The sequence below is a fragment of the Stenella coeruleoalba genome (assembly GCF_951394435.1).
Source record: "Stenella coeruleoalba genome assembly, chromosome: 8".
Taxonomy (NCBI): domain Eukaryota; kingdom Metazoa; phylum Chordata; class Mammalia; order Artiodactyla; family Delphinidae; genus Stenella; species Stenella coeruleoalba.
Genome location: NC_137154.1, coordinates 87,706,008 through 87,827,903, shown reverse-complemented (window position 1 = coordinate 87,827,903; position 121,896 = coordinate 87,706,008). Strand labels below are relative to the sequence as shown.

The window sequence follows — 121,896 nt, the reverse complement described above, 5'->3', positions numbered from 1 at the left end:
GATATCTGACTGTAATCCTGGCAACTTCTCATTTTTTCTCTGAATACCTGCTATGTTCTTTGTTTGGAGAACACAGTTGTTCTGAAGTATCGTCTCCCTTGCAAAATAGTGAAAGTAAAAAGTCTTTTCTTAATGGTTCTGTGTCTTGAGTTCTCCTTTCACAATTGGTAATTGTTGAAGCTGGGTGAACAACTTCTCTCTAATTTTGTATATGCTCTTAAATTTCCATAATAAAAAATTAAAATAATATAGAAGGACTACACACAGTATTAAAGATATTGTTACTGCTTTCATGCAGAGACACAGGGCTTAGTCTAATTTTAGCTAGTTTCCAAACCTGAAGGCTACTTGGAAGCTGTATACAATTTTACAGCACATACTGCTGGTAGAAATGACAAATCATCACAATGATGGTACTGGGGTTGGCAGCCTGGACCCAAGGAACGTTATCTTTGTAGTTGTGAAGCTGGTGTTTTCTGGCCTCACTAGTGAGGCTGGGTTCCTTAATGTCAAACAGAGATGAAAGGGGCCAGAGTTTCCCTATCATTTGTTGTGTTCAGTGTGCATGTCAAAAATATATCCCAAAGCTATGGCAACTGAAAAATATTTGTTTTAGTCAGTGTTTGGGAAACAACTGCTGGTATTTGGCTTTAGGGATGGCTTCTTCAGCATTGGTATTGGCACATTCAATTCACAATAAAGTCCAACAGCACTGTGTTGTTTTTTAAAATCCCATATGGACTTACTCTGTAAAACCTCTTGGCACACTTGCACATTTTTGTTTCTGGAGGTTCCCTTGGATTTGTTTGGCTCCGGTATCATGATTATTTATTATATTTTCCCTTGAAATATAGAAAGAAAGAACTCGCTTGTTACATTTTGTCCTTTGTATATTTAACAAGTATTTATTGATCTCCTACTGTGTATGAAGCTTTATTCTTGGCACTCTGGAAAGGTATGAAAATCAATCAGATAAATATTTTGATCTCAAGGTGCTTTCAGCCCAATCAGGAAGACAAGTTACGGGCCAGGCATTGAACTAGATGCTGAGGATGCAGAGGTGAACATACAAAGTTCCTGACTCTGTGCTGCTCCACGTAATTAAGACAGATAAGTACAGAAATCAGAGAAGGCCTTACGGAAAAAAGTAAGCTTGAAGATGGAGTCATAAAGGACAAATTAGAGTTAGCTAGACAAAACAGAGTGGGACGGAAGGTGTCTTTTTCAGTTGTCTCAAGATGTCTTTTCTGGTTGGTTGGTTCATTTCACAACCAAACAAAGTCCCCACATCCATAATTCCTTTTAGTTAAAATTCCAATCCAGCCCATTACCTCGTAGGTAATGTCTCCTATGTTCTCCTTATCGTACACGCAAAAGAGACAGCTCCAAATTCCCCTAACTGCTGACAGCCCTCCAGCCCACCCAGTGGGCCCAAGTCCCTTCTTTGAGCCTGAGGAAGGGATGATTTGGGGTGAGTTATCTGCCAAGTATGACAACTTGAAGTGCTTCCTATTCCAGATTAATTTATTCAAGACTCTTATATTCATTGTCTGTGGGGTAGGGCTCAGGGTAAAATGTTGAGGACACGTGCGGCATAGGATTGGGAGTGGGGCTTAGGGGCAGAGTTCCTCAGCCTTAATACTACCTAACTGATCTCAGTCTTTAATAAAACTGGCTGTTAGAGATTCTAGATCTTGGTAGAGGAAAAAAAAAACCTATCACCAAGCTTCTTTGCCCCCTTTCCTTTCCCAGCTTTTCTAGGGTCAAAGGAAAATGACTGAAATTCATGCCCTGAGATGAAGAGTGATGCTACAGTTATTAAATTCAACTCTCCAACCAGCAGGAGGCCCCCTCTGCTAAGAAGAACTAACAGTTTTATAGGGTGTGGCTGGGAAGCTCAAAACCACAGGGCTCCAAATCCTACCCCCTCTCGGGGGTCATGTGGCCTCTGTGTGAGCTTCCTCAGAGAATGAAGACCTTATAATTCTCATTGTTAGCAGGTATCTTCCTGTGTTTCACTGAAATCCCCCTCCCTGTGTTGGGAGTTTTGCTCTCTCTTGCTCCATAGTATGTCATGATTTGGGTGGTGTGTGTGTGTGTGTGTGTGTGTGTGTGTGTGTGTGTGTGTAGGATATAAATCCCTGACAGCTGGAAAATGCACTTTAATTTACAGTAGTAATGGTTTTGTTGCCTTGGTACAGTTATATTAAAAGTGTTCAGGACTAATAACAGCTAATATGAATTCGTACTTTTCATGTGCTGTTTGTTTCCCAAGGCTGCTGTAACAAAGTACCACAGACTGGGAGGCTTAAACAACAGAAGAGTATTGTCTCACAGTTTTGGAGGCTGGAAGTCTGAGATCAAGGTGTTGGTAGGGTTGGTTTCTTCCAAGGGTTCTGAGGCAGAATCTGTTCCATGCTTCTCCCCTAGCTTCTGGTGGTTGCTGGCCACCTCTGGTGGTCCTTGGCTTGTAGAATCATCACCCCAAGTCTGCCCTCATCTTCACATGATGCTCTCCCTCTGTGAGTGTCTGTGTCCAAGTTTTCCCTTTTTAAGAGGACACTGACCATATTGGATTAGAGTCCACCTGAATAACTTCATTCTTGTGAACTAATTATGTCTGCAATGACCCTATCTCCAGAGAGGGTCACAGTTTGATGTACTGGAGATTAGGACTTCAACGTATGAATTTTGGTGGATGCAATTCAACACATTAACATGTGTCAATGCTTGAATATATTCGTGATTTTATTCTCACAACACTTTTAGGTAGGTAATGTTACCCTCATTTTAAAGATGAGGAAAAGGAGGCTTAAGTAATTTAGTAGTTTGTTCAAGATTGCACAGCCAGTAAGTGGCAGAAGCAGGATTTAGAACCTAGACACTCTGCTTCTAGAACCCAGGATTTTAACTACTTCATTGTACTGTCTTATTTCTCCTTATATCATTTTTACTTCCCTTTCCCTTATAGTTGCAGAAAGTCACTTGTCAGAAACCAATAAACATCAGTACAGTAGTAAGTAAAATTTCTATGGTACCCTAACACTGCCACCTGGTGGTGGAAACAATTAAAGCGGCTTCTAACTTCCTAGCAAAAGTTGCCTTACCTGAAATGTTCACTGGCATTTTCCTCTAATTACAACAGTTCAGCCAAACAAGTATGGACTCTGCTTGATATTGCCTTGCACCAAACACAAGCCATAAGAGAAAAAATAAGAATGGAATAGCACAAATTTTGAGCCCTTGATGGGCTCTAAATTTTGCTAAAGTATATAACTCATTATATTGATAGAAAACTCTTTAGTGTCTATTCTGTGATAATACATATTTAATAACTTTGTATTTTTGAAACCTATACTTGGTCTTTTCTTTTGGCTGTGCCGCCCGTGGGATCTTAGTTCCCCGACCAGGGATTGAACTCTTACCCCCTGCAGTGGAAGCATGGAGTCTTAACCACTGGACCACCAGGAGAGCCCTACCTGTTCTTATTCTATTTTGAAAAACTGGTTTCTCCTGATGCCCTTGCTCCGGTGACTCAGTATAGACATTATTTCATTCTGTTGTTCAAACTCAGGATTCAAAAATAAAGAGATTAGTTAGCAATTACTAACCACTTACTATTCTTTAAAGGAAAAAAAAGGAGGGGGTGTACAGAATTGGCTTTGTTGCTTTTCCACCTCTGGGCATGCTATTTCCTAGGCCTTCATCTGGTAACTCTTTCTACAGTTTGCAATCTACTATTAGGTTATTAATTTATTATTTTATGTCAGTAAGGTTTCCTGTTTATCCAATGGTTTATAATCTATCACTATAATTATTTATTTTGATGCTGAAATTACCCCACATTTGACCAATGCTGCCCACTGTGAGCTGGCTCCTGTGATCTGCTGACACATATCCATTGTTCTTGGATACTTCCTTGCTTTCCTGCACAAAAAAATTTTCCAAGCTAATCTAGTATTGTCCCTACTCTGGCCATGGAATCAGCAATTTTTTCAAGGAGCTCTTTTGTAATTCAGCTATACTTCAATTAAAAAAGGAGCCCTTTAATAAAAACAAAGAAAACAAAAACCAAAACCATGAAGGAACTGGAGTATTGAATAAAAAAAAAAGGAGCCCTGGTTTATTTTACTGGAGAATGTTATTTAGAAGCCAAGATCTGAGTGCCAGCTAGAGGATATATGTATATATATACATGGTATATTGAAAATCATGAGATCACACCGATATTTCTAATTTCAATCTAATATCACGGAGCCCACTCCAGTTTTCTCTTTTTTCATATCTGCAACTCCCTTCTCCGATGGCGAGAAGCCTGGCACTCCTTACCCTTAGCATGCTTACTTGTTTCATCAACGCCACTGTGCAGCCCATCTCCCATCGTAGCTGCTGCCCCTCGGCCTGTGTGGATGGCCTCCTCACTCACTTGGGCCACACCCGAACCAGACTTCTGCTCTGCATGGACATCTTCCTCATCCTGCTCCGCCGTGACACTCTGATCTAAGTCACCAAGTCCCCCCATGTCCCCGGACATGAACGCTACCTTCCTCTGACTTGCCTAATGGTTTCAGGACCGAAGGGTTAAAGAACAGGAAAGAAGGGAAGGGAAGGGAAAGGGGAGGGAGACTAGAAAGAGCTGCACACAATTAAAAAAAAAACAAAAACCGATTACAGCAAATTCTCTTTCACTCACTTGTGTTCTGATGTGGCTTCATTCCCTACTAGAATGTAAGCTCCATGGATGGAGCCTGTGTCTGTCTTATTTACCATTATATGCCTAGACCTTAGCGTATTCCCTGACACAAAGTACATATGTGAAAACTTTTTGAATGAATGAATGAATGTATAACAGGAGAAAAAAAAAGAGCTTTATAAATACCATGTTGGGAAATGTACATAACCTACAATCCCACTTGTCTAAGCCTTAGCCTGACATCCAGCTGTGTCACATCTGGCACAGTGTGTGGCAGGCACATAGTAGGTATTCAAGAAATTATTTTTAAATGGATAGATCCAAGGAATTATCTGATACATTCATTTCATCTATTGTGTGTCACAGTGAAAAAAAAAAGCTGGAAACTATGGTCTTAAATGATGAATGAGGTTAACTAAATTTTCAAACGATACCAGGACGGGTAAGCTCAATGTTCAGTTTGGACATAATGCTTCACATTTAACAACTGCTTGTTAAACTGGTGAAGTGTAATTAGTCAGAGATAGAAATGGAGTTGGCTAAATTCAAGCTAAGAAATCTGAGGAGGAAAAAAGAAATTGAATAATGTAAATACAGGGTATGACTGGCTGTGTGCAAACACAGAATAAGAGATCTGTGGGTCCCAGCGGAGACAAGACACTAATGACAAAAGGAAGATGCAGAGGGTTAGCTCTGATTATAGCCTTAAGAATGGGTCCTCATTTTAAGTTTTAGTGACATAATTAAGTTGTTAACTAGCTTCTGTTTACTTGTTACTAATGCTTCCTTCTTCCCAGGCAGTAGGAGTGCTTTTCAAACTAAAATAACTCAATATCCTCCCCCCATCCAGGTAGAGTGTGAAAATCGGGTCCTACAAACTTTTAAGCTGAAATACGCGGGTAATTTTACATCACTCTGAAAGAGGAACTGTTCATCCGTCCAACGAGTATTGATGGTTTACTCTACGCAGGGCATTGTCTTGGGTGCAGGAGGTATATGGCTGGCAGGGCAGATTGGATCCCTGCTTTCATGGTGCTTGCAGCCTAGGAGGGGCCAGAGCATAGGGGAACCGGGGCGGATAAAGGCACAGATCACAGAGCCAGGAAGTCTGATGCAAAGTGGGAACGTCAGTGTTTTGGACAATGAATCAGTCCTTCAGACTATATGGTCACTCTTGTTGCTTGCAATATTGTTAACGCCACAGAACATACTTCCCTGAAGCAGGCATAAATGATGTTTTTGTTTTCCCCCCTGCTCCCTGCCTTGGTAAGGCAGGTAATTGGCATTGCTTAGAATCCACTACATTTGATACTGCTCCGACCCAGACGAGCTTACTCTGTCTAGATTGGGGCTCCATGTATCAGGCAAAGTTACAAACTATTCAAAAACAAGACATACGAGGAATGGTTAAAATACTCAGATTATTAAGCTGATAGAGGGATGTTGGTGGTGATTTAAATAATGACCTTCAGAACGTCGTCTGGTAAATGACTGATGTTAGGTGACTTTTCTCTGCATTTGAGTCCAAAAGTTTTTGAAATAGTCAGATCCCGAAAACAAAAAGGTAAAATAATTAGCATTATTACTAATGCTATGTTGATGCTGCAGTAAAACAAACACACAAACAGAACAACGTGCAGTGACAGGGCTGGGAACACAAATAAGCCGAGAAGCCTAGATTCAAACTTCATTTTCAGTTTCTAAAGTGTTTCCAAGTCAGATATTTCCAAGTTTGGATGTCAGGAAAAAGAAAAAACGGTCCCCAGAGGCCACATGCAGAAGAAGGGCTGTAGACACAGACTGACTAACATTCTGTTTCCTGCTTTTTATTTGATTTGATTCTTTGAAAAAAATAGATATAAGAATAGCTGTTGCGCAGCCCAGCTCGAGGCTGGCATAGGCGGGCTTTGAAAAGATTCTGTACTTTCTGTCTCTTTGTGATGATGTTTGCTGCTGTACAGAGCAAGAAAAACAGAACCTAGAGGCTGGTTTCCCAAGCTCCACAGTAACTACCCCACCCCCACCCCACCCGCCAGTGAAAGCACTGTCCCTTGAAAGTCAGTTGTAACAATCAGTTGTTTATTTTCTATTATGTGCCAGACGCTGGACAAGGTGCTTTCTCAGAAGTTCCAGCCAGGTGAGGGACTGGGATAAGGGATATAGCCCAAACTGCAGATCCAACAGGGGATCTCATGCTCACCCCCAGGACCTGAGCTGAGCACTTTCACAGACCTTCTGAGTGTTTTCCTTACAGAAAATAGACTTTTGCTTCTCTCTTCTTTCCCATTCTTGTCAGTTCAGGGTTCGTTCATGCATCCTAATAACCATATATTTCATTTTCCACCCACTCGGCCTCCTTGCTCCTTCCCACTCGGTCTGGGGAGAACTCATAAACGTCGTTGGTCACGAAGCCACTCTCCATGCTCACCAGCGTCACGAACCCGCTTTCGGATGGGTTCATGGCCACGTTGTCATAGTCACAGGACACAGTGTCGGGAGTGGCCTCTCGCGAGCGCGCTCGGAATGAGATGTTCTTCAGGTCCGGCCGGGTCTCGGCTAGATCAGCTTCGCTCTGCTTTCGTATGACATTGTAAACCTCTAGGTCCGGGCTGTTCCCCGGCTGAGGAGCGGGCCAGGTGGGGCGCTGCTCCTTCATGCTGGGGCCTGGCTGCCCCCGTTTCCTAGGAGTAAAGAGAACCAGGGCTCAGTGGACAAGGGGACTGAGAACATCCCGGTGCCCCTGTGCAGGCAGGAGGGGGTCATTCTGGGCAGTCACTACACTGCACTTCTCACCTGCCTCAACCTACAGGTCAAGGTTTCGGGTGGGGTGGGAATAAAAGAGGCAAGTGTTGTTATGTATCTATCACTCACTGCTGCCAGAGCACAGAACGGAGGTGATGACTCTGGGATCCCCAGAGCCTCCAGAGGGTCCATGGATAGAATTGCATGGGGGAAAATACCACATTTAAAAAAATCCATCTCTAAGTGAAATTGAGCTTGTCCTTCAGTTTTGAATGTGGGCAGTTAACCTGAGTCGTAATAGCTTTTTTTGTTTCTGTTTTTTTCTTTTTGGCTGCACCACTCGGCTTGTGGGATCTTAGCTCCCCTCGGCAGTGAAAGCACGGAGTCCTAACCACTGGGCCACCAGGGAATTCCCACTAGTAATGTCTTGACTTGTTCACCAACGGAAATCATAGATATTTTCATATCACATCACAGTTATGACTTAAGATGTCTTAAAATATTTTATGCTCATCTCTACTTCAGTATTATGATACTTATACTCACCACTAAATAAAGAAGCATTAATAAAGGAGCACGTGTATTACCGTTTCACATTAGTTGTTGGAGATATTTTGCTAAACTATATAACAGCATTATTCCTTCCCTTGTAATCCAGTGTGATTTATTTTATGCATTTAAAAATATTGTTCTGGGAAGTGATCCGTAGGCTTCACCAGACTGCTACAGGGGTCTGTGGCACAAAAATGGTTAAAACCCCGAGACAGACTCCAGCTTCAAAGCCACAATCCCACATTGTGGTGAGGTGCTAAATAGATAGGTAAGGGAGGGAAATCAAGACCCAACCACAGAGTAAGCAGTTAGAAAATATATTTGCAAGTTTTTGAACTGAACTCTATTTTTAGGTTAAAAGGAATTAACTAATGAAAATGATCATAGGAAGAGATAACAGTTTTGAGTGCTTACTATATACTCATTCTGCATATATTAACTGCTTTAATTCTTCTAATAATCCTATAAGGAAGTTATTATTAAATGAAGCAGGATCTTCATTGGAATCTTACTAGTTTATCTCAAATTGGTCATCAAAGGGAGTCAAGTCTTAAACTGCACCTTTGCTTTCCTTCTTCTATGTAGACCATGATGATGGGGAATAAAAAGGTAGCTGAGAAGACCTCTGGTTACCTCAACAATGGTGGCACATGATCCACTAACAGAGGTGCTTTAGGCTACTTAGTGCAGCTATTTTGTAGCAATCTACACTTGTGAATTCAATTAAAAGTCAATTAAAAGGATTTGGCTATTTCATTTTGAATTAAGTGGTTTAGTTTCAGTGGTTTGCCAGGCTTTGGAACAGTCGTTTTCAAAGGGCTCACTATTCATTCCTTCACTCACCCAACAAGCATTCCTGGAGTGAGCGCATACATGCATGAGAGCACTTTGCTGAGTGATGTGTGGATGCACAGATGAATAACACAGTCTCACCCCTCAAGTCGTTTAAAATCTTCCACACACACAAAAATTAAAGAATGTAAGATCACTCTCTTAATCATAGCTAAGCACAATGCTTAGTACTTCTGAGTGCCCTGAGCCCATCAGAAAATTTACTCTCAAATCTGTAGAAGTGATTGTCTTGGAGCTGCCGTGGCTGTTAATGAAGTCCAAATCTTGAAGAGTTCAGAAAACACAAAGGTTTACATGATGAAGGTTTTACTTGCCTCCTTCTACAGATCCAAACCCAACATACACCTGTGGTGACCACAAAGAAGAGAAGGGGGACGCTGGGGATTAGGATGTAGGCAAGATTCAAGGCAGCTTCTGAAAAGAAAAGCACACTTTATCAGCACTGGTGGTGTTTCTGTGTGCTTCAAAACAGACTTAAAAAAGCATAATCAACACAGAGCATTCCAAGGAGCGCATTCTGGAAGGAAACAGATATGGTTACCCAGACAGCAAAGTCTTCCAGTTTCAATAAATGAGGCTTTTCTACCTGTCCTATTATCTGAAGTAACAGAGAGAAAAGAAGTTTACATTTTTGGGTTTCTTGCAAATATAAGATGGGCAGTTTTGTTAATTAAGAATTTTTTTCAGACGAAAGAGGTTATCTCTTTTCTCATTCTTCCTCTTTGTTAACAAAGATGAGGCTGCTTGGGGGTGCTGGTGTCTTTGACTCTAAGGACAGAAACAGTAGTTTCCAAGGTGGGATCGGGGAGAGGGAGGAAAAAAGAAACAAGCCAGAAGTCTCGGTGTTATTGCCAGGAATGAAAAGGTCACGTGTAACACATGAATCAGACTGTAGAGCCTTACTGACGTTTCTGACCGCTAACTGGATCCAGCTGGGCCCATGAGCAGCGACTGCCGAGGGCACTTAGAGATCTACCATCCTTACCTTTCCTAAGACTTAAGTCTTAGAACCAGAGAATTTTCCCTCAAGGGGCTTTGGGAGGAATCAATGATTGGGGACTGATCCCTTTCCTACTCCTACTGGTTAAGATTCTCAACCATCCAGAGGCCGTGGCTTTGTTTTTCTGTGAGGCTACAAACCTGACAACCACCAAAAAAACCCTCCAAACAAAACCTACTTTAAATACCACCGTAGTAACAATGAGCAATAAAAATGCCACCCACTGCTGCACAGCACTTTGGATTTTTTAAAAAGCATTTTCACACATTACATCTGTTGTATAATAAAGAATTTGACTGGGCTTTGTCCCTGGTACCTGGGCGGGAGGCTCTAAATCTTTGGAATTTCTCGGAAATAGGAGTAACTTCCTTATTCATGAGCCCTTCAGACCAGATCAGAGTTTATACTGACAGAGATGTCTCAGGATGGGGGCTGTTGGGGCCTAGGGGGTGAGTTCAATTACACGGCCAACAATCAAATTAACTGTGCTACGTAATGAGACCTTAAGAAAATCTCTGCACGCCAAAGCGCGGTGGAGCCTTCCGGCTGGTGAACACGTTGATTTGCCAGGAAGGTGATTACCCATCCTGGTTCCACAGGGAGAGGACACAGAGAGTCCCCATTCGAGACCCTCCCAGACCTTACTGTATGTGTTTCACCTGGCTGCTTCTGATTTGTAACCTTTATAATAAAACATAGTCATAGGTATGGTGTTTTCCTGAGTTCTGTAAGTTGTTCTAGTGAATTATTGAACGCGATGGGGCACTCCCTGGAATTGTAGCCAGTTGATTAGAAGTGTGGGTGGACTGGGGACCCCTGAACTTGTGGCTGATATCTGAAGTGAGGGCAGTCTTGATGGGGACTGAGCCCTTAACCTGTAGGGTCTGTGCTAACATGGGGTGGCTAGTGTCACAACTGAATTGCAGTACTGCACTATCCTGTTTCATTTTATGGACACAGAAATGCTCTCAGGTAGGTGAGAAAAATGTTATTACTTCTATTATGCAAATAACTAAACTGAAAAATTAAGTGTTTTTTAAAAATTTGCCCAGTGACAAAACTCAGATCTTTCTTTTTTGTCTTAATTGAAATATAGTTGACATATAATATTATGTTAGTTTCAGATGTATTCTATACTGATTTGACATTTGCGTACATTATGAAATGATCACCATGATAAGTCTAGTAACCAGCCCTGATCTCCCTCTTGAAACTCGAGGTGAGAGTTGAGGTTAGCACTCCAATTAGCACTCCAATTTATCACTCCATTTTCTTTTATCTTTTATGTCCATTTCCTCTGTTTGTCTCGTAAAGAAATATTAATCATGGCCTGGGTCTTTCTGCTCTTATTTCTCTACATCCATTCTCTAGTTCCCCTCCCCCCAAACAACTTCTGGGAGGTTCTCAAGCCTCATCTGTCTTCATGCAGATCTTTTTTTACCTCCTGTCTTGTCTAATCGCCCCAATTGTCTTAGGATAGCTCCATTTGTGTATTTCACTGACAAAATCTAACATATAATGCAGTTTTTACAAAGTCATAAGTGCTCTGTCCGGTTCTATTTTTAAGTTGCTGTGGGAAAGAACCAAGTAGGGTATATAATCATGGGGAATTCGTGATCAGGAGAGTCCTATTATCTATTTTTCTCTGGGAGAGTTCTGTACATACCTTTGCTTTCTTTCAGCGTTTCTGTGGCATCTTCTTTCTCTGTGTCTTCTGGAAGTATGGGCATTGCTGTCTCTGTTCCTTCACCTGGAGAGAGACACATGGACTTGAGAACCTGGAGAAAGGCATCAAAATCCAGATATTCTCTGAGGTCCTACCAGCTTCAGGGTGGGATGCCAAAAAGCACCAGCATTGTGACCAGTGCCATTTATAAACCCAGGGAAGTAAAAGAATTGAATTTGCTGACCTAGAGGTTTACTTGTCTTTATCTTTCTGGTGAGACTTGCTGCGAAGAATCATGTACGGACACAACCAGCAGGCAGCTGACATCAAGGCCCATAACGTACTGAAGTGCCAAGGGGAAGGGCCGACAACTCACTTCTAGGACCATAAATTATCAGTTTGACTTGCTTCTTGGATCATTAGACTGGATTATTCCTTTCATATTGTCAGTAATGACAAGTAACATCCCAAACTGAATTTGCAACTATTACTTTTCAGATATTTGAGAGAAAGACAACGCTAGTGAGATTAATGAACTACTGGCCATGTCCAGTGTGGCATATACCTGTCCAAAGGGTCAGGGTTAACACCAGTGGTCTTTCTGCTGAATAATCTGGTTTAAAGAACACGTGGTTCTAAACCTGTGAAAAGCTTCGAAAGCTGTGAAACAGCCCAAATTAACTCAAATCTCAATTGACAGTCTTACCTCCAGGCCTTGTAGAAGGAGCTGTTGGTTTCTCTATAGCAGAAAGAAACAAGAATGAGAGCAATAAGTAAATTTCCATGCCATCTGAATGAAGATGGCCAGAGCATGGCATCCATTTATTTGTTCATTCAGTTGTCCAATAAATTTCATTTAGTATTATCAGACACTAGAAACCAGGTTAGTAAGTCCAAAGAATCTCTTCTGCACAAAGACTAGCCTTTCCCCAGTTTTACTTGGGCACTTTTTCTTTTTTAAAAAGTAAACTTTTTAGTTTTAAAACTAAGAGTTTTAAATATGAGAATTTCCAAATATACGCAAAAGTGGAAAGATCAGTGTAATGAACCCCTATGTACCATCACGCAGCTTTAACTCTTAGGAACACATGGCTAATCTGGTTTCAACAATAATCCCCACTCCTCCCCGGCTACACCCAGGCCTGCGCTGTTGTAAAGCAATCCAAGACATTTGATCAATTCCTACTGGGGATATTTTAGAGCAACAAATACTGATCTCCAAGCAGTGGAAGTGGCCCGGGACTAAGGAGACCATGGCCAGCCCCAAGGCAGAGCCTGGTGACCTAGAACACGAGTCATTTAAAATATTTCTAAGAGCCTCAGGATAGTCGGGCTGCACAGACGACCTACATCAATGTTTTTACTTTTGGCTGAAAGGGTGTCAGCCTTTTGTACTGGCGGTGACTCTACACTGATCAGATGCTCTGGGTTCAGAGCGTCAGGGTCCATAAGGTCAAGAATTCACAGTCCTAAGGCCAGGATGTCAAAGCTATTCTGAAGTTTTATGCAGAAAGGAAACTTTTAAGCGTGGGTGTGTGTAGAGATGATGCAAATCCATTCATTTATTAAAAATGTCTGCTCTATGATAGAAACAGCATCATGCTCTAAATGTTTTATTAAAAACAAACACGATTTATCCTGATAAGAGCCTGATGAGGTGAGTGCGGTTTTGAATTTGCACACAAGGAGACTCAGGTACAGGGAGATTAAACACCTTGCTCAAATCTCACAGCTAATAAGTAACTGAACTGGGATTTTAATTTAAAAAATTCAAATGAAAAATTAAAATCACAAGGAGACAAATTCTGTGCTAGGTGTTAGAGATACAACAGCAAGTGAAAAGTAGTCCCAGCCCTCTAAGGAACTTATATTATACAGGATGGGGAAGTACAGGAGAATATTAACACATGAATTTTGTGATATATTGCAATACATCATATATTCAAAGACATTACACGAGGTAGTCATTTTCTTGTCCCTCCATAGTTCAATCCACTGGGCAAAACTGCAGTGAACATGGCAAATTAACGCAGCACTTCCATCCATTGCTGCAATGGTCTGTGACACATGGCCTCAGATGATTTGTCTCTGATTTCCACTGAACGCATCTATGCCTTTAGCACACCCCAGGTGGAATCAAGTGATCAGATCTGGCTAGCATACCACCTACTCTATGTGGTCATGTTGTCAAATCTAGTTTTAGATGCTATCTTTCAACCTCTCCCTTGCCCTCTGGTATAATGGGATGTTGTGCCATCCTGTTGCAACCATACTGGGTGACCTTCCCCTAGCCCATCAAGCGCAGGGATTAACTGGTCAAACATGTGTATTTCCAGACCTCATGCCAACCATATAGTGAAGGGGACAAACTTGTAAACAGGCAGTTAAAGTACTGTGTGTGTGAGGTGTTATGAGCCTCAAGGGAGGAACACTTAACCTAGTTTTGAGGGGCCCTGGATGCTTCCCAGAGGAAGTGATTTTTTAAAACTTCTTATTTGGAAATAATTTCAGATTTATGGAAATTTGCAAGACTAGTACAAAGAATTCCCATGTATCCTTCACCAAAATGTTACCATTTTATCACGTTTCATTTATATGATTATTCTCTCTCTCTCTTTATATATATCCTATATATTTATATCTACAAGTCTATATCTAAATCTGTACACACACACATACATACACATATATATATTCACATACAGACGCATCCATAACTTTTTTCCTGAGAATAAGTTGCAGTCGTAGTTACCCTTTACTCCCTTAATACTTCAGTGTGTATTTAAGATGGGAGGGGGGCAATACTCCAACATAACCATAGTACAATTATCAAAACCAAGAAATCAACATTGATATATATATCAACCAATCGACAGATCTTATTCAAATTCTGCAGATTGTCCTAATAACGCCCCTTATAGAAAATCACCATTGTCATCATCATCATTATCATCAAGGATCACCTACTGCACTTGGTTGTGATGAGAGAAGGTGATGTTTAACCTGAACCTGAAGGCTGAGAATGAGCTGACCAGGAAAGAGGGAAGGGTGTTCCAAGCACTGGAAACAGCAGTTAAGAGCTCTTGGGGAACTTCACAGGGGGCAGAGGGGAATGGGATCGGGGAGGAATAAGAGTGGTAAGAACTGGGGCTGGAGACAGGCAAGGGTCTGATCAAGGCAATTTTTTATGGCGTGCTGAGGTGTGTGAACTTATTCTGAGGAGGGGGGCCACGTAAAGGCAATGTGTTAGTCTTTCTCTGTGTGCCCATTTCTCTCTGCTGGATCTATTCTTGGTCCTTCTCTGTGTCCTGGAGGCTGAACTCTATGGACTGTGTCTTGCGGCTCCCTTGTCCTTTTGCTCTTTTTTGGCTGCGTTGGGTCTTCGCTGCTGCACGCGGGCTTTCTCTAGTTGCAGAGAGGGGGAGAACGGGGGCTAATCTTCATTGCAATGCGTGGGCTTCTCACTGCTGTGGCTTCTCTTGTTGTGGAGTATGGGCTCTAGGTATGCAGGCTTCAGTAGTTGCAGCACGCAGGCTCAGTAGTTGCGGCATGCGGGCTTAGTTGCTCCACAGCATGTGGGATCTTCCTGGACCAGGAAAGACCTTCCCGGACCTTCTCAAACCCATGTCCCCTGCATTGGCAGGTGGATTCTTAACCACTGCTCCACCAGGGAAGTCCTGTCCTTTGGTTCTTGATTGGACTTAACCAGTAGGAGGCAGAAGCAAGAGATTAGAGAGTAGGAGAAGAGAGGGGTCCTGGCAGTTATTCCCCAGGCCCCCTTCGCACGTCACTGTGGTTTGACAGTAGCTGCGTTCTCTGGTTACAGCTCCTATTGGGCGGCTCCTCTTCCATGACTCCAAGCTTTCTCTGGAGTCCCTCCCCTTTGCTCCTTGAAACCTGGGGGTAGTAACAACTTCCCATTGTAGCTAATTCCTGGGCACTTCACCATCTCATGCTCTGTGCCCACATCTTGGCAAACATCATTTTATTATACTCTTCTCATTAAACCCTTTGAGTGTGCCACCTTTTTCCTGCCAGGACTCAGTCTAAATCAGGCAGTAGCAAAATTAATAAAGATTATGATTAAAAACAAAACCTAACTAGGTTCAAAGTACAAAAATAAAAGGCTATGAAAACAAATGTCAAAATCTCACATTTCAGAAAATATTTAAGAAGTACAACATTTTAAATCATGGAGATAATAGGATATGAGGAACAAAAGTGATGGGCAGCCAGTTTGTAACAAGCGCCTTGCTTTAATTGCTCTAAAAATGTGCCCTGCTAAGCCAGCCTCAGTCCTTGCAACCTCCCTGCCTGAGACAACTCTGTATGGTGGGGAAGGCCAGGTCTTTGGAGAGAATTCATCCGAAGGGGTGAAGAGGGAGGAAAAACAACTTTAGCAGCAAAAGCACAGTCAAATTCAGACAATTTAAAAATGACAGGATTGTTTAGTCCCTCAATAGATGTAACTAACAAGTCATTCTACTTCCGTCAGGAAAGGATGCAGAATTGGGGTCAAGCAGTTGGCTTCAGGGAGGTGAGAAACTTCCATAACAGATCAAAAATCACTTCACGTTTAGATCAAAGTCCAACATAATGGAGGAGTTTGGGAAACCTCAGCACAGTGAGACTACAGGCTTGTAGCCAATTCAAAACCCTTCACAGATTTAGAAGCAAACGTCAATTAAATTTGCAAGGCATGTATTTAGAGGGTGCCCTACGGAGCAGGATGATGCCCTGCTCATCAAAGTGACTTCTATCTGCCCAGTGTCAGTAAAATTGGTGTATTTTATCATCTACCTCCTCTGGTCATTATTCTGTTTCCTTAAAGCCCCAGAAAATAATGTCACGTGGCTGGTAGAAGACTTGCAGGAACAATGGCCAGCTTCCTTTCATATTTCTTCTTTACAGTAAGTCCACTACATACGAATGAGTTCCGTTCGGAGAGCACATTTGTAAGTCCAACGACGTTAGCCTAGGTATCCAACTAACACAATCGGCTATATAGTACTGTACTGTAATAGGCTTATAATATTTTTTGGACAAATAATACATAAAAAACAAACAGAAAACATTTTAAATCTTACAGTACAGTACATTTTAAATCTTACGGTAAAGTACAGTACCAGCTGCATCGCCACTGCTTTTACACTTGCTTCAGGACATCCTGGGCTTGAAATAAAGATACTGTACTACTATACTCTATACAGTACTGTACACTAAAGTACACAAAAGCACAACCACTTGTGGAGGATGTGCGCATGTGACAATGTACGCCAGACACGTGAACTAACTTACGGGACTGGACATGCAAACGTAGGTTTGCATCTTTGAAAGTTCACAACTTGAAGGTTCGTATGTAGGGACTTACTGTATTCCAAGCTCTTACAGCATACAATCTCATATCTCGAAGGAATAAGAATTATAATTGTCCACTTGGAGGGCTTTTTGTTTCTTGAAGTTCTCATAATTCTTGCCTTATCATACATAAATTAGACCCTTCCATTTCTTCATCCTTTCTCTTAGCATCTAATACCCCTCTCCTGTGCTAGAATTATTCCTCAGTGAGGAAGTGTCACTACATCTCCCTTCACAAGAACTCCCAATGTTTAACACTGCTGGCATTTGCAACAAGCTTTCGCAGAGACCACGTGACAAATTCTTGGAACCAGCAGCTGCTTATGAAATGAGAGAGGAGGTTGAGAATTCAGCCATATAACTTGGGAGAGGATTCATTACCAGCGGAATATTTGCAGATGAAATTGTTCTTCATGGTGCATCGGTCGTCATTCCACTGGAACATGTAGGGGCCCCCGATTCCGGCGGGTGCTGATGGCTGATGGTACATGACCACGCAGACCTCGCTGCCGCACGAAGGCTCATCCACATACCAGTTCCTGTAGGAAAGGGGTCAAGAGTGGAGGCAACTGGAGAAGGATACCACAAGACTTCAAAGCCTTTGTTTTCCTATCAAGTTCCACTAAGCCAGGAACTTAAGAGACAGGGAGGAACTGAAGTGCTTCCAGTAAGTAGAACCACGCTTTCTAATACGGACATCACAATCAATCATCTGACATTTGCCTTTGCAGGGAGGGATATATTACCATATATTGTCTGCAAAGGAATTATGAGAAAAAGCAGCCAGCAGGGCAAGTCTGGATGATCTTATTTCTTTTTTGCTTTCGGCTGACTGGGTTTTGTTTCTCTTTTTTTTAGAAATCAGATGCATTGAGAGAGGCATGGCTTATCTCATCCAGAGCTTGCCTTGCTTCCATCTCCCCATGCTTTTCAACAGCCATAGCTGCCTTCCTAGCTCTGAGGAGCGGATAGAAAATTCAAGCATCTGAGCAAGACTTTCCAACATGTAGAGGCTTCAAAGCAAGAGATGGGGTGGGGGCAAAAGCGGGAGGCCCAAGTAGTCTTCTTCAGGTTTTAAGTTGTTTCTACTTCATCAGGCCGATGAGCCCTTCTTCAGCCTCTGCTGCCTGATTTCTTGTCTCTGTTTCCCTAGCTCCTGGACGGGGTGCACTAGCAGCCCCAATGGTACTTGAAATTAAATGATGCTGCCACCCAGTTGGATATGTGGGCACCAGATTAAAGCCTTAGATTCCATAGATAGTTTAAATGCTGCGAGCACCCACCCCATGTGCTGACTCAGGGCTGGGCTTTGTAGTTCGCCTGTTACTCACCTAAGCAGTTTCCTTCCGGGGCCCAGATCTCCCCTGATGCTCGGCTATTGAGATGAGCCCTGCTGCTCTGCCTAGCTCTTGTCAGAGCCCCTCCTTAGGAGACAGCTAAGAGACAGCTCTCTGTGTAGCACCCTCATATGGCTCTGCTTGAGTCTTGTGCTGCAGTTCACCAAAAGGAAAATCCTCTGCTGAATCCACTGGGTTGAATTCGCCTGGATGGTAGCTGAGCTTGCAAGTCTGCTTGGACACTGTCTGGAGAGCTGGAGATCCTGACTGGGGCTGGGCTCTGCACCTCATTAGTCACCTCCAGGCAATTTTCCAACCCTGTTGGTAGACCTCCTGCTTGTCTGTTCTCCTCCCCACTGGCCCTATGGCTTTATGTTATTTTATTTCACAGGTGATGGAATGGTTGGAATATTATGCCTGGCATCTAGTTACTGGACTTGAGCCAGGTTTCAGGCTTGGAACTCACTGCTAGAAGGAGGAAGACCCTGCAACACCACAGTAGGTGCCCATGGTAATTTCCTCTATTCTCCCAAAGGGACCTATGGCCATTTACTCAAGTAACCATATGCTGGGGAAAGAGGAATACCCAAATATTACAAAGACTGCTGGACACAGAGTGCAAGTCAACACTGATACCCAAAGACTTGAAGTGTCATTAAAACTACCCTTTTGAGTGGGAGCATATTGAGGCTAAGTAGTAAATGGAGTTCTGGCCCAGGACTGAAATGGGAGATAGATGGGCCCCTGGGCAGGACAGCTGGTGTTTGTCAAGTGGAATAAAATTGAAGCTTTGTTCTCACCCAGACACTCCAAGGACAAGGCTAGTGGCAGAAGCTGAGCTCTGCAGGAATAAAGAGATAAGATGACCACTCCTGAGGTCAAGGAAAACTTCTTTGTCTGCACATGCACAGAAAGGCTCCTTGAGGGTCAAAAAGGGAGGGGGCGCCACCCCATAATAAGTGTGGACATATCCCCACAGGCCTCTGTGGTGGAATCCATCTTAGCAAAAAGTCGCACATGCATATTAGGGAGGGTCCTAGGACTGGTCAGGTGTGAAAGAAGAAGAGAATTGGCCAAAGGTAAACAAAGACCCAGAAGGACTATCCTATATAAGGGATTTAAATCACCTCTTTACCGCGCTCCTCATTAGAGAGGATGCCCGAACCCTTTCTCTCTAGGTGTGTATTTCTGCCTTGCTTCTGTCTTAAATAAACGAACTGCTTCTCTGTGTGCTCTCCCACATGTTATGCTGTGTCTCTAATAATAAACGTTGTACCTGCTTTTATAGTTTTTGCCTCCTTGAGAAACGCATTTTCCAGTGGGGGTAACAGCTAGGGGAACTTTGCTTCTAGCCTCTAGCCCCTGGTGGACTAGTGGCTAGGATTCCTGGTTTTCATCCAGGCTGCCCAGGTTCAATTCCTGGGCAGGGAACTAAGATCTCTCTTCAGGACCACTCACTGCTGTCTCTCTGAGATCAGGACCAGCTCACAGTGGACCCATCCAGTGGTCATTCCCCAGTCCTAAAACATATGAATTGAAAACTTATGGGGTAAGAGCTATAATAGTGGAGAAGGTCAAGTGGAAGTCTCTGAAACTGCACTCTTCCCTATTCTCTCCAAGATAGTAAATAGAAAACAATATCTTATCCAGGCGAAGATGACAGAAAGTAGTGCCACTCCTAGAGACCTAGAGAATGCAAGGATGGTATTCCCTGTCATATCTCTATATAATTCACTAGTCTGGCTCCTGCAAAAACCAGGCAGATCCTGAAGGATGACACTGGAGTAGCACAAATTCAACCAGCTAGAAGTCTCAATTGTACCTACTATGCCATTTGTGGTATCTTTGCTAGAGCTGCTTAACACGTCCTTGGGTACCTAATACGTAGATTTGGTGAGTACATTCTTTTTCACCTGTATCAGAAAGAGAATCAGAAAACAGTCTGCATTTATTTGGAATGGACATCAGTATACCTTTATGGTCTTTCCTCAGGACTATACTAATTTTCCTACCCTCGGTCATAATATGATGTGAAAAGAGACTGCCTGGATATCTTGCAAAAAATCACACTGGTCCACCATGTTGCTGACATCACGCTAACTGAACCAGATGAGCAAGGACTGGAGGCCTTAGTAAGACTCAAGTGCTCCAAGGGTTGGAGGTAAACGTTTGAAGATTCAGGGGCCTGTTACTTCATGAAACTGGGTAGGTGTCTAGTGATCTAGAGAATGCCAGAACACCCCTTTCAAATTAAAGGTCAAATTACTTCATCTCACAATAATTTGAAGTGTCTTGCAATAATTTTAAGAAGGAAGCATAGCCTGGGGTAGGTCTCTTTGGGTTCTAGAGGTGGCATATTTCACACCTGGGAATACTGCTCTGGCCTATATACCAGTTGACATGAAAGACAGGTGTCTCTGAGTGCGGTCCAGAGCAGAAAAGGACTCTGAAGCAGTTCTAGGCTGTGATGGAAGCAGACTTCCCACTTGGGCCATATGATCCATCAGACCCTATTATTAGAGGTATCAGTGGTGAGAAAAATAATGCCATATAGAATCTGTACAAGCTCCAATGAGAGAATCACAATGCAAACCCTTAAGATTCTACAGCAAGGCCATATCATCTATAGATGAGAAAAAAATCACCTTTTGCAAAGCAACTCCTGGCTTGATACTAGGCAAGGAGCACCAAGAGAACATGCAATCCACTTGCTCAATGTAAGAGAGACACTGTCAGACATACCTAGTCAAAAGATTAGGCAGGCCTGGAATCAATTCATTACGAGATGGAAGAGGTATATTTAGGACCAGATGGCACTGTATGAACAGGTAGAGCAGACTGCCATGACATCTACCACTGTTGTACCAGAGCCTGTCCCTCAGCTTACACCTATAGCTGCATAGAGGAATCCCTTACGACTAGCTGATAAAGGCAGCCTAAGCTTGGTTCACGGATAGGTCAGCCAAGCATGGGGGTACAACTCCAAATGGGCAGCAGCTGTACTACAGTCCCACTCAGAGGTGGTTCTGAAAGATCGAGTGTTAAGGAAACATCCTCCCAATGGCCAGAGCTTAGCTGATATACCTAGTTAACCACTTAGTATAGAAAGACAAGTTATTAGAGATTAGACTATATAAAAACTCAGGGGTAAAGGCAAAGAGCTTAGCCAGTTGATTAGAAGTCTAAAAGCATAAAGAGTGGAAGACTGCGGACAAGGAGCTCTTGGATAGAGTGATGTGAATAGACATATGGGAGTAGGGGTAAAGTATGAAAATCTATCATATGTTAAAGCCCACCAAAAAGCCTCTAGCATGGAAGAGGCACTAAACAACCAGGGAGACAAAATGACTTAGCCAGTTGATGTCAGCCAGCCTGTTATCAGCTGCCCCAGCTCTGGTATAATAGATACATACTAGGGTAGCCATGGTGGCAGGGATGGAGGCCATGCATGGGCTCAACAGTAGCCATTCCCACTCACCAAGGCTGATCTAGCTACTGCCCAACAACCAGTCTGCTGGGAACAGAGACAAGCCTAGAATCTGGTAGCAAGTTGACTACATTGGACTCCTTCCATCCTGAAAGGGGCAATGATTCATGTTGATAGGAATAGACATACAATCTGGGTATGGGTTTGCCTTTCTAGCCTCAAGGCCTTAGCACCACTATCCAAATGCTTACACAGTCTTTGATCTACCAGCACAGAATTCCAAATAAGATCTCATCAGACCAAAAAACCTGGTTTATAGCAAAGGAGATGTGGGCGTAGGCAGGGGATTTACTAGTCACATCACATATTCACCCATCCTGAAGCTGCCAGTTTGACAGAGTGATGGAGGAACTTGTTGAAAACACAGCTGAAGCACTAGCTTAGAGGCAATACTTTGTGAGGATGAGCCAACATCCTCCAAGACACAGTGCACATTTTGAATCACTGACCTTTGTATCATCCTGTGTCATCCAAGAGTATTCTGGGGTCTGGGAGCCAAGGGATGTAGAAGAAAAGTTTGAAGCTAACAGAGGTTGGTTCATGAGGTTAAGGAAAAAAGGCCTCTCTATAACAGAAAAATGCAAGGTGAAGCAGTAAATGCTGATGTAGAAGCTGAGGCAAGTTATCCAGAAGACCTAGCTAAGATAATTCATGAAGGTGGCTAAACTAAACAGCAGATTTTCGGTGTAGACAAAACAGCCTTATAATGGAAGATACCATCTAGGACTTTCGTAGCTAGAGAGGAGAAGTCAATGCTTGGCTTCAAAGAGCGGAATGACTCTTGTGTTAGAAACTAATGCAGCTGGTGACTTTAAGTTGAAACCAGTTCTCATTGATCGTTCCAAAAATCCTAGGACCCTTAAGAATTATGCTAAATCTACTCTGCCTTTGCTCTATAAATGGAACAACAAAGCCTGGATGGCTGCACAACTGTTTACAATATGATTTACTGAACATTTTAAGCCCACTGTTGAGACTTACTGTCAGAAGAAAAGATTCGTTTCCAAATATTACTGCTCCTTGACAATGCACCTGGTCACCCAAGAGCTCTGATGGAGATGTGCAAGGAGATTAGTGTCGTTTTCATGCCTGGTACCACAACATCCATTCTGCAGCCCGTGGATAAAGAAGTAATTTTGACTTTCAGGTCTTATTCTTTAAGAAATACATTTTGTAAAGCTATAGCTTATGAAAGGAGGAGTAGCCCTGCTTACCTTCACTGGTAGTACTTACTTGGGGAATTTGTGTTTCTTGTCTCTGCAATGCTGAGCTCTGTGGGTTTAGAAGTCCTGGTGTATTCTGGGGGAATCCTTCCACCAGAAGATACAGCAAGAGTGTTATTGAACTATGAACAATGGCTGCCACTTGGACATTTGGGGATTCTTGTGTCCAGGAACCAGCAGGCAAGAAGAGGAGTCATTCTCTTTGCAGGACCCTAATCATGAGGCGAAGGTATCTCGGCTGTTACAAGCTGGGAGAGATATGTTTGACAGCCAGGTTATCTACTTGGGTACCTGTTGGTACTCATGTGCCCAATTTTGATGGTAAGCAGAAAAATGAAATCACTCCAGCGTAAGCAATGCAAGTTGACTAGGCCTCACACTCTTCAGGGATGAGGGTCTGGGTCCTGCCACAAGGTAAGAGAGCCATTGAGGCTCCCCGAACAGAGGATGAGGGGAATCTAGACTGCACAGAGCAGGAGGGGGGTCAATAAATATCAGTCGTGGCGCTGGGACCAGCTGCAGTCGTGGGGAGTGTAGTTCCTCCTAAGCTTCCTTTCTAAAGTTTCTCCCAGGAGAGAGGCCCACGAGAATCTTGGAGGAATGACTCCTGGAACTTAGATGAAGGTGTGGATCTGAATAGCATAATGGGTGAACTTCATGCTGTCTTGAATGGAATAGGTAATAAAGATATATTCTAATCTTCATTCTTTTGATTGAAAATGAGTTTAAATGTTTTCCCCATATGACTGTTTACCAGTTAGATTTTCTATTTTGTGAACTGTTTGCTCAGGTCTTTTGCCCCTTTATCTTTTGGGGTTTTACTGACTTATACAAACTTTTAGTGCTTTTTGACTTATATTAACTCTTTATTGTAAAAAGATCATAACTGTTAAATTTCTTGCAACATTTTTCCAGTCTTATGCCTGCCTTTTAATTTTGATATTTTTTGACGTTCTTCCACGTCACTGCTTTTCTTAGGGAGGGATGATGGCAATGCCATGGTGCTGGGGGGCAGGTGTGTGAAGTGAGTCCAGTGCTGTGGGTTTAGAAGGGCTCTACAAACTGCAGGCTTCCTTAAGTCCCCTCTTGGTCAATCCAGAGAATTAGATCTTGGCTCTAATTTCTTGCCTGTCATCATAATTTCCTGCAGTCTGGAGCCCTTCAGCCCCACAGGCCTTCAATCTCTCACTGGGTCAGCAATCCCACTCCTGGGCATACATCCAGAGAAAACCATAATTCGAAAAGACACATGCATCCCAATGTTCACTGCAGTACTGTTTACAATAGCCAAGACATGGCAGCAACCTAAATGTCCATCAACAGAGGAAGGGATAAAAGATGTGGTACATATATACAATCGAATATTACTCAGCCATAAAAAAGAACAAAATAATGCCATTTGAAGCAACATGGATGGACCTAGAGATTGTCATACTGAGTGGAGTAAGTCAGACAGAGAAAGACAAATATATGATATCACTTATATGTGGAATCTAAAAAAAGGGTACAAATGAACTTATTTACAAAACAGAAATAGAGTCACAGATCTAGAAAACAAACGTATGGTTACCAGGGTGTAAGGGGGTGGGGGGAGGGATAAACTGGGAGATTGGGATTGACATATCCACACTAGTATATATAAAATAAATAACTGATAAAGACCTACTGTATAGCACAGGGAACTCTACTCAATACTCTGTAATGGCCTATATGGGAAAAGAATCTAAAAAAGAGTGGATATATGTGTACGTATAACTGATTCACTTTGCTGTACACCTGAAACTAACACAACATAGTAAATCAACTATACTCCAATAAAAATTAAAAAAAAAAATCTCTCACTGGGGTTCTAGTCCAAAAGGCCAGGCAGCCAGAACGACTGACTTCAAGCATTGTGTGCCACTGAAGCTGTGCTTCTGGGCCACCCTCTTGGACAGAGTTCTCTGGGCCTAGGTTAAGGCTGATTTACCACCTTCGCCCCACTGCTTTGGTCAGTGGCCCTGCCAGTACTGCTATCCCTTCAGGGCTCTGCCTGGCTGGGACTTCTCTTCCACACTGACTGGCACTGTGGATCCAGCCTGCCTCTTTTTGCAGCTACATCAAGTGAGTTAGCTGCTGTGAGTTCCACACACTTACCTAAATGTTGCTGTGCTGCCATCGATCCAGGCATAAAGGTCCTGGCAGGCTGTGCCATTGCTTTGTTTCTCTTCACGCCTCCTAAGCCCAATCCAGAAATCACCATCAGAAGCCAGGAGGTTTTCAATGAACTTTTCTATCAGTCTCTGTTCATCTTCAGACTCGATGCTGACTAGCTGTCCCCCATCTCTCCTGCAGGCTGCTCTGGCTTCCTCAAAGTTCAGTCTTCGAGAAGCATCGTGGAAGTAGATGACTTCATAACAAGGCTTCTGTGTTCCTCCCCGGCAGACTGGCTGACCTAGAGAAAAAAAGAAGCCTACCTATTTTAGTGCCCCCAACATATACCAGAGCAGGGACGCTTGGAGGCATCTGAATGAAGCTTCAGGAATTCTGATTACTCATCAGTGGCTTGTTTTAGTGTCATTAAGCTCTCAGAGCAAATTAATACCCCTTCCAGTGTGGAGACACAGTGATTTAGACTCCATGTTTTCTTTGTTCCATTACAGATTATTGAAAAGCAGACATTTAAAATTAATCTTTAAAAGAGAGGTAGATGAAGATTTATGGTTTCACTTAAAGGCAAACAAATAACACTTCCATGCCATTAGGGAGTCGCAGGAGACTAAGTGTGGCTTAAAGTGAGTTATCTCTGTTTGGGGGTTCCTTCAGGTAAGAGAGGCATTCTGAAGTCAGGCGTGGGCTCCTCTACCCTGGAACCCTCTGCGTATGTATCAATAGCAGGACTGAATATTCACCCAGTCTACGGTATAAGCAGAAGATAAAAGCATCAGATCCATGGGGTTTTCTGCTACTGGTCTTGCCTAAAGTCAACAGCTAAAGTTCAGTGAACTCTTACTGTGTGTCATGTACTATGCTAAGGGCTTTTGCATTTACATACATACCTTATCTCATTGAACACTCATAGTAATCCACTGTTGTAGATATTGTTTATGCCCCATTTTACAGATGAGAAAACTGAGGCTCAGAGAAATTAGTCTGGCTAAGGCCACATAAGCTATCCATAGCATGACTTGAGTCAGAACCCAGATCTGATTACAAAGTCACAGCCATAACCACTGAACTCTGCTCCCCATGCCACCACAGGCTCAGGTTGCACTGGGAGCCCATGTAATATGTCTCATCTGACCGACACCCGAAGGGCTGAAGACCATCAAGGACAAATGAATGAGATTCTACTGAGGACGGATAAAAAATCGTTCACCAGTACACACCACCCTGGCTTGTGTCTGGGCGTCTAAAGCCGTGCTGCACCCAAAACATTAGCCTCATCGCTCCTTCGTTAAGTCAGTATGTATTGCATGTACGCTCATGCCTGGCACTGTGCTAGGTGCTGGGAATACAGAAACACTTGCCGCTTCCTAACCCACAGGAACGCACAGCATGTTTCTGGATCCAGATGTACAGTGAAAACCAGATTTCAACAAGGGGAATCCCTTGCAATGCAGAGCCAGTCTGTGGGCTGTGGGCGTGAATTACTGCCATAGAGCGAGGAATAAAGGATTTTGGTTTGGGAAACTCTTCCCAGCTCTCATAGAATGTTCTCATTTTCCTAATTTGTTTTGCAACTGTGCACAGAGCCAGATAGCATTAGTTATTCCCCAAATTGTCCAGAATACAGAGCAAAAGGCCACAGGCAGTTAACTGCATTTTCAGTGCTTAAATGGGAACAGAGCACATACAGATAATCTGGAAAGCCCCCGTGAATTCTTATTTTCAGTTTCTTCTTTCATCGCCTTTGTAAAGAAATTTTCAATAAACAAGTTGTAAAAGTTTCGCTTCTTCTCCCTTTCTCTGTCACTTTTCTCCTTTTGCTGAATAGAGAAATTCTAACAGGACTGCTCCATCAGCAAATTAGGAGGCCTCAAAAGTGGGACATTCTCGCTAAGGAGGTGTTCCAGAGAGACTAGGGACCACTGGCCAGAGAAGCTGTGGCTGAGATGCTCCCTGGGGAGAAGGCTGGGTCAGCTCAGCTTTATGAGTCCTTAAAGGTGGCTCCAAATGAGGCAGCAGAGGAAAAACAAGTGAGCCCCAGGCACCCCCAAGGTGGAGTTGAATTTACTGGCAGTCCCCACTTTTCCATCGTTGGATTATCAAGGGAAAACATAACACCTTAAACGAGTTTCCTGTATGGCCCAGCCTGGCCACACATCCCAAGTCAGCCAGTGAGTGCCAGAGGGAGCCAGAGCTGGAAGAAGGCCCAGGGTGCATCTGGTCCCCCTGCCTTCAGGAAGTGTTTCTCTCCTCTCATTTGCAGGAAGGGGAAGGGCGGCCACCGAGGACAGAGCCCGTGCAGCCGTCACCCAAACAGCTGAATTCGGTTACCCTCCCATTTTGCCACCCGGCACCCCACCCCATCCTGAAACCAACTTTAGATTCCTTCAATCAGCTTCGGAAGCACCGATAACGGAGCGGAGGTTTTCATTCCCCTCCATCCCTCTTGGCCAATCTGTTGCCTGCGAAGGAAACCTGAGACAGGGGAACGGACATCCCCTCCGCCGCCCCCCACCCCGCACCGCCCCGTCTCGACATGCAGAACAAATGGAAGAGGCAAGGAGCCAGAGCACTGTACCTCCTCTGAGGTCCAAGTCCGAGGCTGCAGTGACACGACAGGAGGAAGGAAGCAGAGAGAGTCATTCCCCTGAGTCAGGCGGGGCTTGCCCCGCGCTAACTAGGCTTCTTTCCCGATCTCTAAGCGCTCTTATTCCAGGCGCTGGATCCTTTCCCCCCAGAAGAGACCAGGAGTAACGGGCTGGGGTTCCCACGGCACATCCGATCCAGAATCCCTACTGTACGCACCGTCTCCCGGGACAGGAGACCTCCCTGGTGGGCAGGACAAGCCCTGCGTGGGGGTCCCGGGGACTACTGCGCCGCTCTCAGTGGAGCGGACCGAGGGGGCGCCTACTGGGGCAGTTTGCTCACTGCCCCATCTAGCCTACGTCTCTCGGTATTATGGCAGCCCTGGGCGGGGAACGGACTTCGCGCGGTCCAGGACACGCAGGGAACCGGCGCTAGGCTCAGCAGCCGGGCGATTGCCCCTCTAGAAGTAGGGGCCGCCGCAGGGCTAAGTCCATTGGTGGGGCGGGGGCGCCACCCCTCCACCCACTCCGCGGAGGGCCAGAGAAGAGGCACCGTGGCCCTAAGGACGGTCAGCCTTAGGTGGGGTGCAGTGGGTGCCGCAGCCCAGCGCCCGGGAACCAGCCCCCGCCCCAGCGCGCGCGCACTCACCGCTTAGCAGGCGACCCGTCGCGCCCCGGAGCCCTGCCAGCAGCACTGCCAGCAGCACGGCCTGCAGCGCCGCTCCCGGCTGCATGGCTCGGCTCGGGTGCGCCTTCGGACGCCGGGGCGCTAAGGCGGTGGAGCGGGAAGACCGGCAGCGGCGTGCCCCGCAACTTCAACGGCGGGCGGCAGCAGCATCTCCAGAGGACCGACGGACCTGGCGCCCAGAGGAGGCGGGGAGGGCGCGGAGCCAGTCCGTCGCCCCTCCGCCCTCTGGGACGTCACTGCGGAGAGGGCAGCCCCGCCGGCTGGCCCGCCCCCTCCAGGGCCTCCTCCAGCGCGCTCGGCGCCAGACACCCCGCCCGCCCGAGGGGAGCGAGCAGAGGAGGGGAGCCAGCTCCCCACCCCAATTCGAGCTTCCCATGGAAATGCTGCGTTTGCCCAGGGAGCGGGGACGAGGAAATCCAAGACTGGCTTCTCCGAAATCCGATGAAGACCGCACTGTGGCTGAAAACACGACCGCATCTTGCCCCCACTCCTCAGGGGCACAGCCAGTTTCCCAGCGTCCTAGGCTCCGCAGTTGGGAGAGGCAAACTCTGAGACCTGCCAGGGCTCGGTAGGCCGCTGTCCAGGCACTCAGGGCTACACCTGAGAAAGGAATGGCGGATGAAGAGAACAGATGCTCAGGTAGGCAGGGTGACCACTGGCCCGGCAAATTTTGGGACAGCGTGGATAGCGTCCAGAGAGGCTAAGTTGGAGTTCTGGGCGAGAGGAGAGTGGACTTCCCAGAAGCCAAAGGGTGTTCTTGAGCCCAGCAAGGAAATAATAGTACTTTTTGCAGGGCACATGGGTGTAGGTGATTGTTCAGCCTTGTGGTAGAAAGGAGATGACCCCCTCACTTTTCCCCCAGGAAAGAGTGACCTCATTTCCTTTGGAAAAGCTTTCCTCACCAACCCAGCCCTCAATGTGTGCTCCTTTTTCTAAACTCCTACAATAGTCGTGTTTTACATTTACTTCTTGTTGTAAACAAAATGTTTTCAAATACATTCAAATAATAAAGTGAGCCTCCTGTCCAAAAACTAAAGTACTAAGTGCTGGGAGGTGGGTCTGATTTGCCTTTTCCCCTGTACCATGCTCTTGTGAAGCATGGCAGAAGCCCCATCTTGGCCACTGACTTCTGAGTTTTGGTCTCAGATTGAGCCCTTGCAATTTTAGACAAACAGGCCTGATTGAGCACAGGCTGGGGGATCTGTTTCAGTATCAGCTGGTAATACTGGGAAGCTCTGCTACTGCAGAAAGCAGCAGCATTGGCAGGAAGAGGGCTGATGTTTATGGCAAGTTCATTTACAGCCCATCTTTATGTCTGAATTAGAACATTTCACATCCAAAATACATTCTTTTTAGAAATTCCTGATAATCAAAACAACCAAAGGGGAGCTGATATGGTGAATAGAAGCACCTGAGTTGGCATCAGATATTCTGTTTCCAGTCCTGCTTTTCTTCACTTAATGTCTGTGTGGATTTCAGCAAGTTTCTTTGCCTAAATCAGTTAACTCTTGGCAACAATAAAAGTTACCTTAACTTGTGAAGGTTTGATAAGGCAACTAGATATGTAAGTGTGCAGATAGCTGAGCACTTAATGTAAATTGCAAAGGATTTATTTCCAATATTATAACATCTGCTATAACTTGGAGAAGCTGTTACCTTGGCCCAAATAATTAAATTGTGCCCTGAGTTCTCCCTCTGATACCCTGGCCCTAGGTCCAGATAGACTTGGTTAAGATATGCAGTTAACCTAATGCAGATTACAACAGTGACCCCAATTCTTCACCCCACCCTGTAACCACATCCTTTACTGTGTGACTTTGAAATCCTTCTTACTAAGGGGGCAGAGTATACTTCCCCATCCTTTGTCCTTGTGTTTGACTGTGTGACTTGTTTGGCCAACAGAATGAGCCAGAAATTTCTGAGCCTAGACTGGTAATGGCCTCACGTGTTTTTGTTGTTCTCTTGCTTCTCTGCCACTCTCTGAGAGGAACATAGCTCAGATATGCCACTGGTCCAGGTATATCCCGAAGAAGATATGTGGGGCAGAGCTGCCTCTGTCAATCAACGGACATGTAGCAAGAAGCAGACCTGCCCCTGCAGCCTGAAGCGGAGCTATCTGGCCAAACTTAGATCAGCCAAATCCTCCGTTGACCTACAGATATGTGAGCAATAATAAATGTTTATGATCACTTTGTTATTCAGTACTGTTGCAGCAATACCTGACCATTACACTTGGTAATGCAGAGAGGTGTCACTGGGGGAACACTGGTTGCTGAGAAGGCTCATAATGTAGAATTTTTCTTGGTAAAATTGTCTTGGTCCAGGGTCCAACCCTTAGTTTGACAAGCTCAAACCCAGTCTAAGTGACTAATATATTTACCTGTTGAGAAATAGAATCATCAGGTAAACCGATGTTTGCCTTGGCCTGTTGAGCACATACTCTCCCTCTGGGCGAGAGAAGATTTCTCAGTGAGCATGGAATCAGAGCAAAGGGAATTAGCTATATGGATTGAAAGTTTAGGCTTTGATAGCCTGCTATGTCCATCTTCACAAGAGAGAGCTATCTGTCTGGCAGTGAAAAACATCACCCTGACAGGGTAACTTTTATTCTTGATAATGCTGAGATGAGATTACTAATTTTGTAACTTTCTAAATTTCCCTTCTCTAAGCCTGATTACCTTCCTTCTGTTCAAAACATTTTTTCTCCAAATAGTGTTGTGGCAGAAACATTTCTTTTAGTGATAGAGTCCTTGAATTCGAACTAGGCAGGTGTCCCTGCATCCACTCCCATTAAAGACTATTTCCCAGCCTCCCTTGCAGTTTGGTATGTCCCTAATGATTAAGTTCTGACCAGTGGATCACTGGCTCCGCTGCTGGCACTGTGAATGGGAGATGCATCGTACGGAGGTTACGTCCAGGACTTGCAGGTGGAGGCCAGGAGTGAAGTGCACGGTGGTCCTAAATAGAGCTGGAGCCCTGGAGCTGCATGTACATCCCTGAGTAGGTCTGCCAGTTGGACAATGCAGAAGGGACAAAGTCTTAACATTCTCTTTTCCAATATATACCAAAGGGAATGATCTTTGAAAGTGAGGGAGATTGGCACTGGGATTATGTCCATGTGTATAAGACAAAGGAATGTTGAACCTCAAGATCTTTTTTGATCCACCTCCTAGAGTAATGGAAATAAAAACAAAAATAAACAAATGGGACCTAATGAAACTTCAAAGCTTTTGCACAGCAAAGGAAACCATAAACAAGACGAAAAGACAGCCCTCAGAATGGGAGAAAATATTTGCAAACGAATCAACGGACAAAGGATTAACCTCCAAAATATATAAACAGCTCATGCAGCTCGATATTAAAAAAAAAAAACCCAATCAAAAAATGGGCAGAAGACCTAAATAGACATTTCTCCAAAGAAGACATACAGATGGCCAAGAAGCACATGAAAAGCTGCTCAACATCACTAATTATTAGAGAACCACAAATCAAAACTACAATGAGGGGCTTCCCTGGTGGCGCAGTGCTTGAGAATCTGCCTGCCAATGCAGGGGACATGGGTTCGAGCCCTGGTCTGGGGGGATCCCACATGCCACAGAGCAACTAGGCCTGTGAGCCACAACTACTGAGCCTGTGCATCTGGAGCTTGTGCTCCGCAACAAGAGAGGCCCGCACACTGCGATGAAGAATGGCCCCCGCTCACTGCAACTAGAGAAAGCCCTCGCACAGAAACGAAGACCCAACACAGCCAAAAATAAATAAATAAATATTAAAAACAAACAAACAAAATAAAACTACAGTGAGGTATCACCTCACACCAGTTAGAATGGGAATCATCAGAAAATCTACAAACAACAAATGCTGGAGAGGGTGTGGAGAAAAGGGAACCCTCTTGCACTGTTGGTGGGAATGTAAATTGATACAGCCACTATGGAGGTTCCTTAAAAAACTAAAAATAGAATTATCATATGATAATTACTGATAATTAATTACTGATAATTATCATATGATAATTACTATATGATATTTATATGCCACTACTGGGCATATACCCAGAGAAAACCATAATTCAAAAAGACACATGCACCCCAATGTTCACTGCAGCACTATTTACAATAGCCAGGACATGGAAGCAACCTAAATGCCCATCGACAGACGAATGGATAAAGAAGATGTGGTACATATATACAATGGAATATTACTCGGCCAGAAAAAGGAATGAAATTGGGTCATTTGTTGAGACGTGGATGGATCTAGAGACTGTCATACAGAGTGAAGTAAGTTAGAAAGAGAAAAACAAATATCGTATATTAACACATATATGTGGAACCTAGAAAAATGGTACAGATGAACTGGTTTGCAGGGCAGAAACTGAGACACAGATGTAGAGAACAAATGTATGGACACCAAGCGGGGAAAGTGGAGGGGTGGTGGTGGTGTGATGAATTGGGCGATTGGGATTGACATGTATACACTGATGTGTATAAAATTGATGACTAATAAGAACCTGCTGTATAAAAAAAAGTATAAATAAATAAGACAAAGGAATGTTGAGCCAGCTAGTCACAGAACTAGAAGCAATTCACTTCTGACTTTAGACATGTTCCAGAAACTGAGTAAACCAAATTTTGGGAAATGGATTTTTTTTTTTTACTGCAAGAAGACTTTAAAGTTTTCAGGACTGAGCTTTCATCTCTATTTCCTTATTAACTGTTTTTACTGGTGGTCTGCAAGTTGAAGCACATAAAGCCCCTGTTTCTTGTTTATCTGATATTCATAACATAGACCAAATATAGCAATTTTGGAAATACCCTTCAAATGAAAACAAGATAAAGAGGAGTTTGTGAATGTATAAGATGAGAGAGACGATTACTGTGTGGTACCAAATACAGTGATATTCACTAAGTAAAATAGACACAAGTATTCAATAACTGGTAAAATCCTAGAAGTGCTACATATTTAACTTTTATTTCTTTGTCTAATTTAACTGATTCCAATGATCCTGATGTAAGAGCAGGTTGTTTCAAAAGTGAAGATCTAAGTGAGCCATCCTCTCCCATGTGTCAATCAAATTAGTCCAAGGCTTTGACTTCTTCCTGGTCTTCTTTATCTGACTCTGAAATCACTTTCCTGTTGGCAGTAACATGAATCAGTTCCAATACACAGAACTCTGTAGTTGTGAACACAACGTGGCATGAAAAAAACTTTTGAAAGTTTCTCCAATAAAGATTTGCTGTCTTGCATTCTGACTATGCCTTAGATTTTGCAATCAAGTGTAAACATCTGTGTGGGAGGAGTGGTCATTCCACTGTCAAGTGTGACCTGAAGGGCACAGGAGCAGACTTCCTAAACTTAAATATATTGTGCTCACCTGAGTCAAACCTCTGAGATTTCATCATTGGTGATTGATTTCTTTGGATGACCCATTGTTCCTTCTTGTCAGCCCTCTTTTACGATGCAAGTATTGGATAAAAAAACATAGTGCCACTGAAACTTTACTATGTACACACTTTCTAGTTCTTTCTTTCTGACAGAAGGGGACCTGGAGTATCCTAAGATCTGATGAAGGAGTGATGGTAAGGGCATATCTGTATATGTGGGGAAAGTTTGGGTAGATAGGAAAGGATGGCGGGAGGAAAAAGAGGGCAAAATTAAAATTGTGTTTAAGATATTTCACAAATTTAAAAATGTTTACAAATTACTGTACAGTATAGAAACACCACTTTCTAAATTAGCTAATGCTGAACTACATGACATTTTTTAGCTAAAATTTTTTGTTACAGGGAATTCCCTCGTAGTCCAGTGGTTAGGACTTGGCGCCTTCGCCGTCGGGCCCAGGTTCAATCCCTGTTGGGGAACTAAGATCCTGGAAGCCACTTGGCATGGCCAAAAAAAAAAATTTGGGGGGGTAACAAATATTTTCTGAATTCCTACATGGAGGCAGTGTGCTAGGCACTTTGGGTGACCCAGTTTCTCATGGAACTTACAATATAGTCATAGACGAGTAAAAAATATGTGAAAAGTTAAATAACAACTTAAGAGATAATAAGAGTTGAATAATTATAAAATATGGGCACAAAGTAGTGCATGACTAACTGCCAAAAGAATGGTGCAGACAGTGACTGTGTAAGAAGCTCATGGGAAGAAGATGTCATAGTGAAATGGAATAGAATTCAAGGCTTCAGGACACAGGAGGGAGGCCAACCTGGTACACAAAAGGAATTAGGTAAGCACTTAAATCATTAAGAGAATTATCTGTTCAAGTTGTGAAATACTGTTTTACTCTTATGTGAATCTACATGGATAGTAACAGGACTGTTCTGATCACTCCTATAAAAATATGCACAGAAATCTAAGGTACCCAGACAGATCTGTTGATACAATTCAAGTAGCAATCTTCATTATCTGAATCAGATAAGTGAACTTTTGACTGGACTAGTTTTGCTTCACCCTTAGAAGCTAAGTCAAATCATCTAGCTGAAAAGCAAGAAATTAAGTTGTTGAACATTTTATAGACAATATAGCCAGGTGATTAAGTGATCCTTCCATTTTTTCAGAAGTTTTAAAAATCAGCATAGACATATTAATTTTTCACTAATAACATCTGATAACATTCAAGGAAGTCGGCCTCAATACCAATTAGATAAGAATAAAAATTCTATTACTTTTTGTTTTTCCCTGAATGTAGTATGCAAATAAATATTTGTCAAATTAATGTCGAGTTAGCCACATTGGGTTTCAATCAGAATACAATAATGAAGACATTTACATTTTTTATTAGGGATTCTTTCGTGATTAACCAGTGATAGCCGGTTTCCTTTAAACTCTTCTGGACCATGTTCCTGGTGCTGCTCTAACATTATTCCGGTGATAAGGCTATTAACCCATCACTGTGAAGCTAGAGCCCTTGCTACATGAACTTAGATTTAGCAAGCTTAGGTATGCCTTTGGTGGTATCAGAGTCGATAATCTAGAAGACCTGCTGATCTGCCAAAGATGGCAGGGCTAGGTGTGGGTAGGGGATAGGGGTACTGAAGGGGAGTGATGGCAGGTGAATACAATTACCCAGGATGAGAAAGGAGGGGAAGAGAATGTGTACAGACTCGAGGTTGATCTACTCTCCTGTTTGCACCAGTTTATACTTGCATGTTGCACAGACATGTAAGTGGGCACAGGCTTTAATGTAGATGAGCAGAAGAAAGTTTTCTCAAGGCAAGAAATCTCTAAAACAGTGGGTGGGTTTTTAGAAGATTTGAAGGTAGGGAGCAAACTGATTAAAAAAAAAAGAAGCACTTCTTTGACAGAAGTAAACTTACTTTGCTTTGTGTACTTTGGCTTTTGGTTTATAAGGAAGGGAAACCAGTTCTTTCTAAAACAAAACAAAATAAAAATAAAAAAGGAAAATTTTTAGTTCTTGCACTGACTGAAATTTACTTACTTGAAAAAAATCTGAGGTAAAATTATCACAGAGTTTATAATGACCAGCTTCTTAAACCTGGAGACTGTGGGGTTAGAAATGGTCCAGATTAGGGCATTTGGGGTTCATTCAGGAGAGTGTGTTTGTACATCCGGAAGTGTATGCGGTGCTATTGCTTTTATTGTTTTATCCTCTTCATTTAGCATTTGTTTTTGTAGGACCTAAGCAAGATCAATCATTGTAAAACAAATACTAGCAATGAAGTAGCCCATGTTAATATCCTACGGCTTTACAACATGTGACAATAAGCCCAGAGACAAGAGCACCATTTCTGTGCCAGCAGAGTTGCACACTGTGGAGATATCTTTGGTTTATCAAGGACTGTCAGATTATCTGATGTCTATGCCCTGCCCCCTCCAGCATATAAAAGGCTCTGGACCATGGACACCAAGATTTAAGGAGTAAAGCTATAAAACCTCTCAGAATTTGCCATAGTTCATATCACCACCACCCCCACCCCGCCCTGCCCCGAGGTTTATCTGAATGTCTCACTATCAGTCTCACCGAGATCCTTTCTTCTCTTTGTTTTTTTAAGAGTTGGATAATCTCATCTCTCTTTTTAGCCTGTTTAAAGGAAAAAAAAAAAAAAGAGCAGATGAGTCTTTTGACTCAATAATAAAGCTATGTGTCCATGGTGGGGGTAGGATTTTTTCCATTTTCCTTCTTGTATTTTGGGGCAGAATTAAAAATTTTTTCCATGATAGTTTTATACTTTTCATTTATAACACAATTCAGTTTTTATTCCAGAGGATGCTGCTTTACAAAATAATTTGAATTTGATTGTAAATGGAGAGAATTTTTCTTGCCCATATAATAACTTTTATTGACTTTACTACATGAACCATACTAAGAACTTGATATGTTTTATCATTATTTTCTTATAGTAACTCAGAATTTTGACATCACTATCATCTCATTTTATATATGAGGAATGTGAAGAATACTAAGGTTAAATACTTTACTCAAGGTTTTAAGTGGCAGAACTGGATTTGATACCAGCTCTACTTGAAAACAAAGCCCAAGCTATTGGCCTCCACACTAAATTGCCACTAAATGGTAGCAAGACACAAAATCAGCCAGCTCAAACAGCATGCTGCCATGGACATCCATGGCAAGAGGGCTCTTCTAAGTAGCGTACATACAGAACAGAATCTCACACGCCATTGCTCCTCTGTCTTAAGATATTGAGACATGCGCATCCTCAGGTTAGTTTTCTTAAGAGTAAAAAACAAAACAAAACAACCCCCCCCCACTATTTTAGTGCAGGCACAAAGATTTATCAAGATATAGACTGTATACAAAGAGGCAAATATGGGTACAAAATTTTTTTCATAGAATACAGTTATGTTCAGTATTGGAGATGGCGAGGCAGAAAATCGCATCTGGAGTGTTTGTGAACAAGAGGAGAAAGAAATCTGAGAATCTGACAAATCAAACTTGTAGGTTCAAATGGCCAAATAAAATGAAAGAAGCTCTGCTTAGATCAAGGCTAGAAGGAAGATATAACTGAGAATGGACATAGATTTGTCATATCTCGGTAAAAATTCTGTCATCTATCCATCCATTCAAATTTATTAAGCACTGCATTATTTTCCTAGGGCTGCAGTAACGAAGTATCAAAATCTAGATGGCTTAAAACAACAGATATTTATTGTCACATGGTTCTGGAGGCTAGAAGTCCAAAACAAGGTGTCAGCAGGGCCATGCTCCCTCTGAAACCTGTAGGGGCATCCTTCCTTGCCTCTTCCTAGCTTCTGGTCATTTGCTGGCAACCTGGGGCTTTCTTTGGCTGGCAGCTGTGTAGCTCTAATCTCTGCTTTCGGTGGCATGTTGCTTTCTCCCTGTCTTCACATGGTTGTCCTATGAGGACACCAGTCATGTTGAATTAGGGGCCCACCCTACTCTAGTATTAACTTCTTAACTAATTTTAAACACAATGATTCTATTTCCAAATGAGGTCACTTTTCATGGTACTGGGGGTTAGGACTTCAACATGTCTCCTTTTTTGGTGGGACACATTTCAATCTGTAATGAGCACCTATGATGCAACATTACTGTGCTAGGGGCTGAACAAAATACCATTCTTGCCTGCCAGGTGATGGCAGACTTGTGGAGAAAAAGACAATAGTCTCACCTCACATATACTACAACGGGATTAGAATAGGATGAAATAAGAGAACCGAGGAGGTTCAGATGAAGGTGTGTATGTATCTGTGGGGGAAACTCAGAGAAGATATCCCAGTGGAGGTGATGTCCAAGATTAGGCCTGAAAGCGTAGTCACCAGATAACAGTACAGATGGGATGGGGAAGAAAGCTTTCGAGGCAGAGGAAACAGGGTGTGCAAAGCCCTGGAGGCTGCATATTACTAAGTAATTCCTCAGGATGAGTCTTTAGTCCTCATGGCTGCAAGAGAAGCTGCAAAGCTCAGGCACACTCCACCGAGACGTGGGAGTAGGGGCTGTGCTGCTGCACGAGTAATCGGCAGAGTACACTGCTGCTTTGGCTTTGCTTCGTTCCGCTCAAGTCATATTAATCTTGCCTTTTAACAGCCTACAGAGTTTTAATTTTATTTATTTTGGGACAAGATTTCTTCTTTTTACTTGAATTTAAGGCATCATGTATCACAGGGATTGAAAGGAAAAAAAATTCAGGGTCTTTTAAAAACTAAGCTTATTTTTTTTCCAGTTATACATATACAGGTATCTATTCTTTTTCAAATTCTTTTCCCATTTAGGTTATTACAGAATATTGAGCAGAGTTTCCTGTGCTATAAAATATGTTCTTGTTGGTTATCTATTTTAAAAGTATAGTAGTGTGTATATGTCATTCCCAAACTCCCAGTTTATCCCTCCCCCGCACCTTTCCCCTTTCGTAACCATAAGTTAGTTTTCTGTGATTCTGTTTCTGAAAAACTAAGCTAATTTAAAAATACCTGTCAATTTGCTATGGATTGAATAAAATAATGTCTATAGAAAAAGACCTGGGATATTTTCAGTGTAGATATTCAATGTTAGTTTCTTTTCCCCCATTACACATGTACTCAGTGGGAATTAAATGCTCCCATACTGTGATTACACAGCACTTTATACCCTTATTACAGTATTGATCTTACTTTCCCTGCTTTATCTCATAGTTGCTACCATGTCTCTTTCAGAGTGTTACTCATCCTTTTATCCTTCCTTAGAGCTTAACAGTGCCTTGTAAATGATACTCAATGAATTTTTGTTGAATTGATTTGTCATTATATATGAATGAACCCATTACACTAATGCACAATCATTAGTCTAAGCAAAAAAAAAAAAGTTTTAGAAAGTGAAATTAAACAGTGGGTAAGTTTAGTTCTTAAAATCCCCTATGAACAAAACTATATGATTATTTTCTGTGTAACTATTGGGTAGTCACAGGCAAGTTATATTGTCATAATGCTTCTAATATAAATGAACAAATATTTAGTTATAAGACTCTAAATAATAGTAGGGTAAAAAAGTCATTCATTTAAATTTTGATTTCAGGTACTTTTTTATTATAATGGATTATATTATATTACAAAAGTTAATCCATTTTTTAATATAATGCACCAGAAACAAAGTTTTCAAATATGATTTGATTTCTGCTTCCTGGACATGTTTCCTGGGAATGCATAACAAAACTACTGTAGGCAACTGTGTCATCAGAACAAAAACAGTGCCAACTATTCTAAGAAATCTCTGCCAGGATAACTAAATACATTCAGTGGTAAGAGAAAATTCTTACAATTTACCTTATTAGTAGGGATAAATAATTTACTTGTTAATTTCATAACAACAAAAGAATTCTCATTTCTAACCATGGTGTTTCGGTTGTGTTCATTAATGGAATTTATAAGACATTTAAATCATTTATTAATTCTTAAAATAATAGCATAATGGGGTCAGAATTTATAATTTTTTTTCAGTTTTTGTTGTGATATAACTGGCATACAACACTGTGTAAGTTCAAGGTGTACAGCGTAATGACTTGACATGTATACATATTGTGAAATGATTAGTACTTGAGTTTAGTTACCATCCATCATCTCATATAACTACAAAATTGTTTTTACTTTTTTTTTTTTTTTTTTGCGGTACGCGGGCCTCTCACTGCTGTGGCCTCTCCCGTTGCGGAGCACAGGCTTCAGACGCGCAGGCTCAGCGCCCATGGCTCACGGGCCCAGCCGCTTCGCAGCATGTGGGATCCTCCCGGACCAGGGCACGAACCCGTGTCCCCTGCATCGGCAGGCGGACGCTCAACCACTGCGCCACCAGGGAAGCCCTTTTTTAACTTTTGATGAAAACTTTTAGGATATATTCTCTTAGCAACTTTCAAATATACCAGTACAGTATTTTTTATTATAGTCATAATTTGTATATTATAACCCCAAGACTTATGTATCATAATATATTTATAATATTTTAATGCTGGATATTTTCTTATATTATACATTTTAGTCATATTACTTATAGTTATATCCTACTCCCGAAAAAATAAATTACAGAATAAAAAGTGATTTTAGTAAGTTAGGATATGATCATTTATACATTTAATATCTCATAGAAGGTTAATGAATTTTAGTGCCACTTCAAGGATTAAGCTGCTGAGTTCTCTATTTTTGGCTTTTCAGAGCCAAACAATTTGGGTGGTAACATAGATTAGTGGAGTCAAAAACATTTGGGTCTGAACCCCAATTCTGCTCTGTGATTAATGGCAAGTAATATCTTAACTATTCCTCCTGGTTCCTCCTTTCCTCCTTCCAATGTGATCACTATCCCATTGGTTAGAGGTTTGTGACCTTGGGTAAATCAAAGAACCACTTCTCTGAGTATTGATTTCTCATCTATAAGGAAGGTTGTGAAAATTGGAGATAATACAAACATTGCTTAACAATGCATGGCATAAAGTGGATATTCAATAAATGGTAGCTATTATTATTATATAAAAATTTTTTTTCAATGCTTTCAAAATGTGAAAGAGTGGGAAAAAGGAGGAAAGGATGGATTACCCACCTTCTGTGTACAGGCATGGAGGATTTTTGATGATTCAACCTCTTACCTACAGGTGAGTTAGTGACTAGAGTTGGAAGGAAGAAAGGAGAAACAAGGAGGGATATCTAAGATATTACTTGCCCTTTATGCAGTAGAAATTCCTCTACAAATTCTCCAGTGTATTATAAACATTTTCCTCAGTTAAATTTCAGTTATAAAAAAGCTCTTAATAAGCACTAGACTCTAAAAGAAAGGTCCTTTCTTCTCAAGACCTGGTTCTCATATGAAAAATGCGTTTCTTCCTTGTATTATGATTAAAAATTTTTGACTGAAACATTCATCAAAGATAGCATATGGTAGTGTTTATTTCTCTGATTACCTATCTACATTACCAAAAGAAAATTTCTCTTGACCACCACAGTATAGGAGACTAATTACTGAATTTAATCTTAAGAATATCTTAGAAGAGTATTGAACTGGTTCCAATTCAATAAGCTCTTTGCTTAGTTACCTGGCAACCATCCCGATACCTAGAGAATCTAGAAACTCTTGAAACCAGTGTGGTATAGTAGTTAAGCACATTGGCTCCACTGTCAGATGGATCCAGGTTCAAACTGTCTTTACTATATTTTAGCGGTGTGACCTTGAAAAAGTCACTTACATGTTTGTGCTTCAGCTTCCTCATCGGTAATTATAAAGCTTCTCAGACAAAGCTGTTCTGATGATTAAATAAGGATATGAGTAAAGGACTTAGAGTATATATGCTGTGTAGTTAGTTCTCAAAAATATTACTATTCTCTGGTGAGAGGAGCAGATGGTTGGAAAAGGAAAAACACTTGAAGAAAATAAACTAGGAAGCACTGGGGGAAATATATTAACTCAAGTAGAAATTAAAAAGTATTTATTCTTTCCATTGGCTATCAATGCAATACATGCTCATGACACAACCATTAAAACATGTGAAAAAAAGCACATAAAGGAAAATAATATTTACACAAATTCATTGCTGAATCTAAAATCTTAATATAAGTTTAAGATTTTAAAACATGTAAAAATTTTAGAAGAACCCTAAAGGACCTCTAAAATAAATAATCTAAGGATTTAAAGATAATACATCAAAGGGAGAAAGGCAGCTAGGGGAGCAGCTTAATGATCATGATACAAAAAGCATGCTCAGTGATGAAAAGCAGATAGCAGTTCATCCAATTAAAAATAAATGGAGATGTAGAGGCAGGAACAAACTTAGAGTTGCTGAAAGATGGCGATAAGCCTCGCTTGACTGGGACAAGATGTTTGTTTTGGGGAATAGAGGTATATAGGATAGGATAGTTGAATGGCATCATGCTGAGGACATTGACATAAAGATAGCTCTGTTTATACTTGATTTAGTAGAAGATAGGAACTATATTTCTGACCTCAATATTAATAAGTTAGAAATAAAAAAGAGATAAGAAGACTTCACAGATTTGGAAATTAAAAAGCATACTTCTAAATACTTCATGGGACAAACTATAAATCAAAATAAAAATTTAAAAATACTTAAAGTGCAATAATAATGAAAACATTAGATAGCTTGTGAGTTGCAGCTAAAATAGTACTTTGAGGGCTAGTTATAACTATAAATACTTATATTAGAAAAGAGATAAAGTGGAAAATTAAGAAACAAAGTGAGAAGGGAAGGAAGTTAGAATGAAAATAAGAACTAACCCAAAATTGAAGGGAGAAGTAATAAAAATCAAGAACTGATAACATAGGAAACAAAAATAATGACAGAGGATAATAAAAACAAATGTTGGTTTTTTGAAAAGACTATTAAAATAGATAATCCTTTGATATAATTACTTAAGAAAAAAGGATGCAAATGATTAGAAATGAAAAGGGGTAATAACTAGAGCTCAGCAGAGAGTACAAAGATGATTAAAAACACCATGAATCCTTCACACAAATAAATTTGAAAATGTAGATGAAATGGACGATTTCCTAGTAACTTACCAAACTATTGCAAGGGAAAAAAAGACCTATTTACTCAAACACGAAAACAAAATAAACAAACCAAACCTATAGTACTTATGCAGATTAGCGCCATATTTTTCATTTCAACTAATTTTAGTCAATATTTAGCTCATTGGTTGGGCTTGCCTTGGATTGAGTTGGGTCTACTTGCTGTACTATCCACTACTTCTAGTAACCTTGGCTTCTAAGTTAGCTTCTATACCAGAGTCTTTTTCTAGGTTTCCAAGAACTGTTGCAAAGGGTGTGTATATAGTGGAATATAGTAATATTCTTTTCTCCCTTGATTTTTGACAGGGTTCTAATTGAGAACCCTGACCTGCACTGATCTAGAGCTGCAGAATTATCATGACATTTACCTCTTGATCTATATTTGTAGAGAGAGGCATTATGATAAAATTTAATTATATTTTATTTATGTGCAATGGTTAAATTAACTTTGCCCACACATTTTGCTCCATAGTTGAAATTTCAAAATATACCTTCAGTGGTAATTTTTCTTTTTGCAGATGATGAAGATAGGGTTAAGAAAAATATGTGAGAGTCTCTTTACAGTATGAGCAAGCCAGTCTTGATTGTGTCGTTTAATCAGGATGTGGATACCTGGGTGACCATGTCTTTCATAATCTATTCATCAACCTTTGAGATTTACCACTTTGGTCAAACCATTTCATTTAATGCTAAAGCTTATTTTGTACTTCCTAAAATTTTATTTTTCAATTATGGGTTAAAAAAAGAGGGAAAGCAGAGAAGATAAAAACAAACTTTCATTGGGTACGTGCTGGATGTCAGGCTTTGTGTAATTCCTTTAATCCTGAGGTAGATGATATTATTGTCTCCTTACGAATAGAAGGAACTCAACCAACATAAAAATTAACAACTTTTCTCAGGGTCACTTAACATTAATTAGGTACCTAGTAACTGCCAGAGCCAAGGATTCAAACTCATTCTCAGTTCTGTTTGACTCCATGCTTCTTTTGCTATACTACTTAAAACACATAGTAGAGATTGTGGCACACTTACACACACATACACACACAGTAACAGAATGGTTTCTTTATTCAATCTTGATTCTGGAAATGAAGAATTAATTAGGATTAACCATGGTGAAGAAGACAGTCTCTGCTCTCACAGAAAAATTTATATTCTAGTGGAAAATGTGTGCTATGGGAATACACAGCAGGGGGAGCTAATCCAGAGTGAAGTCTGCTTGATCAAAGTTAATTTACTTATTTTATGGGATCATGTAGCACTTTGCAAAAAGTGGTTAAAGGGTAAAGAATAGTCAAACTATAGTGGTACCTATAAACTGATGAACTTTCTAAGATCTTATTTAATGTACGCTAAATATTTATGATGACTTTTGATTATAAGTATAAAATGAGAATTACAGTACATTCCAATTTTAGAATATTACCTAAGCAGAACCAAGTTCTGTGGTTTTACAGAGATTAGAGAACATTATCTGATGTTTTTCTTGAGGCTCCAGAATTTAAGTTTTATCTCTATGCCAATAATTGCAAGTTAAATGCCCGATGGAATCACAAGGGAGTCTTAGTTCTTATTCTACACAGTCACTCTTCAGTAGCTTCTATTCCTGTTCTGTTACAAAATGCAGTTGAGGAAGGTTAGCATTACTATTGGCTTAAGGTAAAACTATGTCTCACATTTGGGCTTGATTCCAAAAGGCAGTATGTGCCTCTTGGCCTGTTGATTTTGATAGCAGAATGCTTCAACTGTGAATTTACTCTATGAATTTACTACCATTCCCTGTGTCTATTAATTGAAATCTGCTATGTAGATTCTACAACTTCCATATAGTAAATTTATATCTACTATAATAATAAGATGCAGAACTGTTGGCCCGCAAATGATCTACCATGTACTTTAAAAGATAGCCTGACTAATCAGAGAAAAGGCTTTCTCCAGCTCTAATCTGATATTTAGAAGGTAGATCTAAAGGCAGTCATCTATGGGAGTGGATGTTAGAGGATTATTAATCGGAGGGAGGAAGAATGCTGACTTGCAGAAAAAAATGCACGTCTAAGCACATTTTCATACCTCCTGAAAATTGCCTGATCCTGGCTCAATTCCCAGCTTGGGCATATATAATTTTCATTTGAAAAATAGTGGCTTACTAAAATGAGAGAAACATATCAGTCATTACATAAAAGGGAGTCAACAATTTTTCTTAAATGTAGGTTTTGATAAAATATGAATTTATCTGTTTTGAAAAAGAAAAAAATGTGTATTTTCTTGGTTCTGTTACATATTTTTTCTTAATTCTGTTACATATATTTTAATGCAAAACCAATAGTAATTACCTGAAGAGCATAGCTCTTATTTTATTTTTTTAAATACTTTTCCTTTTTTAAATATTTATTTATTTATTTATTTATTTATTTATGTTTAGCTGCGTCGGGTCTTCACTGCGGCACGCCGGCTTGTCTCCAGTCGTGGCGCACGGGCTCCAGAGTGTGCAGGCTCAGTAGTTGCAGTGCATGAGCTCTGTAGTTGTGGCGTATGGGCTCCACAGCGCGTGGACTCTGTAGTTGTGGCACACAGGCTTAGTTGCTCCGTGGCATGTGGAATCTTAGTTCCCTGACCAGGGATGGAACCCACGTCTCCTGCATTGGAAGGTGGATTCTTAACCACTGGACCACCAGGGAAGTCCTGCATAGCTCTTTTTAAAAACTGCTTTACTTATTTATTTTTTAAATTCCCCCAGCTTGTTTTTAATTTTTTAAAATTTTTATTGGAGTATAGTTGATTTACAATGTTGTGTTAGTTTCAGGTGTACAGCAAAGTGAAAAATTACTTTAATGTTGCTTTAAAAGGCACTTATTTTTTAAAAAAAGCAATAAGTGAGATTTGAACTTTCATGTTGAGAACAGTATGAGCATAAAATGAATTATTACACCTTTAAGTTCAATAAAGTATAGATATATTAAAGATATTTCTATATGTGATTGAATTATATACTATTGATGATTCGGTCAACGATAATTACCAAGACTTGTCCTTAGCAAACAAGTAACTGCTGAGTCTTTAATGTTTTCATCATGTTGATGGTCACACAGATATGATGAATGGGTGAATGGGACTGACCTCATCTTTCAGGTATGTCTCTCCTGTCCTGCCCATTAGGTTGTACGAAGGAGAGGGTGGGGGATTCTCCATCCAGATGACTCTATCTCATCTCTGGCCCATACTTCTCTAGCCCATATATTTAGCCCACAGGCCTATTTGACAGCTCGAATAGGCTTATCATTGCTTATCTCAAAGGCACACTCCATGAGTCTAAAACTGAACTTCTAACCCCTTCCACCTTCCCCCAAAGCCCCTAACACCTGACCTTTATTTAACGTTCCTTGTTTCAGAGAATGGCACCATCCATCCTGTTGTGCAAGCCAGAAAACTATGTTATCTTTGATACCTTGCTATGCCTCACCATCCATATCCAATACACAACTGAAGTCCTACTTATTTTACTTCCTGAATATCTCTTAAATCTATCTACTTTTTCCTAATCCAAGCTACCATCACCTCCCAACTGGATGATTGCAATGGCCTCTGGTTTCCCCACTTCTGCTCCAGCCACTTTTAATTCATTCTCTTGAATTTTTTCAAACAAATCTGATATTATCATCCCCCAACTTAAAACCTTTCAATGGTTTCTTATTGTTTATGTACTATGGCCTAACCTTCCCATCACCACACTGGCCATTCAGCTTTGGACATGTGCTATGCTGTTTCTACGGTCCGGAATGCTCCCGTAGTGCTCCCTCCACCGCTCCTTCTGGCCTAATTAATGCCCACTCTTCCTTCGAATCTCAGCTTAACCTTCACAGAAATTCTCCCTGACTCTTTTGGTTGGATCAATACTGCCCTATTAAATGTTCCTCTAATATCATGTAAAATTCTTCATAAGTATCTCTCTCCTTAATTAAATTGCAAGTTTCAGGTAAGGACAGAGTTTGTATCTTGTTTTTTGTTGCTGTTCATCATTGTCCTCCAGTGCCCAGCACAATGCCAGGTGTACAGCAAAGTGAAAAACTGCTTTAATGCTTGCTTTAAAAGGCACTTATTCTTTAAAAAAGCAATAAGTGAGATTTGAATTTTAATGTTCACTCAATAAATATTTGTTGAGTGAATCTTGCACAATTTTTCCAAATCAGATTCTCCTAACTTTTGGCTTGGGGTCTTATCCTACTGTTGATGTCTTTGCTTGGCTCTTCTTGCCTGAGCTTGACATTGTCTCTTCAGCTTTGGCCCTTTCCTTGCCTATGTCTCTTCTTTTTTTAAGGCTACAAACTTTTCAACTGCTTTGGGCAAACATTCTGTAAAGTTCAGTTTGGCCTTCTGACCCTACACTTCAGTGCAGGGCCCTCACCTGTATGCATTGAGACCCATACAATGTCCAATTCAACTTCACACATAGAGACTAATGTCTACACCTACTCCAACATCTACATTATATCTATTGGGAACATTTATGGCCATAAACCCCAGAGAATGCAAAGGTAATATATAAAACTTTATAACCACAATTAAGAACTATCTTTTTTCTTTCTGTTTTTACTTATTCAGTGCTCTAAAAATTTATTCTTTAAAATAAAAGTTTCAAAGTTTAGATAAAATATCTTAAATAACTTCTAAGTTTTTTCAAATAAATTACCAAATTAGTGTTACAATGAAAATATGCCTTTTTCTTCCTTAAATAGTTAAGAGTTTATCTCAACAATAGAATCAATTATTGGTAAATTGATTTTTGATAAGTATCTTTTGGCTTGGCAAAGAAAAAATTACTATAGTTAGGTGAATTGTCTCATATATTGATGGCTCTAAAGTAGTTTTCTGGGTATGGCAGTAGGGAATGACACAAAAGTTTAGGGATGTGATTGGAGTTTGGGGGAAAGGTACATGCTTCTAGGAATTTGCTTTTTTTTTTAAATTTTAAAACCAAGCCTATCTCTGTACCAAATTTCTACTATATAGAATATTGTCTTGTCCCATGTGTTCAAGTCCTTGTCTTGTTTCTTTGTCTAGTATCCCCGACACTCTGGGACAGTGGCCTTGACTTTTTCTACTCCTGATGCTGAATTCTAATTCCCACGTCAAGATTTCTTTTACATGCTGTTGAACCTTGGCACCATGATCTTAAATTTCCATTTATTGCCTTTTCCTGGTATCGTTTCCTTCAGAGAACTGTTAATGCTCATTGACTGTGACTTTCTTCTGTGGCCTACAGACTATTTCCACTCTTGTCTGTTACTTGCACAAACTTTTCACAAGTGACTACATGTCTGTTCATTACCTCTGAGTCTGTGAGGCCTCTGAGTCTTGGTGAATCCTATTTTGGACCGTCCTCCTATTAATGAGTACCTCATATGCCAGCCAGCTCAAGGAACTGGACTATCATGCAGGATTCTGGTCCAGACAAGTTAACTCATCTATTTATTCACTCATAAGCATTTATTTGGTAGGTTAGGAGATCATCTGATATTTGTCAGGTCCTGTGATTATAAAGTCGAAGAAGTCATGATCCTTTTCCTTAAGAAACTTAGAGCCTGCAGGAGAAATACCTCAACTACACCACAGTACATACCTCAAGTACACCACAGTACTATATGTCAGTGATTATGACTGGGGAATGCACTGGGTACTAGGGAAGCGCAAAAGAAGGGGCATTTGTTATCAGCCTGGGGAATATATAAGGATGAGGAAAGACTTGAATGTGACTATTTTTGAATTGTTTTTAAATACAAGTAGGCATTAGCTAAAGGGAGAAATGGGAGAAAAGCATTTCCAAGCGGAAGAAACTGTAGACTCATTGTCACCAAGCTGATCATGTCTCCGAGGTTCCTGCCTGTCTTTGATCACAACATTTCACCAATGGATCAATGTATAGCCTTGTTTTATGTGTATTTCTCTTTATAGACACCTTATTTAAAATACCTTGTTGATTCATCAACATTGAACTCATAGCCAGCAGCACTTATAACTCATGTCTGAATAAAGCTTATCTAATGCATGTATTTTCTCCATAAGGCATATCACAACCTGCTTAAGAACACTAGACAGTACTTCAGCACTTGGAGGCTATTTAAAACAGTGAAATCATCAAAAAATAAAAAAGCAAAAAATGTGGCATTTAATAAACTGCAAAAAGGATACTGTTCACAGTATGAGCTGAAACAAGAAGGCAGAACATTGCCTTGTTCAACCTCAGCTAGGAACATATGTGTTGGGCAACTCAAATTTTCTCTGCTCTGTGAATGTCCTCCAATGACCATGAAAGTGCTACAGGTATTGATTTTGGGGTTACAAATAAACTGTTGCTAGTGAGCTAGTAAGTGAATTTGCAAATATGGAATTGTGAATAATGAGGACTGACTATATTACCAACACAGTGGCTTGGGGAACTGCACAATCTCAGGAGCCAAATAGACAAACGGCTGTATCACCTCAGGCTCCGAGGGTATGCTTGACCACACCTATGGTGACTAAAATACCTTAGCATAGAAAGTGATTAAATGGTGAAGTAAATATAGATACATAAAATTTTAAATTTTCTTATCTGGCTCCAATATAACTTACCTACATATCTTTTCATCTTGATAGAGGCAAAGGGAAAAGGCAGATTATGGATTTGATTTCAGGTATGTTGTATTTTCTCAGTTACCTGATCCACAGAATTACCCAGTTCTTCAATAAATTCTATTTGATTCACCCTACTGCTTATAAGGTGTTTACAAATTTGAACAATAAGGCTTCCTGTAGCTGGAATGAAATTGATAGTTCTGCCTTTATTTTAAAAAATACACCATCCTTTTTCGCTTCATTCTGTGTTCAGTAGTTTAATTTAATCATGTTTTACCAGGAGATAGATAGTATGGGTCCTTGCCTAATTGTACTGCAGGGCTTAAAATGCTTTTATTTTGTTCTTAGGGTGAATGTATACAGAAGAGAATGTATACAGATCTTTGGAAAAAAGAGGATGCAATGCATTTGGGGCATGACCCTAACCAACTCTGGGGCTGGGTCTGCCTGGGGCAATGAATTCAGCTATTTGATCTCAAATCTCATTTCTTACCCTGAGTATCTTTTCATAGATGTTGCTAAAGAAGATTAAGAGGGGAACCTCACCTGTCAACTGAAAATGTTTCCCAAGATTGAATAACGTTTGAAAACAAAGTGGTACAATAGAGGATTTAAAAGAGTGATTCATATTTATGCAATCTTTTAATTATCATTTACTACCACAATATTTGCTCGTTACTGTGAATGCACAGTCTGTTTTTATGATTCTTCCTCTTGAATTCTTTGACAAATTAGGAACAACAAGAATTTAAATAAGTATCTTTTGTTGGTGAAGGAGAAATCCACCACTTCCTAATGGTATTTATTTTATGGAGGAAAAGGAACTTTGTTATTATTACATGAGGGCAGGAAAGCAAAATTAAAACAAAGCCAGATAACACTGTGACTGAGAAAAATTTGGTTTGTCTGGGAAGCCATTCCTGGGCAATTTGACAACAAAGAGGATTTTCTTTTATCTGAGCATCCTGGGCAATGACACTGAGGAAGTTTATTGTATCTTTGGTTTGGCTCTACAAAACTGACTTATAATGATTCTGAGCATCCCTTTGAAAGTGTAACATAATGGAGGATAATGTTAAAGTTTTCCACTTTCATGATTCGGTGTCTAAAAATACACCTTTGTGAAACTTCTTAGACTCTTTTTCTAAGAATGTTCTCATCATAGCATGATTTGCTTCTGGTTCTCTGAAGCACCATATAGCAAATTGACTTTTGAGGAAGACTTACACTATGGTCAGTATTGGTTGTACAGGTTGTGTGACTGAACAGATTAAAACCCCATTCCCAATAAAGAGTATATATTTATTGTTGTTCTGCAGATTGCATATTTTCCTTGTGAAAATCTTTAGTTTATATTCACTCACATTAAAACTCTGGTTCCAGATGGACATTTCTAAATACGTCATCTATATACATGCCTTAAAGTACTGCTCTGATCTTTTCTTCCTCCTCCCAGCAAATGAATCATTTATAATTCTTTTCATAAAGAGATAATCAGCTAAAGAGCTTTCTTAAAGGTGGCAAAACTAAAAAGCAAATTAGTTTTATGATTTCAAAGAATTAGCTGACTATTCATTTCTTATAATGTTTTCAGACTACTTTAGAACTCTCAAAGGAAGAATAATGGTCCAGTAGAGTGCTATAAGGTTTCCTTTATGGACATGGTAAGCCATTTAATCTTGACAGACTCAAATTGTTCTTGATTTTCTGCCATGGATATCCATCGCAGAAACAGTACTTGTGATTAATAGCATTTTGTCCACTAACCAAAAGCATTTATAAGGTATACCTGGAAAATATTCCAAAATGGAGGATAACATTAAAGTTTTAAAAGTTTAGTAACTGAAAAATCAGTATCAGTTGGGGAGAAAAAGCTATAAAAGTACTTTTAGGAGAGACAGAGATAAATTTTTAGATTTTCATTAATTTTAAGGAGAAAGTGGAAGAAAAAACCTTTAAGAGACTTGATGGGAAATATTTTTTCGCTTTTTATAATGAAAATTATACCAGGCATTTTACTTATACAAATGTATATGTTCAAAATATGTAGAAGATTCTCAAATTGAATAGATCATTGTAAATGTTTTATTAGTTACCTAGAACCTCCCACCTCCCCATTTATGTTCTGCCATTAAGGTAAGAATTCTAGGATGGTGGTGGCAGCAACTCAGAGAGAGTACTACGGACTTAGAAAAACAGCAGTGTCCAAAAATAGATTCTATGTCTTAGTGATTACAGGGAGTCACATTTCCTCCCATCATATATAGACCCACGAGGTAAAAGCAAAACCGAGATGTGAGGGGATATGCTAAATTGGTCCTAAAGCAGACTTGCAAACAGACTAGCTTTGGGGAACATTCTTGCAAAAATTGCCAGCCTAGAAAAATTTGCCAGATGTGTATATGTACAAAAGGCTAACCCAAGTGGTGTTATCACTGTGTACAGCATATGTTCACTGATTAATTCAGTTATGCATTTATTTATTCAATCAACAAATATCGATATTTACTGAGTTTCAATAGCCGGAAAAGCAGGAGAGTTAAGTAAATAAGAAATGACCTCTGCCCTCATGGAGGAAAAGAGAGTTAACATTTGTTGAGAGAAAACAACAGCCCAGCGCTTTACATATCTTATACCAACTCAATGAGGGGGATATTTTTATCATTCCTCCTTCTCTACCTGAGGAAAGCTGAGTCTCACAGGGGTTAATTAAATAGGCTGCTCAAGGTCACTCATATAGTAAGTGGCCGAGTCAGACTTCCAAACCCTATGGTGCCTGGAATTTAGCAGGAAGGACAGAAACATACCTATAACACAATACCTATAACGCAATTACCTATAACACAGATCATGACTTGCTCTGAGAGCACAGAGAAGGGAGCTATTCATTCTGTTGTCTCTAAGTCCCCTCTGGGAAAGCTTCACAGAGAAGTTGCATTTGAGCTGGGCCTTGAAGGTAAATGGGGGACAGCATTTTAGGTAGAGACACGAAAGTGCATTGTAGGTTGAAGAAAGAGTGTATAGTCACCGTTTCTCATACTTGTATTCATACCACAGTTTTGAATTTTAGAATATTTGGCAGCATAGCTGAACAACGCCGTGGCCAGCAATCATTACAACACAATGAGTCTCACAGGCTTTGGAGTTAGGAGACAGGCTTTGAATCTAGGCTCGGCCACTTACCAGTTGTGGGAACTTTGGAAAATCATTTAAGCCTTGTTTGATTAAATGGGAATAATCATCATGAGGCTATTTTAAGGAGAATATGAGTTGATGCATATACAGTGCTTACTTTAATATATATAGCACATGGTATACACTCACTAAATTGGGTGTTATGAGTACCACATCACAACAGTATCTGAGGATAGCTGTAAGAGCCTTCAGTTATTACACAATTCTCTTGCTTTTTTCACCATGGCATTGTTTGACTAGAACTGTATCGTACCAAACTGATTCAGCACTCCTATATACTCGCAAGGCACAGTTTCAGTAATATTCTCTTTCTATACTGCTGGCTTGCTGCTTGGTTAGGTCTCTTATCTTGTACTCTCAACATAATAGAATCTTCTTTATACTGCATTGCAGGACCCACTTGACTTAATGTACAATTTGGCAGATATCACAGTATAATGTGCGTATTTAGGTTTAGAAAAAATATATTTTACCCATTTACCACTTCGGTAGCACATGTGGGGAGGGGTACATAATATGCCCAAGCCTAGTGGTGAGAACCAACAGTACCGAGTAGCTTGCATTGGGGGTAGGGTGGGGTATAGGGGAAGGAGGAAGGAGAGTCGTAGAAGCCAGTCAGGTTATAGTCAGACTGGAAAAGAACTTGAATACCATGCTGGAGAGTCTGGTCTCCATCCTGCAGAAATGGAGAGCCAGGGGAAAAAGAACAAAAGTAGGTGTATGGACTGAATTGTGTCATTTCCACCCCCACTCCTGCAATTCCTATGTTGAAGCCCTAACCCTCAGTGTAACTCTATTTGGAAACAGATCCTTTAGGGAGGTAAAGTTAAATGAGGTCATTAGGGCCCTAATACAATAGGACTGGTGTCCTTACAAGATGGGGAAGAGACACTAAAGCTTTCTCCCTCTGCCATGTGATGTTGCAGTGAGAAGGTGGCCATCTAGAAGCCCGGAAGGGAGGCTTCATCAGAAACCAACTCTGGAGGCACCTTGATCTCAGACTTCCAGCCTCCAGAACTGTGAGAGAATAAAATTCTGTTATTTAAGCCACCTGGTGTGTAGTATTTTGTTTTGGCAGCCCTAGCAGACTAATACAGCAATACAGCACAATAGGATTTGGGTTTTAGGAAGGTAACTAGTGCAGCATGGAGGATATTCTTTGTTTGCTCAACTCTATACATTCTTTGAGACTCAGTTCCTTTGGGAAGATTTCTTGACTCCTTAAGCTTGACTTTGATGTCCTTCAGTGTGTTCCCATAGTATTAACTGCATACATCTATCATAAAAATGTATCATAATTCCTGCCTTTAATTGGCATTCTCCCCCACCAGATTATAAACTCCTTGAGATCAGGGAACACATCTTGTCTTTGTATTCCCAGCATCTAGTATGGTACTTGGCACATGGCAGGATCTCAATAGATATCTGGGAATTAATTAATTAATAATAGAAGACCCTGAGGCAAGGAAATCAGTTCTAAGACTACCATTAGCAGAACATCTACTTGTAACTCATCATATTGTCTTAATTGTTTGACAAAAGATGAAAGAAGTTGATAATAGTTTGTCTTTAATCTTTTATTTCTAATCCCTTCCAAAAATGAAATTAAAATGTGCTGAAGAAGTCAACTTTTAATGATTTTTGCTTCACTGAGAATTAGGTTCCCTTCCCATTATTAAGTGCTGGTATAAATATACATTATCTAATATCCTCAAGAGAGAATAAAATGCTGACTATTTCTAATCACTTAATTTTTTTGGAGGAATCACCAAGAGTCCACAAAGGAAACTAATGTGATCAGCAAACTCAAATGCATTGTTCTGTAATTTATGCAGAATTCCCAATAAGTCTTTTGGACTTTGCCAATACATCTGTTGATTAAAGACATTAGGCCAGACGAATCCTCTATCTGCTTTTATAGTACAGGAACAGTTAGAGGAATGGAATTTATCCATTAACCAAACAAAATGTTTCTATAAATCACTGTGGTACTAATTGTTGAGTTAGGGGCTGTGCCTGCAAAATAAAAGCAAACAAGGGATGTTGCCAAGAAGAGACACGTTCAGTTGATTTGACAACACCAATGTGTTTAATTGCAGCCTTTAGGCAAACTGGCTCTAGATGATGGACTCATTCCTCTGATCATTTATTTTTGACCTATTAAGTCAATTCTATTCAGTTTTTCCTGTTCTTACAATATTTCTGTTCTTACAACACTGTATATGGTTTGGGGCCTTATTGGGTGGAAAGTGTGTGAATCCATCTTTCCCCACTTCCCTCTGATTTCATTGTTCTTACACATCCTTGGGCTTTTGCAGAGACTGAGAATAGCCAAAGTTTAATAGAATTTCTTAAACTTTAATTAAAATTCTAATAAAGGTTTTCCTATTGCTCAAGCTGACATACTAGAAGCAGAAAATTTTTATATACATACGTTAAAAAAAGAATAATTGGGATGATTTGGAAAATAATAATGAAATTTTAATGAAAATCAGATGACTTTCTGTAATATTGGCCTACCTTTTGGAGATACTTTTTTTTCTCCTCAGATTCCTGAATCTTTAGGGTTTCAGCAGTGACATCTCTTTTCTCTAAAGAAAACAGAATCAAATACAATCTAAAATAATTTTATCATTATTTTACAATAATGTTCATAAAAAATTAAAAGTTTAAAAGGCAATACATAAAGTTGGAAGGTAAACACAAATACGTACTGTCTTGAAACTTTATGAACCAGATTCATAAATAACTGGAGATTGAATTAATTAGCTCTGGCTGCAGGGAACCTCTAATCTCTTTAGAAGAGGAGTAGCCCGAGTCCAGAGACAAGAAAAGGTCTCTAAACAGAACTTACTTGAAGTATCGTAGATTACAATTTCTACATTCTTACTCAATATGTTATAGGAATTTAGGCATTTTCCTCTGGATAAATGGGGTGGTCTCTGAGGCAGGGTCTTGGTATGCAATTCAGAAAGTTATGCCAAAGGAAGAAGTTGTATCTTTACACTTATTACCTATTTTTTTTTTAAGAGTCTAGGAATCAGGATATTGAAAGGTGTAAAACTTGGTACTTAACTGCTTTTCTCAAGGAAAAAAGGCTGGAAGTAAATTTTCTCTAAAAAAATACAAAAGGGAAGTAGTCATTGGAAAAACCACAGCATTAAAGGTATTTAATTTTTCCATACCTGTAAAAATTGCATAACAGTTTCCCATCTTAGGCCTTACAGGTTAGGGAACTTGGTTCCTAATGTTGACTCTGCCTTCAACCTTCTCTAGGGCTTTCACTTTGGAACTCTATTATGTGAAAAACCATCCTTCATATCCTTTCAGCCAACATATAACATTTGCCCAGATTATTCTATACTGTTTAGACAAATAGATGTCATAACCAAGGGATATTTTCAGATGGACTTTTAGATGTAACAAAGATACCACCGATCATTTTGGGGTGGAAGGATTGCTGGGAAGATTTTACAACTGTTTGTACAGGGTTTTAGACATTTAGAATTAGGTTCTGCAGTTTCTCCTGGGAGGGGCTCTGGTGTCTGCCCTGTGGTTAGGGAGGAGGCAGAAATCGCTGACAGGAGGCAGCTACTCACCAAGCACACTGCCCCTCGAGGGCCGCGCCACCCGCAGACGCTGACTGCTACCTCTGGACAGCACCAGCTGAGATTCGTTAGGGGGATACATTGATGCCCCGATCCAGAACTGCTTGGCCAAGTTGGCATCGCGATCCGAAGAGCCGGTGAACACCAGTAATCCCTGCGGGTGAGTTTCACAGGACTCCTTTCGGCTGCTAAGACCGTTGCTGGGCCTCGTTTCCATGGCAACTCAGGATGCTTCTCCAAGCTCCCTTGCCCTTCTCCCAGCCCCACCCCGCCCACCCCACCCCCAAGCCTCCGCCGGAAACTCGCTAAGTTGGCCACAACCACGGCCGGAAGCCCTTAGTTTCCTCGATAGAAGCTGGGGTCTAGCGTGCGCCCTTGTGCGCCACCTGAATCCCACTTCTGCAGTGATCGCCGACTTCGGGACCAGTCCAAGCCTTGGAGTCGAGATAGGAGAGTCAAAACATCAACTTTGAGGCGTCTTGTCCTGTTGGAGTCAGTGGGGGAGCACTTCAGCTCTCTTTTACTCTGAGTTGGCCTCCTACACCCCACCCCACCCCCCGCCCCGCGACCAGCTTCCTTTCCCCCCCCAACTATGTCTAAATAAAGCTTCCCTTAGCTCCACCGTCCCAATCCCCTTTCCACACCAGGTTGCTGTAGCTCAGCACCCTCTATGGCGAAGTTCTGGGCCTGCAGTGGTTGGTGAATTCAATGAGGCAGCTAACAACCTAGCCTATGGAAGCTAGAGGTGTGAACTGGGCTGATAGGCACCCCTGTATATAATGTTTTATACACTTTCCCCCCTGCATCCTTTAAGACCAATCTTACGGAAAGACCGTCGATTTAGATTGTAACATCAGTCCCACTAAAAGCTGCTTAGACTGCAACAGTTGTAAATATATCGGATGAGTGGACCCAGCCCCTTCATGAAAAACACTATAAAAATTTTGGTTAATGAATTCTTATAAAAATATTAATAAGTGTATGTGCATAGCTTTCCCGGGAGATCTGGTTAATCTAGGAACAATTTAAGCATTTCAGCGATAGGAAAGTTGTAATTACTGTGGCGGGAATTGAAATGGACATCATAAAACCAATTTAGGAAAGGAAATGGACACATTGGTAATAACCACAATTTAGTTTCCTTATGGCCTTATGGTTTCCATAGTGACCTTATGGCACTTTATGCTTTCAAGATATTAATACAGTCTCACAGAAAGATAGCTCAAAAATTGATAATTACAAATCTATACAATGACAGTCAGCTAAGGAGAAAAATCCTATTCCCCAACATATCCGAAAATTTTTTGGTTCAGAGCCTGAAGCAATATTGAAAAATTGTATATAAAGATATACATATATTACATATGTTGCATATTTAGCAGCCAACATGTGGATATCTCTCTTGGCTGACCTATTGAAAAACAGGCAATGGGTAATGTTAGCAAATTCCAATCCCCCCAGTCCCCCCCCACCCCCAGAACATTGATATGCACAGGCAGCTCATTTAGATGAATTCCCAAGTCTTTTTACCTGGCCGTGTGGTTAGTGATTGGTACTATTAGCAATCAGCTAACTACACTGCCTAGTAACTAGACTCACAGGAAAAAAAAAAGGCTTTCATCATAAACTGCGTCTCAGGTTGGTGCCCCATACGTTGTGACAGGCAAATCATTGTTTCAGTTGTAGCTCACTTTACTTGGTGGGTTGATGAATACCCTACTAAATAATGAAAAATAGGCACAATGAATCACAACAAACAGCATTAAGCATTACATAGGGGGCTCCACCCAGCAGTTTAAATGTCTTAAAGCCATTCAATACCACGGATTTCGCTTTGCTTACATGGTATTGTACAATCTTACTTTTACTCCTAGAGGTTGCTAACAGTTTAACCATATCTAGAAGCAGCAGCTCGCAGGAGTCTGCAGGGGTTACTAGCATGTTGGCAACGTGCTCCGTCAGCAGCGCTAAACGCTGACGCATCAAATCTCGAAGCTCAGTGGGCTCTTCTCAAACGCTTGGGGTCGGCGGTTTGCCGCCGAGGGTGGCGTCTTCCTCCTGGCGGGGCGGCGGGTGATGCTGTGTCTTGTTTTGATGGCAGTGGAATTAGTGATTGTAAGCATCAGAGTACAATCAGCTAATTACACTGCCTACAAACCGAGCACCGGGCGCCCGCGGGCTGCAGCTCCCGGACGGTTCGCAGCGCCGACGCGGTATCCCCGAGCAGGCGGGCCGCGGGATCGGGCCCGCCGCGACCCCACATTTCACCGGGGGCGACGCCCGATAGTGCCTAGGCGCGAGGGCCAGGACGCTGGTCCTCGGTGGACGCCTCCGAACCCTCCCGGGCACTCTCGCCCGGCCCGCTGGCTGCGCTGGCCCCTGCCGGACTCGCCGCGCACCCTTGGCACTGCCAGCGGGCGGCGCTCCAGCGGGGACCTGCACCCCCAGGTTCGGGCCCCCCAGGCCCAGGTGACTCCCGGGAGCGCCCAGCCAGCTGGCTTCACCGGGGCCACCGAATCCCTGCGCCCCGCCTTCCCTGCCGCTGTCTCCCGCACCACCCAGGGCCCTCCCGCTCAGGTTCCCTTCCCTTCACCTCCCCTTCGTTTTCTCGGGCCGGCTCCCACCTCCCTCACCCGGGTCCGGCCAGCCCCAGAAAACTTCTCTTCAGTTCTGGGCCCAACTCTAGAGCCGGCTCTCAACCCCGTGCGCCTCGCCGCTCCGAGTGGCCGAATAACCGTGGCCGTGGCGGGCTAACCGCCCTTGGAACCCCGCGGGTGGAAGGGGCGGGGCGGGCGCGAGACGGGGTAGGATGGGGGAGGGGCTGCATGGGGGAGGGGAGGAAGCAGCGAGAAGGGGCGGGGGGGCGGGCCCCTGTGTGGAAGAGGCCCCGGAGACAGACACTGGTCTTGAGAAGTTCCCTGAGCTCCTCCCCTCCCCCCTCTCCAAGAAGTCCCACAGGCCCTCCCAGTTTTCAAACCCATCCGTATCAGGGAAAACACCTTGCTGAGTACCAAATTGTAGGCTAGAATTTTCTAATGGGCGGTTGGCCTGGGTAGCCTGTAATGTGCAGGAGGACAGCCTTTGAGGTCCCATCTGTACCCTTGTGTTCCCTGTGGGTTCTCCCTTACACTGTCGGAGGGCCATGCAATAGGGTGGGATCTGGATCTTCTAGTGAAAGAGTGAGACAGCCAGCTCATTAGTTAGATCAGAGTTTGGACCTCTTGAGATCAAGGCCACAGTTTTGTACTCTGTAGGTCAGCTTTAGGCAAAAATGAGTCTTACTTCCAGCACATAATTATTTAAATACCTGCTGTATGTTAGGACCTCAGGTCATTCATTCCACCCTCCCTATGTACAATCTGGATGGTAACACAAGGTGAATGTACATTATTTGCCATTCAAGACAGTATATAGTAAATTACTAAGGTGGGTAGAAATAAAGGGGGCAGGGTGGGGCATGTAGGAGGACTGTAATTGGTCAGGGAAGTTCATGGAGAAGGTGGCACTAGAGTAGGTCCTTGAAGCAAGACTAAATTTGGACATTCAGGGTGAGGGCTGTGGAGGACAGAGAAACAATGTCTTGTGACCAGTTACATTTTCTTATTCTCACAATTCCACATTTGATGATGTAGATGTGTTTATGTGTGCATTTGCAGTAGATTGGGTGAAGAGGATAGTTAGGATTTCTGGGAGACGTCTACTAATAATTCCTTTAGTTCCTTCCCCTTGTTTCCTTCAGTGCATGAATCAGGAGAGAATAAAGAATATTCTTTGTAGAACTTTGTAGAACTCAATTGGAAGTAGCCCCCGACTGCCCTTTGGTCTTCATGCACCCAGGATGGGGTACTTGTTGTTGACCCCAAAAGCTTAGTTCTAAATTATTGCCCACAAAGTAAAACTCCCCAGTTATAGATTGATTCCCTAAACCGAGCAGATGGTCTCATAGATGCCACTCAACGTGGATAGGCCCAGGTGATCTAGATCATTCAACACACATTCTAAGCTCACACTGTTAAAACACCAGAAGAACTTCTCAAGGATGAATTTGAGTGAGTTATAGCATTATCTTTGAATATGAAAGACAGCCCATTGTTTGTTAAATGAATCATTTCTTCTGTGTACACCAAAGAGAAGAGTAAGAAACCAAAGTGAAGTATAAAATGTACAGTACAGAAAACGTTAATTGTAAAAATTGACTTGTAAAGTTAAATTGCAAAAGGCAGGTCTACAACTAACTGTAATTTGTATTCATTGTATCTTTGGGAGAGGCACAATGTTGTTGAATACACTACGTAAATCCCTCACACGCCTTTAACATGTATAATATACCAAGCCATATCAGGCAACATGCTTTAATCAGAGCTAATTAACCTCTGAGCTCTCTAGAGATAACTGAGAGCCAATTTTGTATTTTCTAGTTAAATATACATATAGAAATAAAATCAGGAGCAAAATAGCCTCCATTCCATTAACAATATGCAGACTTAACAAGTCTTAGTTAGGACACAGTTACAAAAGCAATTCTGTTCTTTCAAATTGTTAAGTCATTTTTACCCAATACAGTATTTACTACCTCTTTTTGATTGATGTTTTATGATTATTAGTTGCGTCTTACATGTCTTACCTGAGCTGAATTGCTGCCATCCAAGGCAATGGTTGCAGTAGATGCCTTGAAATTTAGATTTTTAAAACTTATCTTCAAAGGTGATAAAAAATAAAGAAAACTTATATAAAAGTCATCAATATGCGAGGCCTACTGAAATAAGATTTTTAAAATGCAGTTTATTTTGTAGGTAGCACAACTAAAAAATTAAAATAACGAGACGAAATGTGTGTGGCCTAGTTCTGTTTAGAAAAAAAAAAAAAAGAGTGCTTGTTCTTACGGTTGCTGTTGATTTGGCCTGCAGTTACTAGAGAAACTCCAAGGATCTCATTGCCTTTATGGTTCATGTCTAGACATGCCTGGAGACCAGGGAGACCCATGATTTAATCTAAGTAAGAATGCTTGTGGTGTTTTAAATGCCCAAACAGAAGATTGCATTTGTTTTAGACAGCACCAGGAAGGTACCTTTCAGGGGACTTGTTTACTGTTGTATTTAATTTCTGGGCATTTGGTGATTAGGAAGATGGGGAAGGTGCACTAAGGGAAGGAGGTGAGATTGGTTGTTAGGAGGAAACCAAGAAGAATGTAGAAAACAAATATGTTCTGCTTTAGCTTTGGCAAATTTATATTGGCTAAATTTATCACTCCTAAAAAAAACCAGAGTGATGCGAGTTGGGAATTACAAAAGATGGAGACAACTTATTCTCTGCTTACAACACACACAAACATACCCCCTGAACATTTTCTAACTTCCACAGCTTTTGTCAGGGAGGAAGAAGTGAAGAATCAGACTAAGGAGAAATTATTGGAGTTTAGAAGCTTCTTTTTATACCTGTTTTTTAAGTGTATATTTTTTCTTAGGAAATATAAAACCATGTTTTGATTTTTATGTAGATCAATAAATGTCAGATTACCTTATTAACATTCATGAAACTATAAATAGGAACTAATTTATGTGTTGAAGCAAGACTAGATTGAGGTCAACTTGGTGCCTTTGAAGAACTAAAAATCAACGAATCTGTTTAATTCAAGCTAAAATGAACTGCCAGCAATTTTTCTGATTTTATACTTCTGATTCCATTTCATTGTACTCTCATTAGTAAGAGTGCACCAGATTCTTAATTAGCTTCGTTTCTACTTATTGATTAATTAATACTGTTGCTTTCCATATGAAAATGTTAAATTAATTTATCTTTTTGTAAATCAGAAACAATCTGAAAAATAAGCTTTATAATTAGACTTGCTTGAGCACTTAGTTATGACCTAGCAGCAGGAGCAAAGTTATTGCATATTTGTCATCTTTAGAGAACATAGTCTAGGGATCTATGGTCTAGTTAAAGAGACAGACAATTTATATACATGGATAATTAAGATAGTTATAGTATATTAATTTTATTACTATATACAATATAATAAGTTGTATATTATTTATAGACTTATATAATATATAACTGTTTTAAGTACCAAGATGGTTAGATTAATAGGTGCTTCAAGACTCCTGAATACTAACGTGAGCTTCATTATTGCCAACATTTAGGAAAAAGAAAAAAGAAAAACACCAAGGATTGGGACACAGAGAAGGTTATGTGGAAACTATGGGCTTGATCCAGGTCTGGAAGGAAAAGTAGGACATAGATAAAGGGAAAAGATAGAGAGGATGCTCTTGGTAGCAGGAGCAACTTATGAAGAAAAAACACAAGCAAATTCATGGAGATTGTAATACACATGGCTAATAGGAGAGCAATGAATATGTCCCCACTGGGGAAATAAGATTAGAGAGTCAGGTAAGTAGGAGATAGATCCTGGAGCACTTTAGGTGTTAGGCCAGGGAATTTTAATCTCATTCTTCTGTCTGAGGGGCTGTGACTCATGTGACGTGTTGTTTTATGGAGATTAATAGAGTGGCATAGGTTAGAAGAGGGAGAGACAGAGGAGGCTTAGAGTCCATTTAGGAGATTATTTTAATAGCCCAGGTATGGAGTCACACAGAAAATATGGTCTGAATGAAAGAGACTTTGTGAAGGGAACTTCACAGGACCTGGTGACTGGTTAGAGTGAAGAAGAGAACAAGATTAACCTCCAGGTTTCAGTGACAAGTAGAGATGTTGGCAGGCAAATATAGTCAGAGGAGAATTTTGATGTATTTAGGTTTAGGTATGTTTAGGTAATGGAAGGACATTGTGGTGGAGTTAGATATTTGGAGCTGGAACTCTGGAAAGAGACCAGAACTGAAAGGAGAGTTTTAATAGTTTTCTGAAGCTGTAATAGTTGTAATAGTTGAAGTTACAAAGATAAATGAGATCTCCAAGAGAGGTACATTTTCTTATTTTTCATTGAGCCTCTAGCACATGCTGTGATTCACTCAGGACAGCATAGGTGATTATCAGCAATGTATTTTTCTTGAATGGAGATAGAACAAGGAAAGCAGAACGCTCAGGACCAAACTTTGAGAGCATCCATTTCCTATTTAGGGGCTGGCAGATGGAAGTAAACCTTGAGAAGCGTTAGTCCACAAGGAGAAGCAGAAGAGAGGACTCACAGAATCCAAGCTGTTTTAAACAGGGTCATAGACACATATGAATTCAAGGGAAACTGCTGCCTCCGCACACCACATCATAAGGTTTGGTCAGTGGAATTAGCCAGAGGGCAGAGGATGACCGCACTGGCTCCTCCGAAGGTTTGCTTCAGGGCTTGATTCAGTGAGACAGTCGAGGGGCAATGAACTTCTCTAGGCTATTACTAAACAGATTAATTTTCCTGGCTGCTTCCCACCACTGATTAACCTCTGTCGCCTCTCTGAAAAACCTCAGGTAGATTTTCAAGGTTTATAGAGATAATTTGACAACTCTAGGGATTCAGTATGGCCAACAAGTAGACTTGAGTACACAGTTGAAGAAAGTCTACTCTCCTTAAAAACTCTATGAAACCAAAAGGAGGAAATTGGCTATCTTGTTAATTCCTTTACAGGAATGAAAATACTTTAAAGTGTGATTCTCTTAAGCATCACTCTATGACTACTTATTCTTGTTTTTGTTTCTAATCTCCCCGTTTGGTACTTAAGTCTTTTTTCTAGGCAGAATTTATATTCTTTAGTTTTTAATAATTACATAACTCTCATTTGTTACCTTTATTTCCTCTACAAACATAGAATATACCTCAAGGATTTCATCATGCTTACATTTAGTAAGGTTCATATTGTCCTTCCCCTCTTAGCTCATCTACTGCTTGTTTAAAATCCTACTTCCTGGGTAAAATCTTCCTTGGTGACCTTAGTTCATTTTTTTTGTTTGTTTTGTTTTTGTTTTTTGCGGTACGCGGGCCTCTCACTGTTGTGGCCTCTCCCGTTGCGGAGCACAGGCCCCGGACGCGCAGGCCCAGCGGCCATGGCTCATGGGCCTAGCCGCTCCGCAGCATGTGGGATCTTCCCGGACCGGGGCACGAACCCGTGTCCCCTGAATCGGCAGGCAGACTCTCAACCACTGCGCCACCAGGGAAGCCCCCTTAGTTCATTTTGATATTTCTCTTTTCTCTTTGCACTTAATATATTCACTCTACAATTTATGTCTTCCATTAGTAAGATAATTTTATTATTTAATACCCAAATTGCATTTTGAAATCAACATTATAATATTAGAGAATGCTGGTATATATAACACACATTTATTATATTAGCCCAGAATGTTGTATATACATTTTCTTACACCCTGAGTTATTTTTAGTGGGCTAACTTGGTTTCCAACTTGATGCATGATACATATATTTTTGTGCCCTCTAGGACAATACCACTTAACCGTTGTGTGTGCTCAATAATGCACATGCAAAATAAAAATAAAGTAGGAAAAAGGCTTGTGGTAAATAAAACACTTGTAGGTAATCTTATCAAAAAGAAGCATCATATAGTTTGATTCATTTAGTTTATCAGTAAATCAGTTTCACTTAGTAGATTAGGCAGCTCTAAACTTAATTTCTTTTGGGTTCAAATTAATATTACATGACTGCAGAATTTTATTAGGTAACATTTTGCAATTTCGTTTCAACAATTAATGTGACTTCCTTTGTATGTGTTTTGAATATAATGGGAGTGAGTTCATGTGTGGGTTTTAGACTAGTTCATTGCTTTATAAAATGGTGCTGCTTAGTTGCTGTTATCAAAAAATATATACTTTCTGTCAGAAGTGGGATTTTTGCTAAAACAGCTATCTTTTTCCCCTCACTAGCAATGAAGTGCATTTGCAAACGGGTGGATGTAATTTGCAATTTAAGGAAGGGAAGCTAATGAAATCAAATGGGTCTGATTTTAAGGCTGGCTATGACATCAAAAGTCCAATCAATTTAATGTTCAATTTAGATGATATTTTAAAATTATCTTGCCTATTTGAAAACTTCTATCATAAATAGTTTCACTTTATAGCTGAAGGTTAGCTAAAACTAAGAAGACAAATGTGTCAAATTTTCGAGGTAAATCTTTATTGGAGAACCTTGAGGCTTGAAGATACCTTAGTGATCAAGTTGAATTCCCTCATGTTAAAATGAAGAAGTGTGATTCTGGAAACTGCTACTTCTACAAGGTCATTTTGGTTACTTTCATGTTTTGAACCATTTGAATCTCTGTTCCAGGCTTAATGAGAAGGTAAAGTATGTCTGTGATGCTCTGTTTCCTTCTGTTCTTCATCCTCATTCTGAGTGACCAGAAATCTCATGCATCCCCCATTTTCTGTGGTGCCTCCACCAGGCTTTCTCTGCTCTTCCAAACCTCTCCAGCCAGAACACAATTCTTTTGTTTTACTATGGATGACCCATCTGACATTTTCCAAAAGGAAATCCTGGGGAGACAAAGTCTTAATCAGGGAATAAATGTCTGATAGTGGGAATTCTGGACATTACTTAAAAACAGTGGGAGAGCTGATTTTTTTGTCTTCTAAACTCAACACCCATTTTCTGTTCTACTTAAATATGAAGTTGGATTAGGCTCACCCAGGCTGAACCGTCTGCTAAATTCTAGTTTCCTTTCAGTGGACATTACTCTATGGGTATTAAATTGCCATAAAAAACTCAGTAGACCTCAATCTGAACCAACCGTTGTTCTTTTTATACGGGTTCTTCTGCTGAACTCAGTTATTTCAATGATAACATTATTGTCTTGGTTACTAATGCTTGAAACTTGAAGTAATTTTGGAGTATCCCATTTCTCAAGCTCTGTATCCAAATGGTCTTGTGTACATATCTGAGCTCTTTCTCTAGATCATAAACTTCTTGAAAGGAAAGTTGAAATTTTTTTTAAGCCCACAGCATGTAGCAGTGTCTAATATGTAGTAGATAAGTCACTGAATACACTGAGTAAATGTTAATTATAACAGAAGGTATAATTGTCATTAATGTGTAGGAGGTGATTTTAATAAGGTGTTTAAGATCATCATAAACAAGTAACTGAAGGAAGTCTTGCATGACGTATAGTTTCTGTTTGATTGTTCTTTCCTGAAGTCTAAGTACACTGTTATTCTACTGTTCTATTCACAATTTCCAAGGCCTGCCTGGACCTGTTGCAGAAAACAATGCTAGTAAAGGGTTCAAAGCCTCATCAGCTAATGTGTTTCACCAACTCAGAGGGCAATAGAATGGCATGTCATCAGGAAGGTGAAATAGTGAAAGAATTATTAAACACCATTTTAATGTTGTAAATGCAAACACAAACCATTTGAAAAGGAAAAATTTGAGTATATGCTAATAACATATGTTGCCTTTGGTTCTGAAGCAGATTTTGTTTCAGCAATATATGAGTAGTTGTCCTGATTTTCAATTTTGTCACCGCTAACATAAGTTAAAAAAAAAATCTTTGGAAAAGTTATCTCAGCAAAGGCTAGAAAAGATGAGAATAAATGATATGAATTTGTCATAACAATTTTTGTTAAGCTTAAGGCATTACTAAGCAATCAAAAGTGTAAAATAAAATTAAAATCTCCTTGATAGCTAGGAGATATCTATCTTAACAATATTCCACCCTTGCTGCTCATTAGAATCACTTGGAGATCTCTTTTTTTTTTTTTCCGTACGTGGGCCTCTCACTGTTGTGGCCTCTCCCGTTGCGGAGCAGAGGCTCCAGACGCGCAGGCTCAGCGGCCATGGCTCACAGGCCCCCCCGCTCCGCGGCATGTGGGATCTTCCCAGACCGGGACATGCATCGGCAGGCGGACTCTCAACCACTGCACCACCAGGGAAGCCCTCACTTAGAGACCTTTAAAAAATCCCGATGCCCAGGTTGCACTCCATCCCAATTAAATCAGAATGTCCAGGGGGTAGGAGCCAGGCATTTAAAAAAGATATTTAGGTGATTCCAAGTACAGCAGTTTGGGAACTCCTGCCACTGAGTGAGGGGAATGAGAAATATATCAGGAGAAGCTGAAATAAGTAACATACTGTGGAAGGAAAAGGACATTAAGGTCCTAGTCTCACCTTTATCTTATGTGTTCTGTGCTTATAGTAGACACTTAAATACTTACTGAATTGAACTGAACTAGCCTTATTAAATCGTGCCATTACTAGACATCAAGGTGCTCACCCATCTGTTTCTATGGTCCTTATATTACCATTTCTCATACATCTTAACATCAAAGATATTACACTAGCCAGTGCACCTCCTAATATGTGTTCCATCTCAGTTCATCACTGATGAAGTTTGTAACAATCACAGCACTCCAGCATGCCAGGAGCCATCTACATCCATATTCTAGTACCACCAGCCATGAGGTTTTTATTCCAGCCAGCAGGTGAGTAATCCACTTCCCAAATCCCATTTTAGACTCTGCTTCCTTACACATTCCTGTTACAAACTGTCTTAGACTAAGCTCCTTAGGAACAGCCTCTGAGATGGGGAGTTGCATGCAGAAAGTTTATTGGGGAGTTTTCTTGAGAAATACACACATAAGGGAGTGAGAAAGATAGGATCGGGTAGAGGGAGAGGTGGACCAGTGATTTGCTTGTAGTAGAGGCCTCTGCCTATCTTATGGGGAGCTCTGGAGATGGGATGGCCCTTCAGAGTTGTTACAAATTGAACATGGGGGCCAGGCTTTTGTACCCCTACACTAGCCAGTCAATGGTTGCAGGCCACCCCTTGGGCAAGGGATAACTATACCATGAGGCAGTATCTGAGAGTAATTCCCAATGAGAGATAGAGCCTTGAGCCATCATCATCTGATAGTTCCAGTAGTTGGGGGATGATTGTATTGACGCTGAAGAGGGGAATGACTTATTGTTGGCCAATGGGAGCTCTTCATGTAGGTTTTTGTATCTTTTGACCTGACCCATTGGTTTTTTATAGCTTTCTTGCTTTCTGGTATAATACATTGCAGGCTAAGCTAACATATTACCTGAATGAGAACTGGAATCATTTCTCATTCAGGTAATATTTCTCATTCAGGTAACCATTGCTCCAAGGATTTTTTTTTAAAGTGGGAAATTGTAATTAGAGACCACAAAATGAGTGTTAGCATTATTTATTGATTCTAGGCCTTTTTAGTGGACGAACTAAAATACATATTTTAGTATGTTAAAAAAATTACAAGTTCAGATTAATAGTGCCATTTTAAATTTAACATTATAGGATTTTTACTTAATTTCTTTGAGTTTGTACTTTTATTCTTTTTTCCTTACATTGAAAATCTTAGTACATGACAACATGGAAGTAAATATGTATATTACCCTATTCTATTCTCTCTCTCTGTATGTATATATTATATATATATAGCTTCAAATTGTAATACTAATATTACTATAAACATGGTACAGAATGACATTTTAAAAACATATCTTCGGGGCTTCCCTGGTGGCGCAGTGGTTGGGAGTCCGCCTGCCAGTGCAGGGGACACGGGTTCATTCCCCGGTCGGGGAAGATCCCACATGCCGCGGAGCAGCTAAGCTGGTGTGCCACTGCTGAAGCCCGAGTGTCTGGAGCCCTTGCTCCGCAGCGGGAGAGGCCACCGCAATGAGAGGCCTGCACACCGCAGCGAGGAGTGGTCCCTGCTCGCTGCAACTAGAGAAAGCCCGCGGGCAGCAGGGACGGCCCAATACGGCCAAGGATAAATAAATAGAAATAAAAAATAAATTTAAAAAAAAAAAAAACATATCTTCATAGTTTTCTCTAGAATATATTCCAATGTGTTCTAGAATCACTTGAAATATTTCTTTTCTTTGTATAGTTGTCACTAGATATAATTTTTGTCTTGCTAGTAAAATGTAAGCATAGTAGATCCTAAAATTAATTTGACTTTCCATTCATTTTGAAGTTTTGAGTGAAATTCATTTTACGATAGAATTAATTGGGTGAAGTGAAAATGACTAGTGAAGGAACACCATTTTGAAGCGGGATCTCCTAGGATTCTGTCAAATCACTCTTCTTGATCTTAATACTATTCAGCTTGTTTATTTATTACTTGTAGGAGGACATATTCTTGTCAAATTTACAGATAACATGTAGCCAAAAAGATAAGAGAATTTAGTGGATGACAAAATCAGGGTCACAAATAATCTTGATTCCCTAATGGTCTAAATTTAACACAATGACATATGACAGGTACAGCTGAATATGTAGTTATCTTTCACTCTATTTAATCCACAAAAGCATTAGAAAAGACATAATAAAATGATAAATGTAAACTTACATTTATTAATAAGATGGGCACTTTTGAGTACTTAGTATATTCAGTAAATTCAGTTAGGATCCAAATCTGGCAGTCTGATTCCAAGACCTTAAGTACACGTCTTACCCACCTTTTTACAGATGATATTTTGAAGATTAAAGCAGTTGAGAAACCTCTCCAAGTTTCTAGTAAGCTAGAGGACTGGGAGTCAATCCCATGACGCTTGATCTTATAGCTGATTTGTTAACTACTCTGCTGTACTGCCTTCCTGTAACAACTGCTACATACCCGCCACCAGGTACTTTAATACAAAACATTATTGACTGTAGCTTGCTAACAACCCTATAAGGTCACTATCATCCCTCCCAATTTCACAGACAGGCAAATGAAAGTTCAAGAAGTTAAGCAAGGGTCTTCCCTGGTGGCGCAGTGGTTGAGGGTCCGCCTGCCAATGCAGGGAACGCAGGCTCGTGCCCCGGTCCGGGAGGATCCCACATGCCGCGGAGCGGCTGGGTCCTTGGGCCATGGCCGCTGAGCCTGCGCGTCCGGAGCCTGTGCTCCGCGACGCGAGAGGCCACAGCGGTGGGAGGCCCACATACCGCAAAAAAAAAAACAAACCCATAAACAAACAAACAAAAAAAAAGTTAAGCAAGTTGCCCAAGGTTACACGGATAGTGAGTTGTAAAGTTGCCATTTATACCTAGTCCTGTCTGACTCTAAAGCCCATATATTTAAAAATTTTTTAATTTATTTTTAAAAAATTAAAAAATATTTTAATACATTTTAAAGGTTACTTTCCATTTACACTTGTTACAAAATATTGTCTGTATTTTACACCCAATAGTTTGTGCCCCCCACTCCCCCACCCTTATATTGCCCCTTCCCCCCACCTCACTGATAATCACTAGTTTGTTCTCTATAGCTGTGCCTGCTTTTTTTGTTATATTCACTAGTTTTTGTATTTTTTTAGATTCCACATATAAGTGATATCAGACAGTATTTGGCTTTCTCTGATTTGTTTCACTTAGCATAATGCCCTACAAGTCTATCCATGTTGCTGCAAATGGCAAAATTTTGTTCTTTTTTATGGCTGAGTAGTATTCCATTGTGCGTGCGTGTGTGTGTGTGTGTGTGTGTGTGTGTGTGTATGCCACATCTTCTTTATCCATTCATCTGTTGATGGACATGTAGGTTGCTTCCATATCTTGGCAATTGTAAATAATGCTGCTATGAACACTGGGGCACATATTTTCTTTTCAAATTAATGTTTTTGGTATTTTTTGGTGTATACCCAGAAGGAGTGGAATTGATGGGTCATATGGTAGTTCTATTTTCAGTTTTTTGAGGAACGTCCATGCAGTTTTCCACAGTGGCTGCACCAACTTACATTCCCACCAACAGTGTACAAGGATCCCCTTTTCTCTACATCCTCACTAACATTTGTTACCTGTGTTCTTTTTGATGATAGCCATTCTAACAGGTGTGAGGTGATATCTCATTGCGGTTTTGGTTTGCATTTCCCTGATGATTAGTGATGCTGAGTATCTTTTCATATGCCTGCTGGCCATCTGCATTCCCTCTTTGGAAAAATGTCTATTCAGGTCTTCTCAAAGCCCATATTCTTAAGCATTATGTTGTGCAGGAAGGAAAGATGTGACAAAAACAATAACATTAGCAGAAAAGGCTAAGTGCTAGTTCAGCGTGAAGCAGAGGTATGATGTCACTACCACCAAGGCGAATGCCACCTGAGGCTGTGTTCTAGAAATAAGTTTTCAGAGCAAGGGAGGTTAACAATCCCATTCTATTCTGTCATGGCAGAGCACACATTGGGAACATTGGGCTTCTGGGCTTTACACTTTGAAAGAGGATTACTGATGCACCTGAAACTCATCCAGATGTGAGTGCTGAGCACGGAGAAATATCTGAGTAACATGTTTATGGGAAGAACTGTGGAAAAGCTAAGAATAGTTAGCCACTGCCCCCAAAGAGGAGTCTCAAGGGATGCTGAATAGCTAGTATTTGAAGCGTCTTCATGTGGTGGAGGATTAGATACAATCTGTATGGTTCCAGAGGAAAAAAATTAAGCTGCAAATATAGGGAATCAAAGAGTTGGATGTAGTTTCTCAAGGAGAGGAAGGACCTCCTGGCATTTGGAACTTTTTAGAAAAGAAATGGGCTTCCTTGTAAGAGAATGAATTCTTTTTCAGTGACAGAGAACCTGAATGACCACTTATGATGGGTGTTAAAGACATATGCCAGGTGTTGTGGTTCTTAAATTTAGTGAGTATAAGAATCACCAGAGGGAACTTGTTAAATACTGACTCCCAGGTATACCTTCAGAAGTATTGATTCAGTGGATCTGGGATAAGGTCCTGGAATCTGCATTTTTAACAAGCAGCTCAATGGGTCCAAATCAGGTGATCAGCGACCTACGCTTTGAGAGCTAGTGAGACTAGATAAACTTTGAGGTCTCGTCTACTTATTTTACAAATAAGCATTTTAGTGAAAAATGTGTGTAGTCAATATAATGACTATTAAAAGAGAGTTGTCTTTAGTTTCAGAATAGATCCAAGACAAACTTCTTTAATATGTTGATGGTTATGAGAGACAAAAATATTGGAATGTAGGCTCTTAGGATATGGAAGGAGAAGGCTTGATTCTTAATCAATGTCATAAAAGATAAGAGCAAAATAGAAGATAGAAATCCAGTTTGAAGATCTTTAAACACTGTAAGTAAGGAACCCACTCTGCATATGCCAAGGAGCAATCTGATGGGGACCTGGAAAAAGCTGTCAATTATCCTAAAGGACAGCACCTGTGTAAGGTTAACACCTATCAGGTTTGGGGGCCCAGGTTTATATAAACTGCAGCCTAAAACTGACAAAACAAGTGTGGTGAGAGTGTCTTCTAACTCTGGCCCACTTTCTGTTGGGCTAAAGAGCTTTTGCTGGCAAGTTTAATATATATTTGATTAATCTTAACTTTTACTTAAAGTGTGCAACCTGAGAGCCGCATTTTAGGAACTACTGTATCCTGAAATGTTTTTGCTCTCTGTAAATAGGTTTTCAACACTGGTACTTGGAGTAATTTACTGTCCCATGTCCAGACTTTTAAAAGCATTTAATTTGCATAGTGATTCATTTGTTTAAGTGTATTACAGTATTTAAAAGATGTTTTTTTCTTTGAAAATCATTCAAATGATTTGAAAATCATTAAAGGTTAGTTGAGGAATTGGTGTTCCTGGCTGTTTTGTTGATTGATAGTATTGATGTGCTTTTTTTTAGTTCATTAAAGACTAACAAGGGACCTCTGTTTTAAATTTAAGGTATATAAAGTTTCCAAATGGCAGTTAAATGTTGATAATAAGTTAGACCCTTGTTTCTGTTTAATTTCTTCTTGCCTCCTTTTAATGGCTGCAGACCTACTTGTCGACTCTTCTTGAATCATGAGAGATGAAATAGCAACAACAGTCTTCTTTGTCACAAGATTAGCAAAAAAACATGATAAATTGAGTAAACAACAGATAGAAGACTTTGCAGAAAAGTTGATGACGATCTTGTTTAAAACATACAGAAGTCACTGGCACTCTGATCACCCTTCTAAAGGTCAAGGCTTCAGGTGAGAGTTGATATGCATGGCAAAGGGAAGTAAGAAGTTAGCAGTAAACACCTGCAATGATTTTGTTGGCAGCCTTTAAGTAATGAAAATTTTATGGGCTCAAATTTATTTGTTTGAACTTGGACTTGAAAAAAGGAGATGTGGTAGATAATAGTACAAGTCAAAAACTTAGAGCAAACCTCTTTATGTGAGGTGGATTAAACAATTTCTAACTTGTGTTTACCCTGAAGGTTATACAGTGAACCTTTGGTGTGACTTAGTAATGGAATCCATGTTCTGAGTTGCTGTGTAAAAAGTCGGTATTTTACTCTTGCTGTAAAACTGGAGGGTGGCCAAGGAGTTGAGGAAAGATGGGAGTGAGGTGGGAGCTGTGTGTATTGGAGTTTCTTGCCTACAACATGATTCTCCAGCTAAAGTACCTGTCACCACGTCTTTGTTTCCCTTTCCTTGTTTTTAAAGGTGTATCAGGATAAACAATAATCAGAGTAAAGATCCTATTCTAGAAAGGGCTTGTGCTGAAAGTAATGTGGATTTTTCTCACCTGGGACTTCCGAAGGAGATGACCATATGGGTAGATCCCTTTGAAGTGTGCTGTAGGTGAGTAATCTCATTGGAGTTAGTTTGTGTGCTGTGTGACGCTTGGAAATCTTAGGGTATTTAGTCAGCTCTATGCACCTTTGTGAAAGGTGATGCTCCAAAGCCCTGGATTAGCAGGCAGGGCACAGGGTGGCTAAGACTAGAGGCAAACTATATCAGACAACACAGACTTCCCAATTAGGGTGGATGGAGTGGGAAGCACAGAGATTTTTGCATAGTATTTGAAATTTGACTTTAATCACTGCATCATATTACCAACTGTAGATTATAATGTCCAAGTATTATAGACAGTATCAAGGGGGAAGAGGAGTTATTTACCAACAGCAATTCAGTCCATCAGTTGAATCGAAAGAAAGTAGTCTGATTTTATCTTAGTTAATTCCTAGAAAGCTTTTATAGAATCCTTGACCCCTGCCAATTACGACAGTATTAGTAGCTGAAGGTCATAATGTCTCTCAATGTGCTTTGCTGTCAAGCCATTACAATTTTTTTTTAATTGCAGTATAGTTGATTTACAAAATTATATTAGTTTCAGATATACAACATAGTAATTCAAAGTTTTTACAGATTATACCCCATTTAAATTTATTATAAAACATTAGCTATATTCCCTGTGCTGTACTATATCCTTGTAGCTTATTTATTTTATACATAGTAGTTTGTACCTACCCCTATCTTTCCCCTCCCCACTTCCCTTTGCCCTGCTGGTAACCACTAGTTTGTTTTCTATGTCTGCTGAGTCTGTTTCTGTTTTGTTATATACATATGTTTTATTTTTTAGATCCCACATATAAATGATATAGTACAGTATTTGACTTTCTCTGTCTGACTTACTTCACTAAGCATAATACTCTCTAGGTCCATCCATGTTGCTGCAAATGGCAGAATTTCATTCTTTTTTATGGCTGAGTAGTACTCAGTTGTATATATACATGCCACATCTTCTTTATCCATTCATCTGTTGATGGACACTTGGGTTGCTTCTGTCTTAGCGATTGTAAATAGTGCTGCCCTGAACATTGGGGTGCATGCATCTTTTCAAATTTCCTGGATATGTACCCAGGAGTGTTTTGTTTTCTGGATATATACCTAGGATATATATTGCTGGATCATATGGTAATCCTACTTTTAATTTGAGGAAGCTCCATACTGTTTTCCATAGTGGCTGCACCAATTTACATTCCCACTGATAGTGTACAAGGGTTTCATTTTCTCCATGTTCTCGCCAACATTTGGTATTTGTAGACATTTTGATGATAGCCATACTGACAGGTGTGAGGTGATGTCTCATTGTTTTGATTTGCATTTCTCTAATAATGTAAGATGTGGAGCATCTCGTTATGTGCCTGTTAGCCATTTGTATGTTCATTTCTTTGGAAAAATGTCTATTCAGGTCTTCTGAACATTTGTTTTGAATTTTATTTTATTTATTATTTTTTATACAGCAGGTTCTTATTAGTTATCCATTTTATACTTATTAGTGTATATATGTCAATCTCAATCTCCCAATTCATCACACCCACCCCCCACCACTGTACCCCCTTGGTGTCCATATGCTTGTTCTCTACATCTGTGTCTCAGTTTCTGCCCTGCAAACTGGTTCATCTGTACCATTTTTCTAGGTTCCACATATATGCGTTAATATATGATATTTGTTTTTCTCTTTCTGACTTACTTCACTCTGTATGACAGACTGTATGACAGTCTCTAGATCCATCCACGTTTCTGCAAATGACTCAATTTCATTCCTTTTTATGGCTGAGTAATATTCCATTGTATATATGTACCACATCTTCTTTATCCATTCATGTGTTGATGGGCATTTAGGTTGCTTCCATGTCCTGGCTGTTGTAAATAGTGCTGCAATGAACATTGGGGTGCATGTGTCTTTTTGAATTATGGTTTTCTCTGGGTATATGTCCAGCAGTGGTATTGCTGGGTCACATGGTAATTCTATTTTTAGTTTTTTAAGGAACCTCCATATTGTTCTCCATGGTGGCTGTATCAATTTACATTCCCACACACAGTGCAATAGGGTTCCCTTTTCTCCACACCCTATCCAGCATTTATTATTTGTAGATTTTTTGATGGTGGCCATTCTGACCGGTGTGAGGTGACACCTCGTTGTAGTTTTGATTTGCATTTTTCTAATAATTAGTGATGTTGAGCAGCTTTTCATGTTCTTCTTGGCCATCTGTATGTCTTCTTTGGAGAAATGCCTATTTAGGTCTTCTGCCCATTTTTAGATTGGGTTGTTTGTTCTTTTAATATTGAGCTGCATGAGCTGTTTATATATGTTGGAGATTAATCCTTTGTCTGTTGATTCGTTTGCAAATATTTTCTCCCATTCTGAGGGTTGTCTTTTTGTCTTGTTTGTAGTTTCCTTTGCTGTGCAAAAGCTTTGAAGTTTCATTAGGTCCCATCTGTTTAGTTTTGTTTTTATTTCCATTACTCTAGGAGGTGGATCAAAAAAGATCTTGCTGTGATTTATGTCAAAGAGTGTTCTTATGTTTTCCTCTAAGAGTTTTATAGTATCCCATCTTACATTTAGGTCTCTAAACCGATTTGAGTTTATTTTTGTATATGGTGTTAGGGACTGTTCTAATTTCATTCTTTTACATGTAGCTGTCCAGTTTTCCCAGCACCACTTATTGAAGAGACTGTCTTTTCTGCATTGTATATCCTTGCCTCCTTTGTCATAGATTAGTTGACCATAAGTGCGTGGGTTTATCTCTGGGCTTTCTATCTTGTTCCATTGATCTATATTTCTGTTTTTGTGCCAGTACCATATTGTCTTGATTACTGTAGCTTCATAGTATAGTCTGAAGTCAGGGAGTCTGATTCCTCCAGCTCCATTTTTTTCCCTCAAGACTGCTTTGGTTATTCGGGGTCTTTTGTGTCTCCATACAAATTGTAAGGTTTTTTGTTCTACTTCTATAAAAAATGCCATTGGTGGGCTTCCTTGGTGGCGCAGTGGTTGAGAGTCCGCCTGCCGATGCAGGGGACATGGGTTCATGCCCCGGTCCGGGAAGATCCCACATGCCGCGGAGCAGCTGGGCCCGTGAGCCATGGCCACTGAGCCTGCACGTCCGGAGCCTGTGCTCCGCAACGGGAGAGGCCACAACAGTGAGAGGCCCGTGTACCACAAAAATAAATAAATAAATAAATAAATGCCATTGGTAATTTGATAGGGATTGCATTGAATCTGTAGATTGCTTTGGGTAGTATAGTCATTTTCACAATATTGAGTCTTCCAATCCAAGAACATGGTATATCTCTCCATCTGTTGGTATCATCTTTAATTTCTTTCATCAGTCATAGTTTTCTGCATACAGGTCTTTTATCTCCCTAGGTAGGTTTATTCCTGGGTATTTTATTCTTTTTGTTGCAATAGTAAATGGGAATGTTTCCTTAATTTCTCTTTCAGATTTTTCATCATTAATGTATAGGAATGCAAGAGATTTCTGTGCATTAATTTTGTATCCTTCAACTTCACCAAATTCATTGATTAGCTCTAATAGTTTTCTGGTGGCATCTTTAGGATTCTCTATGTATAGTATCATGCCATCTGCAAACAGTGACAGTTTTATTTCTTTTGCAATTTGTATTCTCTGATTGCCGTGGCTAGGACTTTATGTTGAATAATAGTGGTGAGAGTGGACCTCCTTGTCTTGTTCCTGATTTTAGAGGAAATGCTTTCAGTTTTCCACCATTGAGAATGATGTTTGCTGTGGGTTTGTCATATATGGCTTTTATTATGTTGAGGTAGGTTCCCTCTGCCCACTTTCTGGAGAGATTTTATGATAAATGTGTGTTGAATTTTGTCAAAAGCTTTTTCTGCATCTACTGAGATGATCATATGGTTTTTCTTCTTCAGTTTGTTAATATGGTGTATCACATTGATTGATTTGCATATATTGAAGAATCCTTGCATCCCTGGGATAAATCCCACTTGATCCTGGTGTATGATCCTTTCAATGTTTTGTTGGATTCTGTTTGCTAGTATTTTGTTGAGGATTTTTGCATCTATATTCATCAGTGGTATTGGTCTGTAATTTTCTTTTTTTGTAGTACCTTTGTCTGGTTTTGGTATCAGGGTGATGGTGGCCTCACAGAATGAGTTTGGGAGTGTTCCTTCCTCTGCAATTTTTGGAAGAGTTTGAGAAGGATGGGTGTTAGCTCCTCTCTAATTGTTTGATAGATTCACCTGTAAAGCCATCTGGTTGTGTACTTTTGTTTGTTGGGAGATTTTTAATCACAGTTTCAATTTCATTACTTGTGATTGGTCTGTTAATATTTTCTATTTCTTCCTCGCTCAGTCTTGGAAGGTTATACATTTCTAAGAATTTGTCCATTTCTTCCAGGTTGTCCATTTTATTGGAATAGAGTTGCTTGTAGTAGTCTCTTAGGATGCTTTGTATTTCTGCGGTGTCTGTTGTAACTTATTTTCCATTTCTAATTTTATTGATTTGAGTCCTCTCCCTCTTTTTCTTGTTGAGTCTGGCTAATGGTTTATCAATCTTGTTTATCTTCTCAAAGAACCAGCTTTTAATATTATTGACCTTTGCTATTGCTTTCCTTGTCTCTTTTTCATTTTTTTCTGCTCTGATATTTATGATTTCTTTCCTTCTACTAACATTAGGTTTTTGCTTTTTTTTTTTTTTTTTTTTGTGGTATGCGGGCCTGCCTCTCACTGTTGTGGCCTCTCCTGTTGCAGAGCACAGGCTCCGGACATGCAGGCTCAGCGGCCATGGCTCACGGGTCCAGCCGCTTCACGGCATGTGGGATCTTCCCGGACCGGGGCACAAACCCGTGTCCCCTGCATCAGCAGGCAGACCCTCAACCACTGCGCCACCTGGGAAGCCCGTAACATTAGGTTTTTTGTTCTACTTTCTCTAGTTCCTTTAGGTGTAATGTTAGATTGTGTATTTGCGATGTTTATTGTTTCTTGAGGTAGAATTGTATTGCTATAAACTTCCCTCTTAGAATTCCTTTTGCTCTATCCCATAGGTTTTGGATCATCATGTTTTCACTGTCATTTGTTTCTAGGTATTTTTTAATGTCCTCTTTGACTTCTTCAGTGACCTCTTGGCTATTTAGTAACGTAGTGTTTAGCCTCCATGTGTCAGTGTGTTTTATTTTTTGTTCCCTGTAATTGATTTCTAATCTCATAGTGTTGTGATCAGAAAAGATGCTTGATATGATTTCAATTTTCTTAAATTTACTGAGGCTTGATTTGTGACCCAAGATGTGATCTATTCCTGGAGAATGTTCCGTGCACACTTGATAAGAAAGTGTAATCTGCAGTTTTTGGATGGAATGTCCTATAAATATCAATTAAATCTATCTGGTCTATTGTGTCATTTAAAGGTTGTGTTTCCTTATTAATTTTCTCTTTGGATGATCTGTCCATTGGTGTAAGTGAGTTGTTAAAGTCTCCCACTGTTATTGTGTTACTGTTGATTTCCTCTTTTAGAGATGATAGCAGTTGCCTTATGTATTGAGGTGCTCCTATGTTGGGTGCATATATATTTATAATTGTTATATCTTCTTCTTGGGTTGATCCCTTGATCATTATGTAGTGTCCTTCCTTGTCTCTTGTAACAGTCTTTATTTTAAAATCTATTTTATCTGATATGAGTATTGCTACTCCAGCTTTCTTTTGATTTCCATTTGCATGGAATATCTTTTTCCATTCCCTCACTTTCAGTCTGTATGTGTCCCTAGGTCTGAGGTGGGTCTCTTGTAGACAGCATATATATGGGTCTTGTTTTTGTATCCTTTCAGCAAGCCTGTGTCTTTTGGTTGGAGCATTTAATCCATTCGCGTTTAAGGTAATTATCGATATGTATGTTCTTATAACCATTTTCTTAATTGTTTTGGGTTTGTTTTTGTAGGTCCTTTTCTTGTCTTTTGTTTCCCACTTAGAGAAGTTCCTTTAGCATTTGTTGTAGAGGTGGTTTGGTGGTGCTGAATTCTCTTAGCTTTTGCTTGCCTGTAAAGCTTTTGATTTCTCCATTGAATCTGAATGAGATCCTTGCTGGGTAGAGTAATCTTGGTTGTAGGTTCTTCCCTTTCATCACTTTAAATATGTCATGCCACTCCCTTCTGGCTTGTAGAGTTTCTGCTGAGAAATCAGCTGTTAACCTTATGGGAGTTCCCTTTTATGTTATTTGTCCTTTTTCCTTTGCTGCTTTTGATAATTTTTCTTTGTCTTCAGTTTTTTGCCAATTTGATTACTATGTGCCTCAGCATGTTTCTCCTTGGGTTTATCCTGTATGGCACTCTCTGCGCTTCCTGGACTTGGGTGACTATTTCCCTTCCCATGTTCGGGAAGTTTTCGACTATAATCTCTTCAAATATTTTATAGGGTTCTTTCTCTCTCTCTTCTTCTGGGATCCCTATAATGCCAGTGTCTTTGCGTTTAATGTTGTCCCAGAGGTTTCTTAGGCTGTCTTCATTTCTTTTCATTCTTTTTTCTTTATTTTGTTCCACAGCAGTGAATTTCACCATTCTGTCTTCCAGGTCACTTATCCGTTCTTCTGCCTCAGTTATTCTGCTATTGATTCTTTCTAGTGTATTTTTCTTTTCAGTTATTGTATTGGTCCTCTCTGCTTGTGTGTTCTTTAATTCTTCTAGGTCTTTGTTAAACGTTTCTTGCATCTTCTCGATCTTTGCCTCCATTGTTTTTCTGAGGTCCTGGATCATCTTCACTATCAGTATTCTGAATTCTTTTTCTGGAATGTTGCCTATCTCCACTTCATTTAGTTATTTTTGTGGGGTTTTATCTTGTTCCTTTGTCTGGTACATAACCCTCTGCCTTTTCATCTTGTCTTTCTGTGATTGTGGTTTTTGTTCCACAGGCTGCAGGATTGTAGTTCTTCTTGCTTCTGCTGTCTGCCCTCTGGTGGATGAGGCTATCTAAGAGGCTTGTGCAAGTTTCCTGATGGGAGGGACTAGTGGTGGGTAGAGCTGGGTGTTTCTCTGGTGGGCAGAGCTCAGTAAAACTTTAATCTGCTTGTCTGCTGATGGGTGGGGCTGGGTTCCCTTCCTGTTGAGTGTTTGGCCTGAGATGCCCCAGCACTGGAGCCTACCTGGGCTCTTTGGTGAGGCTAATGACAGACTCTGGAGGGCTCACACCAAGGAGTACTTCCTAGAACTTCTGCTGCCAGTGTCCTTGTCCTCATGGTGAAACATAGACACCCTCTGCCTCTGCAGGAGACCCTCCAACACTAGCAGGTAGGTCTTGTTCAGTCTCCTATGGGGTCACTGCTCCTTCTCCTGGGTTCCGATGCACACACTACTTTCTGTGTGCCCTCCAAGGGTGGAGTCTCTGTTTCCCCCAGTCCTGTCAAAGTCCTGCAATCAAATCCCTCTAGCCTTCAAAATCTGATTCTCTAGGAATTCCTCCTCCCGTTGCCAGATGCCCAGGTTGGGAAACCTGACGTGGGGCTCACAACCTTCACTCCAGTGGGTGGACTTCTGTGGTATAAGTGTTCTTCAGTTTGTGAGTCACCCACCCAGCAGTTATGGGATTTAATTTTATTGTGATTGCGCCCCTCCTACCATGTCACTGTGGCTTCTCCTTTGTCTTTGAATGTGGGGTATCTTTTTTGGTGAGTTCCAGGGTCTTCCTGTCGATGATTGTTCAGCACTTAGTTGTGATTCTGGTGCTCTCACAAAAGGGAGTGAGAGCATGTCCTTCTACTCTGCCATCTTGAACCAATCCTATCTGTCCATTTTTTGACTGGGTTGTTTGTTTGTTGTTGTTGTTTTCATATTGAGTTGTATATTGTGGATATTAATTCCTTGTCAGTTATGTTATTTGCAAATATTTTCTTCCATTCAGTAGGTTATCTTTTTGCTTTCTTGATGGTTTCCTTTGATGTGCAAAAGCTTTTAAGTTTAATTGGGTCCTATTTGTTTATTTTTGTTTTCTTTGCCTTAGGAGACAGATCCAAAAAAAAATATTACTACAATTTATATTAGGTTTCTGCCTATGTTTTCATCTAGGGGTTTATGTGGTTTGCAGTCTTACATATAGGTCTTTAATCCATTTTGAGTTTATTGTTTATATGTGTGAGAAACTGTTATAATTTCATTGTCTACTTGTAGCTGCCCTGTTGTCCCAGCACCACTTATTGAAGAGACTGTCTTTTCCCCATTGTATATTCTTGCCTCTCTGTCATAGATTAATTAACCATAGGTGCATGGGTTTATTTCTGGGCTCTCTGTTCTCTTCCACTGATCTATATGTCTATTTTTGTACTAGTATCATACTGTTTTGATTACCAGAGTTTTGTAATATAAGCTGAAGTGCAGGAGATTGATACCTCCAGCTCTGTTCTTTCTCAAGGTTGCTTTGGCTATTTGGGGGTTTTTTTTGTTTTCATACAAATCTTAGAATTATTTTCTATAGTTCTGTGAAAAATGCCATTAGTATTTTGATAGGGATGGCATTGAATCTGTAGATCGCCTTGGGTATTATGGTTATTTTAACAATATTAATTCTTCCAATCCATGAACATGGTATGTCTTTCCATCTGTTTTTGTCTTCAGTTTCTTTCATCAGAGTTTTATAAATTTCTGAGTACAGGTCTTTTTACCTTCTTAGTTAGATTTATTCTTAGGTATTTTATTCTTTTTGATGTGATGGTAAATGAGATTGTTTTCTTAATTTCTTTCTGATAGTTCATTGTTAGTGTGTAGAAATGTAACAGATTTCTGCAACAAATTTCTGTATACTAGTTTTGTATTCTGCAATTTTACCCAATTGTTCTCTGGTGGTATCTTTAGGATTTTCTATGTATACTATCATGTCATCTGCAAACAGTGACAGTTTTACTTCTTCCTTTCCAATTTGGATTCCTTTTCTTTTTCTTGTCAGATTGCTGTGTCTAGAGTTTTGAATACTATGTTGAATAAAAGAGGTGCGAGTCGGTATCTTTGTCTTGTTCTGATCTTAGAGAAAATGCTGTCAACTTTTTATGATGAGTATAATGTTAGCTGTGGACTTACCATATATGGCCTTTGTTATGTTGAGAGATGTTCCCTCTATACCCACTTTGTGGAGAGTTTTTATTATAAATGAATGTTGAATAGTGTTGAAAGGTTTTTGTACATCTATTGAGATGATAATAGGATCTTTTATTCAACTTGTTAATGTGATGTATTGCATTGATTTGTGGTTATTGAACCATCCTTGCATTCCTGGGATAAATCCCACTTGACATGGTGTATGATCCTTTTAATGTATTGTTGGATTTGATTTGCTAATATTTTGTTGAGGATTTTTGCATCTATGTTCATCAGTGATACTGACCTGTAATTTTTTTCTGTGATATCTTTGTCTGGTTTTGGTATCAGGGTGATGTGGCCTCATAGAATGAGTTTGGAAGTGTTCCTTCCTCTGCAATTTTTTGGAAGAGTTTGAGAAGGATAGGTGTCACTCTTCTCTAAATGTTTGCTAGAACTCACCTGTAAAGCTGTTTGTTTCTGGAATTTTGTTTGTTGGGAGTTTCTTTTTTATTTTTCATTATTAATTCAATTTCATTACTGGTAATTGGTCTGTTCATGTTTTCTGTTTCAGCCTGGTTCAGTCTTGGGAGATTGTACAGTTCTAGGAATTTGTCCATTTCTTCTAGGTTGTCCATTTTATTTGCATATGGTTATTCATAGTAATCTCTTGTGATCTTTTTATTGTTTGTAACTTCTTTTTTATTTCTGATTTTATTAGTTTGGGCCCTCTCTTTTTGTCTTGATGAGTCTGGCTAAAGGTTTATCAATTTTGTTTATCTTTTCAAAGAACCACCTCTTAGTTTCATTGATCTATTTTTTTGTTTGTTTTTTGTCTCTATTTCATTTCTGCTCTGATATTTATAATTTCTTTCCTTCTAACAACTTTGGACTTTATTTGTCTTCTTCTAGTTTCTTTTGATGTAAGGTTAGACTGTTTGAGACTTTTGTTTCCCAAGGTAGGCTTGTATCACTATAAACTTCCCTCTTAGAACTACTTTTGCTGCATCCCATAGATTTTTGGATCATTGTGTTTTTGTTTTCATTTGTCTCCAGGTATTTTTTGATTTCCTCTTTGATTTCTTCAATGATCCATTGGTTGTTTAGTTTATATTGTTTAGCCTTTACATGTTTGTGGGTTTTTTTTTTCAGTTTTCTTATAGTGATTTCTAGTTTTGTAGCATTGTGGTCAGAAAAGATGCTCAATATGATTTCAGTCTTCTTAAATGTACTGAGAATTGATTTGTGGCCTAGCATGTGATTTGTCCTGGAGAATGTTCCATGTACACTTGAAAAGAATGTGTATTCTGCTGCTTTTGGATGGAATGCCCTGTAGATATCTGTTAGGTCCATTTGGTCTACTGTGTCATTTAAGGCTAGTGTTTCCCTCTTGATTTTCTGTCTGGATGATCTGTCCATTGATATAAGTGGGGAGTTAAAGTCCCCTTCTATTATTGTGTTACTGTCAAGTTGTCCCTGTATCTTTGTTAATATTAACTTTACATATTTAGGTGCTCCTATGTTGGGTGCATATATATTTACAATTTTTATACCTTCTTCTTGGATTGATCCCTTGATCATTATGTAATGTCCTTCTTTGTCTCTTGTTACAGTTTTTGTTTTAAAATTCTACTTTGTCTTAGAGTCTACTTTGTCTGGTGTAAGTATTGCTACCCTGGCTTTCTTTTCATTTCTATTTACATGGTATATCTTTTCCTGTCCTCTCACTTTCAGTGTATGTGTGTCTTTAGATATGAAGTGAGTTTCTTGTAGACAGCATATATATGAGTATTGTTTTTGTATCTTCAGTCACTCTATATCTTTTGATTAGAATGTTTATTCCAGTTAGATTTAACGTAATTATTGATTGGTATGTACTTACAGCCAGTTTATTAATTGTTTTGGTGTTGTTTTTGTAGTTATTTTGTTCCTTCTTTTCGCTCTTCCCTCGTTATTTGATGACTATCTTTAGTGTTATGTTCAAATTTCTTTCTGTTTTTTGTGTATCTATTATGGATTTTAATTTTTGGTTACCATGAGGTTTATATATAGCAATCTATATATGTGATTATTTAAATTGCTCATCTCTTAATTTCAAATGCATTTTAACAACCCTGCATTTTTACTCCTCTCTCCTCATGATTACTGTTTTTTCACATCATATTTTCCATCTAATTATTTTGTGTATCCCTTAACTACTTATTGCAGATCTAGGCAATTTTACTACTTTTGTCTTTTAACCTTCCTATTAGCTTTGTATGTGGTTGATCTTACTGCCTTTATTGTATATTTTGCCTTTACCAATGAGCTTTTTCCTTTCGTAATTTTCATGTTTCTAGTTGTGGTTTTTCTTTTTTGCTTAGCGAAGCCCCTTTTAACATTTCTTGTAAAGCTGCTTTGGTGATGCTGGACTCTTTTAGCTTTTGCTTATCTGTAAAACTTTTGATCTCTCTTTCAAATCTGAGGGTAAGCCTTGCCAAGTAGAATATTCTTGGCCATAGGTTTTTCATTTCATCACTTTAAATATACTGCAACACACCGTTCTGACCTGCAGAGTTTCTGCTGAAAAGTCAGCTGATAGCTTTATGGGGAGTCCCCTTACATGCAACCTGTTGCTTTTTTCTTGCTTTTAATATCCTCTCCTTATCTTTAATTTTTGCCATTTTAATTACAATGTATCTTGGTGCGGTCCTCCTTGGGTTGATCCTGTTTGAGACTCTCTGTGTTTCCTGGACCTGGATATCTGTTTCCTCTGCCAGGTAGGGAAGTTTTCACCTATATGTCTTCAAATATATTCTCTGACCCTTTTTCTTTTCTCCTTCTAGGAGCCCTATAATGCGAATGTTAGCATTCTTGGTGTTTTTCCAGAGATCTCTTAAAGTATTCTAATTTCTTTTTATTCTTTTTTTCTGTTTCAGCTTCACTGATTTCTATTACTCTGTCTTCCAGCTCACTGATCTGTTCCTCTGTATCATCTAGTCTACTGTTGATTCCTTCTGGTGTATTTTCACTTCAGTGAAATTCTCCAGTTCTGCTTTGTTCTTCTCTGTATCTTCTAACTCTTTGTTTAACTTCTCACTAGTTCCCTACATTCTTCTCCCAAGTTCTTTGTTCTTCTTTATGATCATTACCTTCAACTCTTTATTGGGTAGATTACCTTTCTCCACTTAATTCTTCTTCTGGGGTTTTATCCCATTCCTTCATTTGGAACATGTTCCTCTGTTTCCTCATTTTGCCTAATTTGTTTTTATTTCTATGTATCTGGTTGGTTGATAACATTTCCTGGCTTTGGAGAAGTAGCCTTTTGTAGGAGACATCCTGTGCATCCCAGCAGTGCACTCCCCTCTGGTCACCAGAACTATATGCTCTAGGGGTGCCCCCTATGTGGGATGTGTGGGTCCTTATGTTGTGGTGGACTGACTACTGTGGGTGGTCTAGTAGGTGGGACTGGTCCCCGATCTGGTTGGTTGCCGGGCCCTGCCATGTATGGAGGCTGCCAGCTGCTGGTTGTGAGGTTGGGTCATTAGGAAACTGGCTGTGGAACCATGGGGAAGGGGGTCCTGGGGCTAGTGCTGGCTCACTGATGGGCAGAGCTGGGTTCTGGCCTTGGTGGTTGTGGGGCTGAGCTTTCCAGTTCTAGTGTCAGCCTGCTGGTGGGTAGGGTCAGTTCCTGATACAACTGGTTGTGCATTCTGGAGTGTCTCAGAGTTGGTGCTGGCCCATTGGTGAATGGGGCTGGATCCCAAGGTGGCTGGCCGAGGAGTTCACGGTGTCCTGGAGCTGGTGTTGGCCTGCCAGTGGATTGGGCTGTGGTTGAGAGGGTGCAGGGGCTAGTGTTTACTCACTGGCTCACTAGAGCTGAGTCCTGAAATTTCTGGCTGCAGGGCCTGTGGGTCCTAGAGTTAGCTGGTATAGGCCTGCTGGGGGGGTGGGACAGCTCCCTGACATAGCTGGCTACAGGGTCTGAGGTGTCCTAAAGCTTGTTTTTGCTTGCTGGTAGGTGGGGCTGGATCCCCGAATGGCTGGCTGAGGGACCCAAGGTGTCTCAGAGCTAGTGTTGGCCTGTTGGTAGATGGGGTCTGGGCTCAGGTGATCTTGGAGTTGATGTTAGCCTGCTGGTGGGTGGGCTGGGAAACCAGGGCCCAGGGGTCTTGAGGATGTCCACTCATGGGTGAGGTTCCTCCCTGGGCTGGCCCTGGCTCCTTGGTGGTGGTGGGGTCAGGGTCCAGGGTATCCTGGGGCCGATTCCTTCCCACTGGTAGGCAGAGCTGGGTCCTGGGATCTCTGCCTGCAGGGCCCTGTGGGTCCTGGGGCTAGTGCTGGTGCACTGGTGTGTGGGGCCAGGCCCTGGGCCCTCTGTTGGACAGTGCTGCATCCTGGGGCAGCTGTGGGCTCAGGGGGTCTTAAGGCCGTGTACCTGCTAGTAGGTGGAGCTGTTTTCCCACCTAGCTAGTTGCTTGGCCTGAGGCATCTCAGCACTGGTGCTGAAGGGCTGATGGGCGGGTCTGGGTCCTGGTGCTAATAAGCTAGAGGAAGGATTTCAAAATGGCGCTTGCCAGCACGAATGTCCACGTGGTAGAACAAGCTCCCCAAAATGGTTGCTGCCAGTGTCTGTGTCCCCAGCATGAGCTCAAGTTGCCCCCTGCCTCTCCAGGAAGCTCTCCAAGATCAGCTGGTGGGTCTGACCCAGGCTCCTTTCAAATTACTGCTTCTGCCCTGGGTCCTGGAGATTTTGTGTGGGCCCTTTACGAGTGGCATCTCTATTTCCCACAGCCCTCTGACTTTCCCAAAGTAAGCCCCACTGGCATTCAAAGCCAAGCATTCTGGGGGCTTATCTTCCTGGTACAGGATCCCTGGTCTGGGAAGCTCCATGTGGGGCTCAGACCCATTGCTTCTTCGGGAGAACCTCTACAACTGTAATTAGCCCCCCACTTGTGTGTTGCCCACCCAGGGGTATGGGTCTGACCTATACCATGACTCTGCCCCTCTTACTGGTCTCATTGTGGTTCCTTCTCTATAACTTTAGTTGTAGAAATCTTTTCTGCTAGATTCCAGTCTCTCATCAATAGTTGCTCTCTAGATAGTTGTAATCTTGGTGTGCCCATGAGAGGAGGTAGGCCCAGGATCTTCCTACTCCACTATCTTGGCCAAGCTTTGAGAATTTGTTTTCTTTTTTTTTAAAGTAACTCTTCTTGTAAATTACTGAGTTGTTTCCAGAAAAGATTAGAGATAAAACCTGTGAGAATTTGAATCCCTAATGAATGCTTTATTTTCCTTTCCTACTTAGGTATGGTGAGAAAAATCATCCATTTACAATTGCTTCTTTCAAAGACAGATGGGAGGAATGGGAATTATCCCAACAAATCAGTGATGCTGTTAATAGAGCCACGTTAGACTACTCCTCTGGCACTTCCTCTGATGAAGAAAGTTGTAACAAAGAACCTCAGATAATTCCTAAAGTCAGAAATCCAAAGAGTATTTATCAGGTAAATTGTTCTCCATTTCTTCTCTGTACATTTTTTTTCTACTCTAATTCTAAAAAGAGTATGCTCACTGTAAAAGCAAAGAAACAAATAATTGGAAAATATGGAAAGATTATAAAGATTAAAATCACAATAATAATATTCTGGCAAAACCTTTTCTGTCTTTTTTTCTTCCTTCTCTCTCTTTATACCCTCTACTTGGCTGAGTGCACACTGATTTAGGGAGAATCTCTGACCCTTTGTATGTATGTAAATTTGTTTTCTTAATCACTTATGTATTGACACGTTAAAGCAATTTAAATATTTTACATTTTAAATCATTTGCTTCCCTTATAATTTATTTAGCTAATATATTGTTGGAAGACATCTAGGTTGTTTTCACATTGTTGTGATATTAAAAAAGCTAATTTTTACAGAGATGTCAGAATTCTAAGTTATTTCTAGAGATTTGATTCTCAGACATGTAATTACTGGGTCATTGTGTATGAATATTTTATGAGTTCTTAACACAGGACAAAGTACCTTCTAGAAAGATGTCTTTGTTTGTAGTCTTACCAGCTCTATGTGAAAGTGTTTATCGTTTTCCCTAAAATTGGGTATTCTCATTGAAAAATATCATTTTTATTAATTAAATTAAACATTAAAACAAAAACTCCATGTACCTAAGTGTTGTAGTTAATTGCTGTCTTATGAATTTTTTCTCCTTCACCCATTTATCATTTGAGGTCCTAATGTGTTATTAAAGGCTTTTCAAAGGTTAGAAATATTTTAACCCCTTGTCATATTACTGGAAAACTTTTTTCCCCTAGCTTGTTTAGTTTTCTAAACTATATATGTAGTTTATATTTAGTTCTATATGTAAAGTTTAAAATTATGTAGTAAAATGTTTGCCCTTAATTCTATTTTTATGCTTAGAGAGATCTTCTTAATCTAAGGATCAGATCTGTAGTCAGCTATATTCTTTTAGAACAATGTCCTTTGAAAGTGTGGTCTGCAAAACATTTACATTGGTCATCTGAGATGTTTAAGATGGATGTTTCTAGACCTCAACCACAGAGATTGTGATTAGATAGTTTTGGGTTGAGCGAGGCGGGGATCAGGTAGGAGAAAACACAGGAATATATACTAATTTGAGTAAATTTTTAAATTTTTTGTTTTTAAAATTCTTGGTTGGACCAAAGAATTTTGTTAAAAGATATGAAGTGACTTACTTCATACCCTAAAATGCAACTCAATTTTCCAAAGATAAGGATCTACTTTGATTTCTATTCATTTGTATTTCCTATGCTTTTGAAAAGTTGAACCTGTAAGTTATGGGTTTATATTTAATCCTTAGAAGTGGCTTATCAGTTTACAGAAAATCATCATGCTCCTTTTTTCTTCTTTTTTTCTCCCCAGGTTGAAAACTTGAAACAGCCCTTTCAATCTTGGTTCCATATCCCCCACAAAAACAATATGGGGGATGGCCGAATGGGCCTCCTAGGAAATGCTTATCATGCATTGCATAAGATCCCTAAGGGTCACAGGCCTGCTGCTGGGCACCGGGTGGACAGGTACCACTGGGTCAACACACACCGATAGTGCAGCGGCTGGGCCCTCGAGGGGTAGAGCTCAGCAGAGCTACTTTACTTTCTCTGAAATGAAAACAAGTCTAAGCTCGAGAGACCCAGGAAACAGAAAAAATAACCACATTAGGGACTAGGGTGCATGATGGTGAATCCTCTCATGCAGATCATGACTGTGTTCTTAGCTGTACTTTTAATTCTTTAATTTTAAATGAAGGTTTATATAACACAAATGAATGTACCCAATAAGGTAATAGAATGAAGATATTGACCTGTAATAAGATTCAATGCATTATGAAGAGTAACAGTTTAAATAAACGTGCTGTGTTTTTAATACCTTCTTAGTTGAGTTTGTTGCAAGAAAGTTTTAAAAGTTCTTGTTTTTCATTAGCCATTAAAAAAAAAAAGTAGACCTTCATTTAGGGAAGAGTGATCGTCATAGTATTCAGGTTCTACTTTATTACCTGCCATTACTGTTCTATTTTATAAGGTCAATAAGAGCTTGTCTGAAAACTACTTTTTAAGACATCATTCCCTTAAAAAATTTGGCATATTTCTAAACCTCATAATAGCCTTAATTATGACACTTTGTGGATGATATATCTCACTATGAAGAACTCAAGTGAAGCAGAAAAAAGCATAGTACCAAGGAAATAAAAATCCTTCCCATCCAACCAGAAATTACCATTATTAACATTAAATGGTGACCATCTTTCCAGTGATCCTTTATATACATACAAATGTAAGAATTGACATATAGAAAATTTAATAAGAAAACCATACTACAGGAGCTACTTGATAGATATTTAGATTTAATTTTACTTGACCTCAGAAAAAAAGAAACCTAAAGTGAAACTGAAAGTTGTTGAAATAGTCATAAGATTTTCTACCACAGAGTATTTTATTTTTTGAAATATTTCTTTTATGGTTTAAAAAAAGGAACATCGGGAGGCCAGACAGTCTTTAAAACTTAAAAAAAAAAAATGCAGTATTGCTTATTTCTTACTATGAAAGCTGCAGAAATTAACATTCTTCGTTTTTTTCTTTGCTCCTTATCTTCCATGTCACTTTACAAATTGAGGTATAATTGACATATAACATTAGTTTCAGGTGCACAACATGATCTGATATTTGTATACATTGTGAAATGATTACCACAATAAGTCTAGTTAACGTCTGTCAGCATAAATAGTTACTTTTTTTGGCGGGGGGATGAGAACTGTTTTTACTCTCTTGCTAACTTTCAAATATGCAACGTTTTTAATGTCAAGGTTTAACATTTAAGTTCTCTCCTGAAATAATTATTCTTAATAGTTGATTTTTCTTAGTTCTATATTTCAACTTATTCAATGAATGCTCATCAATATTTTCTATATGTGAAATCTATTTTGATTCACCTTTCTTTTTTACAAATTTTATTTTATTCATTTTTTTATACAGCAGGTTCTTATTAGTCTACAGTTTTATACACATCAGTGTATACATGTCAATCCCAATTGCCCAATTCAGCACACCACCATCCCCACCCTCCCGAGGCTTTCCCCCCTTGGTGTCCATATGTTTATTCTCTACATCTGTGTCTCAACTTCTGCCCTGAAAACCGGTTCATCTGTACCATTTTTCTAGGTTCCACATACATGCATTAATATACGATATTTGTTTTTCTCTTTCTGACTTACTTCACTCTATATGACAGTCTCTAGATCCATCCATGTCTCAACAAATGACCCAGTTTCGTTCCTTTTTATGGCTGGATAATATTCCATTGTATATATGTACCACATCTTCTTTATCCATTCGTCTCTCTTTGGGCATTTAGGTTGCTTTCAAGACCTGGCTATTGTAAATAGTGCTGCAATGAACATTGGGGTGCATGTGTCTTTTTGAATTATGGTTTTCTCTGGATATTTGCCCAGTAGTGGGATTGCTGGATCATATGGTAATTCTATTTTTAGTTTTTTAAGGAACCTCCGTATTGTTCTCCATAGTGGCTCTATCATTTACATTCCCACCAACAGTGCAACAGGGTTCCCTTTTCTCCACACCCTCTCCAACATTTGTTGTTTATAGATTTTCTGATGATGCCCATTCTAACTGGTGTGAGGTGATACCTCATTGTAGTTTTGATTGGCATTTATCTAATAATTAGTGATGTTGAGCAGCTTTTCATGTGCTTCTTGGCCATCTGTATGTCTTCTTTGGAGAAATGTCTATTTAGGTCTTCTGCCCATTTTTGGATTGGGTTATTTGTTTCTTTAATATTGAGCTGCATGAGCTGTTTATATATTTTGGAGATTAATCCTTTGTGCATTGATTCATTTGAAAATATATTCTCCCATTCTGAGGGTTGTCTTTTTGTCTTGTTTGTAGTTTCCTTTGCTGTGCAAAAGCTTTGACGTTTCATTAGGTCCCATTTGTTTATTTTTGTTTTTATTTCCATTACTCTAGGAGGTGGATCAAAAATGATCTTGCTGTGATTTATGTCAAAGAGTGTTCTTCCTATGTTTTCCTCTAAGAGTTTTATAGTGTCTGGTCTTATACTTATGTCTCGAATCCATTTTGAGTTTATTTTTGTATGTGGTGTTCTGGAGTGTTCTAACTTCATTCTTTTACATGTAGCTGTCCAGTTTTCCCAGCACCATTTATTGAAGACTGTCTTGTCTCCATTGTATACTGTTGCCTCCTGTGTCATAGATTAGTTGATCATAGGTGCATGGGTTTATCTCTGGGCTTTCTATCTTGTTCCATTGATTTATATTTCTGTTTTTGGCCAGTACCATATTGTCTTGATTACTGTAGCTTTGTAGTATAGTCTGAAGTCAGGGAGTGTGGTTCCTCCAGCTCCGTTTTTTCCCCTCAAGACTGCTTTGGCTATTCGGGTTGTTTGTATCTCCATACAAATTTTAAGATTATTTGTTCTAGTTCCGTAAAAAATGCCATTGGTAATTTGATAGGGATTGCATTGAATCTGTAGATTGCTTTGGGTAGTATAGTCATTTTCACATTATTGATTCTTCCAATCCAAGAACATGGTATATCTCTCCATCTGTTGGTATCATCTTTAATTTCTTTCATCAGTATCATAGTTTTCTGCATACAAGATCTTTTGTCTCTCTAGGTAGGTTTATTCCTAGGTATTTTATTCTTTGCGTTGCAATGGTAAATGGGAGTGTTTCCTTAATTTCTCTTTCAGATTTTTCATCATTTGTGTATAGGAATGCAAGAGATTTCTGTGCATTAATTTCATATCATTCAGCTTAACCAAATTCATTGATTAGCTCTAGTAGTTTTCTGGTGGCATCTTTAGGATTCTCTTTGTATAGTATCATGTCATCTGCAAACAGTGACAGTTCAACTTCTTTTCCAATTTGTATTTCTTTTATTTCTTTTTCTTCTCTGATTGCCATCACTAGGATTTCCAAAACTATGTTGAATAATAACAGGGAGAGTGGACATCCTTGTCTTGTTCCTGATCTTAGAGGAAATGCTTTCAGTTTTTCACCATTGAGAATGATGTTTGCTGTGGGTTTGTTGTATATGGCCTTTATCATGTTGAGGTAGGTTCCCTCTATGCCCACTTTCTGGAGAGTTTTTTATCATAAATGGGCATTGAATTTTGTCAAAAGCTGTTTCTGCATTTATTGAGATGATTATATGGTTTTTATCCTTAAATTTGTTAATATGGTGTATCACACTGATTGATTTGTGTATATTGAAGAATCCTTGCATCCCTGGGATAAATCCCACTTGATTGTGGTGTATGATCCTTTTAATTTGTTGTTGGATTCTGTTTGCTAGTAGTTTGTTGAGGATTTTTGCATCTATATTCATCAGTGATATTGGTGTGTAATTTTCTTTTTTTGTAGTATTTTTGTCTGGTTTGGTATCAGGGTGATGGTGGCCTCACAGAATGAGTTTGGGAGTATTCCTTCCTCTGCAATTTTTGGAAGAGTTTGAGAAGGATGGGTGTTAGCTCTTCTCTAAATGTTTGATACAATTCACCTGTGAAGCCATTTGGTCCTGGACTTTTGTTTGTTGGAAGTTTTTTAATCACAGTTTCAATTTCATTACTTGTGATTGGTCTGTTCATATTTTCTATTTCTTCCTGGCTCATTCTTGGAAGGTTATACCTTTCTAAGAATTTGTCCATTTCTTCCAGTTTGTCCATTTTATTGGCATAGAGTTGCTTGTAATAGTCTCTTAGGATGCTTTGTATTTCTGCAGTGTCTGTTGTAACTTCTCCTTTTTCATTTCTAATTTTATTGATTTGAGTCCTCTCCCTCTTTTTCTTGATGAGTCTGGCTAATGGTTTATCAAATTTGTTTATGTTCTCAAAGAACGAGCTTTTAGTTTTATTGACCTTTGCTATTGTTTTCTTTGTGTCTATTTCATTTATTTCTGCTCTGATCTTGACGATTTCTTTCCTTCTGCTAACTTTGCGTTTTGTTTGTTCTTCTTTCTCTAGTTCCTTTAGGGGTAAGGTTAGATTGTTTATTTGAGATTTTTCTCGTTTCTTGAGGTAGGCTTGTATATAAGCTTCCCTCTTCCTTCTTTTTGATTTCCTCTTTGATTTTTTCAGTGATCTCTTGGTTATTCAGTAATGTATTGTTTAGCCTCCATGTGTTTGTGTTTTTCACGTTTTTTTCCCTGTAATTCGTTTCTCATCTCATAGCGCTGTGGTCAGAAAAGATGCTTGATATGATTTCAATTTTCTTAAATTTACTGAGGCTTGATTTGTGACCCAAGATATGATCTATCTTGGGAATGTTCCATGCGCACTTGAGAAGGAAGTGTAACCTGCTGTTTTTGGATGGAATGTCCTATGAATATCAATTAAATCTATCTGGTCTATTATGTCATTTAAAGCTTCTGTTTCCTTATTTATTTTCATTTTGGATGATCTGTCCATTGGTGTAAGTGAGGTGCTAAAGTCCCCCACTATTATTGTGTTACTGTTGATTTCCTCTTTTATAGCTGTTAGCAGTTCCCTTATGTATTGAGGTGCTCCTATGTTGGGTGCATATATATTTATAATTGTTATATTACCTTCTTGGATTGATCTCTTGATCATTATGTAGTGTCCTTCCTTGTCTCTTGTAACAGTCTTTATTTTAAAATCTATTTTATCTGATATGAGTATTGCTATCCAGCTTTCTTTTGATTTCCATTTGCATGGAATACCTTTTTCCATCCCCTCACTTTCAGTCTGTATGTGTCCCTAGGTCTGAGGTGGGTCTCTTGTAGACAGCATATATATGGGTCTTGTTTTTGTATCCTTTCAGCAAGCCTGTGTCTTTTGGTTGGAGCATTTAATCCATTCACGTTTAAGGTAGTTATCGATATGTATGTTCTTATGACCATTTTCTTAACTGTTTTGGGTTTGTTTTTGTAGGTCCTTTTCTTGTCTTTTGTTTCCCACTTAGAGAAGTTCCTTTAGCATTTGTTGTAGAGCTGGTTTGGTGGTGCTGAATTCTCTTAGCTTTTGCTTGTCTGTAAAGATTTTGATTTCTCCATTGAATCTGAATGAGATCCTTGCTGGGTAGGGTAATCTTGGTTGTAGGTTCTTCCCTTTCATCACTTTAAGTATATCATGCCACTCCCTTCTGGCTTGTAGAGTTTCTGCTGAGAAATCAGCTGTTAACCTTATGGGAGTTCCCTTGTACGGTATTTGTTGTTTTTCCCTTGCTGCTTTCAATAATTTTTCTTTGTCTTTAATTTCTGCCAATTTGATTACTATGTGCCTCAGCATGTTTCTCCTTGGGTTTATCCTGTATGGGACTCTCTGTGCTTCCTGGACCTGGGTGGCTCTTTCCTTTCCCATGTTCAGGAAGTTTTTGACTATAATCTCTTCAAATATTTTCTCTGGTGTTTCTCTCTCTCTTCTCCTTCTGGAAACCCTATAATGTGAATGTTGTTTTGTTTAATGTTGTCCCAGAGGTCTCTTAGGCTGTGTTCATTTCTTTTCATTCTTTTTTCTTTATTCTCTACCACAGCAGTGAATTCCACCATTCTGTCTTCCTGGTCACTTATCCGTTCTCTTGCTTCAGTTATTCTGCTATTGATTCCTTCTAGTGTGGTTTTCATTTCAGTTATTGTATTATTTATATTGTGCATGTCTGTTTGTTCTTTAATTCTTCTAGGTCTTTTTAAAACATTTCTTGCATCTTCTCCATCTTTGCCTCCATTCTTTTTCTGAGGTCCTGGATCATCTGCGCAATCATTATTCTGAATTCTTTTTCTGGAAGGTTGCCTATCTCCACTTCATTTAGTTGTTTTTCTGGGGTTTTACCTTGTTCCTTCTTCTGGTACATAGTCCTCTGCCTTTTCATCTTGTCTGCCTTTCTGTGAATGTGGTGTTTGTTTCACAGGTTGCAGGATTGTAGTTCTTCTTGCTTCTGCTGTCTGCCTTGTCTCACCAAGCCATGGCTGGAAGAAACTCTGGATACAGGTCAGAGGCAGAGGGTGCTCAGTCGAAGCGCCCAGTCCACCTCATGGAGGCGGTCGGCATTGAAGTCCAGCAGGCCCTCTCACAGTGAAGTGTGCACAGTAGGTGGAGGCACCAAGTACTGCAGCCCACAGTGGTCCTCACAACATGAGAAGAAGTTGGCTGAGCTGTCGCGGCACAGCTTCACTGAGTGATCGTGACCTGAGCAGGGCCTCATGAACACTCTCTGTGGACACAATGCCCACACCTGCCTGGGGGCCACGGCTCACCTCCTGGCCACTCGGGTGCACAGAGCCCAGTGGCTGCAGCACTGCGGCCTTTGCAGGACCGGCATCGCAGTCAGAAGATGCAGGGCCATGGGCCCCAGCTAGGTCAGCCCCTCGATGCTGTGCTCCCACACCTTGATTCACCTTTGATTAGCTGGATTTTATTGTAAAGCAGCCTTTTCACAAATAGCTCATAGGTGTTCTATCCTGTGGGTTCATTTGTGCTTGAGGCTCTTTATTCTTTTATACTTGAAGAACAACTTGTCTGAGGATTAAAATGTTAGGTCATGTTTTCTTTCACATATAGCTTCATAGCCATCACTCTAATCTAATGTTTCTGGCATTGTACTTGCTGTAGAGAAACCTGAGATCAGTTTGATTTCCCCAACTTTCCGACACTGACACAAACATGTATGTTTACTTTTTTAGATGAATCCCTTTGCCTGACAGTCTGAAAAATTCTTTCTTTATACTTGAAGTCTATGTCTCAGTCATTCTGTGTCATTCTTTTCCTGAAACATTGTGGCTGTTTCTGATCTGCAGATTTAATTTTTCTAAAGCTATCTTCTATAATATTATATTTGAATGTGTTCTTTGTCCATTTAGGGGATACCAAGTCTCTTTATGCTGGAAAATTTTCTTTGTCATAACTATTATTTGATTGCTTTCATATCTTTCTTCTTTTATAAACCATAATTGTTTTAAGCTTTCCTACTGCCAGTTTGATTCTCAGTCCTGTTTAGTCTTTCTTGTTTTTACCTTATATATTCCATAATGATGTTACATTGAATTTCAATTAATGATTTTCTCTGTAGGTTTTATTCACATCTCAAATTTGTTGGACTAAAAAATGAAACAGAAGTGTATAAAAGTTACTATATCTAAAATATAATGTAACACTTGACTGTGACAGAAGAATGGGTTTGTAAGAACTTTTGCAGAGATGGTTTTATTAACAAAGTGCTTCATGAAATTTGTGAGGTTGGCTTGAAAGAACTTCCAGAAAACAGATGGTAAATCTGTGGCACATGTATTACTACTCCTGTACCCCTTGATGGATGTGCTAATAAATCACAGTGTTCTTATTTTGGTGCAGAGATTGTCTCACAACTCTATGCAACATAGTACTAGAGACAGCCATTAAAATGAATTGTTCCAAGTTGTACTCAAGAAGAAATCAATTCCATCACTGTTCTAGAACTTGGCACAGATGGAGCCATCCATGAGCTTTATAGCCCTGCAAATTCTTTAGAGCTTCTCATGTTTCCCTGAAGCAAATGTATAGGGGAAAATATAAGGAACTATGTATTTTTTGCTGTGATTAAAAGTAATCAATATACAAGTCCAGGAAGTGAAGAGAGTCCCAGACAGGATAAACCCAAGGAGGAAAACACTGAGACACATAGTAATCAAATTGACAAAAATTAAAACAAAGAAAAAGTATTAAAAGCAACAAGGGAAAAATGACAACATACAAGGGAACTCCCGTAAGATTATCACCTGATCTCTCAGCAGAAACCCTGCAAGACAGAAGAGAGTGGCACAATATATTTAAAGTGATGAAAGGGAAGAACCTACAACCAAGAATACTCTACCCAGCAAGGATCTCATTCAGATTTGACAGAGAAATCAGAAGTTTTACAGACAAGCAAAAGCTAAGAGAATTCAGCACCACCAGACCAGCTTTGCAACAAATGTTAAAGGAACACCTCTAGGTGGGAAAGAGACTAACAACTTAAAAAAAACCCCCAAAAAACCGTTGCACATATATAGACTGCTATATCAAAACTGCATGGGAACAGGAAACCCCCAAAGTACAAGAGACACACACACGAAAAAGAAAAAGCAATCCAAACACAACACTAAAGATGGTCATCAAACCACAAGAGAAGAGAGCAAAAGAAGAAGGGAAGAAAAAAAGCCCTACAAAAACAAACCCCAAACAATTAAGAAAATGGCAATAGGCATACACTTATCAATAATTACCTTAAATGTAAATGGATTAAATGTGCCAGACAAAAGACGTAGACTGACTGAGTGGATTCAAAAACAAGACCCGTATATATGCTGTCTACAAGAGACCCACCTCAGACCTAGGGACACATAGAGACTGAAAGTGAAGGGATGGAAAAAGATATTCCATGCAAATGGAAATCAAAAGAAAGCTGGAGTAGAAATACTCATATCAGACAAAATAGACTTTAAATTAAAGACTGTTACAGGAAATGAAGGAAGACACTACATAATGATCAAGGGATCAATCCAAGAAGAAGATATAACAATTATAAATATATGTGCATCTAACAGAGGAGCAACTCAATATATAATGCAAATGCTAAGAGCTATAAAAGGGGAAATCGACAGTAACACAATAAGAGTGGGGGACTTTAAAACCTCACTTACACCAATTGACAGATCATCCAGACAGAAATTAATAAGGAAACACAGCTTTAAATGACACAATAGACCAAATAGATTTAATTGATATTTATAGGACATTCCACCTTAAAGTGGCAGAATATGCTTTCTTCCTAAGTATACATGAACATTCTCTAGGATAGATCACATCTTGGGTCACAAGTCAAGCCTTACCAAATGGAAGAAAATTGAAATCGCATCAAACTTCTTTTCTGACCACTACGTATGAGACTAAAAATCAATTACAGGAAAAAACTACAAAAAAACACAGTGCACTACTAAGTAACCAAGAGAACTCTGAAGAAACCAAAGAGGAAATCAAAAAATACCTAGAGACAAATGACAATGAAAACACAATGACCCAAAACCCATGGGATGCAGCAAAAGCAGTTCTGAGAGGGAAGTTTATAGCAATACAATCCTACCTCAAGAAACAAGAAAAATCTCAAATAAACAATCTAACCTTACCCCTAAAAGAACTAGAGAAAGAAGAACAAACAAAACCCAACGTTAGTAGAAGGAAAGAAATCATAAAGATCAGAGCAGAAATAAATGAAATAGAAACAAAGAAAACAATAACAAAGATCAATGAAACTAAAAGCTGGTTCTTTGAAAAGCTAAACAAAATTGATAAACCTTTAGTCAGACTCATCAAGAAAAAGAGGGAGAGTATGGAAATCAATAAAATTAGAAATGAAAAGGAAAAATCACAAGTGACATTGCAGAAACACAAAGGATCATAAGAGACTACTATAAGCAATTGTATGCCAATAAAATGGATAACCTGGAAGAAATGGACAAATTCTTAGAAAAGTACAGTCTCCTGAGACTGAACCAGGAAGAAATAGAAAATATAAACAGACTTATCACAAGTAATGAAATTGAAACTGTGATTAAAAAACTCCTAACAAACAAAATGTCTAGGACCTGATGGCTTCACAGGCGAATTCTATCAAACATTTAGAGAAGAGCTAATACCTATCCTTCTGAAACCGTTCCAAAAATTTGCAGAGGAAGGAACACTCTCAAACTCATTCTGTGAGGCCACGATCACCCTGATACCAAAACCAGACAAAGATACCACACACACACACAAAATACAGGCCAATATCACTGATGAACATAGACACAAAAATCCTCAACAAAATAGTAGCAATCTGAATCCAACCATACATTAAAAGGATCATACACCATGATTGAGTGGGATATATCCTAGGATGCAAGGATTCTTTAATATCTGCAAATCAGTCAGTGTGATATATCACATCAACAAATGAAGACTAAAAATCATACGGTCATCTCAATAGATGCCGTAAAAGCTTTTGACAAAATTCAGCACCCATTTATGATAAAAACTCTCCACAAAGTGGTCATAGAGGGAACCTACCTTAACACAATAAAGGCCTTATCGACAAACCTATAGCTAAAATACTCAATGGTGAAAAGCTGAAAGCATTTCTTCTGAGATCAGGGACAAGACAAGGATGTCCACTCTCGCCACTTTTATTCAACATAGTTTTGGAAGTCCTAGCTACAGCAATCACAGAAGAAAAAGAGATAAAAGGAATCCAAGTTGGAAAAGAAGTTGAACTGTCACTGCAGATGACATGATACTATACATAGAAAATCCTAAAGACACTATCAGAAAACTACTAGAGGTCATCAATGAATTTGGTAAAGTTGCAGGATACAAAATTAATGCACAGAAATCTCTTGCATTCCTATACAATAACAATGAAAGATCAGAAAAAGAAACTCAAGAAACAACCCCATTTACCATCGCATCAAAAAATAAATAAATAAAATACCTAGGAATAAACACATCTGAGACAAAAACCTGTACTCCAGAAACTATGAGATACTGATGAAAGAAATCGAAGAAGACACAAACAAATGGAAAGATATACCATGTTCGTGGATTGGAAGAATCAATATTGTGAAAATGACTATACTACCCAAAGCAATTTACAGATTCAGTGCAATCCCTATCAAATTACCAATGGCATTTTTCAAAGAACTAGAACAAAAGAATCTTAAAATTTGTATGGAGACATAAAAGGCTCTGAATAGCCAAAGCAATCTTGAGAAAAAATAACAGAGCTGGAAGAATCAGGCTTCCTGACTTCAGACTATACTACAAAGCTATAGTCATCAAATCATTATGGTACTGGCACAAAAATAGAAATATAGATCAATGGAACAAGAAAGCTCAGAAATAAACCCACGCACCTATGGTCAATTAATCTATGACAAAGGAGGCAAGACTACACAATGTTGGGAAAACAGTCTCTTCAACAAATTGTGCTGGGAAAACTGGAAAGCTACATGTAAAAAATGAAATTAGATCATTCTTTAACACCATATACAAAAATAATCTCAAAATGGATTAAAGACCTAAATGTGAGGCTGGACGCTATAAAACTCTTTGAGGAAAACATAGGCAGAATGCTCTCTGACATAAATTGCAGCAGTATCTTTTCTGATCCATCTTCCAGAATAATGGAAATAAAAAGAAAAATAAACAAATGAGACCTAATTAAACTCTAAAGCTTTTGCACAGCAAAGGAAACCATAAACAAAACAAAAATATAACCCACAGATTGGGAGAAAATATTTGCAAATCACGTCACTGACAAGAGATTCGTCTCCAAAATTTACAAAGAGCTCATGAGACTTAATATCATCAAAACAAACAACCCAATCCAAAAATGGGCAGAAGACATGAATAGACATTTCTCCAAAGAAGACACACAGATGGCCAAGAGGCACATGAAAAGATGTTCACCATCACTAACTATTGGAGAAATGCAGATCAAAACTACAATGAGCTATCACCTCACATCAGTCAAAAAAATCGTCAAAAAATCCTCAAACAATGAATGCTGGAAAGAATGTGGAGAGAAGGGACCCCTCCTACACTGTTGGTGGGACTGTAAATTGGTACAGCCCCTATGGAGAACAGCATGGAGGTTCCTTAAAAAACTAAAAATAGAGCTACCATATGACCCTGCAATCCCACTCCTGGGCATATATCTGGAGGAAAACATGGTCTGAAAGGATACACGCACCCCAATGTTCATTGCAGCACTGTTTATGATAGCAAAGACATGGAAACAATATAAATGTCCATCAACAGAGGAATGGATAAAGAGGATGTGGTACATATATACAATGGAATATTACTCAGCCATTAAAGAGAATGAAATAATGTTATTTGCAGCCACATGGATGGACCTAGAGATTGTCATACTGAGTAAAGTAAGTCAGACAGAGAAAGAGAAATATCATATGATATCCCTTATGTGCAGAATCTAAAAAGAAATGATACAAATGAACTTATTTACAAAACAGAAACAGACTCATGGACTTAGAGAACGAACTTATGGTTACTGGGGGGAAGGGTGGGGGAAGGGATAGTTAGGCAGTTTGGAATCGACATGTACACACTGCCATGTTTAAAACCTTTACAGACAAGCAAAAGCTAAGATAATTCAGAAGGAGAAATTAAGGATACAATCCCATTTACCATAGCAACAAAAAGAATAAAATACTTAGGAATAAACCTATCTAAGGATGCAGAAGACCCGTACTCGGAAAACTATAAAACACTGATGAAAGTAATCAAAGATGACATAAACAACAAATGGAGAAATATACCACGTTCTTGAATTGGAAGAATCAACATTGTGAAAATGACTATACTACCCAAAGCAGTCTACAGATTCAATGCAAGCCCTATCAGGTTACTAATGGCGTTCTTCACAGAATTAGAACAAAAAATTTTACAATTTTTCTTTTGTATGGAAACACAAAAGACCCCGAATAGCCAAAGCAATCTTGACAAAGAAAAACGGAGCTGGAGGAATCAGGCTCCCTGTCTTCAGACTATACTACAAAGCTACAGTAATCAAGACAGTATGGGGGCTTCCCTGGTGACACAGTGGTTAAGAATCTGCCTGCCAATGCAGGCGACACAGGTTCTAGCCCTGGTCCGGGAAGATCCCACATGCCACAGATCAACTAAGCCTGTGAGCCACAACTACTGAGCCTGCATGCCACAACTACTGAAGCCCGTGTGCTTAGAGCCCATGCTCTGCAACAAGAGAAGCCACCACAATGAGAAGCCCGTGAACCACAGCAAAGAGTAGCCTCCGCTTGCCACAACTAGAGAAAGCCTGTGCACAGCAACAAAGACACAATGCAGCCAAAAATAAATAAATTAAAAAAAAAAGACAGTATGGTACTGGCACAAAAACGAAACATAGATCAGCGGAACAGGATAAAAAGCCCAGAGATAAACCCACACACATATGGCCATCTAATTTATGACCAAGCAGGCGAGAACATACAATGGAGAAAAGACAGCTTCTTCAATAAGTGGTGTTGTTAAAACTGGACAGCTACATGTTAAAGAATGATATTAGAACACTCCCTAATGCCATACACAAAAATAAACTCAAAATGGATTAAAGACCTAAATGTAAGACTGGACAATATAAAACTCTTAGAGGAAAACATAAGAAAAACACTCTTGCCATCAACCATGGCAAGATCTTTTTTGATCCACCTCCAAAAGTAATGAAAATAAAAAGAAAAATAAACAAATGGGATCTAATGAAGCAAAGGCTTTTGCACAGCAAAGGAAACTATAAACAAGATGAAAAGACAACCCTCAGAATGGGAGAAAATTTGTAAATGAAGCAACGGACAAAGGATTAATCTCTAAAATATACAAATAGCTCATGGAGCTCAATATCAAGAAAACAAACAACCCAATTAAAAAATGGTTGGAAGACCTAAATAGACATTTCACCAAAGAAGACATACAGGTGGCCAAGTGGCACATGGAAAGATGCTCAACATCACTAATTATCAGAGAAATGCAAATCAAAACTACAATGAGATATCACCTCACACCAGTCAGAATGGCCATCATCAAAAAATCTACAAACAATAAATGCTGCAGAGTGTGTGGAGAAAATGGAACCCTCTTGCACTGTTGGTGGGAATGTAAATTGATACAGCCACTATGGAGAACAGTATGGAGCTTCCTTAAAAAACAAAAAATAGAACTACCATATGACTCAGCAATCCCACTACTGGGCATATACCCTGAGAAAATCATAATTCAGAAGGACACATGTACCCCAATATTCATTGCAGCACTATTTACAATAGCCAGGAAATGGAAATAATGTAAATGTCTGATAGATGAATGGATAAAGAAGATGTGGTAGCTATATACAATGGAATATTACTCAGCGATAAAAAGGAACAAAATTGGGTCATTTGTAGACATGTGGATGGACGTGGAGTCTGTCATACAGAGTGAAATAAGCCAGAAAGAGAAAAACAAATATTGTATATTAACACATATATGTGGAATCTAGAAGAATGGTACAGATGAACCTTTTTGCAGGGCAAGAATAGAGACATAGGTGTAGAGAATGGACATGTGGACACATGGTGGGGAAGGGGAGGGTGGGACCAATTGGGAGATTAGGATTGACATATATACAGTACCATATATAAAATAGATAGCTTGAGGGAACATGCTTTATAAAAGCACAGGAAGCTGAGCTTGGTGCTCTGTGACGACGTAGATGGGTGGGATGGGTGGGGTGGGAGGGAGGTCCAAAAGGGAGGGGATATAGGTATACATATAGTTGATTCACTTTATTGTACAGCAGAAACTAACAAAACATTGTAAAGCAATCATACTCCAATAAAAAAAATAAGTAAAATAAGAGAATAAAACCATAAAAATAAAAAGTAAATAAAAAATAAAAAGAATAATAAAAAAAGAACAACAACAAAACAAAATGAAAAAAACAATAGTAATAATAATAATATTTTCCTGTGGCCTCAGCTGTCAGTGTCCTTGCCCCCACAGTGAGCCACAGCCAATCCCTGCCTTCCTAGGAAGTCCTCCAATACTTCTAGGTAGGTCTCTGGACCTGCAGTGGGCACTTGTGGCCAACTCAGACTCTGTCTGATCTGGCCTTACTCCTGCGTGTACTTGCTCTCAAAGTCCACAGTTGCCGCCAAAGTCTATAGCCTCAATTGTGGGAACACTCGTTAAATCAGATATTCCACAGATGCAGGGTTCACCAACCGTTTGCAGGGACGCAATCTGCTGCTCCTGTGGCTGCAGGGAGAGAGCCCTTCCTCTTCTTTGATCCCATTGCCCCTAGAGTTCAGCTTTGGTTTTGGTCCCGCCTCTGCGTGTGGGTCACCCTCAGGCATCTGTTCCCCGCCCTGGCAAGAGGGGCGAATTCAGTGGCTGATTAGTACTCACTTGCTCACTCAGACCAGGGAGAGGGAGGGATAAGCAGTCACAATTGGGATGTGCGGGGTGTGCCTGCGACGGCAGAAGGCGGCAGGAAGTTGCAACAGCCTGAGGTGCGCTGTGCGCTCTCCTGGCGAAGCTGGCCCCAGAAGAGCGCATGGCATGCTTCAGACTGCCGTGGGACCCTCGGCAGTGGTGGGCTGCATAGGCTCCCGGGAAGGTGTGGACAGGGGCCTGCACTTGCTCACAGGACCCGCGGTAGCAGCGATAGCCATCTTGCCCGCCTCTGGTGTCCAAGATAACAGCTGTGGCTTGCACCCGCCCCTGGACCTTGTGTAGGCGGTGCCCTGCCATTTGTGAGCGCACGGAGCAAGAAGCTCCTATGTTGGGCCCACCCCTTTCCTTGAGCACCCCGCAACAATGGTCTCTTGCCTCTCTGGCAGGCCCAGGCTTCTTCCCGGACCCCCTCCCGGTTAGCTGTGGTGCACTGGCCTCCTCAGGCTGTCTTCACACAGCCAACCCCAGTCCTCTCTCGGGGTCTGACCTCCGAAGCCCGAGCCTCAGCTCCCTGCCCCCACCCGCCCCAGAAGGTGAGCAGACAAGCGTCTCAGGCAGGTGAGTGCTGGTCGGCACCGATCGTCTTTGCGGGAATCTCTCCGCTTTGCCCTCCGCACCCCTGTGGCTGTGCTCTTCTCTGAGGCTCCGAAGCTCCCCCTACCCACCCCTGCCAGTGAGGGGGCTTCCTAGTGTGCATAAACTTTTCCTCCTTCACAGCTCCCTCGCAGAGGTGCAGGTCCCATCCCTATTCCTTTGTCTCTCTTTTTTCTTTTTTCTTTTGCCCTACCTAGTTATGTGGAGATTTTCTTGCCTTTCTGGAAGTCTGAGGCCTTCTGCCAGCGTTCAGCAGGTGTTCTGTAGAAGCTGTTCCACATGTAGATGTATTTTTGATGTATCTGTGGGAAGGAAGGTGATCTCCACGTCTTACTCCTCCACCATCCTGAAGGATTTCCCCAACCTTAGATTTTTGATTCGAGACTTTTCCTCTTTTCTAATATAGGTACTCAGGGCTATAAATTTCCCTCTCAACACTGCTCACCTGTTCCGACAAGCTTTTATATGTTGACTTTTCATTGTCATTCAGTTCAATGTATTTTAAAATTTTTCCTTAAGACAACTTCTTTGATCCTTGGATTATTTAGATGTTGTTTAGTTTCTAAGTATTTGGAGACTTACCCATTATTTTTCTGTTACTGGTTTCTAATTTGATTATATTCTGGTTAGAGAATATGCTTTGTATGTTTTTAATTCTTTTAAATTAGTTGAGATTTGTTCTATACTCCAGGATGTGGTTTATCTTGATAAATCTTCATTGGGCCCTTGAAAATAATTTATTCTACTGTTGTTTGGGGGAATGTTCCACTAATGTTAAGTAGTGCTATTGATTAAATGTTGAGTTCTTCTATATCCTTGCTGATTTTCTGTCTAGATGTCTTATAAATTGTTGAGAGGGGATGTTGAAGTCTCCAATTATAATTGCAATTTGTCTATTTCTCCTTTCAGTTCTATCAGTTTTTGTTTTACATTTGGTACAACTCTGTTGTTGTTTTATATGGTACAACTCTGTTGTTTTATACATTTAGAACTGCGTGTCTTCTTGATAGACTGACATTTTTATCATTATATAATGTTCCTTTCTGTCTCTAGTAATTTATTTTGCCCTGATATTGCTTTATCTGGTATTAATGTAGCCACTCCTGCTTTCTTTTGATTAATGTATGCATGGTGTATTTCTTTTGATTAATGTATGCATGGTGTATCTTTTCCCATCTTTTTACTTTCAACCTGCTGTGAACCTGGTTATGGTTGATGATGTCCATATAGTTGAGTCATATTTTCTGCCAATTTCTGTCTTTTAATTGGTGTGTTTAGACTATTTATATTATTATAATTATAGATATGTTAGTTCTTGAGTCTGCTATTTAATTTTTGTTTTCCATTTGTTCTCTCTGCTTTTCATTTGTCTTCTAGTGGTTGCTTTAGGTATTGCATTATAAGTACATAACTTGTCATGATCTACCATTGTTATTTTATCAGTTCAAATGAAGTGTAGAAACCTGAACTCCCTTCATTTCTCATTATCCTCCTCCACTTATAATTGTATTAAATATTTCCTCTACATAGATTTTAGAGCCACATCTGACAGCATTGTAAATTTTACTTTAACTTTCAAACATAATTTAGAAAACTCAAAGGAGAAGGAAAGAAAGATATTGTTTTTATCCTTATTTTTGCTTACTGTGTCCTTCCTTCCTGGTGTTCCAAGGTGTTTTCTTTTGTTTCCTTTCTTTTTAGGGAATTTCCTTTAGCCTTTTTTTAGGGTAATCTGGGTTAGTTTTTCTTCATCTGTGAATGTATTGATTCTTCTCTTCATTTTTAAAGAATATGTTCACCAGATATAGAGTTCTGGATTGATGGTTTTTATTTCAGCACTAGAAAAGTGTGCTACTTCTTTCTGGCTTCTATGCTTTCTAATGAGAAATCTGCTGTCATAAAAATGTTTTTATTCTATAGGTGAGGTGTCATTTTTCTCTGGTTGCTTTCAATTTTTTTCTCTGCTTTTAGTTTTCAGAAATCTAATTATGGTGCATTTGGTGCGGATTTATTTGGATTTATCTTGTCTCATATTCACTCAGCTCCTTGAATCTGTAGGTTTATGTCTCTTTCCAAATTTGAGGAGTTTCAGCCATTATTTCTTTGAGTACTTTTATAGCCTGCTGTCTTTCTCTTCTCCTTCTGAGACTTTGATGACCTGAATGCCAGATCATTTGTTATAGTACCATAATTCCCTGAGGCACTGATACATTCATTTGTTCAGTCTTTTTTTCTCTCTGTTGTTCATATTGGGTAATTTCTATTGTTCTATCTAAAAATTCACTTTTTTCCTCCCTCTATTCCTTCCATTTTACTGTTGAGCCCATCCATTGAGCTTTTTATTTTGGTTTGTATATTTTTCAGTTCTAAATTTTTCATTTGTTTCTTCTTTTTCTTCTGTTTCTTTTTTGTGACTTTATAGTTCCTTGCTGAGACTTCCATTTTTTTCATTTGTTTCAAGCATGTTCATAATTGCTTCTTGAAGTATTTTTATGATGGTTCTTTTAAACTCTTTTTTTTTTTTTGCGGTACGCAGGCCTCTCGCTGTTGTGGCCTCTCCCATTGCGGAGCACAGGCTCCGGACTCACACGCTCAGTGGCCATGGCTCACGGGCCCAGCTGCTCCGTGGCATGTGGGATCTTCCCGTACCGGGGCACGAACCCGTGTCCCCTGCATCGGCAGGCGGACTCTCAACCACTGCGCCACCAGGGAAGCCCCTAAACTCTTTGAAATATAATTCTAATATCTTTGTCATTTTGGTGTTGGCATCTATTGTCTCTTTTTCCACTCGGTTTTATATCTTTCTGGTTCTCTGACTGAAACCTGTATATTTTTGATATTATAAGGCTTGGGATCTTATTTAAACTTTGTTTTAGCTGATTTCCTTTGACACTATTCCACCCACTTTGGGCGGGAGGGGAGAGGATGCTGCCTTGTTACTGCCTGATGGGAGATGAAAGTCCAGGTTCCCCACTTGGCCTCCACTGACATGCAGGGAAGGGGTTTCTCATACCTGCTGGGCAGGTATGGGAATTCCACCTCCCCATGTGGTACCCATAAATGCTTTAGTGAGGGTGGTATCATTACCAGTGGGCAATGGTAAAAGTTCTGACTCACCACTTGGCCTCCACTGATGCTACTTCAGCAGGGAGGTGGTGGTAATAAGGTAGCGCATTACTGCCATATGTTGGTAGATTCACCATGTGGTCTCCACTGATACCATGAGGTGTAGAGGGGTTTGTTACTGCCTGGAGAGGATGGAAAGGTAAAAACTCCTAGTTCTCTGCTTGGTTCTCTTCTCTGACACCACCCCCAAAGGAGGTTGTGGTGTCTTGTTGCAGCCTGGCAAGGGTGAAAGTCTAGATTCGTCACTCGTCCTTTGCTGGCATGGGTGGAGTCAGCTTTTTTCTGATATTTGACTAGAGTAAAGCAGTTATTATCTCAAAGTTTTCTGTCTCGCTAGGCTGCCCCTTTCTTAGTCCTTTGGCTAGAGAGAGAAGGCTTTTGGGGGGCTTTTTTGGTTTGTGCTCATTAGTATTTATGGGTTACTGGCTTCTTTATATCCAAGTCTGGAATATTAAGGGAAAAAGGGACTCTGTGGAGTTCATCACCATATCCTGCTTTGGGTTCTGAGATCCCTACCTGGTCTACTTTCTTCTCTATGCATTTCAAAATCTTCTTGTTTGTTTTTGTATGTAATGTCCAGAGGCTTAGTTGTTCTCAGTGGGAGGAATAGGGAAAAGTATGTCTGATTCATCCTTCTGGAAGCAGAAGTCTATGTACCACTTTTGAAATAAAAATTGTTTTAAGAAGAATTATTTTAAGCATTGTATTTTTGGGAAAGTGTTCTTATTGCTGGTAGTTGGTAAAATATGGCTTCTGTATCTATTGAGGTTTTCTTATTCTTTTTTTTTTTGATCAATGAGTTGTGCATGTGTATATATGTGTGCACACAAGCTAATTCCTTAAAGATACTAGAGTCTCAAAACTTTAAAAGCTTACTATCGATTTGATTCAGCAATAAAACACATAATGCAGCAGGAAGAAGAACATGATCTCTGCCTTATAATCTATGGTATTTCCATTAAAAATCATGCACTTAGTAAAAGCCTGCAGCTGTTAGTGTATTAATAGAATCAAATGGAGGGCCCAAGAATTCAGCCAAGAGGTTAATAGAGTCATGTTTTGGTAGGTGCCTTGTTCAGCAAAGAATGAGGAATATAAAAAAAATAACTTTAGTTTTTGCATGACTTTTTCTTTGCCATCTCTCTGAGGATCTGGAGTTTTAGTCTAACTATTCTAAATAGTCTTGTATGTCTGGCTTAGTTAATGTTCACGATGCTTTCTAGGAAATACATTTCATAATTTATGTGAATAATTAAATAAAGTTCTTGACACACACTCAATATTTATCATATCAAAATAAGATTTACATTCTCAGAGTATTGGACAAGGCTTTAATCTTATGAAGTTATTATGCAATGATTTCGGAGGTATGCTTTATTTAAGAATTCCCAGTTCATGGAAGAGACAGAACAGCTGCCACATAGCCCATTATTATTATTTTTTTTGCGGTACGCGGGCCTGTCCCGTTGCGGAGCACAGGCTCCGGACGCGCAGGCTCAGCGGCCATGGCTCACGGGCCCAGCCGCTCCGCAGCATGTGGGATCTTACCGGACCGGGGCACGAACCCGTGTCCCCTGCATCAGCAGGCGGACTCTCAACCACTGTGCCACCAGGGAAGCCCCACATAGCCCATTATTAAGGGCAACTATCATTTTATTGGTATCTATTCTATGAAGGCAGCAGGTAATTTTAACTGAGATAGTAACTAATGAAACAGTTTTTTAAAAATTAAAAAAAAATTTATTTGCCTGCTCTGCGTGGCTTGTGGGATCTTAGTTCCTCAACCAGGGGTTGAACCCAGGCCCCTGGCAGTGGAAGTACAGAGTCCTAACCACTGGACTGCCAGGGAATTCCCACTAATGAAACAGCTTTAAGGCTGACAAATTTTGTACTTGCTTTGCCTGATGGCTAATCTATGATTTAAACTGAATGAATGTTTAAGATGACTAAGTGACCAATCTCTAGCAACAAAGAAATGAAAACCCAATGTCAGTGTAAGATTGGAGAAATGGAGAGGTTAGATGTAGTGAGTTGATTCTGAGCAGATCATCCTTAGGGCTTGATTTAAAACTCTTCGTTAAACCTTAATTGTAAATCTTCATGTCATGTTGTCTCAGTGTTTTAATTTTTCTCTAAAGTAATTTACTGTTAGTATTTTGATTGGTTGGATTTAAAGCTAAATCCTCAGCCATATCTGAACATATTTTAATTAGGACAAAGACCTGCAGGTCTAAAAATTTGACTATGAGATGGTCACTGAATTAAATGATTAGCTATTATTCATTATCCATCCATATAATGTTTAAGTTACAGTTTTAGTTCTTAACTTGTCTGCTTTCCTTGCATTGCTTGGGAGACTCAATAACAGTTTATATATAAAAAAAAAAACCCTTCTGCTATCTTGAAACACAGTAAGAAATTTATCCATGTGAGAAACAGCTTGAATTGCAGACTTTGGATTGTAATCTGAGGTTTGGAGTTTGTATTAAAAAATTTTTTTTGGCTTACACTGAATTCATGTGATGGTTGTATCTCTCCTACTTAATATTCAAATCTACCCTGAAGCTTCAGTTTTAGGTAACTGCTTATCCCTTTGAAATTTTCCAATCAGGGCCTCCAAAGTGAATTTTACATATGCCACATGGCCTATATTTTATGTATTCTCATTCCAGATCACCAAATATTTTGTAACTATATCCATCTCCTTTTGTGTGGCTTGGTAACAAACAATTTTAGATAAGTTAGCCTGATAAATGATGATATATACAAATTTTACATTTTTATAAAGAGGTTCAGTCAATATCTTTAAATGAATATTATAATAATATATGTGGTCTAATCTTTTAGTCACAGTGAAAATGTCAGCATGTTTTTCTTTTGTGTCAGGAAGTAGCCCTTTATGTTATGTATCTACCCCAAATTATAATATACATTTATGTGATTTATATATGAATGTTCTCTTATCAGCTTCATTGGATGTTATACTGATATATTTAACACCTTTTAATAATGCAGACTTGAAATGAGGCCACCATTTTCTTTCTAGATCTAAAAATAAAACAGAAAAAGAAACATGCAGTTATTTCTATAAAAAGACAATCCACAGAATGAGGAAAAATAGTCGCAGAATAAAGAATTCCTGCAAATCAATTAAAAATAGGCAATCCAATGACAAATTGGCAAAAGGCTTGAATAGGCATCTCTCTCGAGAGGACAGTCAAATGCTGTATAAATATATGAAAGATGTTCGGTTCCATTGGCCATTAGGAAAATGCAAATTAAAACCACACACCCAGAAGTATGGGTAAAATAAAAAAGATGGAAAATGCTAGTTCTGATAAAGATGGAGAACAAACAGAACTCTGTTCCACGGCTGGTGGGACTCTGGTTGATAGCAGATACTAACATTGAGCATATCCATACCCTCAGACCCAGAAGTTCTAGTCCTAAGTAAATACCTGACTAGGTATAGTCATCAAAAGGTGCACAACTATTTGTAAAAACCCTAAGCTGGAAAATACCCACCTGTGCGTCAGTATAGAGTGAATAAATTGTGATATATCTGTACAATGGAATACTTTACAACAAAGAGAATCAACAAGCTACAACTACCTGCAACAATATGGATAAATCTCACAAATTTGAGCAATAAAGTAACTCATAGTTTATGATTCTATTGATATAAAATTCACGAATAAGCAAAAACAATTTATGATGTTTGGTATCAGGATAGTGGCCACTCTCAGGTGACTGGGAGGGGAGACATGGGGTGCTTCTGGGGAGCTGGTAACATTCTATTTCTTGGTCTGGTTGCTTACCTGGGAACGTTCATTTGGCTAGTTCAAGAGGTGTACATTTATGATATGTGCACTTTAAAAAGCTGTATTATACTTTAATAAAGTTTTAAAAGTAGTTTTCACCCCAGACTCTGGTGATAACTTTAAAGTGGACGGGGGCCCAAGGCTGGAGTCAGTGCTCGGTTACGTCTCTAGGGTGCTTGTTTCTGATCTTAATCTCAACATGTTTAGATCACTGCTCTGCATGAGAAAAATGAGGATGCTTGGGGTTTTCTCTTTGCTAATTATACATTACAAAATATTAATTCTGATCACTTGGAACCAAAATATTTGTTGGTTTTTAAGAGTATAACAACATTTTAAGTGCTTAAGATTGAAAACAACCTTTTATAAAACAGCAGTAGGTATCATTACTGTACAGTGGGAGAAACCCTGAATGAGAAGGCAGTGGACCTAGTTGCTGTTTGTCTTTTCCTAGCTGGGTGAACTGCGGCAAGTCTGAGTCTCAGTTCCTGCTCTCTAAGATTAATGCCTGACCTGCCTGAAGGCAGAGGGATTAACTCTAAGATCCACCATCTGTTGGTAAAGTTTTTAATAAGTGACTGATGATGTTACCTGTTCATACCACCATTAATTTCCCATCCTTTGTTCTGCTGACATGCTCAATGATAAATATGGCCCTAAGCATACAATAAAAAGTTCCAAAGTATATAGCAGAGTACAGTCTCAATGCTGTAGATCATATGGGCATCTTACCTTATCTTCATCCCCAAGCTGATCTCTTGGTTTTCTTGGGATTTGTTGCTCTGCAGCGAGAATGCTTTTCAGGAAGTGTTCCATGTTGGTAAAAAGGAGAAGATCTTTGTTTTTCCTAATATACTGTAGAGGGTATGGAAGAGAAATGATAATACACTTAATATCTTGGCTCTCATTTCTTTTAAGTACTCTTGAATCTTCTTAACCAGTACCTGAGTGTACTATATACAGTTTTGCTATTAAAATAAAATGAGATCGCTCCATAGATGGTGGTTGGCAGAGTGCTAACATCCCAGCTCCACAACTATCTCTGTCTTGGAAAAGTTGTTTTTTTTTGTTTTTTTTGCGGTACACGGGCCTCTCACTGTTGTGGCCTCTCCCGTTGCAGAGCACAGGCTCCGGACGCGCAGGCTCAGCGACCATGGCTCACGGGCCTAGCCACTCCACGGCATGTGGGATCTTCCTGGACGGGGACACGAACCCATGTTCCCTGCATTGGCAGGCGGACTCTCAACCACTGCGCCACCAGGGAAGCCCAGGAAAATTTGTTTTTAATACTTCTAAGCCTCAGAAGATTTCTCATCTATAAGTTAGGAATAAAAGTAACATCTACCCTGTAAGGGCATGGGGAAGATTAAATGAGATAATGCATGTAAAACTCCCAGCAGAACATCTGACGTGTGGCAAGTGTGTAATGTTTGCTATTATCTGCCTCCTAGTTAGCTCTGGTAGATTGAAATGTTTTACTGCATAGCATCAGGGTTCATATAAATCTATTCAATAGCATAGTAAATATATTGAAAGCCTGTTCTTAGAGTGGCACATGGGCTATAGCAGAAAAAGCAAAGAAAACAACTCTGCCCTCATGGAGCTGACATCCTAGTATGGGAAGAAAAGCAATAACCAAATGTAAGTAAATTATGTAGTACATTAGGACATGATATAGGATAAAGAAAAGTAGAGCAGAGTAAGGAAAAGCTGATGAACAGGTAAAGAGGGTTGCAGATTAAGACAGGGTTGCCACGGTAGTCATTAAGAAGGCGACACTTGAACAAATTCATGAAGGAGGCAAGGGAGTCAGGCCTAGACCAGGGTCTCTCAACCTCAGCACTAGTGACACTTGGGGATAGATGATTGTTTTGTTGTGGGGCTGTCCAGTGCACTGTAGGATGTTTAGAAGCATCCTTGGCCTCTACCCACTAGCTAACAGTAGCACACACCTCCTCTGAGTCAGACAATCAAAAGTGTCTCCAGACATTGCCAAATGTCCAGCCAGGGATAAAATTGCTCCTGGTTGGGAGATACTGCCTTGGAGGAAGGAACATTGCAGGCAGAGGGAACCCTTAAGAAGGGAGTGTCCCTGGTGTGTCTGAAGAACTGCAAGGAGGGAAGTGTGGTTGGAGTTGAATGAATGAAGGGAAGAGTAGTAGGTGAGGGGGTGAGACACAAGGGGGACTTGGCTTCTTTGGCTTTTACCCTAGTGAAATGGGGACCACAGCAGGACTTTGAGCAGTCCCAACTTTCAATTTCAAAGGATGACTATGGGACTATGCTGAGAACAGACTGAAGAGAGGCAAGGTTGGACTCAGGGAGATCGGTTAGTGAGTCTGATGGCAGCCCAGGCAAGAGATGCCTTGCACCAGGCTGGTAGCAGCACAGGTGATGAGAAGTGGTTAGATTATGGATATACTTGAAGGAGGAGTTTGTGAAGGAAGAGTTTCTGAAAAATATCCTGATGGATTTGTTGGGGGTGTATGTAACAGAGAGACAGGTTTGGCCTGAAGAGAAGACTTTGGCCTGAAAAATCAAAAGAACACAGTTGCCATCAACAGAGATGGGGAAGGTTTCAAGTGGAGCAGGTTTGGAAAGAAGATTGTTTTGGGGCATGTTGAGTTTGAGATACTGACTAGGTATCCCAGTGGAGATGGTTAGTAAGCTGCTGGATATATGAGTTGAGTTAGAGAGTTGGGTCAGGGCTGGAGATGAAATTTGAGAGTTGTTGACATATAGGTGGGATTTAAAGCTAGATCACTAGAGGAGATCCCTGAGGGGAGTGAATATAGAAGGGACGAGGACAGGACTGAATCCTGTCCCTCCAACATTAAGAGGCCAGGGAGAAGAGGAGCGACCAGCAAAGGAGAGTGACAAGGAACAGTCATCGAGGCAGGAGGAAAACCAGAGGAGGCTGGTGTCCTGGGAGCCAAGTAAAGAAGGTAGATGGAGGAGGAGAAAGTAATCATATTGTCAAATGCTGCTGTTAGGTGAGGATAGAGAATTGACCAACATCACCATCACCTCCAACAACCACAAATAAATCTGACTTAGTAACTAATGGAGGTTTGATTACAGGGAGATGTATATGGAATATTTCCTTAGGCGTCAGGTGATCTAGAATCTAGTCTCAGATCCACCACTACAAATAGCTGTATGGTTGAGGGCAAATTGCTTAATTTCCCCTTAAATACAAAATGTGAGTAAAAATATGTATGGTACCTATTTGCAGGATTCCTGCATGGCTCAAATGAGACATACATGTGTATATATATATATATATATATATATATATATATATATGCCTTGAAATTTATGAATTCTTACATACATAATGAAAAAAAGAATATGTTCTTATTTATAACTCAAGAATGAATTGACCTTTAGTGGAAGACGGTCTTTTAGTGGAAGTTCATAGATTTAAATTTTATATTTTAATAGTTAAAAAGCTGAGATAGGGCTTCCCTGGTGGCGCAGTGTTTGGGAGTCCACCTGCCTATGCAGGGGCACAGGTTTGTGCCCCAGTCTGGGAGGATCCCACATGCCACGGAGCGGCTGGGCCCGTGAGCCATGGCTGCTGAGCCTGTGCGTCCGGAGCCTGTGCTCCGCAACAGGAGAGGTCACAACAGTGAGAGGCCCGCGTACCGCAAAAAAAAAAAAAAAAAAAGCTGAGATAATATCCTTAGAAAAGTGCTTAATAAGTATTAAGAATACCATTGTCGGGGCTTCCCAGGTGGCGCAGTGGTTGAGAACCTGCCTGCTAATGCAGGGGACGCGGGTTCGAGCCCTGGTCCCGGAGGATCCCACATGCTGTGGAGCAACTAGGCCCATGAGCCACAACTACTGAGCCTGCGCGTCTGGAGCCTATGCTCCACAACAAGAGAGGCCACGAAAGTGAGAGGCTCGTGCACCGCGATGAAGAGTGGCCCCGCTTGCCACAACTAGAGAAAGCCCACGCACAGAAACGAAGACCCAACACAGCAAAAATAAATAAATTAATTAATAAACTCCTACCCCCAACATCTTCTTAAAAAAAAAAGAATACCATTGTCAAGCTTGCACAGAAAACAGCACACAGTAAGCCTGGGTAAATAGGCTACCACTTGGGCATCTGAATTTAATCTCTAAGTCACAGTGAGTTTTATAGATGGAATTCTGCTTACTTATTGATAATATGTTAGTGGGACATGAATTAACTGTGGAGCCGTGTTTGCAATCCCCACGAGCCAGGTCCCCACTGTCTGCCCTGCAGAATATAGGATTTAAAAAATATTGTCATATGTGGTTTGAGAAGCAGCCTGAGTGTCAAGGCAATGTACCACCTAGGGAGGCCAGAAATATCTGAATAGGTCATACACTGAGGCATTTACTCTGTGAAGGAGTCAATTTTAAAACCATGTGCTACACAAGTTAAAGCCAGTTACCTCCTCTGATGACTCTGGCTCCAAGTGAGACTCATGTTTCCTTTCAATGAGTTTAGAGAGAAGATCTCTTCCTCTTTCAGACATGGGCTGCTCTCCCAGCAGAATAGCGCTTATGCTTTGGCCAAGCTTACTGTCCTGGGAAACTGCTGACATTCGCAGAGTGATAGAGAATGCTTCCCTGAAATAGGCCTTCAACCCCTGGTCAAGGAAAAGGTGAGGTGGGCATATCAGTTCAGCTTCCAGGCAACTGCTATTAAAGCTGTAAAGTAATAGTTGAAAGGAAAATGGGGCTTGAGATTTATCATCTTTACTTGCCCCCACCACGGGTTACTGTTATCATTTGTAATTCTGCTGAGGCTCCAAGTGTTGACAACGAAACATCCACAGAAAGCTGTGATGCTGTTCTCATAGGAAGACCACTTCTCTCCAGAATTCTTAGAGTGGTGCATGCATTCTATCATATGCTGCCACAGGAAACTTGATTGGGAAAGGCAGTAGGAACCAAAGGCTGCCAGTGGAACTTAAGTAGATTTGAAATGTTGCAAAGCTCATAGCACTTACTGTCCTGGGGAATGGGGCGTGAGTCACAGAGAAGGAGAAGCAAAACGCCTGTGCATGCTATAAATACCTTGTAAAATGACCTCAGGAAGGTGGGGTTGGAGTCCTGTTGGAGGTCATCGACGGCGATGTGGGCCAGGCAGTGGATCAACAGCAGAACGAAACTTCCCACTGATGCCAAACACTCTCTCCTAACAAACAGTGTGTTTTCAGCACTCTGAGTGGAGAAAATACCCAAACACAGAGAGGTCAACCTTGGGGAACATTTCTACCGCCTCTTTTCTTTTTCTAGTTTTATATGATGTAAAACAACTTTGGGAATCATAAAGTCATGCACTCCCTGGGCTTAATGAAAATTTACTGAAGGGAAGATTCAAAGGTCAAGGGAAAAATTATCGTTTTAGCTCAACTCTCTGAATAAATCATTTTCCCAATAAATCTGTCTCCCAATTTTTTTTGCTACCCCTAGCTTACAGAAAACAAACTTGGAAATTCAGAGAAAAATTATTCATATATCTCTGTTTTTTTTTTTGTTTTTTTTTTTTGCGGTACACGGGCCTCTCACTGTCGTGGCCTCTCCCGTTGCGGAGCACAGGCTCCGGACGTGCAGGCTCAGCGGCCATGGCTCACGGGCCCAGCCACTCCGCGGCATGTGGGATCTTCCCGGACCAGGGCACGAACCCATGTCCCCTGCATTGGCAGGTGGACTCTCAACCACTGCACCACCAGGGAAGCCCCATATATCTCTGTTTTTTTATCAATGTCCTCCAATTACTGTTTCTTTACTCAGTGGTTCTCAAACTTTAGTGTGAATAAGAATCACCTAGGAGTGATTGTATTTTGGGGGCCCATCCCAGAATTTCTGGTTCTGTGGGCTCACCATTTCCATTTTTACCAAACTCCCCAGGTGGTTGATGCAGGAGATCCGAGGACCAGAGTTTGAGAAGCATTGCCTTCTCAGGGCTCTCAGGCTTTCTTCGTCTTTTGTGCCATTATTGTAATCAGGTTCTCAAATCTCCTGTCTTGCCTAATTGGTTTGAAATAACTCCTTGTTCATTCTCTTCAGAGGCAATAGGTTGGCATGGAAAAGCCTTAGATGATTTGGAATCAGACTGTCTGAGGTCAATTTCTGGAATTAGCTGTGGATGGCAGCACAGACTAGTGATTTAAAAAGTTTGATGTCAAATACACCCAGACTTGAGTTTCAACTCTTGCCACACTGTGATCTCCGGCAAGTTACTTGGCCTCCCTGGGTCTCAATTTCCTAATTCATAAAATGGAAACGACACCCCCTACCTTGGGGTTAGGGTGCTGTAAGTTATAAATGAGATAATGCATGTAAGGCATATGGCCAAGTGCCTGGCACATAGCACTCAATGAATCCTGAGTTTGTTTCCCCATCATTAAGAAAGGATTAAATTCTTGCTTACTTCATAGATTGCCCTGAGGATCAAGTAAATTAATGCCTGGAGAATATGATATATGAGTAATTTTTGGTTTTATTAAATCCCCTAACAACCTACTAGTCAAATATAAGCCATTTACTAGTCCTCTAACATTGGTTAGCAGTTCCCCTCTCACAATCATTGTTTACTCTCATAGTGTTTAAGGTCGATATATACCAGCTGAGAGTTCCACCAAGGCACTGCCAGTCTACATATTTGAGGAACTACCAGGACAGGAACAATTTAGATCCCTCTCTGTAGAAAGATGCTGAATGTGCAGGATTTCCTGAGCTGGGACCATGACTCTTACGGGAAACACCAGTCTGGAACCACCCGCTTTGATAGGACAGAGATTCATTAATGGGCACAAAGCCATTATGATTCTCTGGGCACAAGCCAGGACATAGTCATTTCACTAATTAGAGAAAGCTCTTACATGGGGACATTTATTATGCCTTACCTAAATGACATTACCTAGAGGGAATAAAATATGTGAGGACTTGAGAGAGAAAAATGTTCTATTACATCTGTTCTTTTTGCTTCTGTCTCTCTTTACTAGACCCTAGAATTCTACAAACTCCGCATCTGAGACTGGGAATTTGAAGCACCTGATAGAAGAAGGAACCTTGGAAGGCATTGTCTGAGGCTTCCATGGCAGGAAGACAAGAAGCAATCTGCAGGGTGATTTCTGGAGCCTGAAAAGAATAAAAAACAAACAAAAACAAAACCCACCCTTTTGCTAAAAAATTCTCATGTAGCTCAGTTATGTAGCACCAACCAAGAAAGGGAAGTCAATGCATTGAGACATCAATTTAAATTGTAACAGGATAAGTGGATTCAGTATAGACTACAGGAAAGTGGAAGGAGTATTTAACTCAGTGTTTGAAATTTATGCTAACTACAAGCATTGATTTACTACTTTTCTAAACAGAGGTAAAGTGGCAGTCAGGCATGAGGGCTCTCAGGCCATGGTGCCTGGATTCTAACCTGGCTCTCCCCTTTTGGTTGTGTGCTCTTGGATAAGTTTACTCAACCATTCTGTATCTCCCCCGCCCGCCCCCCCAACCAGTTTTAAAATGAGAAAAAAAATAACATCAGTGCCATAGGGTTTTTGTGAAGATTACATGAGTTAATTCATGCAAACTAATAGAACATTTTCTGTCATGTACAAAGTACCTAATTCATTCTACGTATTATTCTATCATTTGAGAGATTAGACTTTTGATTGGTAAAATGACTCCTATCATTCTCCTGAAAGGGGAGACTTAGAAAGTTCCCTGTTCTGAGTGCGTCATTCTAAGGAATATCCACACCTCAAAGCCTCCTTCCTGGTGACCCTGACCTTCTTGGCTCCAGGGATGACTGCTCCACAGAGCGACCAGAACCAGACTCACATGAAGCTGTGGGATGAGGAGATGCAGGATGGAAAGGCCATGCTGGTAAACCACAAACTCCCTGGCAGAGAGGTCTGCGGATTGCACAGTTGTCAGCTCTTCCTTCTGCGTTATCTGAGGTTTTGGGAGATCCTGCAAAGAGGTTTTGGGGGCTGCAGAGATCAAGAGAAAACAGTAAGATTTCACTGACTTTTGTATACAGTAATGATATATTAATGTAAAGAACAACAACAACAACACCACAATTCAGCTTAGGAAAAGGTGTATTTGTATCCAGCCATCCATCCTCCAGTGCTGTATATACACTGTGGATCAGGCTGTCCTGCCAGTTGTCATGGAAAAGCAATTGATTTCCAGTCATTAGGAACAGAGGTTCCAGAACAACAGAATGAGGGTCCAGAAAAGATGGCGACAGACTTTCTTCTATTTCATACGGTTGTTTGGAGCATTAAATGTAATGTGCTCAGAACAGGAACTGACACACAGTAAACACTCAGGAAATTCTCAGGAAAGAATGCTGAGCTAGCAGTCAGAGGACCTGAGTTCTGGTCCAGGTTCTGTAAGACCCTGGGAAAGTCACTTAACGACTTTGACTATCAGTTCTCTCATCTATAAAAAAAATTCTACTGTCTTACAGAATCAGAATTTGGGTTACCAGGTGTAAACAAGACAATGTATACAAAATTGCTTTCAACATTATAAAGTCAAATATAAGACAATGAAAATTGAAGTAGTGGTGGGAACTCTCAAAGGAGGGCCCACCTCTCTGCCCATATTCTTCTTAGTTTACCCCAAGGGGAGACAGAATTAATATTGAGAATGGTCAAACGTTTTCTGTAAAGGGTCAAAAAGTAAATATTTTAGGTTTTCCAGCCAAGAGACAAAATTGGGGTTCAGATTGAGTGTTCTCTATCATCAGGGTAGAAGTGTGGCTTTATTCCATTACAAAGGCTTCCCTTGCTTCTCTGATACAGTGATCTACCCTCCAGGGAACTCAGCAGAAAATGTTGCCTGCATCTCCCTTTCTGCACTGCCTTTACAGTATTGGATAATTTTTCATATGGGGAAGCAGGTTAAGAGCACAGGCTCCAGGGTGAGACTCTCTGGGACTGAATTCCACCTGAACTTCTCAATAGCAATACAATTTTTCACTGCTTGCTTGACCTATTCAGAAGCTTCAGTTTCCTTAACTATAAAATGACTAATACTACTTACTTGGCTGCATTGTCATAAAGATTTAATGAGCTAACATAACCAAAGATTTAGAATAGCACATGATATATTGTAAAGCACTCCATAGAAATGTTATTCTTCTTT

At 40.1% G+C, this 121,896-nt stretch overlaps 3 protein-coding genes across 5 annotated transcripts; 1 reads left to right on the top strand and 2 right to left on the bottom strand.

Annotated features, from left to right (window-relative positions):
• Positions 1-6,730: 6,730 nt before the first annotated feature.
• LAYN (layilin) lies at positions 6,731-28,494 on the bottom strand. 2 transcript variants are annotated; one of them, XM_079928810.1, is made up of 7 exons: positions 28,293-28,494; positions 25,047-25,344; positions 17,245-17,402; positions 12,212-12,244; positions 11,506-11,589; positions 9,124-9,253; positions 6,731-7,374 (listed from the first exon to the last, which is right to left on the bottom strand). In XM_079928810.1, exons 1-7 carry the CDS (start codon positions 28,375-28,377, stop codon positions 7,011-7,013), a joined length of 1,152 nt encoding a protein of 383 aa, XP_079784936.1. In that variant the 5' UTR covers positions 28,378-28,494; the 3' UTR covers positions 6,731-7,010. The 2 variants fall into 2 exon arrangements, with proteins under 2 accessions (XP_079784936.1, XP_079784935.1); XM_079928809.1 differs by having other exon boundaries at positions 9,154-9,253.
• Positions 28,495-32,998: 4,504 nt separating this feature from the next.
• On the bottom strand, positions 32,999-56,515 carry HOATZ (HOATZ cilia and flagella associated protein). The gene is made up of 6 exons (XM_079929996.1): positions 56,217-56,515; positions 55,694-55,732; positions 55,138-55,208; positions 36,313-36,372; positions 35,648-35,700; positions 32,999-33,461 (listed from the first exon to the last, which is right to left on the bottom strand). Exons 1-6 carry the CDS (start codon positions 56,440-56,442, stop codon positions 33,404-33,406), a joined length of 507 nt encoding a protein of 168 aa, XP_079786122.1. The 5' UTR covers positions 56,443-56,515; the 3' UTR covers positions 32,999-33,403.
• A 16,391-nt stretch (positions 56,516-72,906) lies between these two features.
• On the top strand, positions 72,907-89,755 carry BTG4 (BTG anti-proliferation factor 4; the record flags this gene model as incomplete). Of its 2 annotated transcripts, XM_079930240.1 has the most annotated exons (4): positions 72,907-73,079; positions 73,539-73,676; positions 87,979-88,177; positions 89,573-89,755. In XM_079930240.1, 4 exons carry the CDS (start codon positions 72,907-72,909, stop codon positions 89,753-89,755), a joined length of 693 nt encoding a protein of 230 aa, XP_079786366.1. The 2 variants fall into 2 exon arrangements, with proteins under 2 accessions (XP_079786366.1, XP_079786365.1); XM_079930239.1 differs by lacking the exon at positions 89,573-89,755 and having other exon boundaries at positions 87,979-88,446.
• Positions 89,756-121,896: the final 32,141 nt, after the last annotated feature.

What these genes read in the sequence shown, in the direction of transcription:
- LAYN (XM_079928810.1), bottom strand. Translation starts at nt 28,377, where the DNA reads ATGCAGCCGGGAGCGGCGCTGCAGGCCGTGCTGCTGGCAGTGCTGCTG. An exon ending in TCCTTCTACAAGGCCTGGAG is followed by an intron (nt 11,590 to 12,211) that starts GTAAGACTGTCA and finishes GTCTCTCTCCAG; the next exon opens with GTGAAGGAACAGAGACAGCA. An exon ending in CCTTCATCATGTAAACCTTT is followed by an intron (nt 7,375 to 9,123) that starts GTGTTTTCTGAA and finishes CTTTACTCCTAG; the next exon opens with GAAACGGGGGCAGCCAGGCC.
- HOATZ (XM_079929996.1), bottom strand. Translation starts at nt 56,442, where the DNA reads ATGGAAACGAGGCCCAGCAACGGTCTTAGCAGCCGAAAGGAGTCCTGT. An exon ending in AAAAAAAGTATCTCCAAAAG is followed by an intron (nt 36,373 to 55,137) that starts GTAGGCCAATAT and finishes TCCTTTAAACAG; the next exon opens with GCTAAAAAGAGAGATGAGAT. An exon ending in AAAGAGAAGAAAGGATCTCG is followed by an intron (nt 35,701 to 36,312) that starts GTGAGACTGATA and finishes GTTTTGTTTTAG; the next exon opens with AAAGAACTGGTTTCCCTTCC.